The sequence below is a fragment of the Lynx rufus genome, unplaced genomic scaffold, assembly GCF_022079265.1.
Source record: "Lynx rufus isolate CCGP_SWC_20201006 ecotype Redwood Valley unplaced genomic scaffold, mLynRuf1.p SCAF_22, whole genome shotgun sequence".
Classification (NCBI taxonomy): Eukaryota; Metazoa; Chordata; class Mammalia; order Carnivora; family Felidae; genus Lynx; species Lynx rufus.
In genome coordinates, this window is record NW_025814837.1 from 17,763,115 (window position 1) to 17,902,114 (window position 139,000).

The following is a 139,000-nucleotide window of genomic DNA, read 5'->3' on the forward strand; positions in this document are numbered from 1 at the left end:
CCCCGGCCCGGCGATCTTTCTCCCCCTACCTCCCTAGACAGCAGAGAGCGACCTCGCCCACAGGGCAGCTGCCGGGCCCGCGGCGGCCGGGTCCCTTTAAGAGGCAGGCGCCAGGGGCGGTCCCCGCGCGGATTGGCCGAGCTTGGAGCCACGTGGCTGTCCTGGCAGCTGTGGCTGTGGCCTTGCTCCGGGGGCTGCCGTGGAGCTGCCGCGGGGTTCCTGGATAGGGGCGCGGGTTGCCCGATGTGCGTGAGGAGGTGCCTGGTGGGCCTTACCTTTTGTACCTGCTACCTGGCGTCTTACCTCACGAACAAGGTGAGGGGGGCGGGCAGGGGGTGGCGATGATTGCACGTGGGAGATTGGAGCCCCCATATCGTACGTGGAACAGATGCAGCCTCCAGCTTTTTACCTGATTTTTCCTGATGGTAGTGGAGAGGAAGCCGACTCTGTGTGGAATGCTCATTTAGAAATAGGATTTGCTGGACTGCACTGGCCCTGTTTCCGGTCCTGTAAAGCATCCTTTACATTTCCTGGGACAACGAATTTTTTAAAATTAAATTTACTTATTTATTTTAATGTTTATTTATTTTTGAGAAAGAAAGAGAGCGTAAGTAGGGGACACCAAATTTTTTGACTGGTGAATTCCCAGGAACTTAATTTTGGGTTGTGCATACTACTTTTCAGGGAAAAAAAGCAATTGGCTCTTGTTCTTTCGCGGCAGGAAGAGTAGAAGAAATCTGACATATCCTGCCTTTTTTTCTGAAGCACGCCCCTGCCCTAGAAACCCACATGGTTCCAGAAGCTTTTATTTTTATTTTTAATTTTTTTTTATTTTTAAAGTTTTATTTATTTAATAATCTCTACATCCAACATGGAACTCAACTCATTACCCTGAGCTCAAGTCAAAGTTTTTCCAACTGAGCCAGACAGCCACCCCCCTCCCCCCAACCAAGCTTTTAAACAGAAGAGATCAATCCATTTCCATATCCATCTTTCCCTCACACCACTGATAGCCAATCTTTTTTTTTTCTTTTTTTAATGTTTATTATTGAGAGAGAGAGAGAGACAGCAAGAACAGAGGAGGGGCAGAGAGAGAGGGAGACAGAATCTGAAGCAGGCTCTAGGCTCTGAGACAGACAGAGCCCAATGTGGAGCTGGAACTATGAACCCTGAGATCATGACCTGAGCCAAAGTCAGAGGTTTAACTGAGCCACCCAGGTGCCCTTGGCAGTCCTTTTTTTTTTTAACGTTTATTTTTGAGACAGAGAGAGACAGAGCATGAACAGGGGAGGAGCAGAGAGAGAGGGAGACACAGAATCTGAAACAGGCTCCAGGCTCTGAGCTGTCAGCACAGAGCCCGACGCGGGGCTCAAACACACGGACCGTGAGATCATGACCTGAGCCGAAGTCGGACGCTTAACCGACCAAGCCACCCAGGTGCCCTGGCAGTCCTTTTTAAAATATGTCTCCATCCCAGACGTTTCCACTATATTCAAGAGTTTTTTGTGAAATTATTTTTGAAAATAAAATATTTATAAATTTAATTTTCTTTAAAGTAATGTCATGAAACTCTTTTTTATGAAAATCCAGAAAAGCAGTGGTGCCATGTTTTTATTTTGTTAGGAGGGAGAAGCTGGCCTTGGATTAGGACCACACAGGGAAATGTTACACTTTTGAGGGCTAGGGTGGGGCATCCCCTCTTGTCATAGAGGTTGGCTGGACACCAAGACAAAGTGGGGGATACCAGGCCCAGGACCACCTTCCCCCATTGTAGGGTCTCCCTTGCCCATCCCCCTCAAAACCCAAACCCCTCTTGCTCTCTGGAAAAGGACTTTTAACCAATAGCATTTCCTTATACCTTCTCTCTTAACATGAGGACTGCCTTCAGAATACTCAGATGATGCACCAGAACCCTGTCAGAATCCTTCCTCCCGTCCAGTTGATTTTTAGTTTCGGTGATGGGCCTTTGAAGATCCATTAATACTGCCTTTCTGGGAGACAGTGATGGGTTTGTATCCTGGCTCCACTTAGCTTGGTCTTTGGGACTTAAATTTCTCTAAAGCTAATTTTTTTAACTTTAAGATAGTATTAACAAGTCCTTTTCAAAAAGTCGTTCTGAGGATTAATCAAAATGATGTTACTGAGTTGACTGGCCAAGTGCCCAATATCATGGTAAATAAGGTAAGTGGTAATTACTCTAGAAGGAAGGAAAGACAATCTTTTGCATATGGGGTGACCCAGTAATTAGCTTTTAACAGATTTGTTTCTTCCTCACAGGAAGCTAAACTAAAAGATTTATTTTAGCACCTTTTCTAGAATATGTGAATTTGTGAAATCCTGGCCTTTTCATTCAACTATTTTAATTTGTCTAGTTAACCTGATGAACATATTGATAATATTTCACTTAAAAACAAAATGACCTTTCTTTTATTTCTATATAATCATCAGACGGAGAAGAGTGACAAGTCTTTCATGAAAACCCATGAGCCAGGCGGGCATTGGTTAAAAAAGAGTATCTAAGCAAAACAATCCAGCAGGCAGATAACACTTAGTTCACAGAAATTTATACCCCCTCTGGATGCACATTGGCATCTGTGGCATTATTGTTATATTTATTGGGGTCCCTCACCATTTTATAGTCAATGTTATAAAGATGGATTACCTTCCATGTGCATCATGCTTCAAGGTGCTAGAGAAAAAGAAGCCAAACTGTCTTGTCTCTAGGAATATCTAATCCGAGTAATAAAAATTGTAGATTTCCAAGGACCCTCAGAACTTAAACAACAAATCCTTTTCCATTTTCCGTGATGGTTTGGAGTGCTTTGGTTTAGGGCTCTTGGGAGTGTTGGAGCAGATCAAAAGCAGAAGAGTAACAGCAGAAGGCAGAGGGAAGGGGAGGGGAGGAGACTGTACAAAGGGGAAAGAAATGGAGTCAAGAGTAGCAGCAGGCAGATGTGAGGCCCAGGTAGGGGTGGGAGAGGTAGTCGTTCATAATGGGACTATGGTAGGGACTTTGTAGCTCTTAGATGATGCCATTGTTTCAAATAGGACAGTTGTGCTTCTTTCTGGCAGCCATAACAGGTTGGCTTGGACCAAATAGGGGCCAAGTGAGAAGGGAACTGTGCAGTGAGCCCCCCAGCATATAATCTCTGCCAAATGATTTTTCTTTTGAATTAGTGAACATTATTTTGTGTTTAGAGATAGGATCCACTCTTCCAGTTTTTAGAAGACTCTATGCTATTTTTTTAATGTTTATTTATTTTTGAGAGAGAGAGAGGGGGGCGGAGAGAGGGAGAGAGAGAGGGAGAAAGCAACCAGGGGAGGGGCAGAGAGAGAGAGGGAGGCAGAAGATCCAAAGGAGGCTCTGCGCTGACAGCAGAGAGCCCGATGCGGGCTTGAACCCACGAACCATGAGATCATGACCTGAGACAAAGTCAGATGCTTAACCAACTGAGCCACCCAGGCGCCCCATGCTAGTTTTTTAATTTTCCTATTTCTCAGGGTAGTTTTCTCCTCTATTTCCCTCTGTATTTGCAAAAAAGAAAATTCATTGAAAAAACTCTTGTCTATTTTAGGCCCAGCCCTTCTAGTGTTAAAAGAACGGTTGATTTTCGTTTGAACAGCAAGTGTTTTGGCTCTCCTGACCTCGTGTCTGAGGTGTTCCTCCAGCCTGTGGGAGGTCCTGGCAGTAACCAGGCTTAGGGCCCAGGCAGCCACCAGCCCTTCTTCCCCTCACAGCTATTAAGCTTTCAGCCTGGGGACAATGTCCACATCTGTTTTCCTTTCAAAGACTCCCAAATTGCTCCTTCTTTCTCCATGAGAAGTGCTCACTGCTGTTTCACTGAATAGCCTTTTGCTCTGAGCAACACTTTTCAGTGACCTGAGGAACTGCTAAAGAATGAATATTAGGACTTAGATTGCATTTGTCAGAGATTTTGCTTTTCACTGTTCTCACTCTTCTTTAGCAAGGTCAGGTAAGAGCTTCAGCATTTTGTCTCCCCCCAGGATGTAGGACAAAGCCCAGCATACACTAAACTAAATAAATATTTGCTGTCTTCAAGAAGGTTGTTTAGGGTGATAGAGCACACGGCCCAGATGCTCACTTGTTCATCCTTTCTCTGTTTTAGAATGAAAATATCAGGGAAAAGTGGGAAGGAGACTGTTGACCTATAAACAGACTTCAGAGAAGAAGAAGGTCCATTTTTTTTTAAGTTTTTTTTTTTTAATGTCTTATTATTTATTTTTGAGAGAGAGAGAGAGAGAGAGAGAGAGAGAGACAGAGTGTGAGCGGGGGAGGGGCACAGAGAGAGGGAGACACAGAATCCAAAGCATCACCAGGCTCTGAACCATCAGCACAGAGCCTGACGCGGGGCACCCAACAAGGGGCTTGAACTCACAAGCTGTGAGATCGTGACTGGAGCCAAAGTCCCAGACACCCAACTGACTGACCCACCCAGGGGCCCTGAAGGTCCATTTCAAGTAAATACAGAGCACAGGCAGTTAGCTGTAATTGTGACATTTAGGAGCTCACACTAGGAGGCCTATGTATAGGTTAATCCATGGGAAAAAATAGGTATGTAAATTTGCCTAACACCAGTCCACTCTATTTTTACATCATGTGAAGAATCAGTAGAGTCCTTGCCTAAAGCCTTTAATGGTTTTTAAACTTTACAAAAAGTCTTAGTGCTCAATGGTAGGAAAAATAGGAAAAGATATCCAGAAAGACAAAACACAGTCCCGTTTCATAAAGTGTTATAAAAGACATAATAGAAAAACAAGTTGTTGACCTTAGCCAAGTTGGTTTAAAAAAAAAAAAAAATCCTTAAAATGCTAAAGCACAGGGAAAGGTATGATGCCTAAGCAGTATTAGTTTAAAAACAAAAAACAAAAAAAGTACCTGTAGAATGCAAAAGCCAAATGCCCCCAAATGGAAGGAAAACAAAGGAAATAAACACTAGGATGCAGTTCTTGCTTGAAGAGAATCAACGAAGGGGGTTGGATTTTGAGGTAAATTGGACAGTAGATAAAGCAGATACCCTGTGAAAAGAGAGTGCGTCCAGGGGTTTGTCCGGTTTTCTTGAATTACTGCAGTTCCAACATGACTTCCCCTGAAGCCTGGGAAGATACTGAGTTGTTGGACATCCACAGCACCAGACCCAGCTGCTGTGCGGCCCAATTTGCTGATGATACCAGTTCTATTTCCCCACCAAGAGGTGATTAGGCTTCTGGCGACCCTGGGGAAAAAAGACCCGCTCTTTTTAGTATGACTTGGAAGGTCTTTTTTTTTTTTCCCCATGTATGATTTTGGGGGGAAGGGTAAAAGCCTTTTTGAAACTTGAGTATACTTATATTTCTTCAATAGGGATTTCTTTGATTATACAGTCTAGCAATTCTCTATAATTTGAAAATGTCCATTAATCTGCTCTTTGTTTTTCAGTATGTCCTGTCTGTCTTGAAATTTACCTACCCTACATTATTCCAAGGGTGAGTATCTTTTATGCTCTTTGTACACATATGTGGGACATGTCCAACCAGCATCATTAAATGTTCCTTAAAATATTTTTAATGACTACATAGATTTTTTTTTTTTATCAAATAGACATACTGTAATTTATTTAGCCCTTCTATTAGTGGGTATTAAATTGTATTCCATTTTGGGGGTATAAAAATAGTGTTGTCAGACATATTTTTGTATCCAAGTTTGTCGAATTTCTAGCTATTTCTTTGGAATAGATTCCTATATAAGAAATTTGGGTTAAAGAATATGAACTTCTGGGTTTTTTTTTTAATGTTTGTTTATATTTGGGACAGAGACAGACCATGAACAGGGGAGGGTCAGAGAGAGAGAGAGAGACACAGAATCTGAAGCAGGCTCCAGGCTCTGAGCTGTCAGCACAGAGCCCGACACGGGGCTCGAACTCACGGACCGTGAGATCATGGGGCTCGAACTCACGGACCGTGAGATCATGACCTGAGCCAAAATTGGACGCTTAACTGACTGAGCCACTGTGGCGCCCTCCCCTGACCCTGCCCCGGGCCACTGTCTCTCAAATGACTATTGACATTTTGAGCTTGGTAATCCTTTGTTATGGGGGCTGGTCCAGCACACTGTAGGATGTTTGGCAGAGTCCCTGGCTACAACTCACCAGATGCCAGTTAGCAACCCTCCCCTCCCCCACCCCCTGTTGTGACAACCAAAAATGTCTCTAGATATTGCCAAATGTCCCCTAGGGGGAAGAATCATACGGGTTGAATGCCACTGCTCTAGGTCACACTGTTGGAGGGCATGACCCATATCTGTCTGTTCTGCTTGGCTGGGTTAGTGAAGGTTTCACAAAGGAGGCATAAAAACTGGATCTAATAGGACGAGCAGGTGTTCACCAACACACAAAGAGGTAGGAGAACATGATGTGTCAAGAGGGCAGCACGTGGAGACTCCTAGAAGTAGAAAGTGACCTGACACATTCCCGAGGCTGTCAGCTGTTCAGTATGGCTGGAATGTAGCTGCCCGTGGCAGATGCACCGGAGTTGAGCCTGGAGAGTGGTGGGTGCCTGTCCAGGAAGGCTTGTGTGTCACTCGCAAGTGACTTTATCCCCGTAGGCCAGCAGTTCTCAACTGTTGTGTAGCAACACATGGGTGTGTTGTAATCACTTCTGTGGTGAGGTGTCTCAAGTCATAACTAAAAATAAGGTTTTGAAATCTATGAATTATTCACCTAAAGTAAAGCAATTAGAGTGAAACAGGGTGAAGTTATTGCCTGTAGTACCCTCCCACTCATTTTGAAGTCTGCTGTGCTTTGTACAGTGGGAAGGGCAGGGGTGCTTAATTAATTAACCAATTAGTTAGCTAATTTAAAATTTTTTAAAAGTTTGTTTTCAGAGAGAGAGAGAGAGAGCAAAAGTTGGGGAGGGGCAGAGAGAGAGGGGAGGGAGAGAATCCCAAGCAGCCTCCACACAGTCAGCGCAGAGCCTGATGCAGGGCTTGAACCCACAAACTGTGAGAGTTGGATGTTTAACCAACTGAGCCACCCAGGTGCCCCAGGGGTGCTTATTTTATAACCTGTGCTCCCCTTGTACTTTGCATGCAGAGGAAGAATGTCTCACTTGATCCCAAGTGTCTTATGGCAGAAAAGAGACTGGGAACTGCATCTGGCCACCTGGGAAGAATCAATCAACTGGTTTTGTTTTGTTTTGTATTTTGTGTTTTGGGTTTTTTTGTGTGTTTTTTGAGAGAAAGGGGGGGCACAAGTGAGCGAGTAGCAGAGAGAATCCCAGAAGGGGCAGAGGGAGAGAGAGAGAGAGAGAGAGAGAGAGAGAGAGAGAGAGAAAGACGGTGCTCGTCCAAAGCGCGATTCGTGTTTTTACCCCAATGGGCTGGTGCCCCCAATGGGCAGGGCTTGTGTTCACCCAAAGCAGGGCTCCAGCTCACCTGACGTGGGACTCAAACTCGTGAACCATGAGATCGTGACCTGAGCTGAAGTCAGATGCTTAATGACTGAGCCACCCAGACACCCTTGTTTTGTTTTGTTTTTAAAGAAATGATGCCTTTTTATTTTAAATGTTTATTTATTTTTGAGAGAGAAAGTGGGGGAGGGGCAGAGAGAAGGGGACAGAGGATCTGAAGTGGGCTCTGCGCTGACAGCAGAGAGCCCCATGCAGGGATCGAACTCACAAACTGTGAGATCATGACCTGAGCCAAAGTCAGGCTCTTAAATGGCTGAGCCATCCAGGCACCCCAAATCAAACATTTTTAAAACAAGCAAGTGGCAAAATGAAGTTTGCCTTCTAGAACAAGCCCTTTGGCTGCAGGTAGAGAATGAAAGTTGTGAGGCCATCCTGGTGATAGGGACACCAGTTTGGGGACTGATACTGGAGTTGAGGAGTGCCACGATGGGAGCCTGCATTAGGCAGAGGCAGAAGAGGTGGGGAAGAGAAGACTTGGTACTCTAGAACTGTTATGGGGATGCGTTCAATAGGATTTTGCGAGCAGATGAGAGAGGTGACTGAAGAGAGAAGAGCTAGGATGACATCTAGGCTCTGGTTTGGCTGATTAGGGGCAGAGGACGAAAATCAGAATGAGGAAGGGAAATTCAAGGTAACGTTTTAGGCAAGTTATCATTGGGTGCTTGTGGGGTGTCAGGGTGGTGGTATCCGGGTGGGCGTAGGGATTTGGAAATCATCAGTTCAAGGATGATGGGAGAAGTGGGGACTGTGGGGGAGGTTGTTCAGGAAAAGTCTAGAATAAGAAGAGAAGAATATCAGTGTCAGCACTGAATGATACAGCTGGATTCGAGAATAATACAGGTTGAGCAGGAGGGGCCTGGGATGCTAGTTAGGAGAGAATGGGAGAAAAGAATTGTAGGAAGGCTTGGATGTGTATATTTGTGTCAGCCAGGAGCTCTGCCAGGTCTGGATGGCATATGAGACTATGGCACTCTCTTAAATTCACATTGGCCTTTGTCTTTTTCAGGTGGCAGACGTTAATTGGTGGACTTTTGCTTCATGTGTCATGGAAACTGGGCTGGGCTGAGATCAACAGCAGTTCAAGGTAGAACATCTTCTTGCTTGATTCATGATTCATACCCTGCATGCTCTTCACATTATTTAATCTTTTCTGGTGTTACACTGGGAAACACAGATGTTTATTTGAGTTGCTTGATCTCTTAGTTCCCTTTGAACCTTGGGATTTTAATGCTTTTATAATCACATAGAACTGAAGGAGTGTGTTTTCCTGCTTAGTGATGTTACTAATATAATATTAAAATTAATCAAGATACATAACTTATAATACTGTATTAATTGGGCTTTGTTTTAGATCATAGGAGCACAACGAATGAGTTTTTATTTATGTTTAATTAAAAAAATGTGTTTTTTTAACATTTATTCATTTTTGAAAGACAGAGATACAGAGCGTGAGTAGGAGAGGGGCAGAGAGAGAGGGAGACACAGAACCCGAAGCAGGCTCTAGGCTTTGAGCTGTCAGCACAGAGCCTGATGTGGGGCTTGAACTCACAAACCATGAGATCATGACCTGAGCCAAAGTCGGATGTTTAACCGACTAAGCCACCCAGGAGCTCAGATGAATGAGTTTTTTGTGTGTTTTTTTTTATAAGTTAAAACTTTTTATTATATTATATTAATTATAAATTAATATATTATATTATATTATATTAAATTATTTATTAAAAATAATCTTCAATTATTTTCATTATAATTTTTTATTATAAATTTTTAATTTATTTTTGGTAGACAGAATACTAGCAGGAGAGGAGAAGAGAGCCCCTATAATTTTTTTTTATGTTTTTTAAATTTATTTTTTTTTTTAAACTTTTTTTTTTCAACATTTATTTATTTTTGGGACAGAGAGAGACAGATCATGAGCGGGGGAGGGGCAGAGAGAGAGGGAGACACAGAATCGGAAACAGGCTCCAGGCTCCGAGCCATCAGCCCAGAGCCTGACGCGGGGCTCGAACTCACAGACCGTGAGATCGTGACCTGGCTGAAGTCGGATGCTTAACCGACTGCGCCACCCAGGCGCCCCTTAAATTTATTTTTAAGAGAGAGTGACAGAGTATGAGCAGGTAAGGGGCAGAGAGAGAGAGGGAGATGCAGAATCTAAAACAGACTCCAGGCTCTGAACTGTCAGTACTGAGCCCAACGTGGGGCTCGAACTCACAGACCATGAGATCATAACCTGAGCCAAAGTCAGATGCCCAACTGACTGAGCCACCCAGGCACTCCCTGGTGAATGAGTTTTTAAATGAACTTAAAATTTTTGGAAATTTTTAATTTTGAAATTACTTACTACTTTACAGAAGAGTTTGAAATAATGCAAATAATTTCCATACCCTTTACTCCTATTCCTCATTCTTTTATCTTGCTTCTCCTATAATTTTCTCTTGAGATTTATGTATATGTATACATATATATGTGTGTATATATATATATATATATATATATAATTTTTTCTGAACTATATGAGAGTAAGTTGCAGATTTGAGAGTAAAATGCCCCTTCTGAATTCATAACTGTGTATTTTCTAAGAGGAAGGACATTTTCTTACTTCACTATAGTATAGTAATCAAAATGAGGAAATTAATATTGATACAATACTATTATCTCATCTACAGACCAAACTCACATTTTTCTAATTTTCTCAATAATATCCTTATAATGTAACTCCCACCCTGTCCGCCCCCCCGCCCAGCCAAATTCTGATCCAGGGTTCAGTTCAGATCACACATTATATTATATATTAGTTGTTATGAATCTCTTAAGGCAACTTGTCAAATACATTTAAAAGAAATCTCAAAAACCATGACATTTTTCAGACAAAATTACAACCTGAATTGGCTAGCCACTCCTGCCTCACCTAGATAAATTCTTATGATTCTTCTAGAACATCATGCCTCATCTGAAATGATACACAAAATGAAGAGCAAATGAAGTCAAAGTTTATATGGACAAGGCAGACAGCTCTACTGAATGATCAGGCCAGGTCACTCACTTGTATAATATCCTTACCTTCACAAAATGAAGATACTTTTGGGGCGCCTGGGTGGCGCAGTGGGCTAAGCGTCCGACTTCAGGTCACGATCTCGCGGTCCGTGAGTTCGAGCCCCGCGTCAGGCTCTGGGCTGATGGCTCAGAGCCTGGAGCCTGTTTCCGATTCTGTGTCTCCCTCTCTCTCTGCCCCTCCCCCGTTCATGCTCTCTCTCTCTGTCCCAAAAATAAATAAACGTTGAAAAAAAAAATTAAAAAAAAAACAAAAACAAAAACAAAAAAAAACAAAATGAAGATACTTTTGAAGATACTTTTATATGTGATATTTAAGCAGAGGTCTTACTTTATTTATACTCCATTGTTATGGTGGATTGTTCAGTGAGAACTGGGTCTTCATTTAAACAAATAAGTGCCTTGCACCCCAATGTTTATAGCAGCACTATCAACAATGGCCAAAGTATGGAAAGAGCCCACATGTCCATTGACAGATGAATAAAGAAGATGTGCTTTATATATCCATATCCATACACACACACACACACACACACACACACACACATACACACAATGGAATATTAGCGGTCAAAAAGAATGAAATCTTGCCATTTACAACAATGTGGATGGAACAAGAGTGTATTATGCTAAGCGAAATAACTCAGAGAAAGACAAATACCATATGATTTCACTCATATGTGGAATTTAAGATACAAAACAGATGAACATAAGGGAAGGGAAGTGAAAATAAGATAAAAACAGAGAGGGAGACAAACCATAAGGGACTCTTAATTAAATACAGAGAACAAACTGAGGGTTGCTAGCAGGGTGTTGGATGGGGGGATGGGCTAAATGGGCAAGGGGCATTAAGGAGGGCACTTGTTGGGATGAGCACTGGGTGTTATATGTAAGTGATGAATCACTAAATTCTATTCCTGAAATCGTTATTACACTATATGTTAACTAACTTGGATTTAAATTAAAAAAATAAATTAATTTAAAAATAAAAATAAATATGTGCCCTGAATTCACAAGGCCTGTGATAGTTCTAATATTCAGTTAAATAATGAAGCATGTTGATTCCAAATGGTTTCATTTATTCCTCCACAGAGGCAAGAGATTGGTCTAGAATGCAGGTACTAACGGTCAGATTGTGGACTGGGGTCCACTGGTGCTCATCAACATGGGTCCTCTACTCTGTTTACAATGCCCCTGACTACAATTATCTTATAATTTCTGTTGTGAATTATTTACTTCATAATAGTCGTTTAAGTTTAATTTTTTTTTTTTCAACGTTTATTTATTTTTGGGACAGAGAGAGACAGAGCATGAACGGGGGAGGGGCCGAGAGAGAGGGAGACACAGAATCGGAAACAGGCTCCAGGCTCCGAGCCATCAGCCCAGAGCCCGACGCGGGGCTCGAACTCACGGACCGTGAGATCGTGACCTGGCTGAAGTCGGACGCTTAACCGACTGCGCCACCCAGGCGCCCCCATAATAGTCGTTTAAACATTACTTTGGCCCTGTTTCCTTAAGAGCTAAGCCATTGGTTCGCACTTAAAAACATTTTCCTGTGAGAAAATATACATAATATAAATTTTACCATTTTTAGACCATTTTTAAGTGTACAGTTCAGTGGCATTAAGTGCATTCACAATGTTGTGCAACCATTACCAGAACTTTTCTATCATCCCAAACAGAACAAACAGTAACTCCCCATTCTGCCTTCCCTCCATCCAGTCCCTGATAACCACTGTTCTATTTTCCATCTCTATGAATTTACCTATTCTGGATACCTCACTTCAGTGGAATCATACAATATTTGTCCTTTTGTGACTTAACATAATGTCCTCAGAATTGTTACATGTGTCAGAATCTTCTTCTTTGAGAAGCTGAATAATATTCCATTGTATGTATACCACAGTTTGTTTATCCATTCATCTCTTGATGGAATTCTTCATACTTCTGCCTTTTGGGGGAAGGGAAGGAGGAATGACTGGTAGAGCTGAGTAAAGTCAAAGACTCTCAAGGTTCATTCCCTGAAAGGAATGATCCTCCAACAGTAGAAATTTGAGACCCACTAGACACTGTTGTCCTTTGAGCTTGCGTGATGCTAGGTTCTACTCATTGCAGATCTGTGGGCATGTTCCCTTTCCGTCCCCCTGCTAAATTCTCAGGGACCTTTTCACTTCTATCGCCTGTACTTCTTCAGGTGGCTTCACATCCTCACACACGACGTTAGCTCGGTTAAGCGCCTTATCAAAGATCCTAGTGTCTTAGTGAATCTTATGATTAATAACTGCTGCAACAGCACAGCATTTCCACTTTCCACAGATCCTCAGCAAAGGGGAGTTACCAGATGTCTAGCAGCAAGGACCCAGCACCCATGTTCCTTCATGTATGCCTGGGCTGGGTGTGTGTTTGCCATGGTTGCTGTTTCCTACTAGGCTTGGCTTTCTGATTATGTTACTAGAGAACCAAAGCTTGGCTTTGCTGTGTGACTGTGCACTTGTGTGGAGGTGGCAGAGGTTGGACTCTACTAAAAATGGAAACAGCAGCAGGTGGACAGGGTGGAGTCCTCTGAGTCATCGTAGAGTGGGGATTGTACCAGTGGGGCTGGAGGGTGGTTTCCAAATCGGTATTTAATAACATATACCATGAGAGCTCATTTAGACCCCTTATAGCCTGGGGTGCAGCAGAATCCAAGATTACCTCTTAAAACAAGTTCCAGAACCTGGCACCACATTTCCTACTTTGCAGAGAGGCCATTCTGCTGTGTTGGTTAGTCTCTGGCCATGTCATGACTCCACTAAGTGACCTGATAGAATCCATCTCCAAGATTTTTATTCAGCAACCAGCAATTACCAAGTGTTGGATGATGCTTTAGAGGCCTTCTGTCTTGGGAAAGATCACACTGGCTTTCAGTCGCAAGCTTGTCCTTATACCGGCAGCTCTACTGCCATTGCCAACCTGCCGCAGAATGTTCAAGTGATTTTTCTAGCAGATGTGGGAGCCCTGGCTGTAGGCTGTGTTTCCAGAACGTGATCTAGAACACCGTGACAAGACATTTGACAGTGAGACCATGGCACTCTTTACTGGATTCTCGAACCATTGCTTACGGAATCAGGTGTGATTTCATTGGAGACATTACATGCCATCCTCCGGTCCCTTTATGACCAGACTACATGTTTAAATAAAAACATTTCGAAAGTAAATTTTAATGTACTTACTACTTTTTGTTCACTCTACTTAAGACAGCAAATTTTTAACTCAAGTTTTCAAGGATGAGAAGTTCTAAGTTAATAACGCTATACCACAATGCCTTTGTGACCAGAGATTTCTAACAGATGAAGGAGAAAGCTCCACTCTTTAATTTTCCATTGGAGATCTTTGCTGGAGAACTATAAAACATTTCTTTGATAGGGGAGCCTGGGTGCATCAGTTGGTTGAGCATCTGACTCTTGATTTTGGCTCAGCTCATGATCCCAGTGTCATGGGATGGACCCCACGTCAGGCTCCACGCTGCCCCTCTCCCTCACTCTCACTCTCTTTTGCAAATGAAAAAAATTTTTTCTGGGGCATCTGGGTGGCTTAGTCGGTTAAGCATCCAACTCTTGGTTTCAGCTCAGCTCATGATCTCACAGTTTGTGGGTTTGAGCCCTGCATCTGGCTCTGCACTACTGATGTAGAACCTGCTTTGAATTCTCCCTCTCTCTCTCTCTTTCTCTGCCACTCCCCCACTCCCACACTCATTCTCTCTCATAATAAATAAAGAATACTTTCAAAAAATTTTCTTTGATAAAACCTCCAAGTTAACTCAGTCCTGTCCCTAAAGAAATGAACAGTGAGCCAATCAATTAGGATGCTTCTTTTTATGATTAATTATTTGTTTTTAAGCGAGATAGCTTGTCTTCATCAAAGCTACTGGTGGTTGGAATTTCTCAAATATGTTTTTTAACATATTGTATTTCATTTTGAGTGACCTGTAATTTTACGAACAGTTACCTTTGCTCACAGAGGAGAGTTAACATCAAATCCATGTGTTTTTGATCTTTTTTCCTATTGTGTTTTTTCGCCAGAGGAATGCTTTATGTATATTATGTAGAAATTACTTTGAGGGGAAGATAAAACCAGCTTTCAAAGCATTCTCAGGAAACACGGAGAACCACTGCAGGGACGTAATATGAATAAAATCTGATTGGTTTTGGTGTGGTGATTATGGTTATTCCCCAGAGAAGAGTCCATGAGGCCAGGAATGGTAGAGGACAGGAATTTTTTTTTCAGCTTTATTGAGGTCTAGTTGTCAACTAAAATTGTAAGATGTTTAAAGTATACATTGTGGTAATTTGATATATGTACACACTGTGAAAGATTCCCTCCATCCAATTAATGAACACACCCATCACGTCACTTTATTTATTTATTTATTTATTTATTTGGGTGAGAACATTTAAAAAAATTTTTTTTTCAACGTTTATTTATTTTTGGGACAGAGAGAGACAGAGCATGAACGGGGGAGGGGCAGAGAGAGAGGGAGACACAGAATTGGAAACAGGCTCCGAGCCATCAGCCCAGAGCCTGACGTGGGGCTCGAACTCACAGACCGCGAGATCGTGACCTGGCTGAAGTCGGACGCTTAACCGACTGCGCCACCCAGGCGCCCCTGGGTGAGAACATTTAAATTCTACTCTTCTAGGAAATGTCAATGATACAACAACACAGTGTTATCAACTGTAGTCACCATTTTATACATTAGATTCTAAGACTTTATTCATCTTATAACTGAAAGTTTGTACCCTTTTCCCAATCTCCTCTATTAACCTGCCCCCAGCCCCTGGCAACCACCTTTCTGTTCTGTTTCTGTGAGTTTGACTTTTTGTTTGTTTTCTTAGTTTTTCTTTTTTTTTTTTAAGACTCCACATGTAATTCCAAATACCATGCAGTATTTTTCTTTCTTAGGACAGGATTTTTGGAACTTTGAAGTTTATAGTGGCTGCTGGTCATGCCTATACCAACCTGCAGGGCATAGGAATCTGCTGAACTCACACTTCAGTGTAGACCGCACCTCATGTCACTGTTGCTTTGTATCCATACAGTGTCTTGCAACAACTCAGCTCTGCCTTTGTGGCATGAAAGCCACCATAGACTACATACACAGATGGGTGTGGCTGTGTGCCAATAAAATGGTATTTCAGCAATAGGCAACAGGTGGGATATGGCCCATGGGTCATCGTTTGCTGACTCTTGTTCTAAGTTATGCTCTGTGAGAAACAGTATAATCACAGGGTTTTTGGGTTCAAGTGATATTAGGGCTGAACTTTGTTAAGGGAGTTGACCCTCTGTGAGTCAGAGGAAGAGTAAAGAATGAAGGAGGAAAGGTCTAAGAATATTAGGAAAGAGGGACAGTAGTGAGTAGGATTCTTGAAGGACCATGTTCACCAGGATTGGACCCCTCAAAATGAAATCTAGGTATCTGCTCTAAGTAGGGAGTAGGGAGTTAATATATGTAAAAGTGCTTGTAAACTGTAAAGCAAATATTGACTTTATAATTGTAAGATATTACTGTTTTTGGCAATGCCAATAGGCAGTATGAATCCTAGTATCTTGGTGGCTTGGTACTGTTTTTTAAGTTTATTTATTTATTTTGAGAGAGAGAAAGAGCGCATGCAAGGGGCAGAGAGAGGGGGAGAAAGGGAATCTTAAACAGGGTCCGCATTGTCAGCGCAGAGCCTGACTCGGGCTCGAACCCACCAACTGTGGGATCATGACCTGAGTTGAAATCAAGATGCTCAACTGACTGAACCACCTAAACTTGGTATTTTTATGTTTGGAAACTATTTTTAGCTCCACTAGGTGTCAGCATAATGCAGAGAATTTTCAAGAACTCAGCTCAAAGGGCCCTCATGAACAGATAAACTTCTGAGTGTTTTGAGGGAGCAGATGTTCCTTCCATAATGCATGCTCTATTTGAAAAACAAGTGATTTAATTTAATTAGCCTTCATTTCGATAACAACAGTTTTATAATTCACGGCAACAGACTATTGTTAGCTTCTTGTAAAATGTTTTATCAGGATCCTTAGGGACAGGAGATGTACACAAACAAAAAAACAAACAAGCCCAAGACTCAAACAAGACACAATACTTGTGCTTATAAATCGTATAAGAAAAACTATGTATCACCACAATTTTCAAACCAGACCCATGGCAAATAGTACTTTCCCCCAGGAGTTGCTGTGAGATCCATCCCTGCACACATGCACACACACACACACACACACACACACACACACACTCACACACTCACTGGCTCAGCAGTTCCCCAGAGGGCCTTGTACCACAGAGACCCAGCATTCTGTGAGGACCACCTCAAGATTTAATTCCATCATGCCTCCTTTGTTGGCACATAGGACAATGGACAAATAAGCCAGCATGGGAGGTACCATCTTATAAATTATAGGTGGAGAAAAGGTGCATTAGTGGTATGTGCTTGGTTTGTCCCTAATGTATAGGTATTTGGCTGCCAGAGAATTATACAGTCTTAGAGCTGGCAGTAGAAGGTGTCTTAGCTTGGGCTGCTATAACAGAAATACCAGAGATTGGAAATGCCTGGGTGGCTCAGTCTGTTGGGCATCTGACTCTTGGTTTCAGCTCGGGTGATGATCTCATGGTTTGTGAGATCGAGCCCCATGTCAGGCTCTGCCCTGACAGTGTGGAGCCTGTTTCGGATTCTCTCTCTCCATCTCTCTCTGCCCCTCCCCTGTTCACATATGCTCTCTCTCTCTCAAATAAATGAATAAACTTAAAAAGAAAAATACCAGGGGTGCCTGGGTGGCTTAGTTGGTTAAGCCTTCACCTTTGGGTCAGGTCATGATCTCATGGTTTGTGAGTTTGAGCCCTGTGTCTGGCTCTGTGCTAACAGCTCAGAGCCTGGAGCCTGCTTTGGATTCGGTGTCCACCCCCCCCGCCTTCTGCCCCTCCCCTGCTTGCTCTCTCTCTCTCTCAAAAATAAATAAACATTAAAAAAATTAAAAAAAAAAAAAGAAAATACCAGGTGGCTTAACCAATAAACATTGATTTCTCACAGTTCTGGAGGCAAGTCCAAGATCAGGGTACCAGCATGGTAAGGTTCTGGTGAAGACCTCTTCTTGTCTATCTTTTCATCTCCTTCCATGGTGGAGGGGGAGGGAGAGAGGGAGAGAGAGAGAGCACGTGCGCTAATTCCATCATGAGGGCTACACCCTCCTGACCTCATTACCTCCCAAAGGCCCCACCTCCAAATTATCACGGGGGGGGGGGGGGGCGCAGGATTTCAACACAGGAGTTTGGGGGGAACACTAGCATGTAGCCCATCGCAGAGGACTGAGTTGGCATAACCCCTCTGGAAGGCAATTTTGTAACTAATGCCACACTTTGATGCATGTGTCTTTGAGCTTCTGTTCCACTTCAGGGAGTTTATCCTGATATTGCAAAAACATGAATATGAAAAGGGAATGTACTCAAAGATAACTATTACAGCATTAGGTTAGTAAAAAGAGGATTAACTTCAGTGTCCAGCAATAGCCTATTATTCACTTATTAATAAATTGGTGATGATTTTTTTGACGTGGAAAGATGTTAAGCAGATTATGAAACAATGTGTACAGTAGGATCCCATTTTTGCTGCAGTGTTCATATATGTGCATATAGGCCCTGTTTGGGAGGAGACCTAGCAAGGTATTAACAGTGGTTGTTTTTGGGTAGCAGGATTGCAATTGTAATGTTTTTCTTGATTATCTGTACTTTGAAAATTTTCTAGCATGGAAAAGTACTACTTTTTTTTTTAAGTTTATTTATTCATTTTGAGAGAGAGACGAAGAATACACTGGAAGGGCAGAGAGAGGAGAGAGAGAGAGAGAGAGAGAGAGAGGGAGAGAGAGAGAGAATCCCAAGCAGGCTCTACACTGCCGGCGTGGAGCCTGATGTGGGGCTTGATGTGGGTCTCAAACTCATGAACCCATGAGATCATGATCTGAGCCCAAACCAAGAGCGGGATGCTTAACTGACTGAGCCATCCAGGTGCCCCAAGTACTACTTTTTAATAAGAAAACAAGATAAATTATTATAGGAAACAAAATGACTGCCTCCATGCCAAGTTTCTGAGTTCATGTCTATTGAAGAAAGCATGTTTGTTAATGCAGTTAGTTTTCTGTTGTCACAGTTGTAGGTTACAACATGATTGTTAGAAATGTTTATTGAATTTGAAATTGTTAGAATTACCCATTAGGGCCATTTCAAAGAGGCAAATGGTGGGAAATGTTTTACTTTCATCCCTGTCCTTGAAAACCTAGTAGCTGTAAGCACCAGCAAATCTGTTCAGAGCAAATCCTCTGAAGGGCTTAAGAAAAGTATAGGAAAAAATGTGAATTAGGGTCATGCCTGGAGTTTTCTGGTGTATTTTGATGCTGTTGTTTTCCCCTTGTATCAATCCAGAAAAAGGAAAGGAATATATATATTTTTAAATGTTTATTTATTTCTGAGAGAGAGAGAAAGCGAGAAAGCGTGTGTGTACAGAGAGAGAGAGGGAGACACAGAATCGAAAGCAGGCTCCAGGTTCCAAGCTGTCAGCATAGAGCCCGACGCTGGGCTCGAACCCACAAACCATGAGATCATGACCTGAGCCAAAGTCGGATGCTCAACTGATTGGGCCACCCAGGTGCCCCAAGGGAAATATTTTTTTTAAGTTACCAAAGTAATACGTGATGACTCCTTCAGCAAATATTGGAGTGCCTAGCATATATACCAGACATTGTTTTCAGCACAGGGGGTGCATCGTGAACAAAACAGACAAAAATGCGTGCCCTCATAGAGCTTATATTCTAGTTGAGGTAGATGGACAAGAAACAAAGGCAAATGGAAGTACATGATGTGTCAGATGGCAGTAAATACAGAGAAAAATAAAGCCGGGTAGGGGAATAGGTGTGCACGTGTGTGTGCCCGAGTGTGTTCTAGTGGGCGGGAGGGGGGGTTTGTTATTTTATATACTCTAGGTAAGAAGGACTCAGGGATAAGCTGACTTTTGAGCAGAGATCTGAACCTGTGAGAGAGTAGACTCTTCAGGTGTCTGGAGGGGGAGGGTTCCTGGTGGAGGAAGCAAGAGCAGGCCCCAAGGTGCTTGGGATACTTGATGACTAACAAGGAGGCCAGAATGCAGTTTTATTTTCCTTGTAAATGAAAACATCATTGTGGATTACTTTAAATATCTTTAAATACTGTAAAGAGTATGCATGTATACAGTAATACTGTAAAGAGTAGTGTGTGTGTGTGTGTGTGTGTGTAACTTTTCATATGTTTATTGGCTATTTGTATTTCTTATGTGTGTGTGAAAGAGAAATATACGTACATACACTCACACACACATGCAAATACCTCTTTTTTGTCCACTGAGTATTTTTCTTTTGTGAAGTTGAGTTTTTTTCTTTAAAAAAAATTTTTTTAAATCCTTTTTTTAGTGTTTATTTTTGAGAGAGCAAGCATGAGCATGGCAGGGGCAGAGAGAGAGGGGACTGAGGATCCGAAGCAGGCTCTGTGCCGACAGGCTGACAGCAGCGAGCCCAATGCGATGCTCGAACTCGCAAGCTGTGAGATCATGACCTGAGCCCAAGTCAGACACTCAAGCTGACTGAGCCACCCAGGTGCCCCGATTTTTTTTTTTCTTATCGATTTGTTAACACTCATTATACATCAAGGATATTAAATTCCAGCCTGTTTTATATGTTGCCAGTATTTTTTCCTAAGTTGTTAATCATCTCTTGATTTTCTTTATGGTGTTTTTTGGCCAGTGCATTTTCTGTAGGTGTAGATCAATCTGCATGAAATCCCTTATGGCCTCTGTCTTTGGAGTTACGTGTAGAAAAACCGGGAGAACATTTATTGCATGGTGTTGTGCCATGCACTGCTCTGTAATTGTGCGTCTTTCCCGCCCCACCCCTAGTGACCTAGGTGACCCCTAGATACCCCCAGCCCTAGATGACCTGACCTAGAAGAAAGGACACAGTCCGGGAAGATGTGTGAACTTTGTCCATCCCTTGGAGCTATTGGCTAAAGTTAGCTAAGTTTAGTTAGCTGGAACATTCCTTGGGAGTGAAGAGAGCTACTTATAATTTCCAAAGATTTGTGTAACCATGTGCATGTTATAAGGTTATACTCTTCAGTGCCCAGAACCAGGTGTGATTTCCATCACTTATTGCTGTTATCTCCCTGGAAAATAATCCTCCATTTTAGCAGAGCTAATTAGGATTTTGAAATTACACTTTCATTTTGTCCTGAAGAAATATTAAAAAAAAAGAGATGGCAAAAGCCCCCCAAAGCACCACCTTTATAGTTCCCATCTTCGCCTTGTCTCCACATAACCTGGAAAAGTACGGAAAACTCAGTTGTCAGGCATTTTATTTGCCCCAGGTAACTGTTGAAAGGTCTGACCTGTCCACGTTAAGATAGCAGATTACCTAACAGTCGTGGAAAACCCCTCAAGCCAGAGATCCCAATTCTGATTCCCGAAGCAGCAAGTATAAACAATTCTTCAAATTATGTAAGTGCATCTGTCGGCGGACTGCACTCCCTGTAGCAGGCTTTCTCTGAGGGAGAGAGTGTGTGCTCTTGTGACTGCCACCGTCTGCCCATTTCTCCTGCTAGTGTGTCAATTTTTTTTTAATGTGTGTTTATTTATTTTGAGAGAGACGGAGATAGCACAAGTTGGAGGAGGGGCAGAGAAAGGGGGAGACAGAGAATCCTAAGCAGGCTCCATGCTGTCAGCACAGAGCCCCATGCAGGGCTTGAACTCACGAGTGAGACCACAATCTGAGCCAAAACCAGAAGTTGGACGCTTAACGGACTGCGCCACCCAGGCCCCCCTGCTAGTGTATAAATTAAATGAGATCAATGTTGCAAAAAATTTGGGAATAATAGGGGTACCTGGGTGGCTTAGTATGTTAAGCGTCTAACTTCAGCTCAGGTCATGATCTCACGGTTTGTGGGTTCAGGCCCTGTGTCGGGCTGTCTGCTGTCAGCACAGAACCTGCTTCAGATTCTGTGTCTCCCTCTCTCTCTACCCCTCCCCCACTCTCTCTCTTTCTCAAAAATAAATAAACATTTAAAAAATTAAAAAAAAAAGAATTTGGGAGTCATAGTTAGTGAAGAACCAACTTGTGACAAAGTCTTACTGAACCTTCAGAGACTTTTATTGCTGTGAGTAATGGACCAAGGGGGGAATGTGGTGTCCCTTCTACTTCTCTGCATCACCCTCTCACCCCCTGCACCCACTTGAACTTTGAGTTTTATCTCAAGTATCACTTATTGGAGGCAGGTTTCTCTATCCTCACTGACTAGATCAGATGCCCTTATGGTATGGCATAGTCCTTTAGTCTCTTTTATAACATTCATGCATGTGATATTTTACATTGATTTATATGAACAAAACATACATGGCTCCCACCTTTATGAAACTTACAGTTTATTTGACAGGTGGGAGACATGTTAGTAATATATGCAGAAGTTCCCTTATCTGACTCTGATAATTAATTGTCAGTGCTGAGCCTGATGCAGGGCTCGAACTCACTGACCATAAGATCATGACCTCAGCCGAAATCAAGAGTCGCGTGCATAACCGACCGAGCCACCCACGCGCCCCAAGATTTTTCTTTGTGTATGGATGGTCGACTGGTGTTCCCTTGAGTCTTTTCTTGCATCAACAACACTTAACGCGTACCCTAAGATTTTCAGTGGAGTGAGAACTTTGATACTTTGAAACAATATGAATGCAGAGTTCTTTGCAATTTTTAATTATTTTTCTTCCCACCACCCCCCATCCTTTCATACTTGTTTTGCTCATATCTGTTTTGGCAGCACTTTTCCTAGTGATTCGTATTTATCATTCTCGATAGCAGCTATAATTTTTTGTTGGTGTGTGGGGGGGAGGGAGGGAGGCAGCTGTCTCTGATGAGAGCTCATGAGGGCCAAGACAGGGTTAGGCAACCAGCTGCTTTTGCAGGTGTCTAAATTTCTGCCTTTGGTGCATGTTGCTCTGGCTCTGTCCACCTAGAAGGTGGGCCCTGGGTGCGATAATTGTGGATCATAGTTCCATGGTTGTATCCAAATGCTCCCACAGCTGCTCTGTAACATTTCCCAGAAGTCTCTGGTCCAACTGGATCTGTTTATTTTTCATAGTTAAAGTCATTTCTTTGTGTTTCGGGTACAGGGTTAAAATACAAGGTGTTCCCTAGCCATGTTTCCTTTCTTTCCTTCTTTCTTTCTTTCTTTCTTTCTTTCTTTCTTTCTTTCTTTCTTTTCCCCTAGCCATGTTTTTTTTTTTTTTTTTCCCCACATCCATGGCCACTGAGATGCCCTGAGGTCTCTTGGAGCATATGACTGGGCAGGAGTCTTCTTTGTTTAAGAGGGAACAAAGCACAAATGCCTAGGGCCTTACTGAGCTCACATCCTGAAGCACCGGGCCTGCTGCAGTGGGTGTGCTGCTGTTTCACGCAGGGCACTCCTTCCCTCTTCACTATGCTCCCTGCTGTGTATGCTCTTGGGCCTCCTTGTGGTGCTCAGCGGGCCATGGGCCTGGATCCTGTCTCCCTTGACCTTTGTGAGCTTAAGGTCTAATGGGGAAGTCGTTTCCTAGAGGAGTAGCAATTGGTTTGATGTCAAGCATGATGTTGTTATCCATCAAGATGGAGAATGGCATCTACCTTTCTCTATTCACCTATTGGCTGGAAGTGCAGACGTCTTTTATTGCAGTAAGACGAGTAAGAACAGAGAATATTCCTCAGGTCATTAGATGCTTAGTGTGTGACCAGAGCAGAATCATGCTGTGTTTGTTATATGTCAGTGTCTACCACTAGATTATGAGGTCCTTGAGGGCAAAGTGTGAAAGGGTGGCTTAAAGCTGGAGCTTTAGAGTCAGATGGCCTGAATTCAAATTTTGGCTTTGCCATAACCAGCTCTTCTGACCACAGGCAAATTAAACTCTTTATTGCCTCAGTTATTTCATGTGCACAATGGGGATAATAATAATAATAACAACAACAAAGACATTTTCTTCATAAGGTGGTTGTACACATTTTTAAAAGACACAGCATAGAAAACACTTGCAGACTGCCTCATTTGTAGCAAGTGCTCAGTAAATGTTAATTAGGATGCTGCTGTTAATAATAACTCTAGCACTGTCAGCACTTTGCAAATTGCTAGAAATATTTGCTGAATGAATATATTCAGGAAGTAGGGTTTGGAGGCCTAACTAGAGACTAGAGACATTTTAGCACCAGGTTCCCTGGGAAGGGTACAAAAGCAGGTCTGATCATAGATGTCTGCCCATGCTAATAAGATTCACAAAGAACATTTCTTGAGCAGGTATCATCCCAGGAGAGCAGTTCATTGAGTTAGCTGGGATTATTATGTTAAATTCTGCTGGAATGGTTTCATTTATTTATATTTATTATGAGAATAACTCCGGGAACTTGCGTAAGTGGACCAAATGTGTTTGTGACTGAGGGAACCTCAGTGATGGGTTCTCTATATAAAAACCGGGATTTTGCCTTCTTGAAGACAGCAAGATTCTAAACTGTATTGAACAAAGCAGTTTTGGGGGCACCTGCGTGGCTCAGTTGGTTAAGTGTCCGACTGTTAATTTTGGCTCAGGTCATGATCTCATGGTTTGTGAGTTCGAGCCTACATCAAGCTCTGCACTGGCAGTGGAGAGTCTGCTTGGGATTCTTTCTCTGTCCCTCTCTCCCTGCCTTTCTCCTGCTTACTCTCTCTCTCTCTCTCTCTCTCTCTCTCTCTCTCAAAATAAACAAAGTTAAAAAGAAAAAAGAAGAAAAAAGCAGTTTTTGGTGTGGCCACAATTGAATCAAGAAATGTGCCCTCCAGAAGTCCTTAGAGATTCCAGGTTAATGGTGGAAGATGTCAGCACATGGCCACCCAGCTTGAGTTCTAGTATTCTTTTTAAAATTCTGTCCTTTGGCACTTGCTTCCTTCTTTTGTGGTTCCATGGAGCCGTTTGATATATTACCTCGGTAAATAGCCTTTAAAAATTTGTAATAATTTGGCATGGGTTCAAAGCCTCTGACTATTTAAAATCCAAAGAATAATGTTCACTGTCCTTAAAAAAAAAAAAATCTTAAAAACCTTAAAAAAATCAGGGGTGCCTCAGTCAGTTGAGCATCCGACTCTTGATTTCAGCCCAGGTCATGATCTCATGGTTGGTGGGATCGAGCCTTGTGCTGCCAGTGCAGAATCCCTGCTTGGGATTCTCTGTCTCTATCTGCCTCTCTCCTGCTCAAACACACTCTCTCTCTCAAAATAAATAAATAAAGTAAAAAAAAATTTTTGAAAAAATTCGAATCTATTCTCTCTCCCCAACTTTAGGAAGCCTTTTTCCATCTCCAGATCATTTGTGTTCCATCGTGGGATCAGTAACACTAGGTAGTTGGCAGAGTGACGGGCTATAGCTGGATGACTTTGGCAGCCTCCCTCACTCTCAGTGGACACAGCCCATGTCACACACTTCACAGGTCACTCAGAGATGTTAAGACAATCGCCGTCGTATTTGGTGCATCTGAAAGGTCATGCCTTCCAGCTTGGTCTTTTGGACAGAAAGTGACAGAAATATTCTGGTCTCTTTCCCTTTTTTCAGATCTGATGTTTCGACGTGGCTTCCTGCTTCGGTGCTGTATGTGGGCATAATCTATGCCGGTTCCAGAGCATTATCCAAACTGGTAAGTTTTAGAGACTTTTTAGGGAGACAGTTCCTCTTTCCTCTACCCCTTTGCTTTTTAACTTATTGTGCCTTGGATCCATAGGGGACAGGACATCAGCTTTCGTGATGGTGCACATAGACTGGAGAACAACATGGGGCTTTTACCCCCTCTCCCTGAACTGAGGATAACCAGATGATAGGGTAGGGCTATCTTGTTTTATAAGATGAAGAGGCACCAATGGAGACGAGGAAGAGAAAGCTGTGATATTTATGGAGCCTGATACAAACAGGGCCAGCCTGCTCTACCTGAGCACAGGCCATCCTTGGGAGCAGGGAGAGTGGGCTCAGCCTGCCCCTTGCTTCTGAGGAACTGTAACCCTGCCCACTGGTGTCGTGGACTGGGCGGTGCTGGGCTTAGGAGTGATGTACGTGCCTGGCACAGTGTTGACACCCAGTATGTAGGGACACTTGTTTTACTAGTGTCACCCACCCCATCCAGATTTGAGCTTCTCAAAGGAGGGAGCTGTAAAGAACAAACTTCTTCCAGGCACACTAACTATATGAAAATATAAAAATGTTATTTTTCCATCAAAAGACAATCCACTGATACTTCCATTGACCAGAGACTCAGAACGAGGCTTAAAAATCAGTAATGTCTCTTCCTGTCTTGTACCCTGACTGCTCATACTGTTTCTATCTATCAGAAAATGATTGTACTCTGACTTTTGGAAAAAATGCAAAATTTACAGAACGATTTAATCTTTTTATGCAGTTTGTTGTTCTGTTGGTCCCTTAGATCTCAGATATGAAAACAGTAAAACAGACACAAAATCTGCCTACCTGCATGATAATATTATTGTTAGGATAACCCCAAAGTTGCAAAATAGTGGTTGAGAGTTACTAGCGGTTAAGTTCTAAATTAAACCATCATTTTTCTTGCATGATTCATAAGCTTGAGTCATTTAGATGCTGTGTTCAATGGGGGAGAAACGTCCTGGGTGGGCGCAAGAAATGACCAACAGCACACACATTGGTGCTCAGCCCAGAACCTGAGATCTGGACTGGCTTCCTGCTGCCCCTTCTCTATTCTGTCCGGCTTTTGAGTCTGCTGCCTTGCTTTACACCTTCTGGCCTGCAGAGGGCGCTCTCCCTCCTAGAGCACAATACAGGTATTGATAAAAACGATGTATTCTTTCTTTTTTAAGTTTTTATTTGAATTCCAGTTAGCATACAGTGTAATATTAGTTTCAGGTGAAGAATTTAGTCACTCAACACTTACATACAACACCTGGTGCTCATCACAATACCCTCCTTAATCCCCATCTCCTATTTAAACCCCTTCCCCCCACCTCCCCTCCTATAACCATCGGTGTGCTGTCTGTAATTAAGAGTCTGTTTCTTGGTTTGCCTCTCCTTACCCCCCACCATGTTTATTTTAAGAACAATGTATTTCTTGTAGGAACTGGATAGTGATGGATGCCAGAATTTTGAAGTTTGCGTAACTATCATTGGGCTAGCAATAACAATATTTTTTGTTTGTGCAGTGCCTTTTCATATGTTTCTAGAGTGATTTTCTCTCTTTTTATGTGATTCTCATATTCACCTGACAGGTGATGGATGGGGCAGATGTTAATCACCTGACAGAGGAAGGAACTCAGGTGTGGCAAGTCTTGGTAACTTGCCTCTAGTCCCAACTAGACAGCTCCTCTAACTCCAGACCTTTTGCCTTTTCAGCTTTGTCTTTTTGGGGCCAACATGTATGGATTTTAGAATAGCCCAGGGGAGAGTAGTCCAGGCCTAATTTAGACTCTTCTCATTGCAAACATTAGAAAGCTCATAAACTGTTCTAAGCAAAAGGGAAATTTACTGGATCATATATCTCATTGGAAAGTTGTAGATCACACAAGGCTTTATCCAGAGGTTCCAAATACAGTTTCTGTCTCCCTTTCAGTTCTGCTCTGTCTTTTCTCCATTTCACAGCCAGGCTTTCCCCTCATGGGTGTTGTTGACTCCAGGCCCACATCCTTACAACTTGAAGTCTAATGGAAAGAGACTCATCCTTATAGTTTCTGCATGAGTCCCGGTATTCACTCTGAATACAGCAGTAGGGCCACTGCCCTTCCCAGGTCTGAAAGCCAACTAGGAAGATGGAATTATGCCAATTGGTTGGCCCTGGATCATCGTCTCCATTTACTGTGGCTGGAGAGACTCAGAGCACCATTTGGCCGGCCCTGGTCTTACAGTATCCCCACCTGGATCTCATCGACTGAGACAGGGTGTGGCAGATCCTTGATATTGGGATGCTTCGCCAAAAGAAGGGATAAGGATACTAGGTGGCCTAAAATCCTTCAAAAGCCCATTGTAAAGGTCAGTCCAGTACATTCTCAGGCAGGTGAGGAGTTCCATAACCTAGTACAATGCTCCTCGAAGTGTGATCCACATGCGGTGCCAATCTGTGAGCTCTTTGTCACCTGTCCATAAGGAGATTGTGCTAGAATGTACATCAGCTTTGGCACTAAACACCTTGTTCAGTTGAGCTGACTTTTTTTTTTCATAGTGAGACTTCTTGAGAAAGGAAGCAGTGCACTGACTTACCCTCTGGCCTGAGCTTATTTTCGGGGTGACTGGCACTGTGAGTGGCATTGGGCTAGAGCACAGCCTTCTTTAACAGGCAAAAAGAAGCTGCTGCAAAATTCAAACTCTTCGAGCAAAGGAAAACAACCAAAACCCAAATATACCCAATTAGAGTGGGAGGAACACAGAAAAGAGACACTCATTATTGTTTTTCAGTGAAATAACAACCCGGCATCTTTTCTTTGTTTTCTGAGGTTTTTGTTTTTACATAGCTGCTTACAAATTTATAGAGTGGGTTAAACACAAGGCAGTCATACAGCTTGTGTTAGATAGAAAACAGGCATCAATATGCTGCTGTCAAGCTGTCAGTTTAATGAATCCACAAGGAATTGGGGTAAGTGCTCAGTTAAAATCCGTGGGTATATTGTTATGCAGAACACTTTCCAGGTAGTTCTTCTCCACAAAGATCTCCCTTATCTGACAAGATTTTGAAGCTCTGTTCTTCTGACGTGCAACTCCTAAGAGGAAGCTGATTTAACTCATTCTGGAAAGGCATAGCAGGGAAAATTCTTTACTGGTTTTTCCTCCTCACAACCGAATGATAATACAGAGTTAAGGGAAGGGGATTATTCTTGGGGTTTATCCATTCAGCACATACTCATGGGGGGTCTACTATGGGCTGGTCGCTTAAAAACAAAGAAGATATGGTTCCTGACCTTGAGAAACTTCAAGGGGAGTGGGAAAGACACACAGCTCACCATGGGAAGAGACACTATGAATATTCGGTGTTAGCGTGTGCCGGGCACTTTCCGTTGCCACTCTTCATCACATATGAGGTCAGACTTAATTATTCCCGCTTACAGATGAGGAAACTGAGATCTAAATTATTTGGCCAAGGTCAACAACTCGTAAATGTTAAAGCAGAGGTGTAAACCCAGGCGTGTCCAACCACAGCAGGTCATCTCCAAAGCTTACCATCTTTCCTCCCTAAATCACATCAGGGGAGACCCAGGGGAGATCAGCCCATCAGGGCTGAGCTGGGGTAAGTAGAGAGGAACCGGGTAGTTGCTGTCCTGTCTACTTGGGCTAATTGGGGCAGTTTCTCCAGCTGTCCTACACTGAATAAGGTCACAGTGATGACGATGATAATGGTTCTGATGGCAGGAGTGTTGGTCTTTGGAGTGTCAGTACAACCTTGACTGGTCATTATTACTCTCATTGTAATTTCCCAGCCGAAGCCTCATCAGCGTGACAGGGTTGCCTCAAAGCCTGTGCTGGTGAGTGTTTAGAACAGATGTGCAAAGTCATACATTAGTGAGCTTGCCAGTGAGAGGCCATCCTGGTGTTGGTGATTTGGCTGCTCAAACCATGTCGTTTTCTTGCCCCGGGGAAGCCAGGGTCAGTAGTTGAAGGACTCTGCAAATCTGAGCTAAGGCAGTTTGACAGGACCACTCTTGGTCTCTCACCCAGCTCTTTGATCTTGGCCCTTCCCCTAAATGCTTGTTGGGATGTGTCTTCCATGAGCACAAAATTCACTCCACACTTTGCGATGGAGCTTGGATGGGGTGTTGGTGAGGAAACGTACATGGATAACTAGACCCAGATGGAGCAAATTACTCAGTTAAGCAGACTGGAGCCCATGGGTCCCCTTCCCATTTGTTTGGCTCTTATATTACGTAAAGGAACTTGGATCCACAAAGGAAAAGAATGTAAATGTTGATATAAAATGGAGACTCTTCCCCTGATGTTCCCTGTTACTGCCGATTTGAGGCAGCTCTCCTCTTTCATGTTGTTTTCCTACCAGAGCTGATCAGAGTCCATTTGCAAGGATTACTTTTTAAGGCGTGGGCTTGGTGGCAAAATAGTAAACCCCTCCTCTGGATTTTACTTATCTTCTTGCTCCATCTGAAGATGATGTTCTCCATAACCCTTATAAAATGACTTATTAAAACAGGGCTGCAGGGGCGTCTGAGTGGCTCAGTCAGTTAAGCGTCTGACTCTTGATCTCAGCTCTGGTCTTGATCTCAGGGTTGTGAGTTCAAACCCTGTGTTGGGCATGGAACCCACTTAAAAAAATAAAAATAAAAAACAAACAAACAAAAAAACCCAGGGCTCCAGGGGAAAAAGTTTATGACACTGGATTTGGCAATGATTTCTTGGATATGACACCAACAACACAGGCAACAAAAAAATAGACAAATTGGACTTCATCAAAATGAAAAACTTTGGTATATCAAAGGCCACCATCAACAGAATAAAAAGGCAACCCATTGAATGGGAGAAAATACTTGCAAATCATTTATCTGATAAGAGATGTTGAACAGAGTTCAATTTCTAGGCCCAAGACGGAGCTCCTCCTTTTTGGGGTGCTACCAACTAAACCTTAGCATTCCTGTAAATGCTTTGCTTGACCAGAAACACAGTACATCCAGACAGCCAATCCCCAAACACCACGGGAACTCTGGGTTCTATACTTATTTCCTTGTTCCTTGATCTTCCTAAATAAGGTCAGATCTGCAACCCCAGCTAATCGTACCATTTCCCTATTGCCACTTTTTTTTTTTCAAAATTTTTAATGTTTATTTATTTTTCAGAGAGAGAGGGAGAGACAGAGCATGAGCAGGGAAGGGGCAGAGAGAGAGAGGGGGACACAGAATCCAAAGCAAACTCCAGGCTCTAGCTGTCAGCACAGAGCCAGACATGGGGCTGGAACTCACAAGCCCTGAAGTCAAGACCTGAGGCAAAATCAGAAGCTTAACTGACCTAGCCACCCAGGTGCCCCTCCCTGTTGCCACTTCTAATGCTTCATAAAACTCATTCTTCCCCAGAACCCCTTGGGAAGAGTGCCCCACTATTTCTGAGGCACCATACTTCCCCAATCCAAGGATTGTTTTCCCTTGAATAAAGGACATCAACCTCATTACCAAATTTAGTTTTGTCATTCAATAGGGATTAATATCCAGAATATAGAGAAAAATCCTCAACTCAACAACAGAAACCAAACAGCCCAATTCAAAAATGGCCAAAGGACTTGAAAGGATATTTCTGCAAAGAAGATGTACAGATGGCTAATAGGCCCTTGGAAAGATGCTCAGCATCATTAATCATTAGGGAAATGCAAATCAAAACCATAACAAGATACCACTTCACACCCCCGAGGATGGCTGTCATCAAAAACCCGGAAAACAGTAAGTGCTGGTGAGGATGTGGAGAAATTGGAGCTCTTGTGCAGTGCTGTTGAGAATGTGAGCGGGTGCAGCTGCTATGGAAAATAGTATGGAGGTCCCTCAAAAAATTAAAAATAGACTTACTGTATGATCCAGCAATTTCACTTCTGGGTTTACACCAAAAAAAAAAAAAAAAAAAAAAATTGAAAGCAGGGAGTTGAACAGATATTTGGACATCCAGGTTCATAGCAGCACTATTTAAAATAGCCAAAAGTTGGAAGCAACCCAAGTGTCCTTTGGTGGGTGAATGGATAAACAAAATGTCGAATATGCATGCAATGGAATACTATTTAGCCTTAAGAAGGAAAGAAATTGTGACATAGGCAGCACCTTGGATGAACTCTGAGGGCATCATGTTAAATGAAAGGCGCCAGTCAAGAAAGGACAAATACCGTGTAATTCCACTTCTATGACGTGCTTAGAGTGGTCAAGGGGCCAGGGGGAAGAGAGAGTGAGGAGTTAGTATTTAATGGATACAAAGTTTGAGTTTTGCAAGTTGAAAAAATTCTGGAGATGGATGGGGGTGATGGTTGCATAACAGTGTGAATATACTTAATGCCACTGAACCGTACCTTAAAAATGGTTAAAATGAGGGGCACCTGGGTGGCTCAGTTGGTTAAGTGTCTGACCCTTGATTTATGGCTGAGGTCATGATCTCAAGGTTCGTGAGATCGAGCCCCAGCGTGAGGCCTACTTGGGATTCTCTCTCTCCTTTTCTCTCCCCCCTCCCCTGCTCACATGCGCACGCACGTGGACACACACTCAAAATAAATAAATAAGCATTAAAAAGAATACATACATAAATAAAAATGGTTTAAAATGGTAAATGCTATGTGTACATTTTATCTCAATTTAAAAATATATTTAAAAAACCCTCGACTCTGTTAGAGGGTTTCTTGAGGATAATAAGAAGAGGAGGAGATGATAACGGGTTCTCACTTGACTAACGCAGAATTTCTTTGGCTGCTGTAGGACACGCATATTTGTTTTAACTCATTCATGTCTATGCATTTCAGTAAAAAGTGTGAGAAAAATAGCAATTCACTGAAAACAGGCCAGTCTGCCCTCTGTTCCGGCCTGTACATTTGTGTCCCCAAGTGAACGAGCTGGAACAAGCCGCTGTCCCTTGGGTCTTTTCTTATTCCCAGGCATCTTGCCAAGGTGGAGGAACCTTGGTGCTTTAAAATGTCCATTTTTCACACAACAAGGCCCCTAAAACACAGGCCAGCTACTTTACGTGATGCACAGAGGAAGGACAGAGATGGCCTCCAAGCTCGTACTGGAGATACACTGGCAAAAGGGGAGTCTGGTCCTCTGCCCTTAGGGGCTTTGCCATATAACGACAATAATAAGATTAATGGAAATAATAGTAACTCATGCAAATCAGCTTATGAATGTATTCATTTGCATGTACATCTTTAAATACCTCACCATCTTCCAGAAAGGATGTGTGGTGGCTTGAAAGAATAATTAAAATAACATAGACTTTTTTAATGAACGGAATTTTACAGGAAATCTAGGTGGAGAATAATAGAAGAACTAGATGAGGCTGCAGAGAGACTTAGTGCATAGACATTCATACTGTAATATCCTACAAAATAAATACAGTTGGGCCTTGAATTTAGTTTTCAGCATTCTGTGGCCAAATGAAAAAGTTACAAGACCCTCAGTGCTTGTAGGATAAGAGTGGGGTCATTGCTACACCTGTCGCAAGCATAGTATAATTTATAGAACTGTTGAATCACTACGTTGTATACCCGAAACTGTTGTACCATTGTGTGTCCATGATATTGAAATTAAAAGAAAAACAAGAGTGAGGTCATTGCTGAAGAAGAGCAACGCTTCCTTACTCTCAGGTCCTGTGTCCTCCAAAAAGGTAGACTGGGCCACTTAATGAGGCAGGGTCTTCAACAACATCCTTGTAACAAACACAGTGGTAGCCTAGTGTCTAGGATTCTTAGAGTATTTAGGATGCATGATGAAATAGAACAGTTCAGTAGGAGCAGTTCTCTGGGGCTAAAACTGCTACCCTGGTTATCTGGCTTCCTTTGCAGACTGCCCTTAGGCAACCATCCAGGAACATTGTTTCTGGCATGCATGATTTTGATAAAAATTGGGTAGTCAACAGTTCAAAATTACATTCTTTGGCAAAAGCCTGGGGTGCAATTATTTTATCTTGTAGATTAAATCCACACCCACATATTTAAAAATCGCCCAAAGAGAAGATGGGATTGACATTCTTTTACAAAAATTAACAAGCTGACCCCGAGCTCCTGCGTGAAAAAGGGAGTCTCATCCTTGTCTACAGAGTGACCCAAGGCCCTGCCTGTGGGTGGGGCCAACTTCTCCATAGAAAACTATTCTAACTCAGTCCCCACACCTGAACAAATAACAATCAAGCCTTCAAAATTCCACTCTGGACAGCATGGGAATAATGAGAAAATATATATTTTTTTTATTTTTAATTATTTTATTTTTATTTTAATATATTTTAAATATATTTTAAATATATTTTAATATATTTTAAATATATTTTAATATATTTAATATATTTTATTTTAATATATTAAAAAATATATTTTTTTAATGTTTATTTTTTATTTTTATTTTTTAACTTTTATTCAGTTCTGAGAGACAGAGCGCAAGCAGGGGAGGGGCAGAGAGAGAGAGAGAGAGACACAGAATCCGAAGCAGGCTCCAGGCTCCGAGCTATCATCACAGAGCCCAACACTGGGCTGGGAACTCACGAACAGTGAGATCCTGACCTGAGCTGAAGTCGGCGCTTAACCAACTAAGTCATCCAGGCACCCCTAATGTTTATTTATTTTTGAGAGAGAGAGAGACAGAGCCCAAGCAGGGAGGGGCAGGGAGAGAAGGGGAGACACAGAATCAGAAGCAGGCTCCAGACTCCCAGCTGTCAGCACAGAGCCTGACGTGGGGCTCAAACCCATGAACCATGAGATCACGATCTGAGCCGAAGTTGGACACTTAACTGACTCAGCCACCCAGCTGCCCTGGGAATAATGAAAAATTTTAAATAATAGATACCAACTTCTCTTCACAGCCAGAGAAAAATTTCCCATGGTACATGGATAAAATGTTGAATTTTAAGCTAATGGACTCTAAGAATAAATTAGTTGCAAACTGTACCCCTAGATAACTAACTAAATTGGCTTGCAGTGTAGTTGAATTTGGCTAATTACATTTTATGTCAAAAATGATGATTTGGGCTTTATAGTAGTTCATCTTGGCCATTTTTCCTGAATGAAAGATGGTAGGACCTTTTGTTGTTGAGGCCATTCCTAGACCCCTGACAATGTGGAAGAACTTACCTATTTTTCTGTTCTCTTTAGCAGCAAGCAAGTATATAGATTTGCTAAAAGTGGTTTTCAAACTATTAAGAGGAAGGTTAAAAAAGAGAACCAAAATATATTCCTCCATTTTCTTATCTGCATAATGGGGGTATTAATAACATCTAGCTGGTAGAGTTATAATGACAATTAAATATGCAAAAGCAGTTAGAATAGCAGCTAGCACATAATAAGCATTCAATATATCTTAGCTATTATTATTGCTAGTATCATTTCTCAGAACTTTTGTCTGATTTGACAAAAAGTAAGTCCTGCTGAACCTCACTTCATAAGATAATAAAGGGCAGGTTTTCTAAAAGAATCAGTCACTAGGGGCTCTCCTGAACTGATAGCATAGTTCAGACTGGGACTTGTACACAGAATTAGAGGCCAAGGAAAATCAGTAATAAAAGTTGCAAACTGCGTTAATAACTGCTTTTCATAGGCCTCTATGGAGGCTGAGATCGTCAATTGTACAATTACAGGTTTGGGTTTTTTTTAAGTTATTTATTTATTTTGAGAGAGGAGGATAGCGTGTGCATGGGAAAGGCAGAGAGGGAGAGAGGGAGAGAGAGAGAATCCCAAGTAGGCTCTGCACCGTTAGCACAGAGCCTGACGCAGGGCTCAAACTCATGAACTGTGAGATCATGACCTGAGCTGAAACCAAGAGTCAGATGCTCAACCGACTGAGCCACCCAGGCACCCCACAATTACTGTTCCTAAAGCCTGCTAGCTTCTCAGTAGAAAAATGGCTTGAGAAATCCAGAGTTAAATTTTTTAAAGTAGCAGTGGAAGCTATCCTTTAAAAAAGGGTAAGACGGACACCTGAGTGGCTCAGTCAGCTGTGTCCAACTCTTGGTTGTGGCTCAGGTCATGATCTCACAATTTATGGGATTGAGCCCCAAGTCGGGCTCTGTGTTGACATCGTGAAGCCTGTTTGGGATTCTCTCTCTCTCTCCCTCTCTCTCTGCCCTGCCCCCCCAGTCTCTCTCTCTTAGTAAGTAAATACATTAAAAAATAAAAGAAAATTAAAAAGGTCATAGAGCTTACCCTGAGTTCATGTATTTTATTTTTTATTTTATTATTTTTAAAATATTTTATTTTTAAATAATCGCTACACCTAACATGGGGTTTGAACTCACAACCCCCAACACCAAGAGTCACATGCTCTTCTGAATGAACCAGCTGGGTCCCCCTGAGTTCCTATATTTTAGATCATACCAGTTTTCTTACTGGAGGGAGCAGACTGGTGGGATTTGGAACACACCAGTCCTACTGGACTTTGGACAGTTGTAGGGCCAGGAAGGTTACACTGGGGGCTTGCTGTAATTTGGGTTTTGTAGCATCAAGGTTAGGAGCTTGGGCTTTGTAGAGAGCCTGGATTGGAGGCATGGCTTGGCCTCTGAACTCATTGTGAGCTCTCAGCAAGTTTCTTCATCTTCCGAGCATTCGTTTCCTTGTCTATAAATCAAGTGGTAGCACCCACTAATTGAGTTGTTGGAAGGAGTTTGTGTGTGTGTGTGTGTGTGTGTGTGTGTTTTAATTTGGAAACAAACATTCCAGATGTTTGATCTGGTATTCCAGATCTATGATCTAGTGTAATGAGTGTCTTTGATACCAAATTTTCCCAATGTTTTTTAACATGACGGAATAGAGGGCTTTAAAAAGAATATACCTTCTTTACATGAATTCAAAAGTCCCATGATTAAGACCCATCTCACTTTTAAAAAGTGGGGGGAGCGCCTGGGTAGCTCAGTCGGTTGAGTGTCTGCCTCTTGATCTCAGCAAAGCTCTTGATTTTAGGGTCATGAGTTCAAGCCCGTGTTGGGCTCCATGTTGGGCTCCATGCTGGGCATGGAGCAGTGGGGGTGTTTTCCTCACTTTATGCGGAAGATGCACCAAATAAGGTTGAAGGCGATTCCTGGTCACAGCCTGCCTAACCTCGCCCTCACTCTCATTCTCGCAGCCCTTTGGGCCAAATGCAAAGAGGCTGTGACATGAGCAGAGCCCAAAGCAGCCCCCAAGGCCCCAACATGGCAGCTGGGAAGGAGATTTAAATAAAAGAATGCAATTAAAATACTTAGCACTGTGCCCAACACATTGTTGGTAGCTGTCATTAGTGTACTTGAAAATCAATTCTGTGTGTATGATAGATCCTTTTCCAGAATGTGATCAGAGCAGAGTCTAGGGAGATCGAGAAACCTATCCATGGTTTATTAAATCAAGAAAATTAGCCTCCTTGAGGTCTAGAGTTCCTAAATCTGGTGTCCTTTAAAAAGGTCTTCATTTTGGGGGGCACCTGGGTGGCTCAGTCGGTTAAGCCTCCCACTTTGGTTCAGGTCATGATCTCATGGTTTGTGGGTTTGAGCCCTGCATCAGGCTCTGTGCTGACAGCTCAGAGCCTGGAGCCTGCTTCAGATTCTGTGTCTCCCTCTCTCTCTGCCTGTCCCCTGCTCGTGCTGCCTCTCAAAAATTAAAACAAAATTTTAAAAAAAGTCTTCATTTTTTATGGGTTTATTTATTTTTGAGAGAGAGAGAGAGAGAATGCGCACATGCAATAAGGGTAGGTAGGGGCAGAGAGGGAGGGGACAAAGGATCCAAGACAGGCTCTGCACGGACAGCAGAGAGCCCAATGCAGGGCTTGAACTCATGAACCATGAGATCATGACCTGAGCCGAAGTTGGATGCTTCATCAACTGAGTAACCCAGATGCCCCAAAAGGTCTTAATTTTAAATAAATAGTATCCAGGCTGCCCTTTCATATTTTCATGTAACCCACCCAAGATTTTCTTTGCTATCTTCTCAAGCTGAGAACTAGAAGGCCAGGCCCTAAGTTTGCCAAACATGGCCTAATAGATAAAGCCAGTTAAAAAAAAAATCTCTAATGATCTTAAAACAATAAATATTAATTCAAAATATAAAAATTTAAGAGGAGTAAAAAGAAGCACAAAAGATAAATGAAAAACTAGAAAATAGTAAATATCAAGTATTTTTTAAACCCTTTTTAAAAGTTTTAACTCCAGTGTGGTTAACATACAGTGTTGTATTAGTTTCAGATGTACAATATAGTGATTCAACACTTCCGTACATCACCTGGTGCTCATCATGACAAGTGCCCTCTTTAACCCCTGTCACCTATTTCATCCAACCCCCCACCCACTCCCTTGGTCACCATCAGTGTGTTCTCTGTAATTAAGAGGTTACTTTTTGGTTTATCTCTCTCTCTCTCTTTTTCCCCTTTTGTTTTGTTTCTGTTTTTTTCTTTTTTTGAAGATTTATTTATTTTGAATGAGAGAGAGTGAGTGAGCAGGGGAGGGGCAGAGAGAGAGAATCCCGAGCAGGCTCCTCCCTGATGTAGGGCTCTATTTCATTTACCGTGAAATCATGACCCTGAGCTGAAATCAAGAGTTGGACCCTTAACCAACTGTGCCACCCAGGTGCCCCCCTGTTTGTTTTGTTTCTTAAATTCCACATGTGAGTGAAATCATATGGAATTTGTCTTTCTGTGACTGACTTATTTCACTTAGCATAATAATCTCTAGGTCCATTCATGTCATTGCAAATGGGAAGATCTCATTCTTCTTTATGGCTGAGTAATGTTCCATCACTTATTATATATATGTATACATATATATGTATATATATACCACATCTTCTTTTTAAAATTAAAAATTTTTTAATGTTTATTTTTGAGACAGAGAGAGACAGAGCATGAGGCGGGGGGAGTCAGAGAGAGAGGGAGACACAGAATCCAAAGTAGGCCCCAGGCTCCAAGCTGTCAGCACAGAGCTTGATGCAAGGCTTGAACTCACGAACTATGAGATCATGACCTGAGCTGAAGTCAGATGCTTAACTGACTGAGCCACCCAGGCACCCCCACCACATCTTCTTTATCCGTTCATCTATCAGTGGATACTCGGGCTGCTTTCATAATTTGGCCATGGCAAATAATGCTACAATAATCATAGGGGTGCATATATTCTTTCAAATTAGTGTTTTAATGTTCTTTGGGTAAATAGCCAGTAGTGTGATTGCTGGATCATAGGTAGTGCTATTTTTAACTTTTTGAGGAACTTCTGTACTGTTTTCCATAGTGGCTGCACCAGTTTGCATTCCCACCAACAATGCACAAGGGTTCCTTTTTTTCCACATCCTCACCAACATTTGTTGTTTCTTGTGTTGTTGAGTTTAACCATTCTGACAGGTGTGAGATGATATTCCATTGTAGTTTTGGTTTGTATTTCCCTGATGATAAGTGATGTTGAGCATCTTGTCATGTGTCTGATGGCCATCTGGATGTATTCTTTGGAGAAATGCCTGTTCATGTCTCCTGCCCATTTTCTAATTGGATTATTTGTTAAAATAAAGTATGATATTTTATTATCCATTTATTTATTTTTATAAAGTATGATTTTAAAAGGAAAAAACAATTTGAGTTGCACTTTTAATGAAAGATAAATCAAGAGTAGAAAATGTTAAAAAGGCAGGAAAATGTAAGGCAAGAACTCCAAAAGAATAAAAAACAGTGCAAGTTAGAACAAAGTACTAAAATAGGGAAGAGCTACAAAGTTTTAAAAACAAGGTAAAAATATATCCTCCATAAAGATAAAGAACAGATCCATCTGGAAGTAGGCGAGTGACGTGATCTTAAGTGGGTCCTCTAAGCTGGAACAGTTTCCCAGCTCAGGGTCCTCTGTCTAGGCTGCTGAGAGTGGGCTGTCTGTTAATACTGACCACTTTTTGTGTAGTGCTCCCGAACCACTCCTCTATCCTTTACCTACTTGTTTCTGTCATTCCTCCCAAGTGCTCCAGGTCGTAGAAATTGCTATCCCCATACAGAGAAGCAAACTAAGGTTTGGATAAGTGCCTTGCTCCACTAGCCCCTTCTGATGCCAAAACCCATGTATATGCTTGATCTTTTTCACTTTTCAAGAAATATTGACATCAATACATCAACAATGTATTGTTGTCATCAACAACAGAGACAATAACAAAATCCCACACCCTTTAATCCTTCCCACTCACCATGTCAAGATTACCCATCAGATTCGGAGAGACTGACATTCTTAGCAAACAGCCCAGCAATAGTAAATGTGCAGTGGGTGCTCTGTTTACCTTAATAACCCTCTGGAGTGTTAAGGTTTTGTTTTTTTTTTTAAGTTTATTTATTTATTTTGAGAAGAGAAAGAGACTGAGTGCATGCGCGAGCAAGGGAGCGGGCAGAGACATAGAGGGAGAGAGAGAATCCTAAGCAGGCTCGGTGCTGTCAGCACCGAACCTGACACAGGCTCCATCTCACAAACCATGAGATCATGACCTGAGCTGAAAATCAAGAGTTGGGCACTCAACTGACTGAGCCACCCAGGCGCCCATGGAGTGTTAAGGTTTTTTTTGTTTTTTTGTTTTTTTTTAATCTCTTCTCCTTTCCCTCACTTTTTTTTGGGTGCAAATTTGATCCCAGTCATTCAAATATTTACCTCAGTTCAGTCTCCTAAATATCTCCTTAATGTGAACACTTTTCTCCTTTTTCACTGCCACTGCTAAGTTCAGGCCGCCATCTTGCCATTCTTTGTATTAATTTCCCATGACTCCTGTAACAAACTACCACATATCAGGTGGCTTAAAACAGCAGAAACTTGTTCTCTCCAGCTGTAGAGAATATCACCGTTATTGTGCCGAAATCCTGGTGTGTCAGCAGGGCCCCACTGCCCTCCAGAGGCTCTACGGGATGATCCACTTCTCGCCTCCTCCAGCTTCTGTTGGCTGCTGGCATTTCTTAGCTTGTGTCCCATCACTCCAGTCTCTGCCTCTGTGGTCACATGGCCTCCTCCTCCGTGTGTGTCAAATCTCTTTCTCTTACAAATATATGTGTTTGCATTTGGGGCCTACCCAGATAATTTGGGGCAAACTCCCCATCTCAAGATTCTTAATTTTTTTTTTTCAACGTTTATTTATTTTTGGGACAGAGAGAGACAGAGCATGAATGGGGGAGGGGCAGAGAGAGAGGGAGACACAGAATCGGAAACAGGCTCCAGGCTCTGAGCCATCAGCCCAGAGCCTGACGCGGGGCTCGAACTCACGGACCGCGAGATCGTGACCTGGCTGAAGTCGGACGCTTAACCGACTGCGCCACCCAGGCGCCCCTCAAGATTCTTAATTTAATCACAATTGCAAAGACCCCTTTTTGCCATGTTAGGTGACATTCACAGGTCCCAGGGATTAGGGTGTGACTGTCTTTTGGGGGGCCATTTTTCAGTCTGCCACACCCCAAGATTTTTGCAACCATCTCTGCCTTCTGTCCTCTACTGGGACCCCAAGTTCCTTTAAACACACAGATCAAATCATGTCATTCCCTTGAAACTCTTCAGCGGCCACTTGGCTCTTGGCAGGGTTCTGACACTCTGCTGAGTAAGTGCGCCTTTTTGTGTATTCCATCAGAGCTCTTACCTCGATAGGGACAGTCTCCCTATCACGTATCCACCTTGTACGTGGGATGTTTTTCCTGTGGCACACAGTAGGTGCTTAATAAATATGTGTTGAGCCTCTACATCCACCTCGCCAAGAATAATACTCTAACAGAGAGCACTAATCCACGCAGAAGAGTTTTTGCTGGAGAGGATCATATATGTGAATGCCAAAAGTTCCCACGGATCTTTATTTTTAAGCAGAAACCAAGTATTATGTAATTAAGGGATCAAAGAAAACATTTTCATGCTTATTACATTATTCTGTTTTCTTTCAGGCCATTCCTGTGTTTCTTACTTTGCATAATGTAGCTGAAGTTATCATCTGTGGGCACCAGAAGTGTTTTCGGAAAGAGGTAAATGATAATGCAAAATGCTAGTCTCGCTTCCCTTGCTTTAAATTTCAGAGATGAACTTTTTTTTTTTTTTAATGGCCCAAATTATGTCTTACCTTTTCCTGCCATCTGTTTCCTGTCAGTGGTCAAGACTGCCTGGCAGTCATCACTAATTTCAAGCATCGTGTATTTGACATCTCTTCAGTTCACTGTGCATGTGTGGGAATGCTTGATCTGAATGGCACTCAGCTGCAGGTCTGGGCAGAGCAAGCACCTTGGGATATGAGGAGGAATTTACTGTGGGCCGAGGAATGGGGGTGGGGGTCCTTATTCCCACCCACAATGAACCCCAGGGGCCATAGGGAAACATATCGCAGAGATTCACATAGGGTGTTGGGAGCATTACCCGCCCCCCCCCCCCGGGGGAAATCCCCATTCTTCCCAAGCCCAGCTCTGCCTCACACCAGCTCGAGCAAGTGTCTTTGCTTTCTGTGCCTCCACTGGGGAAAAGGGGACACTAACGACACCTGACTCATACAGTTGTTGGGAGGACGCAGCGAGGCACATGTGTTAAGTACTTCTGAAAGTTTCTGGCGCCTAGTAGGTATTTATTAACGTTATTAGTGGCGGTTTTAATTTGGTCCTCTTTTGGGAGCTCTTTTTTCTAACATCTGCCCATTTGAGATGGTTTCATATAAAAATGTGGAACTTTCCAACCAGAGAGGCTAGTTGGCCATTCAGGCAGCTCACTTCTTACAGGTGTGTGGGAGAGAGAGGCATCCTTCCCGTGGCCAAAGCCATTCCATACACCTGTGCACCCTGTCATTCCCATCTGCTGCTTGCGGGCAGCTCCATGGACTACCTCCTTATCTTGGATAGCTGACCTCTCTCTGTCTCTGCTGGCTGACTTTCCTCAGCCAGTGGACACACTCAGTGCTCTCAGTCCACCAAGGATGGAGTGGGCCCTGGGAGAACCACCAACACTAACCCAGCTCTGAAAGGCCGTGTTTCTAAAACCAACACTGGATGCCAACGCCGGTGCGCTCTCTTGCCTGTGCACCCCTCTGCCTCCGCCCCACCACGTCCTTGCCCTCCCCCAGCACAGTGTGTGAGGGAGGGAGGGTCAGGTTCAGAGCTGTTCACGGCCTCGTGCCCCTCTCACCCCCAACCTGCTCCTGCTTCTGCCCCCACCATTCCCCTGGAGTTGCTCAGGCTGAAGTCACCGATGGCTGCGTTTATGCGACTTACGTTGGCCTTGTACACCATTCATCAGGTTCACTGCTGCCTTTCCTTGAGTCTCTTGGCCCCCTTGACCTGCTGGTTCTCTTCCCCGGTCTCTGGCTCTTCCTTCTCCCTTTCTTTCGTCTGCCCTTCAGGGTCTCCCAGGGCTCTGTGTCAGGAGCCCTTTGTTCCCATGCACACTCTTTCTGGATAGTCTCACCCACACCCATGGCAGCGCCCCCGCTCCGTTCACTGTGACTCCTGTGTCCCATCTCCAGCCCAGGCCTCTCTCTTGAGCTCAGATCCCCACGGCCTGCTGCCTCTAGCTGTCTGCCCAGCTGTTTCCCGGGCATCTGAAATGCAAAGGGACCAAACCGGAACTGCTGTTTTCCTAACCTGCTTCCTACTTGGCGATCCCATGATCCTGATCATCACCACCCAAGTCAGAAATATAGGGGTTCTTAGAGTCCTGGTTTGGTCGTCTTCCCCCCACCCCTCCACCACACTCTGTTTCTGAATCTGTCCCCTCCTCTCCATTCCCACTGCTGCTGTCACCTTGGTCAGATGCTCATCTGTTTTTCAGGGCTATCTGGCTAGGGGCCAAATGACATCTTGCTCCCCCAAGCCCTTGGGCAGCCAAGTAGGGCCTGGGGTGAGCAGACCTGGCTTGGACCGTCTTTGCATTGTGTGTGTGCCGTCGCCTGCCATCACCTGCCATCGCCTGCCAGGTGTGCAGTAGTGCCTGGCTGCCTTCCCTGCCTCTGCCTCTGCCTCTCCCCCTGCCGCTCCCCCTCACCTTCCTCCACACTGCACGCAAGTGACCTTCTGATACAGATCCGATCACACCCCCATGTACTTGGGGACTACGCATGACCTACACAGAGGCATGTAAAGCTTGTCACCACCAGGATACCATCTACATCTAGGGTTTTAGAAAATCTAGCCACAACCAAACTTCTCATGTTTCCTAGACCATGTCGTGATGTTTTCTTTCTTGTGATCTGTCAGAGAACCTCTTCAATACCATCTCATTTATTCTAAATACGTGCCCACTGTGCCAGGCTCTGAGTCTATAGTAGTGAGGAAGAGGCATGGCCCTACCATTCTGGGCTCCTCGTACGGAGCATCAACCGAGAAGGGAAGACACTAGACAAATCATTACACCCACCTGCTGGATTGTACGGCCCGAGAGGCCACTCTAGGGAAGTGACATTTAAACACAGACAAAGGCTGAACAGGAGTTCAACAGGTGGGGCAAGGGGAGGGCTCCCAGGAAGAGGAGCCATCTGATGCAAAAGGCCAGATGTAGGAAGGGATTTGGCCAGTGAGGCTGGAGCTTGACAAGAAAGAGAGGGTGGCTTAGGATGAGACTGGACACAGGACAAGACTTTGAGGCTGGGCTAGGAATGTGGGGTTTATGCTGAGCTCAGTGAACGGCCAGGGTTGGGTGTGAAAGGCCCGAGGGACCGATCAGATTTACAGCGTTGAAAGCTCATCCAGCTGTCTATGGAGGAGAAAGGACTGCAGGAGGTGAGAGGGGACCCTGTGGTGACTCTCGAGGTCTCACGAGGGAGGCTCTCGGTATTTTAGGCTGGTCTGCATGCAGTTGGAGCCTTCCCTGACACCTCAAGGAGCGTGAGCACCTCTCTCTGACTTTATACCTCTCACACCATCTGGCAATTTCCATATTTCATCGATTACATGCTGCTTTTTTTTTCACGTTAAAAAAATACTACTGGAGCACCTGGGTGGCTCAGTCAGTTAAGTGTCCGACTCTTGATGTCAGCTCAGGTCATGATCTCACGGTTCATGAGTTTGAGCCTGGCATCGGGTTCTGTGCTGACATTGTGGAGCCTGCTTGGGATTCTCTCTCTCTCTCTCTCTCTCTCTCTCTCTCTCTCTCTCTCTCTCTCCCCTCTCTCTGCCCCATCCCTTGCTTGCACCTTCTCTCTCAAAATAAATAAACTTTTAAAAAAGTATTCACTACCTATAGTTGGGACGCTTTTACTATCAATGGCCTGCCATGGTCAAATGCTTTCTTTCTTGATAGTATATAAAAGAATGGGGAATTTTACAATGAGTGGCATCTGAGGTTCAATGAAACGCAGTAGGAGTTTCCCTGGGTCTCTGCCTGCTTTCTCAGAGCCCCCCTTGGCAGGGACCACGTGTTCTCTGCAAAGCGCCGAAGTCCAGCCCCAGAATTGCCAAGCTGAATATTCACTAGCCAGTCACTGAGGTCGAGAAACTCACCAAGAGTTGCTCAGGTTCTGGGAGACTGACTCATGCTTCTTATCTTCAAAGTGGACACCTTTGTTGTGAATTGAAAATGAAGATTCATCTGGTCTAGGGAAGAGATCCAGGCATTTCTACAAGGTATTTCTTCCTGGTGGACAAGTCTGATCACATAGTCAAGGCTGCGCGTAAGAAACAGGGTTAGAGAGTCCTCAGGGGTATCTCCATCAGGCAAAAACCAGGGGCCAGACTTCCAGGCTGAGAGGAAGAAACTGGATAAACGCCAAAATATTTTGAATCTTCATCTCCATTTCATCACTAACACTAAACAGCATTCTTTCTTTTTTAAAAAATTTTAATTCCAGTATAGTTAACATACAGTGTTACATTAGTTTCAGGTGTACAATACAGTGATTCAACAATTCCATACATACATCACCCGATGCTCATCACAAGTGTACTCTTAATCCCCCTCATCCATTTCACCCATTCCTCTACCCACATCCCCTCTGGTAACCATCTGTTTGTTCTCTATAGTTAAGAGTCTGTTTTTTGCTTTACCTCTTTTTTTTTTTAAATGTTTGTTTGTTTTATTTCTTAACTTCCACATATGAGTGAAATCATATGGTGTTTGTCTTTCTCTGACTGACTGACTGCACTTAGATTATACCCTCTAGGTCCATCCATGTTGTTGCAAATGGACAGATTGCATTCTTTTTTATGGCTGAATAATATTTCATTGTATATGTATATGCCACATCTTCTTTAATTCTTTTTTAAAGTTTATTTATTTTCAGGGGCACCTGGGTGGCTTAGTCGGTTGAGAATCCGACTTTGGCTCAGGTCATGGTCTCATGGCTTGTGAGTTCAAGCCCTGCATCGGGCTCTGTGCTGACAGCCCAGAGCCTGGAGCCTGCTTTGGATTCTGTGTCTCCCTGGCTTTCTGCCCTTACCCTGCTCATTCTCTCTCTCTCTCTCTCAAAATAAATAAACATTAATAAATTTTTTTAAGTTTATTTATTTTGAGACAGAGAGAGAACATGAATTGGGTAGGAGTAGAGAGAGAGGGAGAGAGAGAATCCCAAATAGGCTCTGCACTGTCAGCGCAGAGCCCAACTCGGGGTTTGAACCCACAAACTGTGAGATCATGACCTGAGCCGAAACCAAGAGTTGGATGTTTAACCAACTGAGCCACCCAGGTGCCTCAATATGCCACATCTTCTTTATACATTCATCTGTTGGGACACTTAGTTTGCTTCTATAATTTGGCTATTGTAAATAGTGCTGCAATAAACATAGGGGTGCATATATCTTTTCAAGTTAGTGTTTTTGTATTCTTTGGGTAAATACCCACTGGTCAAATTACTGGATCATAGAATAATTCTATCTTTAACTTTTTGAGGAACCTCCGTATTGTTTTCCACAGTGGCTGCACCAGTTTGCATTCCCACCGGCAGTGCATGAGGGCTTCTTTTTCTCCACATCCTCGTCAACACTTGTTGTTTCTTGTGTTGTTGATTTTAGCCATTCTGACTAGTGTGAGCTGATATCTCATTGTAGTTTTGATTTGCATTTCCCTGATGATGAGCAATGTTGAGCATCTTTTCATGTGTCTGTTGGCCATCTGGATGTCTTCTTTGGAGAAATGTCTGTTCATGTCTTCTGCCCATTTTTAATTGGATTATTTGTTTCTTAGGTGTTGAGTTATATAAGTTCTTTATATATTTTAGATACTACTCCTGTATCACATATGTCATTTGCAAATATCTTCCTCCATTCAGTAGCTTGTCTTTTAGGTTTATTGATTGTTTTCTTTTTTTTTAATTTTTTTTTAATGTTTATTTATTTTTGAGACAGAGAGAGACAGAGCATGAATGGGGGAGGGGCAGAGAGAGAGGGAGACACAGAATCCAAAGCAGGCTCCAGGCTCTGAGCCATCAGCCCAGAGCCTGATGCGGGGCTCGAACTCACGAACTGTGAGATCGTGACCTGAGCTGAAGTCGGACGCTCAACCGACTGAGCCACCCAGGCGCCCCTTGATTGTTTTCTTTACAAACAACATCATTTCTTGTCAGGGCAAATTAGGAAACAATTGCATGCATTACATACATATTTAGTTATTTTTTAAAAAAAAAAACCTTTATTTTGGGGCTCCTGGGTGGCTCATTTGGTTAAGTGTACAACTCTTGATTTTGGCTCAGGTCATGATCTCGTGGTTTGTGAGATTGAGCCCCATGTCGAGCTCTGTGCTGACAGCACATAGCCTACTTGGGATTCTCTCTCTTCCTCTCTCTCTGCCCCTTCTCTGCTTGCACACACACATTCTCTCTCTCAAAATAAATAAACATTAAAAAATATTTTTAAAACCTTTATTTCCTTTATCAACGGAATAAACTATAATGAATTGTAGAACATGCAGAGGAAAAATGTCCCAGAAATCAACTGTGATCCTACCTCACAGAGGATACTACTCTATTCTTTCAGACTTTTTTTCTAGGCACATATATAGACATACTTACATAAATGATATACTATCCTATTTTCCTGATCAATTGTCGGGAATCTCTGTTTGTGTCCTCATTCTACTTACATGGAACATGATGTGTTGGCAAGTATCTGTGTGTAAACTTGTAGGTGATTTCTAGTAGGTTGGCATTAAAAGCTGCTCTGTGGTGAGTATTGCTGTGATATTTTCTCAATATGATTCACTTTCCTGATCATTTAGCCTGGAGCCTCAACAAAGTGACCAGATATTACCAGGAACACAGCTGTATATGACACCTCTTAGACTTAACCTATGACTCACATTGAGGCCTCTTTTGTCCATTCTGTGTCAGGTTTCACCAGACTCAACTCCAGAAAGGAAGGTTGACCTCCTCATGACCTTGTTCCCAGGTTATGAGAATATACTCCATCTGGAGCTGTGGTTCATTGTCACCATCCCTGTTTTTTTGTGCATGCATGCGCAAACACACACACACAGCTTGACTTTTATAAGGTAACGTGTGGTTTGTGGAAATAGTCTTGCTACCTTGCAGATATAGTTGTCACAGTTGAATATTACAATATTGCTACTCATTCTTTTGGTTGTTCAACACTTATTAAGTATATACTCTATATCAGACATTTGGCTGTGGAGGTATAGAGGACACATTGGTCACCCTCACAGAACTCAGCTAAATGGAAGAACCAACATGTAAACACACTCTGTGATGCCCATGGAATGTCATATGGGCTGAAACGGGTGTGGAGGGACCAGAGGTGACCACTGGTAAGTCTGTTTGGAAGGGTCAGAGGCGAGATTTGAACCCAGTCACACAGATGGTAGGAATTTTCAAAGTGCAGGGAGAAAGGGCACTCCAGTCAGGCAGAGGGAGCAGCAAATGAAGGTAGTGGTTTGAAAGGGCCGGTGAGGTGCCACCACAGGACTGGTGGGCTGGCTGTGGCAGAATAGCATCATAAAAGGTCAGCCTCTGGAGCTAGATCACCCAAACCCAAACCCTGTGACCTTGGACAAGTTAGCTAATTTCTCAGTGCCTTGGTGTCTGCATCTGTAACATATAACCTGAGACTTAATTAACCCAAAATGAAATAAGTCAATAGCTGTAGAGGGCTTAGAACAACACCGGCCCAAAGTAGGTAGCCCTCATGGTAATTTAGCTGACCCTCGGTTATGTTAGCTATTTATTGTTATTTTTGGTGGTATGCCTTTTGAGAAGTTATACTGACCCATTCAGAACACTGAGGTATCACGAGGACTTATCACCGGGTGACTTTGGGACTGAGGAGCCTCAGAAGATGAACACCCTGACATCAACTCCTCAGTTGTTTTCGGAGCCCTAGGAGACGGGGCTCAATAATGCATTTATTGCTTATTTTAATATCCATATCTCAGGTTCTGGCTCCTCTGGCCAGAGGTATTTATTTATTAAAAAAAATTTTTAATGTTTATTTTTGAGAGACAGAGCACACATGAGTGGAGAAGGGGTAGAGACAGAGGGAGACAGGAGATCTGAGGCAGGCCCCACATTGTCAGCGCAGAGCCTGATGTGGGGCTCTAATTCACAGAACCGCGAGATCATGACCTGAGCCAAAGTCAGACATTTAACTGCCTGAGCCACCCAGGTGCCCCAAGACATGTTTAAAATAAAATAAAACAAGCAGTCTCTCTTCTGAGAAATGGGTGAACTGTTTCAAGCACTGTATTGATTTGCTGCCCTGTGTCGGAAGCCCCTAGACAGACACTTGCTGGGTGAACGTGTTTACTATTCATGGAAGAGCTGGGACGTGCTTTTTGTCCCTGTCTTATTGCTACTTTCCTGCCAAACTGTTGAGATGTTGATTACATTTGGTTCTTTTAATGACACATTTCCCTACTGAAGGGATAAGTGTCCCCACCAGGTGGCAGTAGAGTCAAGGTTGGCGTGGCCAGCTGAGGCAGGTTCGGCACACAGATGCAAGCCACTCCTTTGCATACAAACAAGATCTATTTATTAAAACAGTACAAACTGGATTATTTAGTAATGCATGAAAACTGAAGATAGCCTTCATAGCAAAACATGTTTCCTTGTCAGTGGTTCACGTTAAAAAAAAATTGAGATATAATTGACATAATAACATTATATTAGTTTCAGGTGTACAATATACCGGCTGGATATTTGTATGTATTGCAAAATGATCACAATAAGTCTAGTTAACATGCATCACCATAGGTAGTTATAAAATTTTTTTTCTTGTGATGAGTGCTTTCAGGATCTACTCTCTTAGCAACTTTCAGATCTGTGATACGGTATTAGTAACTATGGTCACCATGTTGTACGTTACATCCCCAAGACTTATTTCTTTCATAACTGGAAGTTTGTACCTTTTGAGTGCTTTATTTTTAACAGACTTAAAAAAGTGTTTAGTTATTCTTGAGAGAGAGGGAGAGAGAAACACAGAGAGAAAAAAAACGCAAGTGGGTGAGGGGCAGAGGGGAAGGGGTCAGAGAATCTGAAGCTGGCTCTGTGCTGACAGCGGAGAGCCCGATGTGGGGCTCAAACTCATGAATTGTGAGATCATGCCCTGAGCCGAAGTTGGATGCTTAACTGACTGAGCCACCCAGGCACCCCGAGTGCTTCATTTTTAAACAATATGTTCATACTTCACTTTCCCTGAACTAGAATAATAAAAACTACAGTTTGTCCTCAACTAGCAAAGTAATCCTTTTGAAATGACCAGAATTAATCTGTCATTTCCTCTATCAAATGTAGAAAAATCTATGCTTTTCCTTGCTAGAACTTTTTTCCTGAGTGCAAAGGACTAATTCCCTTTAGATGACTAATAAAAAGGAGAGGCTAAAGGTAGAGTCTGCATTAGAATTTCCTCATTTCAGAGAGCTTTAAATGCCAATTTCCCCAGTCTGCCCTTTCTCTCTTTTTGGGGGCGGTGGGGGAAGTTAACTGTTCTTTCTCCATTTTCATGTTTCTTCACTTATACATCATCCCCGAGGATTTATAACACTGCCCAGAGTCAGAGCCGGATTAATGAAAGGAAAATATAAGGAGATAGATTGGAACAGAAGTTGAACAAGAGCTTAATTTCTCTTCTTACACAGGTCACATCAATTTCTCTCTTTTTTCTTGGTGTGTAAGATATTTGAAGGCTTAGCCCTGGCATCATTTTGGGGTTTTGTGAGTAAACATAATTCCAGTGGTGAGGGTAGTAAAACTGCACACCCAGAGTGCTTTGCCCAGATGATTCAACTCCGGACCTCTGAGTCATTCTTCATGTGGTCCAAGCAGAAAAAGCCCCAAGAAATACTGAGGTGCAGCAAATGCTTAAGGCCTGATAAGCTTACTCAAAACTTATTTGCCTCTGGATCTAAATATTTCCTTTTAGGGGCGCCTGGGTGGCTTAGTCGGTTAAGCGTCCAACTTTGGCTCAGGTCATAATCTCGTGGTTCATGGGTTTGAGCCCCATGTCGGGCTCTATGCTGACAGCTCAGGGCCTGGAGCCCGCTTCGGATTCTGTGTCTCCTTGCTCTCTGCCCCTCCCGCACTCATGCTCAATCTCTCTCTGTCTTCAATAATGAATAAACCTTAAAAACAATTAAAAATAAAATATTTTCTTTTAAGGGGAAAAAGAATTTTTAAATAGTAACTATAAGTCTCTTTATTTTCATACAGAAAACTTCTCCTGCAAAGATCTGTAGGTAAGTTTAAAAAACCCCAAAAACCCACAGCCCTCTAAAATAGAAGATTTAACCTAATTTTAACTGTTGATGATAAACTGTTGCAGATTCCTATTTGAGAGTGGACAGAATTTATTATGTACGCTTATATACCCCTATTTTGTGTCTTATTCTAAATTTTACTCTTTCTCTCTTTGTGTATTTTTTCCCTGAAATATTCTGTTCCTAAGGGGAAAATAACGTGTGCTAGATTTCAGCTGCTGGCGCCCAAACCTTCACTAAGAGTTGTGCGCTGCTGATGGGAGAAGTAAAATGGAAAACATGGGAATGACTTAAAATTTGAAAAGTATTTGTTTGCAACTTAATGGGTTTTTATAATTCCCGTGGTGGAAAAGTGCTGGCTGCAAGGTCAGGGATCTGAGTCGTCGTCTTGGGCCATGGCAAAGTGACTCAGGGCAGACTTCACAGCCCTCTGTGTCTCATCTCCTCGGCTGGAACACGAACCAGGCTGGACCCTCAGGCGGTCCCTGTGCCTCCAGTGTGCTAACTGCCTTGTTCTCTAGCTGCTTCCGGCTTCCTCTACAATAGCCACGAAGCTCATTCCTGAAGATAGGAAACTAACAGACACACGGATTTAGGACTTTTTGTTTTGCTTTTATTACAGGCTGCTACTTGGAAAAAAAATAACAACAACACTGTCAGGACTCATTCTCTTGTTTAAAAGATTAGCAGGTGTTAAAGAGAGGCATTAAAACCCACTAATACCTGATATATTAAGGTATTGCTCAAGGCCCGGTTTGGTGGGAAAACCAGGCGCTGTCTCACACCTGGCTGGCCCCCATCTTCTCTCAGCCCCAAGGGCTGTCTAACACTCACTGCCTGTGGATGGGGAAGGATCCTATATTCTATAAAGTCTTCTACTATAGGTAGACACCCAGTCCATTAGAGTTCTCTTCTCCTTCCACCTGCCTCATCCTATGTGGTCCCAGAAACCCTTCTGACAGCCTCCCTCCACTCACCACACCCTTTGCCTCTGAGTGCCTCAGTAATCTGGTGCCTTGGAGTCTTCTTGAAGCCATTTGTGTGCCTTTTTAAGAGTTGGCAAGGCTTTAGGATGGGGATGGGCTGGAGTAGAGGACCTTCCTGTGACTCAGGATGTTCCCTGTCATCCTGACCTTCCCAGGGTTGTGAGGTCCCAGCTCTGAGGAGTCCTCTGTACCGGTTCCCCTGCCTCGGTCCAGCCGGCCATGCGGGGTGGGTTATGCATATTTGGCAGGAATGCCGTCTGAGTGACGTTGGGTCCTTTCAGGATTTCATATCAGGAGGCACATGATGTACATCTGCCCTCTCATTGGACATGTTAAGTTTGATCACTTGGCGAAGGTGCTGCACCCAAGGTTTTAATGTGCTTTCTTTTGCCCAAGTGCTATAACTATAGCCTGATTGCCCAGTTTTCCACTAGTGTATTTTTGGGCATCTGCAGTTTGAAAAAAATCTCCTTTTATTATCTGTTTCACCGGCATCCTGTTTTTCTCCAGTGAGCCAGCTGTGGTTTTACAAATGCCTGTGTCTGGGGAAAGGCCAGCTGAGCACCGGGGAAGAAACTGTCTGGTCACCAGTGGAGCACATGGTTGACAACTACCTACTGGGGTTCTCAGAGGAGGGACGGGGGAACGGGGCTTGGTCTCGTAGGGTCTTGGCCTCATCCGTGCTCCACTCGATGTGTTTCAATCTCCACGGTCTCTGGGAAACACTTTGATGTTGAAAAGTGAAGCTGCCTGTTTTATCTCCCTTTGCACAGTGCCCTCTTCCTCCTGGCTGCTGCAGGATGCCTCCCCTTCAATGACTCCCAGGTCAGTTCAAGTGCATTCATTTTGCCTTCCAAGTGTTTTTTACTCTCTGAAGCTTGCATGTATGAGCAGAACTTTCTAGTCCTTCCTCCTAGAATCAGAAGAACCCTAGTCTGTACAAATGCATTTCAAAGCTTCCGGGCCGGTACCTCTTGGCCAGGTTAACATCTTTTCCTCAGGCTATTGCCTTCTCCCCAAGGCTGTGGCAATGCAGCAGAGCTCTGGCCTGTGGGTGCTGTGGTGGGTGCAGTCTGCCCTCTGTAGGTGCTTGGAGGACCCACAAGCCAGTGCCCAAGTTGCCGTAGCCTCATGCATTGAGGCAAAGTTGATTTTCCCCCTCAGCCAAGGGCCTCATCTGTAGAGTGATTTTCACTTTGTTATCCTGAGTTTTTCTTTATTAGGCACTGAGGACCCACCCCTACCCCTCAGTACTGTCATCTCATTAGTGGGTCTCTTTTCTTTCTTTTCTCCCCCAGCAATTATTAAGTCCCCATCAAGTGTCAGGCATTGAGCCAGGCTCTGGGGACACAAAGAAGAATTGTCTTCATCCAGGCAGAGTCTAGACAGAGCGAAGGGGAGGGGGACAGATAATAAACAGATAATTACAACACAGGGAGGCCAGAGCTCTGTCCTGGAGAGATACGGGATGTTGTGAGGCACCTAAGAAGACTCAGGGACCCAGAAAGGAGGAATAGCTAACAATTATAGGGAGCTATCTATGTGCCAGGCTCTGTGCCAATGTTTTACAAGTCTTATTTTATTTAAAATCTCACAGTGTTATGAGGAAAGGGACTATTATTATCTCCGCTACAGAGCTAAAGAATAATGAGGCCCCAGGGCACCTGGGTGGCTCAGTCAGTTGAGCGTTCAGCTCTTGATTTTGACTTGGGTCATGATCTCACAGTTTGTGAGTTCACACCCCGCATTGGGCTCTGTGCTGACAGTGAGGAGCCTGCTTGGGATTCTCTGTCTTCCTCTCTCTCTTCCCCTCCCCACTTATGCTCTCTTTTTCTCAAAAATAAATAAATATTTTAAAAAGAAAAGAATAAGGAGGCCCCAAAGGTCCCCAGCTAATGAATAAGTGGGGATTTTAGAACTGATACCAGATGTATCTGGTATGATAGCCCTGCTCTGCTATCGGACCGAAATCTTGAAGGGTGAGGAGGAGTTGGGTGGGAGAACAAAGCAGGTGTGGGCACAGTCCTGGAGCTGTCCTGAGTATTCTGTGATTCAAATTTAGTGAGCACATCTTATGTGCATGCCCCTGTGCCAATTCCTGCCCTGTGGGAATTTACAGTCTAGTGGATGGTAGAGAAAGAGACAGGTGACAAGTGAAATAGAGCATGTCAGATGAGATAAGCTTCTGTGGAGAAAAATAAGGAAGGGAAGAAGAGAGGGAGTGCCCCCCCAAGTTGGTGGAGGGGGAGCATTCATGCTTGGGGAAGTGCAAATTCTTTCCCTGGAGGGGGTACAGTAGATAGGACTGGGCTTGTCAGAGAGATCCTTGGGTGTCATGAGTTTGAAGTTAATCCTAAAGTCCCTGGGGGACTGGTGAATGATTTTAAGCCATAGGCAACACCATTGGATTAGCCTTTTAGAGACAGTGTGAGGACAGTGTGGAGAATGGGGCAAGGGGTGCTGGAGACAAAGAGCCCTGTTAGAAAGATTTTGTAAGCAACCAGCTGAGAAATGAGGACGGACTGGCCTAACACCCCGAGAGTCCTGTTGTGGAACCCTTGCTTGGCACTGTGCATCCGTTATTTAGGGTTTCCAAGTGCTATGCTGGATCCTGTTTGTCTATACTTACAGCCGCTTTTTTTTTTTTTAATCCTGTGTTGCAGTTTGATCCAGATGGATATTTCTGGGCTGTAATTCACTTATTCTGTGTAGGTAAGTTTTAAAAGAATGCTTACTTAAATAATTGAGGCTTATTATTTAGACCTTATCATATATGTCCACTTTTCAGTGACTCTGAGCAATAGGAAGATTAAAGACCAGGTGTCCATGGGAATCTACCCCCAAAACCACGAGCACACTTTACACACTGTATGTATGTTCACCAATTTGACAATAAATTATATTAAAAATAAAAATAAAAAAAAAGACCAGGTGTCAGGATTAAAATTACATGGGCATTTTCTGATCTGATTTTCCTGTTTTGGAGTTTTCTTCAAATATTTTCATTTCTGATATAATCTCCTCTTTTTCTCGACAAACATTAATTAACTCACCATGGCTCGGGCCCCACTTGCTCAAGTCTACTTGCGACATGCCGGTTGGTGTTCTCAAAAAGTGGTGAGGGAGATCCAGAAGTTTGGGTCAGAAACACCCTCTTTCAGCAGTATACCCGAAGAAAAGCAAGGGAGGGAAATAAAAAGCCTGTCTGACTTTATTTCAAATCATACGCTCAGTGTTTCCTGTCTGCTGTCGTGGAGGGAAAGCAGTGCCCTGACTTTGTTACACACAGTTCAGAGATCCAGTGTTTCTTTCTCCTGGGCACCCTGCAAAGGAAGCCGAAAGCTTCCTGTTAATTGTCTCCTTCTGCTGATCACGAGCCTTCCTGGCCCAGCACTCTTCTGTACTGAACTTTTATCACAGGGATTGTGGCTTTCACATCCTGGAGCCCTCCAGTGTTGTTGTCGCCCCCTGTCGGCTGTGGATGTCCCTCGTGGGAAGGGCGGCCCTTGTCCATGTGGGTTTCATGCTTCCCTGGAATTGCCTGCAGCCCTTTATGCAGAATGCCCTGTGCCAGTAACACCCATTGCTTCGTTTTCAGGGGCTTATAAGATATTGCAGAAGTCCTGGAAACCCAATGCGTTAAGGTAAACTTTAAAATTTTTTTAAAGTTTATTTTATTTTTTTGAGAGAGAGATAGAGAGCAAGCAGGGGAGGGGCAGAGAGAGAGGGAGGCAGAATCCCAAGCAGGCTCCACACTGTCAGCACAGAGCCCCAAAGGGGTCGGAACCCACAAACCGTGAGATCATGACCTGAGCTGAAATCAAGAATCGGACACTCAACTGATTGCACCACCCAGGCAACGCTAAAGTAAAATTTAATTAATTCATTTATTTTTTTTAATGCTTATTTATTTTTGAGAGAGATAGAGACAGAGTGTGAGCTGCGGAAGGCCAGAGAGAGGGAGAGACATAGATTCTGAAGCAGGCTCTACAGAGCTCGATGTGGGGCTCAAACTCATGAACCATGAGATCATGACCTGAGCCAAAATCAGATGCTTAACCAACTGAGCCACCCAGGTGCCCTAAGGTAAACTTTTAAAGTGTGGTGAGTTCTTGTTTGGTTAAAGCAAAGAGGTGAGGCCCATAGTGTCGTGAGCTTGTTCTGTTCAGCCAGAAACTCTGCAAGTCTGGGTTGTGGTCAGGGCACAGCAGCCTGGGGCCCCCAAAGCCATTTGTCCTGCTGTTGGGCTGTTCCAGGCGGGGTCCACCAGCACCTGATCGTATCAATGATGTTTGAAGAGCAGGGGGGTCCTCTACCCTCTCCCTTCAGAGGCAGCGTTCAGATGACATTTTTATAAAAATTGTGTGACTCGCTGCTTTGGGCCCTAGTTAACTTCTTCCAACTCAGAGACCAACTCTTTTTTCTGGTTTCCTCAGCCCCTTCCTAACTTGACTTTGTTTAGACCCAGAAATTCCCCAGTCTGTTCTGGGGTAAAATGAAGCCTCTATTGTGGGCAGTCAACATACCAGCCTTGGCAAATGTAAATGGAAGAGACCGGAGTCCCGGTGTGAGTTGGGCTGCAGCTGGGAGGTCAGAGGCCCTAGACTGGCCTCACTGGCCTCTCGGTTTCAGGGCCCGCTGGTGGGCCTGAAGGCAAGGACCCCTGGGAGAGGGTTATACTCGGAGGCTGTGACTTGGGTCCCTAGAGCACCTTTCCTTCTTTTAATGAAGTGTTTCTGCAGCAAGAAGCCAGTGGAGTTGCCAGATAAAATACAGAATGCCCAGTTAAATTTGAATTTCAGATAAGTAGTGATCCTTTTTTTAGTGTAGCTATGTCCCAGGCAATATTTGGAGCATACTTAAACATGATTCTTTATCTGAGATTCAGATTTATTTGGGTGTCCTATATTTTTACTGGTCAAATATGGCAGCCCCAGGAGCCAGTCCAGTGGCCTGAGAGTTGACATTCCTTTTTAAGGAGGCAAAATACATGTAGAAGATAATCTGCCACAGGTGAACATGTGTGTGATAGCACCAAACTAGGAAACGTGTTTTAAAAATGAGCCAGGGGCGCCTGGGTGGCTCAGTCGGTTAAGTGTACGACTTCTGTTCAGATCATGATCTCGAGGTCCTTGAATTTGAGCCCCGCATTGGGCTCTGTGCTGACTGCTCAGAGCCTGGAGCCTACTTCTGATTCTGTGTGTGTGTGTGTCTCTCTCTGCCCCTCCCCCACTCACACTCTGTCTCTCTCAAAAATAAATAAACATTAAAAAATTTTTTTTAAATGAGCCAGGAACTAATTTTGAATATACTCGTTTGGTGTACTCGTTATACCATTTATTGACAGTTTTTAAATGTAGAAACTTAACCATAGATATAATTTATTAGTAGAAGGTGACTATTTTGTGTATGTAAAACACTTCTACTATTTCACATGTTTTATCTTTTTTTTTCTTTTTTCTCATTCCTTAGTGACATTGACCAGCAGTACTTAAACTACATGTTCAGGTAAAATATAATTTACATTTTCAAAGAACAACTCACGTCTTTCTGGCGCTAATGGATTTTTATTTTCCAATATTTTGATTCTGAGCCGATGTGCCTACCAGAAAGGCAAGCTAAATAATTTGTGAGATGACTTAAAGTCGAGGAAACCAAATCGTAGTTCTGTCTGTAGACTAGGCAAGAGGGACCTCTGTCTGGCTCCATACTTCAGAAGGCCATGCTTCTCCCCATGGCTTATGGAGTCTGTAAGGCTAAGGGGACATTTCTTCCCAGGGCCCATACCCTCCTTTCTAGCCTGGGATCTAGAATTCCCTGCTCAATTGGTCCCGAGCTTGATTCCAAGGCCTCCTTGGGTCTGTCTTCCCAACTCTTTCCTAGACCCAAGAAGTGTCCAAAACCAGGCTGTTAGTGGGGGAGGAGGGTGTGCATGGAGGGTGGATTTGCAGGCTGATGTGTCCACACACAAGCGTGTGAAGCCTCGGTGTGCAGGAAGGAGCCTGGGGTGGAAAGAGAAGGGGGCTCACTGGGAGCCAGGAGCCAGAGGCTGGATCTGTCCATGCGACCACATTCTGATATGAAGCTCTAAGGACTCCAAGAATTCTGAGTTCTAATCCAGGCTTCCAGGTTGTTTTGAAGGTATATTTATTTATTAAGATAGAATGAAGTTTGAAGCTTGATTTATAATATTTAAATACGTTTTATGGACTGTTGTTCATATACCATTGGCTAAAGCCAAGCAAAGAATAGGGCTCTGTCAGCTAAATAGAACAGCTGCCTAGTGTTTTTGGAGGTTAGTGGTTGCTGACTGGGACCTAACTGAGAAGGAGCATGAGCTCTGCCATGGAGAGCCCAAGTTTGCACGAATGCAATCATGCTTGGGAAGATGACCTGGGCCGGGGATGTGCCTCTCAGCATTTGGTCATGCTGATTTCTGCAGGAAGTTCATCTTAAAACGTTCAACATGAGCTGTACTCTCCATCTGCAGATAAAGCTCATAAATATCAGTTTATTAAAATGCCTTTTTTGAAAGGATCCACTCCAAGCATGGCTATAGGCCTCTTTTGTACTCTGCTGAAAACAATCATTAGTTCCACTCTGCCCAGACATACCAGCAGCCTTTTCAAGAGATTCTTCTGAAAATGCAGAAGGCTCTTGATGTTTAAAATGTTTCCGTGACATCAGAACACGCTGGCAGTTCTTTTTCTCCCCAGAACTTATTATAGTCTGCTCGAGTGGCAAAGGAATAAGGGGATGGAAAAGTGAGCCTCTGTGACCCCTGACTCATTCTTCTGTCAGCCCATCTCCTTCTCCTCCAGTAAGGACACTCATTGCCTGTGAGCCTGGTGCCAAAGGCTTCCTGGCTGGGCCTGCCCCGCACCCCACTGAAGAAGCCACGATTCTGTTTCCAAGGATTTCAGTACAAGTGATGAAGATATGTGAATCAGAACGAGGGCTGCCGTTCAGTTTCCTGTGGGCACTGGCCACTGAGGCCATCAGCACCCAGAGAACTGGGATCCTTCAGATCCCTAAGGCAGCTGTGCTGGTCTGCCAGCCAGAAGCTCTGCCTGACAGAGCCAACAACTGGTTTGATCTCCCTTTAAAAAAAAAAAAAAATGTAAGCTTATTTATTTTGAGAGAGAAAGAGAGAGAGAGCACAAGCAGGGGAGAGGCGGAGACAGAGAGAATCCCAAGGAGGGTCCATACCGTCAGTGTAGAGCCCAACGCAGGGCTTGAACTCATGAACCACGAGATCATGACCTGAGCTGAAGTTGGACGCTTAACCGACTGAACCACCCAGGCGCTCTCCTGGAAAGTCTTTTTAAGTAGACTCCATGTCCAACGTGAAACTTGAACTCATGACCCCGAGATTAAGAGTCACGTGCTCTACCGACTGAGCCAGCTAGGTGCCCCCTGGGAATTTAACTTACCCTCTACAAATTTAATTTTGTGGCAAAAGTAGATTCAGCTCACACCCAACAGCTATTTTTTTAGATTGCAGCCTATTTGTAATTCACAGTTTGCTTTGTTTAGCTTACAAATATTCTTGGAAGATTAGGTGAGTGTGACAGTTCTTGGTGGCATAGATGACCTCAGAGTGGGGCATAGATCCTCCGTCCGTCACGGGGTACGTTCAACCCTCTTGTCAAAATCTGAGGCATCTTGGGAGATTCTCACCCTCTCACTGACAAGTTGGATTTAGGTAGAATGAGACCATTCAGTGCAGATAATTTGCATTTAGGCTAATTTCACTCTTTCCAAGTGGAATGGGTGGAAATGTACGTTGTGATTTTTCAGTGCTGGGAAAGACTTCTTCACTGCTCTGCTGTTTCTTTTTCAGTGTGGTGCTCCTGGCAGTTGCATCTCATCCGACAGGTAAGTCGGACTGTTTTATGTGGCCCATTCAACCCAGTGCTCTGACACCGCACCCTCCCTGCCCCCTTATTATCCCTAAGGGACGTTTTGTAAGAGAATGTGGTTTGCCTTCAGGATGGAAGCTCAGGGGTTAGGCACGGCCCACATACTTGAACCTGGTCTCGAGGACCCGTTGTGGATTTATCGCCCATGAATTTATTCTTACCCTTTCTTCAATTTTGTTGTCTGTGTTTTCATCTGGTGTGGTCTCAGATGTACAGACAGGCTTATTATCTGCCGGATAAACTAGTGCTCACCTTCTCCACTTCTAAAGTTCCTTCTTCAAACATCCAGAATCGCTCTTCAATCCTAGTGCTAAAGGATTTGGTCAGAAAGTTTAAATTCACCCTGCTTCTAATTGACCTCCTTTCATACCTTTTTATCGTATATTAGCCTGCAATACCCAAGATTCCTGATTAAGGAAGTCAAGTTTTAAAGCTTACCTTTACCTTGTTGCTGCCTTGGTTACTCTATAGTGGTTTTTCAGATTCAGGAATTGCCCACAATACTCTATTCCATTGTGGTTTTTTACCGTTTTGAAGTTGGTGCCAAAGATAACGAAATAGTATCTGTGTGCAGTATGGCTGGAAATACATGTTTTCTTGGCCATGCTCCTTAAACTAATGTTTGTTGGCCATTTGCTGTGCATGAGACATTTCCCGAGCTCTCAGAGTCTCAGTTAAAATGAGAAAGGTAAACCGGGTTGTTTCTAAGGCCCTTTCTAGCTCCTGTGGTGCCCAAAACAATGAAAGGTTTCTGTTGGTGCTTTTAGCTGCTTCAGACTCTGAATTAGTATCTTGAGGGAACTGTCGAGAGTGACTCAGTGTTTCTAGATTGTATGTGACCCATCCAAACCGTGCCTCATGAGGATAATTTGAATTACCTTTTTCTCAATGCATTAGTCTACACTTGCCCACACTGATGCGCATCTATTTTCTGCCCGTTCCCACAGTCTGGTGTTATCTCCAGACTCTGATGTTTGCTGTGGAGTGCTCTCTGCACTCTCATGTGTTGAAAGCCTATCCTTTGTAAAATAAAAATCATATGGACCCCATGGTGTTGACCCTGAACAATCTGCTCACCCATACTGCTGGTTGTCTGCCTTTACATGCGCTCTTGTCATTCTTTTGCACGGCCAGGAGGTTGCCACCCACCAGACATTGCAGAGCCCCCTAAGGAACCTCCCCTTTGAGATGTGTTTCCGTCAAAGCCTTTGGAAAGTTCGCTGGTTCTGCTTGGTTTGCATGCTTATTGCTCCCTGAGTGATTACTGATGGATTTGGGCGAATGGTTCTCACCTCAAGAAATCCCTCAGCCTTTCAACCAAGAGGTGATGCTTGTTCGTTGTTACTCATGATTCTCAGAGCTGGAAGGAATCTTAGTGATTATCCTTGGTGCCATCATATTTTACAAATGAGGAAATTGAAGCCCAGAGCAGTTAAGGGATATGGCCGAGATGGTGCAGGGGAGGTGAATAGCAGAGAGAGACTGGAGTTTAGGTCTCCTGACCCTTCTCTCAGGTTTTTCTTTTTAAATGCTTCTTTTTCAGTGATTCTACAGTTTATTATAAAGTCTCTGGAGTGAGTGAATACCTTCAGTGTTACTAAACTTCCTTGTGGAGCTTCTCTTGGTTTTGAGAGTTTTTGGGGTGATAGTGGGGTTCATGGGGGTCTGGAGCCCATGACCAAGAAAGAATTCTTGAAGACATCTTTGGTGCAAAAAGGTGATTTTACTCAAGCATGGAGACAGGACCCGTGGGCAGAAAGAGCTGCCCAGGGACCATGAAGAGAGACTGGTTATATACTATGGAGTTGGGGAGGTAAAGTCCATGGGAAGTTTCTAGTGAGCTTTTCGTATGCTAAAGAAGACTCCCAGAATAGTGGAGGCCTAGCTATTGTCAAGCTAAGGTTGTTTTTCCCTCTAGCAAAGCATTAGCATTAAAACAGTAGGAAGTTCCTGGAAAAACGTTTTACTCTGCCAGCCTCAAGTGTTTGTCAAGGGGCTGCAGGTTATAAGGAAATTTAGTTCTATCTGCCATTTCCTTCTGCCTTTGATTCCCACATCACTATGGAGGGGTAATGGAGACTTAGGTCCTGCAGGACTATGATCTCTATCAGTTAACCATTTGTTTTTTCCCTTTCCTTCATTCTTGGGCAGCCAAGGAGTGGGAGGAATATCACACATATCCCACCTGGGGGTTGGGGGGTGGGCAGGGCTGCGGCCTGTCAGCTTGCCTTATGCTCCCTCATCAGTTTGAGGGCCATTTTGTCTACCAGTTTCTGAGCACAGTGATGCTGGTAATAGTTTATACGGTTTGGCCAGCAATCCCACATTTCATCTTGAGTTATTGCTAAACTTTTTAGGTCAATGCAAGAATATCTTGGGCAGTTACTCTCTGGGAACACAAAGTGGTCAGTAGCCTATGGTTGCAGAATGGCCTAGGCAGAAGAGTAATTTAAAATAGGCCCCTCGGGGCACCTGGGTGGCTCAGTCTGGATAAGCATCAGACTTTGGCTCAGGTCACGATCTCATGGTTTGTGAGTTCAAGCCCATGTCAGGCTCTGTGCTGACAGCTCAGAGCCTGGAGTGTGCTTTGGATTCTGTGTCTCCCTCTCTCTCTGCTCCTCCTCTGTTCATGCTCTCTTTCTCTCTGTCTCACACACAAAAAAATTAAACATTCAAAAAAAAAATTTTTTTAAATAGGCCCCAGATTTTTTTTTTCCGAGGTGATGAAAATGTTCTGGAATTTGCTGGTGGTGATGGTGTACAACTCTGTTAATATGCTAAAAACCAGTGGATTGTACACTTTATTTTTTAAAATGTTTATTTATTTTTGAGAGAGAGAGAGACAGAGAGAGAGACAGAGAGAGACAGCATGAGCAGGGGAGGAACAGAGAGAGAGGGAGACACACAATCCGAAGCAGGCTCCAGGCTCTGTGCTGTCAGCACAGAGCCCAACGTGGGGCTCGAACTCATGAACCATGAGATCGTGACCTGAGCTGAAGTCAGACGCTCAACCAACTGACCCACCCAGGAGCCCCTTTAGAAGGGTGAATTATATCTCAATTAAAAAAAAAAAATGTAGGGGCGCCTGGGTGGCGCAGTCGGTTAGGCGTCCGACTTCAGCCAGGTCACGATCTCGCGGTCCGTGAGTTCAAGCCCCGTGTCGGGCTCTGGGCTGATGGCTCAGAGCCTGGAGCCTGTTTCCGATTCTGTGTCTCCCTCTCTCTCTGCTCCTCCCCCGTTCATGCTCTGTCTCTCTCTGTCCCAAAAATAAATAAATGTTGGAAAAAAAAAATTAAAAAAAAAAATAAAATAAAATAAAAAAATAAAAAAAATGTATAGGGCATCAAAAACAAAAACAAATCACTCTTATTTGAGAACCTGTTTAGAACTCAGTTATACCAGAAAAAGATATTTACAACAATGAATTTTCCTTCAGATTATATTCAAAAACAACAACAACAACTGAATGGACGTCAGATACTCACCCCCATTCCTTCTGCAGGTTTTGACTGCACGGTATGGTGAATGGCTGAGGATGAGTCTGTGGTGGGCAGCTCAAGGAGTTGTAACTCCCATGGGGTTCATCAGAGAGAGGCTCCGTACGCTTCCCTGGAAGGACTCCTGCATGCAAGTTTGTGCATTGTGGTTTTCAGGTAGTGGAGGTGATTATCTTTGCAGGGGCCAGGTAAAGAAAGTTGGGCTCCTGAGAAGGATTTTGCTGGCCTGTGAGACTGGCTGTGACCCTGGTGTCAACAGCTGAGGTGGCCTTGGCCTCCCTTGCTGCAGGTGGCTGAGGCTCCCAGTGAAGGGATGCCCCAGAGCTGTAGGGTTCAGGAATCCTTCTGGCCTCAGTAGCCATCATAGCAGGGCTCTGGCAAAGGCCCCAGTGAAGGTGTGTGTGTGGGGTTATATACAAACTGGTGGCAGCCGTCTGGAAGAAGCCCAAGATTTCCATCTGTACCAGCACCAAGTTCAGCTTTTAATACATGAGTGGCCCAGGGAAACACTGTAAAACCACACCTACTTCTGTGTTGTGACGGTACTCTGCGTGTGGTCACCACGATCCCATTTGCTCCTTTCTTAGAACTTCTACAAATTGTGTGCCAAGGGGCCTTAAAGATGTGTGTGGCCGTTTCTCTTTTCACCTCTGGTCAGTGGAGTGCCATTGACTTTGAAACCTTAGTATCAAGGGGCTGGCCCTTAAGTGCCTGCTTGACTCGGGGCTGTTGAGTAAGCAAAACAATCCTGACTAGAGTAGGGAGGCTGCTTGTGAAAACCACATGAAAGTCACTGTCTAGGTTTTGATTCGCTTTAACTTTTCGAAACTCTCAGGGTTGCCACACACTGTTGTGGTCTAGCCGAACAGTGCCCTGCCCTTTGAAGTTGGGCAGTGCACAACATGAGCAGCTGTAAGCAGCGACTTGTTGCTTCGAAAAGCACTCAGGCACAGTACAATGGTTATATTTGTTTGGTAGAGTGGATAACTCAAGCAGATAGGTATATTAAGGTAGAAATCTGGTGTGAGAGATGATGGAAGCTCAGAATCTAGAAGAGAACCAGTGGATCAGTTTTTCTCAGCTTTATAAACCCAAGTCATTTACCCTAAACTCTTTGATGGGTCCTGGTGATGTTTTCTCATAGCAGTCTACAATTATTACAGAGTTTAAGCAAATAAAACACCTGAGGAAAATACCTCTCCTCCAGAGGTATTCGAGGACTGCTGTGATGGGGGAGCTCCAATTCCTTCCAATTCGTTAGCTTTCTCATTGTACCCATGAGTAGTCTAGCCCATTTTTAAATGAGAACAACCCTTTATTCCATCTAGAATGTCCACTGCAGGGCCGGAGTGTCAGGAAGGGCATGTTCCTGATTCCCTGCACCTGCACCAGTTGAGACCCAGTTAAGTCTCAGGGCCCATGGGTACAGTGTTTTTATGAAGAATCTGTTAACAATTGCTGACATTTCTATTTTTATTTACTTTTTTAAAGTTTATTTATTTTTGAGAGAGGGGAGGGAAGGAGAAAGGAAAAGAGAGGATCCCAAGGAGGTTGTGCACTGTCATCGCAGAGTCTGATGGCGGGGCTTGAACTCACAAACCGTGAGATTACGACCTGAGCCAAAATCAAGAGTTGGATGTTTAATCGACTGAGCCACCCAGGAGCCCCAACAATTGCTGATATTTTTAAAGCATGGCTTTCTTCCCTTTGGTTTCCTTTCACCTCTTCTTTTTTTTAACTTGTATCTTAATTATTTAGTAGTGCTTTTAAAACATTAAAAAATTGAGGTATAATTTACGTGTATGAAATGCACGTATCTTGTGTATGGCTTGGTCAATTTTGACGAATGTATACACCCGTGTAGCTTACTCCCATCAAGATATCGACCATTTCTGTCACTGTAGGAAGTTTCCTCTTGCCCCTTCTTCATTACTCCCTTCTCACCTAGCACCAAAGCCACCATGATCTGATTTCTGTGTCCATAGATAAATTCTATTTATTCTAGAGCCTCATATAAATGGAAGCACCCCGAAAGTATTCCTTTGTGTCTGGCCCTTTCATTCAATGCAGTGTTCAGAGATTCATCTAGGTTCTTGTATGTATCACCAGTTTATTCCCTTTTATTGCTGAGTAGGGTGCTAGCGTATGAACATACCTAGCAAATAAACATACCTCCTTTTGTTTATCCATTCACCTGCTGATGCTTACCTAGGCTGTTTCCAGTTTTTGGCTGTTGTAAATAAAGCTTTCATGAACATCCTTTTTTTTAATATAATTTATTTTTTAATTTACATTCAAGTTAGTTAGCATATAGTGCAACAATGATTTCAGAAGTAGATTCCTTTATGCCCCTAACCCATTGAGCCCATCCCCCTCCCACAACCTCTCCAGTAACCCTCTGTTTGTTCTCTATATTTAAGAGCCTCTTGGGGCACCTGGTGGCTCAGTCAGTAAGTGTCTGTCTTCGGCTCAGGTCATTATCTCGTGGTTCATGAGTTCGAGCCCCTTGTTGGGCTCTGTGATGACAGCTCAGAGCCCGGAGCCTGCTTTGGATTCTGTGTCTCCCTCTGTCTCTGCTCCTCCCCAACTCACACTCTGTCTCTCTCTCAAAAATAAATAAACATTACAAAAAAAGATTAAAAAAAAAAGAGTCTCTTATGTTTTGTCCCCCTCCTTGTTTTTATATTCTTTTTGCTTCCCTTCCCTTATGTTCATCTGTTTTGTGTCTTAAAGTCCTCATATGAGTGAAGTCATATGATATTTGTCTTTCTCTGACTGACTAATTTTGCTTAGCATAATACCCTTTAGTTCCATCCACGTAGTTGCAAATGGCAAGATTTCATTCTTTTTGATTGCCAAGTAATACTCCAGTGTGTGTGTGTGTGTGTGTGTGTGTGTGTGTGTGTGTGTGTACCACATCTTCTTTATCCATTCATCCATCGATGGACATTTGGGCTCTTTCCATACTTTGGCTATTGTTGATAGTGCTGCTATAAACATCGAGGTGCATGTGCCCCTTCGAAACAGCATACCTGTATCCCTTGGATAAATACCTAGTAGTGCAGTTGCTGGATTATAGGGTAGTTCTATTTTTAATTTTTTGAGGAACTCCATACAGTTTTCCAGAGTGGCTGCACCAGCTTGCATTCCCACCAGCAGTGCAAAAGAGATCCTCTTTCTCCACATCCTCGCCAACATCTGTTGTTGCCTGAGTTGTTAATGTCAGCCATTTTGGCAGGTGTGAGGTGGTATCTCATTGTGGTTTTGGTTTGTATTTCCCTGATGATGGGTGATGTTGAACATTTTTTTCATGTGTCGGTTGGCCATCTGGATGTCTTCTTTGGAGAAGTGTCTATTCATGTCTTTTGCCCATTTCTTCACTGGATTATTTGTTTCTTGGGTGTTGAATTTGATAAGTTCTTTATAGATTTTGGATACTAACCCTTTATCTGATATGTCATTTGCTAATATCTTCTCCAATTCTGTCAGTTGCCTTTTAGTTTTGTTGATTGTTTCCTTTGCTGTGCAGAAGCTTTTTATTTTGATGAGGTTCCAATAGTTCATTTTTGCTTTTGTTTCCCTTGCCTCTGGAGACAAGTTGAGTAAGAAGTTGCTGTGGCCAAGGTCAAAGAGGTTTTTGCCTGCTTTCTCCTTGAGGATTTTGATGGCTTCCTGTCTTACATTTAGGTCTTTCACCCATTTTGAGCTTATTTTTGTGTATGGTGTAAGAAAGTGGTCCAGGTTCATTTTTCTGCATGTCACTGTCCAGTTTTCCCAGCACCACTTTCTGAGGAGACTGTCTTGATTCCATTGGATATTCTTCCCTGCTTTGTCAAAGATTAGTTGGCCATACGTTTGTGCGTCCATTTCTGGGTTCTCTATTCTGTTCCATTGATCTGAGTGTTTTTGTGCCAGTACCATACTGTCTTGATGATTTCAGCTTTGTAATACAGCTTTGACGTCCAGGATTGTGATGCCTCCAGCTTTGGTTTTCTTTTTCAAGATTGCTTTGGCTACTTGGGGTCTTTTCTGGTTCCATACAAATTTTAGTATTGTTTGTTCTAGCTCTGTGAAGAATACTGGTGCTCTTTTGATAGGGATTGCATTGAATATGTAGGTCGCTTTGGGTAGTATTGACATTTTAACAATATTTATTCTTCCTATCCAAGAGCATGGAATATTTTTCCAGTTTTTTGTGTCTTCTTCAATTTCTTTCATAAGCTTTCTGTAGTTTTCAGTGTATAGATTTTTCACCTCCTTGGTTATGTTTATTCCTAGGTATTTTCTGGTTTTTGGTGCTCATGAACATTCTTATACAGGACTTTTTGTCTCTTCTTGTCTTTTGGACAAATACTTAGAATTCTGTGTCTTAGAGTTGATGTAATTTTAACTTTTTAAGAAAGTGCCAGTTTTCTAAAGTGTTTATACCATTTTACACCCCTACTCAGCAATGTCTGAGAGTTCCAGCTGCTCCACATCTTCACTAACATTTGGTGTTGTCAGCCTTATTTTAGCTAGTCTTTGTGGTCTCTTGCTAGTGCTTTTGTATGAGCTACCCTTCTCACTCATTCCCGAGTGACTAGAAAGATAAGCGGTTTTTTAGATGCATAGGATGGGGCTTTGGGACACACTTTTGGAGTACTCGGGACATGGTGGTAGGGATTGGGTAGGTCTCTTTAGTTCTGGCCCTGCCACCTTTCCCCCTTTGGGCACTGGGTTTGCTTCTTGGTGAATGAAATCCACCTCCCCCTCTAATCTTTCAACCTCATGATTCATGCAGAGGCTTCAAGAATCTTGGAACCTTGCTTCCCCTTGGACCATTTTAAGCACTAGTAGAGAAGAGAAGTTCTTCCTTTGCTTGAAAGTGTGCATTTCGTATTTGTACTGAGCCCCTCTGTTGTGTGTTCAAAGGGAGAGAATTTCAAGGACCCAAAACAGAGAGAGAACCACAGGAATCTGACCCAGAAATGACCTTGTTACCTGGTGTGCCTCTTGCTCACGTGTGAGATGAGAGCAAGTAGCACTAATTACTTCTTGGAGCTGACCTTCCATTTTCCTGCCAGTTCCGAGAGCTACAATGTGGGGAGAGGAAGTTGTCTTGATGTTCAAATATCAGTAAGTCTTGAGTGTGGTAAGATTGGGCCACACTTTTCACCATGGCAGTTTCATGTTCTGCAGTCTTCAGAGAATTCGGATTCATTCCCTCACTCAGAAAGTCAGCAGATTTTAACTGGAGCATAAAAATGAAGGTTCATGTTGTGATGAGCCCCAGGCATTGTACGGAAGTGTTGAATCACTATATTGTACACCTGAAACTAGTATTACATTGTATGTTAGCTGGAATTTAAATAAAAACTTAAAAGTGAGGGCTCAGTTAGAACTTTATTGCCTAAGCTGCATATTGTTGCCACAAACTATGTTTACGACTGTTGAACTACTTAATCTGTGCTTAAATTGTGCAGTTCACAATCGCTGGTGCAGGAGTGGTCTTTTGAGCATCTTTACCAATTTTTTAGGTCCCTGAATTTCATTCTACTGAGGTTGGGCCAGCCAGCCACACACTGCCTCATTTTCAGGGCCATTTGTCATGTGGTCATTAACCTTTGCTCTTTAGAGGTTGGCATGCACCCTCTTTGTTCAAGAACTCTAGTAAAAGACAAGGCAGGCTGAAGGCATCAGAGGGGAAGCATGTGGGGCAAATTTGAAATTAAAGACCAGCATAGCCAACTGGAAAGTGGAACATTCTCTGCAGGGGAAGCAAGAGGAGTTTAGGTGTTTTGGATACTTTTGGTTCAGTAGTGCTTATTATGGGTTGATCCTAACACAGTGGATTTGGGTAAGGTACGGTCCCACCTCGCAAGGACTTGATGGTTACAAAAGGAGAGACAGGCGTGGTCAACTAGTACTGTGTGAGAAACATATGGAGGTCATAGAAATGGCTCAAAAATAAGCTGTTCTCTCTCTCAATAATTTATCGAATCAGTTTTTAGGATTTGGGTGAAGCTTATCATGTGACTGGTAAATTTCCTAGGACTGTGATTTTTCCTTTGCCTTCCTCCTTTCCAGTCCACCTCTCAGCACTCCACTGCTCATTAGAGCCCCTCGGCAGCCTGTGCTGGGCCGGAAAGGCTGCCAGTGCTCCGTGAATCTCATTCATGTCCCTGGAGCATTTCTGAGGACAGCCTGGGTGCAGAGAGGAGGCGGCGCCAGAAGAATATTGAGGTCCTGCACTTAGTTGATCTCCTCTCTGCCCCTCCTCATCATCATGCTGACTGCACTGCAGTTTCTCTGAAACCGGAAGGGAAGTGGGAACAGGGCCAAGAACCACAGCTGCCAGAGAGACAGCGCAAAGCCTGCATGGACTGTCGCCTCACCCGACCGAACAGGGGGCTCTGGGGCTGGGGTGCCTAGGTTACCTCGCTGTCGCCTCTGTGTGGAAAGGCACTTCCACAGATACCGTGTATTTCATGCACTAGATGTCTGAGCCCGATGGTGTTGTGTGCAAAGCCCCTCCACCCGTGCAGGTCCACATAGACGAGAGAAGCGCTCAGGGGAGTCGTGGCAGCAAGAAAGCCAGAGCTTTGAACCTATGGTCGGGCTGCACAAAAACCAGGTCCCAAGAGACCCACCCTGTCGCGGCTAAGAACTCACCCATACGCACAAACGAAACAAAAGAATCGTCGTGCTAAAAGCCCTCTAGGGCACTGGAATTCAGCATTTTCCTTGCCAAAAGGTGGTTGAATTATTTGAAATCAGTTAGGTCTCTGAGGAAGTATAGCAGCCCAGTGTGTCTTGTTCTGAAACTCTTGATTAGTAAGTTCAGAGACGAAGGCATTCCTGCTCGTATGTTGTACTGCACACCTAACATACAGTGAATCCTGAGGAAGACCAGCCTTTCTTGCTCCAGTCCATCCAGATCCAGAGAGACAGACCGAAGCCCGGGGGTCTGGAAGGTCTGGCTCCTGCAGAGTCTCAGAAATTCCAGATTTGGAAGGATTAAGCTATCTGCTGTGAAAATGCTTAATTCCTTTCCTCTGGACATTTTTGGAAGGCTTTTTGCTTTTTCAATCTCCTGACTTCTTGTTTGTGACCAAGTTCAAATTCCAGAGAGGGAAGCAGCCAATATGTGTGATTATTTCCTCTTGCACCAAATGGAACTAGAAGAATGGACTTACTTCATTAGAAATAAATGTACCCTTTGGACCTTACACCCAAATGAGTAAGCATGGTCGGTCTGGCCCCTGTGCCGTTTGTGCGGTAATTAAACACAAAATGAGAAAAAGATGTCAGAGGCATGCATTCAGTCTTTTTTTAGACATAAAGCAGGAAAGAATAGAACAATCTTTAAGGAAAAAAAAAGTTTCTTTTTGTCCTATACTCTGTCTTGGGCCAGGATGGCCGCCTGGTGACAAGGAAAGATTGTAGGGTTTGGAGTGACTGGGGTGTACATTCTGGCTTCACAGTTCAAGAGTTGTGTAATCCTAGACAAATCCCTTAACTTCTCTGAGCACCAGTTAAATGGGGGTGATAAAACACCGCGCAGTAGTTACAAGGACTGAAAGAGGTGTCGTACATAGAGCTTTTAGCATAGTGCCCTGCACAGGATGGACTCTTGCTAAATAGGCATTATGGGCATCCTACTATTATTTTTTTTTAAACATTTTTTTTAATGTTTATTTATTTTTGGGAGACAGAGAGAGACAGAGCATGAGCCGGGGAGAGGTAGAGAGAGAGAGGGAGACACAGAATCGGAAAGGCTCCAGGCTTCTGAGCTGTCAGCACAGAGCCCAATGTGGGGCTCAAATCGATGAGCTGTGAGATCATGACCTGACCCGAAGTCGGACGCTCAACCAACTGAGCCACCCAGGCGCCCCAGCATCACACTATTATTTTAAGACAATGCCACTAACCTAGAAACCCTGGGAATGCCAGAGTGAATTCAGTGCCATGCAGCTCAGTGCTCAGATGGCTGCTGTGCTAAAGACCCTTGCCTTGCGTTTTCCAGGACAGCTGGGGGCAGGGGGGCATATGCGTCATTGTCTTACCCTTGCTCTGCTCCTCAGGTGATCTCTTCAGTGTCCCGGACTTTCCGTTCCTGTATTTCTACAGGTTCCATGGAAGCTGCTGTGCCAGGTAAGCTTAACTCAGAAAGCCCCTAGCACTATTAATTTGTCTGTGTGTGTACTGCTTGCTGTCTTTGTCAAGTCCAGGGTCACTGCCAGTTACCCAAATGAGGGGCAGAAGAAAGTGGTGGCTGTGCAGGTCTGGAATCAGCTCCCTCGGCCATCATGACATCCTCGGTCATGAGCATCGGACATCCTCGGGTTGTCATGAGCATCACCAGGTGCTCAGGGCCAGCGTGGGTCTGGGGGTACCATGTCCTGCAGAAGTTCCTTGGCCAGGACAGTGGTTTTCAAGCTTGCAGAAGAGCCAAGCTTCCCCCAGTGTTTTTCCCTCCACAAGCAATTTTTTTTAATGTTTATTTATTTATTTTGAGAGAGAGAGAGAGAGCAAGCACGGGAGAGGGGGGGCAGAGATAGAGGGAGACAGAGAATCCCAAGACATGGGGCTTGAGCCCCACGAATTGAGATCATGACCCGAGCCAAAACCAAGAGTCAGATGTTTAACCGACTGAGCCCCTTCCACTAGCAATTCTTAAACAGAACTTGAGTGTATAAAATGATGAATCAGATTCCATTCAAGGGAAGACTTGGGTCCAGAATTGCACCCATTCAGCTACCTCCTTGGTCCCTGCCTTTTCCCTAGAGGACAATCTCTAAAAAGCCTTGACTGAATCCTAAGACCCTGAGAAACAGGTTATGGAAACCAGGGACTAGGAGACGTCTAGACAGCAAAGTGACCCTTAATACTTGGCTGTGGGAGCTCCTCAGACCAATAGGGGTGGATACATATAGTTGGAGTTCATACTCACCCTGTCCCCTCTTTCCTGCCATGATCCCCACTTCGCTTGACTTTATTGTGCTGAGAAATGGACAGTCTCATGGCGTGTGTTCTGATATGGTGGGAAGTCCAGTGTTGGGCTGAATTCCAGCCTTGCTGCTTGCTGATTGGTTTGCTCTTTGAGCAAGCCGCCCTAGTTCCCCCAAGCATCAGTTTAGTTTCCTCATCTGTAAAATGGAAAGATAATACCACCAATGGGTGCTTGTGTATATTAAATAAGATGCGTAAACCCTAAGCATCGTGCCTGGCCCAGGAAATGATGGCCATTATTATTATCTGCTCAGCTTGACTATAAATAAAATGTCAACAGACCATGAGCAGTTGCCAAGCCAGACCACTCATTCCCACGCATAAAAGAGTGTGCTTTGTGAGGCAGTGATTCTTCAGAGTCAAAAAGCTGGTTGTGTGGCTCACTACTATTTCTGACTTCGGGGTGTGTTAGGACAAAACGTACCAATGTTGTACAGTTTGGTTTTGCATTTGAGCCTCAGAATGATTCATTTATCATCTGCAGCTAAGTTTCAGGAAAACACTGACAGGAGTCATCTTCTCCATCCCTATTGATGTGGTCGGGACTTGTCGGCTGCCTGTTAGCTAGGACTGGGTGACATGAGTGTTAGTGCTGCTTTGAGGTCTGTGCACTTGTTCCCTTTGGGTCTGGTTATTTGGCAGGACCGGCAAACACAGTGCAGAGGGAAGGGCATCCGTTGTTTGGTTATTTGGAACAGAGCAGCACAGTTCGCAGCCCATTGATGCTGGCCTTGTAGGGTGATGTTCTAGCTCCATTTCTGCCCCTTTTAATCTGCAACTTCCTTGTAACCAGCATGAAAAATCAGGGTTTTATACTTAAAAGATTTGGAAGTCTTTGTGTGAATTGATGTAACTCTATTACATTCTATCCCCCTGGCTTCAGGACAAAGCTTGACCTCTTTTAAAAATGTGTCAGTTTCCTCCATGTCATCACATGATTCCTCCATGACCGTATCTCAGACTAAGAGTTGTCACCTTCAGAGGCCCTGTGGGAGCCCAGAAGGAGTCACGGAGGCCCGAGGGGACAGTGGTAGCCATGACCCAGAGACACATGGACGGGGAGCCCGAGCTCTTTTACTTCTAGGATCCTCCTGTTGCTTTTCAGATCTGCCTCCACAGGGAGGGGTAGAGAGCTGAGTGTGGAAGGAGAAAGAGAGGGACCCATGAGTAATTTAGAAATGATGCACAGGCATACCAGGCAAGGGATGGGAAGGAATCATGGATGCTTTCCCACGTGTGTCGGGCACAGACCCGAGTGGCTCTGCTCTAGCAGAGTGTGTGCTGAGGGGCAAGGGGATGTGGCATCATGCCCTTCCTCTGGCTGGAGGTGGAGAGAAGGGAGCGTCAGAGGGGAGGGCGTGTGGGAGACAGCACAGGCACGTGCGAAGTTGTTACATCCCTGGAGGCGGGGGTGGATGCCACCAGGAGGAGCCCTGGAGCGTTAGCCGCCCCACTTTCCACTCCCAACCTCGCGGTGGCCGTGGGCACCTGCAGCATCTCTTCTGTCTCTTGAGTCAAGAACGTATCTTCATGGCGAACTTTGAAGAACTGTGGAGGACCCTTATTAATTTTTTTTCATATTTTAGAGAGAGAGAGCACATGTGCAAGTGGGGGAGAAGGGGAGAGGAACAGAGGGAAAGAGGGAGAGAGAGAGAAAGTGAAAGCGAGAATCTTAAGCAGGCTCTATGCTCGGTGTGGAACCCAATACTGGGGCTTGATACCATGACCCTGGGATCGTGACCTGAACCAAAATCAAGACTCGGTCCCTCAACTGACAGAACCACCCAGGCACTCCATACTGTGGTGAACACAGAATAGGCTTCCTATTCTGAAAGTCTCTGATTTCCATAAGGTAGGATAAGGGCCACTATGCTTATTCCTGCTTTAACAACACAGAACCTGAGGCAAGAAAAAAAGGAGGAACAGGGGGATTTGGTTAAGGTTATGAGGGTCAGTGGGCACAGCCCAGGTCACTCAATTTCCAGCCGGCTGCTTACCCACCTTGCCTTTCGGGTATGAATGACTGCCTGTCTTCATCCATAGCTGCCCAGCCTCTCGCGACTGCAGATTCAAATCTGAACAAACTTTGCAGGTTATCAGCGGCCAACAGGCTGAAATATACACAAGGGAACCTTCATCCCTGTCCTTGGTCCTGCCCCAGGGATGCGGCTGTAAACTAATCTAATCTAATGAAGCAAAGGCACATGTTTCTGTGAAATTTGGCCTTATCGGTGTTTAATTCAATCCAGCCTGATTCTAAGTAAACCCATCAAATATTTTTGGAATACCTACAATGACCAAGGCACCATGTTTGGCTCTGTTGGGGAAATCAGAGTAGCCCAAGGTTGGTCCCTGCCCTCTCAGAGCCCCTGGTCTATGTTGGAGCCACACACCAGTGCCTATAATAAAGGTGAGATGGCAGGGTGTCACCTGAGGGCCTAGAGCTACAGTTCATATGACCTGCCTCTCTGGTTTAGGGTACCACTGCGGTCCTAGCTCTTGCTTTTCCTTTTCCAATAAAAGTCACACTCAAGCGCCCACTTGATACAGTTACAGGAAGTCAGCCTTGATCGTGGAGTCTCTCATCTCCGATTGCCCTGCCTCTGAATGCAAGGAAGAGTGACCATTCTGTTTTGGAGTGCCCTTTGCTTTGTCCTTGGCCACACAGTGATGTTTTCAAAAGTGGATTCCAGTGCGGGTGCCTGGGTGGCTCAGTTGGTTAAGCTTCCAACTTCAGCTGAGGTCATGATCTCACAGTTCATGGGATCGAGCCCTGCGTCGAGCTCTGTACTGACAGCTCAGAGCCTGGAGCCTACTTTGGATTCTGTGTCTCCCTCTCTCTCTCTGCCCCTCCCGCGCTCATGCTCTGTCTCTGTCTCTGTCTCTCTCTCTTTCTCAAAAATAAAACATTTTTAAAAAAATTTTTAAAAATGGATTCCAGCGTAGGCCACTAATTACGTGTCCACTGCTAGGCCAAGGTCTGGATGCTCTAGACCTCTAGGGCTCCCATGGGGTGTGGTCTTTCAGGTCACACAGATGGGCTTAGGCATCATTCCCAAAGCATAGCTTCTGTGTAGCTCAGCCTGGGTTGGGGGGGGGGGGCTTCTGCTACTGGAGCCAGTCTTCCCCTTTAGATTCTTACCTTGAACCCAGAAGCTGGTCCAGACCCTCTGTCCCCATATGGTGAGTTTCACTTTGGAAGTCTTTTTCTGGCAGTTTGTTCTGCTTGAAAAAAAAAATTGAAGCTCTACCTTGGCAAGCACCAAGCTCTAGAAATAGTATGGGAGGGAGCAGGAGGTATTGTCCTCCACATTTTTTTTTTCTTTCATGATTTAGCCAGAGATTTCCCAAGTTTCTATACTCCTTCCCTTCCTGCCCCCCACCCAGTGAAACACTTTTATCATAGCTCCTCATAAAATTAGAGCTTCGTGGGTTTTTAAATATTTGATATTTTTATCCAGAGATCACTAGAAAGCACAGATGAGATAGAGGTTGTGTAATAATTAGAAACTAGCTGGTAAAATGTAACAGAAAATAGCTATTGGCTCAAGGAAGACAAGCCTCACTAACAAGAGAATATTTTCTCCTTCCAGTGGAATTTTAGGATTCCTTCTCATGCTCAGCACAGTGAAGCTAAAAAGCCTTATGGCCCCAGGGCAGTGTGCAGCCTGGATTTTCTTTGCTAAGGTAAGAAAGAGGGAAGGAGTGGGAAAAATCAACCTCAGGAGCCTTCATGTCCAGTGTTCTTGGAGCATGTGTTTGATCTTCCTGAAACCATTCCCAGTCATTGGCCCTGAACTTGATAACTCACTCATTCCAGTAACGGTTTCTGAGGTCCTCTGACTATTTTTATCAGCATGACATAATCTTTATCACACTCCTGGAAAGGATAATCCCCTTACCTCCCCTAAGCCTTAATTTCCCCATCTCAGCGTGAAAGGTTTTGCCCCCCAAAATCTCTAAGTCTTCTCCAGTTCTACGAGACTGGATTCCTGGATGCACAGGGCAGGAATGGGGCTGTGACGGTATCCAGACTGCAAACAACAGACTATTCTAGGAATGTCCGTTGCATATCTGATGACCATGGTTGAGGCCTATGATAGAGAAGTGGGAAAATAAGAAACAGGAAAAGCAGCTGGGGGATGCTCAGTCGTGACTGAGATGCTTTGGGACTAACTTTTTCCTGTGGAGTATGTCATTCATTTCTCTCATGTCTGTGAAGGAGTCAAGTCGTAGGGCCCTAGGTGTTGCTTCTAAGAAATGAGATCTCTCTTTTTTTTAATTTTTAAATGTTTATTTATATTTGAGAGAGAGAGAGAAAGGGAGGGAGGGAGGGAGGGAGGGGCAGAGAGCTGGAAACAGAATCTGAAGCAGGCTCCAGGCTCTGAGTTGTGAGCACAGAGCCCAACTCGGGGCTCGAACTCATGAGCCTTGAGATCATGACCTGAGCCAAAGTCAGACACTTAACCAACTGAGCCACCCAGGTGCCCCTGAGAAATGAGGTTTTTTAACTTAATCTCATGAAATCATCATTTAAGCTTAGATCTTCACTCGTCTTTATGTTTGTTGATTTTTTCTGCCAGAAAACAAAAAGAAACACTTTCTTTGAAAACAACATTTCATGGTAATATTTTCACCTGTATAGTTCTTCCTTTTAACAGCATTAATAATTCTAATGATAGCAAAATGTGAAGAGTGACTGAGATACTGACTTCTTGCATGACAGAATGAAGAGGTTGACAAATCCTCCTCACAAAAAGTAACTGGAAAGCTGGGAAAAGATTGTCAAAAATATCCATTTCAGCTCTCTAAAAATTGACCAAAGGCATGCAACAAACTGGGAAGCAAGCATTTGTTCACAAAAACTGCTAAACTTTGGGTAGGAATAGCGTGAGCCTGTGGCGTTCTTACCTCAGGTTGCTCCCATTCCCTCCTCCCCAGCTCTGTCAGTGTGTTATTTCAACCAGAGCAGGGTAGGCTGTGAAAACCAGCAGCCTTGCTGCCACTTCCAGAATATTCTATTTGGAGTATTTTTAGCTAAAGTGGCCATGTCAGTGGTAAATCAGTAAGAAGAGCTAGTATCTCCACTATCTTGAGTTTACAGTCCTCTTTGGGGCAAGCAATGGACCAGTGGTCTAGCTAGGGACTAGTAGGTAGTTCAGGGAGGTGAGACAGCCATCAGGGGCTTGATAGCTCTTCATGTGTCCCAGGTTGACCGGAGTCTGTGTGCACGAGTAGCAGAGATGGAGTGTGCCCAAAACACCCACATGTCCCTGGCCAGCAGAGCCTGCGTGCACGCACAGAGGAGATGGGAGAGAGCCAGTAGAAAGTAAAAGCTGGGGCAGACATGAAAAACTTCAGCCTGAAGTTTGAATGTACTCCCCAGCCCACACACAGTCAGAAGCAGAGAGAAGCCTTTCTGGCTGAAGGTGTTTGAGCAAAACCTCTGACTAGTCTTTGCTAGAACACTATGCTATGCAGACATGTGGATGGCTTCTAGAAAGCCAGAAAAAGCTTAAAAATAAAAACAAGAAAAAAAATTAAGGACATCAGCAGCTGTACTGTATATGGGAGACTGATTTTATTGACTTAGTCCAGACAAATTACTATACAAGCAAAACAACAATGCTCTGGGGAAAAGTCAGAATCCAAAGTTGCTACCATATGTTATCTGAAATGTCCAATATTTAACAAAAAATTTAGGGGCATTCAAAGAAACAAGAAAGCATGATCCATACACAGGAAAAAAGCAGTTAATGGGAACTGTGTCTGAGTGTCTGTCCTCAGATATAGGACTTAGCAGAAAAAGACTGCAAAGCAGCTATTTAAATATGCTTAGAGATCTAAAGGAAACCATATTTAAAGAATTGAAAGAGTCAGTGAATACAGAATCTCAATAAAGAGAGATGATTTAAAAAAAAGAGAACCAGGTGGAAATTCTGGAGTTGAGAAGTATAATAAATGAAATGAACAATCCTCTAGAGGTACTCAATAACAGACTTGAACGGCAGAAGGAAAACTAAGTGAACTGAAAGGTGGAGCAAAAGAAATTGTTCAATCTAAAGAACAAAGATTGTTTAATAATTGAAGAAATATGGACAGAGGCTCAGAAACCTGTGGGACATCAAGCATATTAACATATATAAGAGTTCCAGAAGAAAAGTAAGAGTATAGAAGGTACAGATGACTTGAACAATACTGTCAACCAACTTGTCATAACTGACATGTGACACTCTATCCATTGACTGCAGAAAACACATTCTTTTCAAACATACATGGAACATTCTTCAGGATAAGTGTTATGCTGTGTCACAAAACAAGTCTTAGTAAATTTGAAAAGATCAAAATCACTTAACATATGTTCTCTGGCCACAGCAGAGCTAAATTAGAAATTTACAACAGGGCACCTGGGTGGCTCAGTTTGTTGAGCATCCGACTCTTGATTTTGGCTCCGGTCATGAACCTGGTGTTGTGGGATCCAGCCCTGCTTCAGGCTCTGTGCTGAGCATGAAGCTTGCTTAAGATTCTCTCTCTCTCTCTGTCTCTCTTTCTCCCTTTCTGCCCCTCTCCCCAACTCACACTTTCTCTTTCTCTCTCAAATTAAAAAAAAAAAGAAAAAAGAAAATAAATTTACAACAGAAAAAAAAATCTAGAAAAAAACATTTATTTGGAAATTAAATAACATACTTCTAAATAGCCCATGAGGCAAAGAATCACACGGGAGAATTATTTATTTTCTAGCTAGACTAACTAAGAAAATAAGAAAGAAGATACAACTTATCAAAATTAGAAATGAAATCAGGGACATTACCACTGATGCTATATAAACTAAAAGGATTATATATTATGAATAACTTTATTCATATTATACCAGCAAAGTAGACAATTTAGAGGAAATGGACAAATTCCCAGAAACGTACAAACCAGGAAAATTGACTCAAGAATAAATAGAAAATCTGAATAAACTCATAACAAGTAAATTATGTAAGTAGTGATTAAACATCTTTACCCAAAGAAAAGCTAAGGTCCAATGGGCTTTACTGATGAATTCTATCAAATATTTTTAAATGAAATATTTTTTCTTTACAAGTTCTCTTAGAGAGCAGAGGAAAGAGAATAACTCCCAATTTATTCTATGAGTTGCTCTGATACTAAAGCCAGACTAAATAAAATCATAAGAAAATTATAGACCAATATTCTCCATGAATACAGATGTTTAACACAACAGTAGCAAACCGAATCTGGCAACATAGAAAAAGAATTTTATACCATAATCAAGTGAGATTTATCAGCAATGCAAAGTTGTTTTAACAAATGGAAAGTACTATAATACATTATATCTACAGAATAAAGAATAAAAAAGGAGCCATGTCAGTAGGTGCAGAAAAATGATTTGACAAAAACCCAACATCCATTCATGATTAAAAAAGACTCTCGGGGCACCTGGGTGGCTCAGTCGGTTGAGCTCTGACTTCAACTCAGGTCAGGATCTTGCAGTCCATGAGTTCGAGCCCCGCATCAGGGTCTGTGCTGACAGCTCAGAGCCCAGAGCCTGTTTCAGATTCTGTGTCTCCCTCTCTCTGCCCCTTCCCCACTCATGCTGTGTCTCTCTCTGTCTTTTAAAATGAATAAACGTTAAAAAAAAATTTTTTTTAAAAAGACTCTCAACAAACTAGTAATAGAAGGGAATCTTCTCAACCTGATAAAAAGCACATGTGAAAAACCTATAGTTAACATTATGCTTAATGGTGAAAGACTGAATACTTTCTCCCTAAGATTGGGAACAGTACAAGAATGTTTGTGCCTCACCACTTCTATCAGGCAGTGCAATAAGACCAAAAAAAAAAAAAAAAAAAAGCATCCAAATTAGAAAGGAAAACATTAAATAGTCTATATTCACAGATGACATTTATCCTACATGTAGAAAATCCTAAGAAATCTATAAAAACATTAATTGAACTAATAAACGATTTATCAAGGTCTCAGATACAAGATCAATGTACAAAAATCATTCATAGTTTTATGTATGAATAATGAACAGTCATGTTCATAAAAATGAAATTAAGAAAATAATTTCATTCATAACAGCATTAAAAATACACTTAGGAACTTAAAGCAGTTCAAGACTGAAAACTGTAAAGTCTCAGAGAAATCTAAGATCTCAATAAATGGAAAGACTCAATGTTAAGATTGAAATTCTTCCTAAGTTGATCAATAGATTTAATGTAATCCCTGTCAAAATCCCAGCAAATGCTTTGTACAAATCCACAGACCGATCCTGAAGTTTATTTGGAAATTCAATAGCCAAAACAATTTAGAAAAAGAAAAACAGGGGCACCTGGGTGGCTCAGTCAGTTGGGCATTCAACTCTTGATTTCAGCTCTGATCATGATCTCACGGTTTGGTTCGTGAGTTCAAGCCCTAGGTGGGTCTCTGTGCTGACAGTGCAGAGCCTACTTGGGATTCTCGCTCCCCTCCTCTCTCTCTGCCCCTCTCCCACACATGCTCTCTCTCTCAGAATAAATAAATAAACTTTAAAAAGAAGAAGAAAGTTGGGGGATTTAAACTACATGATTTTAGAATTTTATAAAGCTAGAATAATCAAGACGTTATGGTATTGGCATTGGATAGGCATTTATGGTCTATGGACTTTCAATAAAAGTGCCAAGGCAATTGAACAGGGAAAGGATTTTCTTTTCAACAAATGGTGCTGGAACAACCAGGTATGCAAAAAAAAAAAAAAAAAAAAAAAGGTGCTTAAACCCTCTCTCTTATCATCAACTCAACCGTGGATTGTACACCTAAATATAGGAGCTAAAACTGGAAAACTCTTAGAATAAACTGCGGGAAGAAATCTTACCAACCTTGGTTTAAGCAAAGAGTTCTCAGATATGACACCAAAAGCATAAGCCATAAAGTAATTGATAAATTAGACTTCATTTTGTTAAAAAATAGGCTTCACACCCAGTGTGCGGCCCAACGCAGGGCTTGAATCCATGACCCTGACTGAGATCAATACCTGAGCTGAGATCAAGAGTTGGACACTTAACTGACTGAGCCACACAGGTGCCCCAGGCTTAGACTTCATTTAAATTAAAATAGTATGCAATTCAAATTAATGGTCAAAAGACACTGTTAAGAAAATGAAAAGCCACAGCCTAGGAGAAAATATTTGCAAATTATGTATCTGATTAAGGACTTGTTTCTAGAATATATAAAGAATTCTTTGTACTCTCTTCAGTGAGACTACATACAACCCAACCAAAAAATGGTTGAAAGATGTGAATAGATAAATATCTGTATAATGGAATGTTAGTCATAAAAAGAATGGTATCTTGCCACTTGGCAATGACGTGGGTGGACCTAGAGAGTGTAATGCTAATAAGAGAAATAAATCAGTCAGGGAAAGGCAGATAACATGGTTTCACTCATATGTGAAATTTAAGAAACAAAACCAACAAGAAAAAGGAAAAAATAGAGAGAGGCAAACCAAGAAACAGACTCTTAACTATGACCAGGGCGAAGGTGGGGGCGGTGGGTGAAACAGGTGATGGGGATTAAGAAGGGCACTTGTGATAAGTACCAGGTGATATGGAAGTATTGATTCACTATGTTGTACTCCTAAAACCAATATTACACTGTATGTTAACTAACTGGAATTTAAATAAAAACTTTTAAAAAAAAGATATGAATAGGCATACATTTCACCAAAGAAGATACATAAATGGTTCGTGAAGTCCATAAAAAGCAACTCAATGTCATTAGCCATTAGGGAAGTGCAAATTAAATCATGATGAGATATCGCTACCCACTCACTAAGATGGCTGTAATAAAAAAAATATAGACAATATCAAGAGTTGACGAGGATGTGGATAAACTGGGACCCTCATAAATTACTGGTAGGAATGTAAAATGGTATAGCCACTTTGGAAAACTGTTTTGCCAGTTTCTTAAAATGCTAAGCATAAACTGACTAAATAGCTCAGCAATTCTGTTCCTAGAACTCTACCCAAGAGAAATGAAAACAAAAAGACTTTAACATGAACGCTCAGAGTAGCATTATTCATAATAGCCCCAAACTGGACAATATCTAAATGGCCATCAGTTGGTGAATGTATAAAAGAGATGTACTGTTCACATACAATGGAATACTATTTGGCAATAAACAGGAATGGACTATTACCTCATTGCTGCAACATGGATGAATCTCAAAAACGTTATGCTAAGTGAAAGAAGCCAGTGCAAAAAAATACATAGAGTATGATTCCATTTATTGAAATTTCCAAAAAAGGCAAATTTATGGAGACAGAAAGCATAGTGATGGTTTCTTGGAGCAGAAATTGACTACAAATAGGCCCAAGGAAGTTATTTTAGTTCATAGAAATGTTCTAAAACTGGGTTGTGGTAATGGTTGCACCATCATTTAAATTAATTTATTAAATGTGTTCATTAAAAATCATTGAATTTGGGGGGTGCCTGGATGGCTCAGTCGGTTAAGCATCTGACTCTTTATTTTGGTGGAGGTCGTGATCTCACATGGTTGTGAGATCGAGCCCCATTTTGGGCTCAGCGCTGAGTGTGAAGCCTGCTTGGGATTCTCTCTCTCTCCCTCTGTCTCTGTCCCTCCCCTGCTCGTGTGTACACTCACTCTCTCAAAAAATAAATAAAAATAAACAGTTAAAAAAAATCATTGAATTTTTGGGGCGTCTGGGCAGCTCAGTCAGATAAGCCTCCCACTCTTGATATCAGTTCAGGTCTTGATCTCAGAGTCATGAGTTTAAGCACCATATTGGGCTCTGTGCTAGGCATGGAGCCCACTTTAAAAAAATCGTTGAACTTTACATTTATAGTGGGTGGATTTTATGGCATTAAACCATCCCTGAAAGCTGCAAAGTGCTCAAAGAATAGTGCTTAAATATTGTCTGTTGGTATTAGGAAGGATATTTTTCTTGTGTATGGCTTTGCCTGTTTGGCCACTACTTTCATGAGCCTCCTTTTTACCTATTTAAATTTTTCATTTTCTTTTAAACTTGGGGGGAGGTGAGGTTCATCATTTCCTTCTCTGTAGCTGATTCAAAAGTATAAGGGTTTTTAATTGGCTGCTAAGGTTTAATGCTAATCCTCCTTAAATGTTGAAGATTGGATTAGATGAGCCACTAAGGTCTCTTCTAGCTTCAGTAGTCTCTCTTTTTCTCCCTCCCCTCCTCCTCCTTTTTCTTTTCTGTTTGAAAATAAGCTCTGTTATCCTCAGTGGCATAATACTTTCCCATTCTTTGGACCACCTACACATCAGAATGTGCTGACATTTGAAATACAACATAATTGTACTTAGCAATACAACATTTCCCCATGACGTCATTGTGACTCTAGTGAGTGCCAGCATGTTCGGAAAATGACTCAGAAGGATGTTCCGTTGGCCCCAGAGGAGAATTTGGATTCTGTGGAAAAACTCAAAGACACTCAGAAAGGAAGGTCATTCAGAAGAGGCTGAGGGCACCTTCTTCCTTGCTCCAGAAGGATCCATTCTCTGCTATTTTCCAAGGAATTGTCACATGAACTTCATCACTTCTAAGGTATCCATGCTTCTCTCTGGTCCTTATCTTAGTATCTTCTTTAGGTCTGAGAATGCTCAGCATGGGAAAAAAAAGGGCCTTTGAAGTCACTTTATATTGTTACCATTGTTATTCTTGTTTTTCTATTTGTGAATTTAAGAAACATTCTCAGGGTACCTGGGTGGCTCAGTCAATTAAATGTCCAACTCTTGATTTTGGCTCGGGTCATGAGCTCATCATTTGTGAGATCAATTCCCTTGTCAGCGTCTGTGCTGACAGCACAGAGCCTGCTTGGGATTCTCTTTCTCTTCTCTCTGCCCCTCCCCTGCTCTCTCTCTGTCTCAAAACAAACAAACAAACAAACAAACAAACAAACAAACATTTTTTAAGGAAGAAACCTTCTAAAAAGCAACCTTTTTAGCAACTTTTTTTATTTCTCCCTTCAGTTTGATAAATTTGGGCATGTGAAATCTAACTTCATCTTCATAAAATCTTGGAATCTCTTCCCACTTGTAAAGCACTGATGCAGGAAAAAGTGAATGAATTTAAGACGAAAGCAATGAAATGTGTAGACATATAAGGAAGATGTGGTATGCTAATGGGTTTCTCTAGTAGATTTAAGTTATCATGTGAGAATTTTTTCCGGATTGAATAGTGCCTTGTCTCATCCGGGTTAACTTCAAACTGACTGGTGTTCTAAGCATCCACTGGGAAGAAGCAACTGAGGCCAGAGTGAGTTTATGTTGAGGATGAGCCAGGAGAGAAGATTCATTCCCAGACAGCAGCTCTGGCTCTCTAGGGCCCTTAGAATCCAGGTTTTGCTCTCCATTTCAAAGCTGCTTCCATAAGAATGCTTTTTTCCTTTAAGTTAATGCCATAGTTGCTGCCGCCATTTTGTCCTGACTCAGTGGTAGACCAAGAAACCAAGTCTTAGTTTGTTCTCTATGGCCCTGGGAAAGATTTTTCTATAGCTTGCCTTGTATGTGTCTCTTGATTTGGGTTAGTTTGTATTTTTCACATGCACAGGGCTGGGATGAGGGCCATCATGCAGTGTGGGGTCGGCACCTGAGAACAACGAGTGCCCCCTTAAATGTTGCACGCTAGGTACCTTGGTTGCCTCCCCCAGTCCCTTCCCTGACAATGTGTCATAATTTACTGCCTACCAGAAACAACTGCTATTTCCATGGGACCTCATGGTATACTAGATTCTTTCAGTTTGGGTAGTATTAAAAGTGCCTGATATCAAGGTATGTGGTCTCTCTTTGAATGGCCTTCTTTTTGGACATGATTCTACCAGTCAGCCTTTATTGGGGAAACCTTTGGAGTCTGGGGTGGGGAAAATGGGTTAGTATATGTGTAGGGCCTGCCGAGTGCATCTTATAATCCAGAGGAGGAGATAAGAGTGACAGGGTGAGACTGTTACAGTACATTGCTAAGCGGGGTAGTACTGACTTCAGGAGTTGGGTAAAGGGAAGCTCCAAGTGGACTGAGGTGGTGGAGAGACCGAACTGGCCCCTGCAAGCCCAGGTTGCCTGGGAGAAGTGGAAATGGAAGCACAGCCTTCCAGGATGAATGGCAGGGGTCCCGAGGCAGGACGTGCACGTGGGGAACCATGAGGAAATAAATTTGACCAGAGGAGGAGGAGAGTGTGAGGGTGTGAGGGTGGAAATGGGCCTGGAAGAGACAGTTAGGAAGCCCTAAAAGCCATGCCCTGGAGATCACTGTGAACTTTTGAATGAGACCGACTAAAGGCAAGTCATGTTGGAAATGAGTTCCAAGCATTTAGAAGGGAGGTGAATCAAGGTAGTGAGTGATGGCAATAAAAGTGAAAGGTCATCTTGACTGACAGTCTGAAGAAAAAGAAATTGTGATTGTTTAATCTATCACATAAGTGTTATGTGATCAAAGAATTAGATAACAAAGACCCAGATCCTTTTAGAGCAGTAGGGAGTGTGTGATAGTCGTTTGGGTCCAGGGAGTGACCGATAGGGAGGTTCACAAATGACCCCAAGGTTTGTGGCTTGAGACATGAGACTTCCATGGCATCACAGAAACGGGTGGGGGGATTATGAAAGAACATCTTTGGGGAGGGAAGCTGGTGAAATCTATTTTAGACAGATGTGTATGGAGGGAGCATCTAAATGGAACTGCTTTGTGCTGGACACATGGGGTGAAAGGGAGGGCAGAGCTCAGGGCTTCATGTGTCCGTTTGGGCTCCGCCTAGAGCAGTGGAGTTGGAATCAAGAACGTCACGAGGGGCGCCTGGGTGGCCCAGTCGGTTAAGTGTCCGACTCTTGATTTCCACTCAGGTCATGATCTCAAGGTTCATGAGATTGACCCCCGCATTGGGCTCTGCTCTGACAGTGAAGCCTGCCTGGGATTCTCCCTCTTCCTCTCTTTCTCTGCCCCTCCCCTTCTCACACATATACGTGTGCACTCTCTCCCTCTCTCTCTCTCTAAATAAATAAATAAATAAACAAACATGTTTTTAAAAAAGGAACGTGAATGGGGCGCCTGGGTGGCTCAGGCGGTTGGGTGTCAGACTTCGGCTCAGGTTATGATCTTGCGGTACGTGGTTTCGAGCCCCGTGTCGGGCTCTGTGCTGACAGCTCAGAGCCTGGAGCCTGCTTCTGATTCTGTGTCTCCCTCTCTCTCTGCCCCTCCCCCGCTTGTGTGCTGTCTCTGTCTCTCAAAAATGAATAAGTGTAAAAAAAAAAACTAAAAAAAAAAAAAAAAGGAACGTGAAGAAATAGATGAGCTCACTGCAGGAGCAAGAGGATGTGGGTGGAGCAGAGCAGAGGGCTAAGCCTTTCTTGGGAGATACTTCAATACCAGAGATCAATAATGTGTGGGAGAGAGAAGTGATAGCCAAAGAAAGCTGGGAAAGTTCTCTGTGGGGAAGTCTAAGGAAGAGTTTAAAGGAGTAAAGCAAAATGCTGCCAAGAGGTCAGAGAGATTTGGATTGGGATAAGCCTAGACCAAGGACATTACTGGTCTTGCAGGAAAAAGTTTTATAAGGGCAGGGTGGGAGGGGGGCGGAAGATAGATCATAAATATCCAAGAATACACAGATGCGGGAAGGAGATTGTGACTGGTGGTGGGCAGGGGGATAGTCAGATCTAGCAAAGATAATTTCTTTTCTGAGGAAAGAAGGACTTGGGCATATTTGAAACTAGAAAAGAAGACGCTGTATACAGAGAGATTTGGAGATGCTGAAGAATGAGGCGAAATAGGGAGAATAATGAACTTCAGTGGGAGACAGAAGGAGAATGGGGGCTCGCTTTAGAGAAGACAGCCCTTTTTCTGAGCCTCAGTAGAAGGACAGTGAAAAATGGGAAGGAGGCTTTCCCAAGAGATGCATGGGACTGGGGTGTCAGGGGAACAAGGAAAGAGCCTCACTGTTTGGTTTTGATCAAGTAGCTCAGAAATGTTAGAAATGTTATGACTCGAGTGAGCTCTGACAGTGTTGATGAATCTAATATTTAAGGCTAAATGCTGATGATGTGTACATTCAATTGTAGGATTATATATAATGATGATTTGCCAGGAGCCTGATCATTGATTATCAGTACCTACTTAATAAAGCATTTACCAGATTTTAAAAGTCCTTAATAGGGGCACCTGGGTGGCCCGGTTGGTAACATCTGACTCTTGATTTTAGCTCGGGTCATGATCTCACAGTCTCAAGATCAAGCCCCGTGTGGGGCTGCAAGCTGAGTGTGGAGCCTGCCTGAGATTCTCTCCCTCTTTCTCCCTCTGCCCTTTCCCACCCCCGCTTGCACACATGTGTGCATGCACTTGTACTTTCTCTCTCTCTCTCAAAAAAAAGTCCTTAATAGAACCCATCAGAATAAAGTAGGAATCGGCAATCTCACCTTCCGTCCTTATCACCCAAGTCTGCCTTCTGTCATAGAAGATTATGTGTAAATGCTACAAGCAGTTAATTGGGATGTTTTCCGCTGTTATTAGAGTTTGGGCAGTCAGAATCTTATGTAATGGGCTTCCTTTCCCTTTGCTGCTTAGGAAAATGCTTCTCACACAGTCCAGGTAAACCTTCCTAGACATGGGGGAAACCTTCCTAGAAAGGGTCCCATGTAAATCTTCAAACCTGGAGTGCGTGGTGGGTGCAGAAGTAGAGCAGGCAGACAAAGAAAGATCAAGGAAGAAAATATTGCAAAATTAGAAAATTCTAGAACTGAACTCCCCAATGTTTCAAGATAAAAGCAGAATATATGAGATCATGTCTGTGAGGGTAGCTGGGGCATGATAATGTGGTACGAAAACAAAGAGCATTATTATATAGAGTTATATAAACCTGGACCGGGACTTCATTCTGACCTACCTTTGAGTCCCAGGTCTGCCACCTTCTAGATGTGTGCTCATCTGTAAACAAATATAATTATAATGTCTAGTGTACTGAGAGGATGGGATAATATTTAGACAGCCATAGAAGAGTGGGTGCCAGTCCTCCCTGGCACTGTCGACCACTGGTTTAATTCTTTCACCAAATTAACCAGTGACTTCCTGAGTCTGAATTTATCATTTGTATTTCCTAGTTCTAGGTAAGTGAATTTAGCTGTGGGCAGCCTACTCTAGACACTACTGGAAATTCAGCATGCATGAGAACGGGGTCTCTCACACATATTTAATCAGACATTGTCTAACAAAGGAAGCAATTGATGCCCCATTCACAATGTTTTTAAACCTATATAAAGAGTCATTGATTCAGAACAGTTGCCAGGCCCGTGACAATGTGTGTTTGTTGGTTCCCATGGAGACCACCCTGCTGGCTGTTCTGTGATGGAGCCTTAATTATACACTGGGATTGCCAGGGAGCCTTCAGAGCTGTCTCCATAACAACATCTCCCTGTGTAGTAACAGACCGCCATCCTGAACTGTGTTTCCTCTATAGGGGTTGCTCTTAAAAGGGGTGAGAAGATCTACTGGTAAGTTTCAGCCTCTGACGGATTTATCCTCATGAAGATCTCTTAAAAGGATAAGAATTTTTCTGAGTTTTGACTAGCTGTCTCTCTGGCTGTTTTGCCAGATCTTGGAAGCACAGACTAATGTCTTTCTTTTTTCAATGACATGTTGACATTTCTCTTGACCTATTGCCAAGATATTGAACCAAGAAGGAGTCTTGGCAATGTCAGTTTACCGGGTAAAATTAAGCCTGTTTTGTGTATAGGATGAACTTGTAAAAGCATTGTCAACAGATGCTGTGAGGGTTCGATGTTTGGAATTTTAAAATGTCTCCAAGACCATTGATAAAACTCTTGCCATTTCTGGTAGAAATTTTTTTTCTAAAGAAGAAGGAACAGCTTAGTGTCTTAATATGGGATCACACAAATTTCGTGTCTTCTAAATAACATAATTGTTTACTCTTTGCTTAAGTTTTTAGATGTATTTGTACAGAAGTTTCAAGGCTTGATTTTGAATCATAAATTGAACTTTTGAGGAGGTGACAAGTAAACACATCTTTCAGGTTCAGGAATGAGACTTCTTAGGTTCAGTATCCGGCATGCACGAGTATACACACACGTGCGGGTGTGCACACACACACAAAGAAGACACTATGGGAAATCCTGGGAGTAGAGTTATGATGCCCATCACATTTTGCTCTCACTAGGTCATCTATGCTGAACAGTGTTAGTTCTCTCCCTCTTCCTACTCTGTTGCTACTGTTACCCCTTCCCTGCCCCACCCAGTTTTATTGAGATATAATTGACATATAACTATTAGCTTAAGGTGCACAATATGATGATTTTGATTTTGTATATATTGTGAAACAATCACTGTAACAAGTTAACATCCATCACCTCACGTAGTTACAGAAAACTAGGGAACGCTTCATGAATTTGTGTGTCATCCTTGTGCAGGGGGCCATGCTAATCGTTTTTGGTAATGTTCCAAATTTAGTACATATGGTGCCAAAGTGGGCACAGTTACTTCCTTTCCTTTGTTTTCCTCATCATTCTTGTCATCGTCACTGCCTGTTGGGCGTGGAGAGCCTGTCACTGTCTTTCCACACTTACTGAATGGGGAAAGGGAATCAGGAAAGAGGAGCCTCCCCGACTCAGACTTCCCTCTAATCAGCCTAAGACTCCACCTCTGTTGCTGGGACAGTGAAAAGCTCATTTGAGGGGCACCTGGGTGGCTCAGTCCATCTTCAGCTCAGGTCATGATCTCACGATTCATGACTTCGAGCTCTGCATTGGGCTCACCGCTGTTAGCACAGAGCCTGCTTCAGATCCTCTGTCCCCCCTGTCTCTGGCCCTCCCCTGCTTGTGCACTCTCTCTCAAAAATAAATAAATGTTAGAAGAAAAAAGAAGAAAAGAAAAGAAAAGAAAAGAAAAGCTCACTTGAAGAGATAACTTCCCGCACAGCAGTTAGTGTTTCTCACGTCTTCCTCCCTCCGTTGTTATTCAGCACCATAACACGTCAGGAATGGTTTGATGAAAATAAATTATTAAACCCAACAAAGCTGTGAAATGTGACTTTTCTGTCAGAAGAGTGTGCTTAAAAATCTAACTATGGCTATGACCTAATTAAATCACTTTTCTTTCACAGTTTAGGCAGCTCTGGCAATGAGAATAACTTTTCATGGAAAATTAAAACCTAGAGGCAGAGCATAATTTCCTTTACAGTCTCTAGCTGGGCAACAAAAACAGCACGTGGGGATGTCTTTCCATGACATCACTGCTGAAGCGACAGGAACTTGAAGTGGCAAGTTCAGGAGCTGCCTTGTTGTTGTGGAGCTGTATGGAAACAGTCAGCAAAGAATTTAGTTATCTGGGAATTATCCGTTTATGAGTAAGGTTTTCCCAGAGGGCACAGGGGAGGAGACATACAGTTACGGATTAGAGAAAAAAAATTAAATTCCATTTCCTATTGTCAGAATAATTCATAGGGAGGGATGCTAACGGACATTTTGCTACTTTGGATAAGGTTGTTGTTTTCTTGTTTCCAGTTATGAACTCCTAATTCTTTCCTCAGCTATTTTTAGTGCCATTGACCATCACAGTGTTCTCTGCTGTAAAAATATGATAACAATGCTCGCTTTCACAACTTTTGACCTGAATGAATTTGTATCAGTTCATTTACTAAGGAAATACCCTGAATTTCTACAAATTTCCTGGCTCCACGGTTTATATATAAAATTTTTCAAGTCTATTTATTTATTTTGAGAGAGAGAGAGAGAGAGAGGAGAAAGAGCACAAGCAGGGGAGGGGCAGAGGGAGACAGAATCCCAAGCAGGCTCTGCACGGTCAGCGCAGAGCCTGACACAGGGCTCGAACTCACGAATGGTGAGATCATGAACTGAGCCAGAATCAAGAGTTGGAAGCTTAACCAACTGAGCCACCCAGGCATTCCTGTTTATAATTTAACGTAACTGAAATTAAAGTGATTTTTGCGACACAAAGTCCAGTTAATTAGGAATGTTCACAAGGCCTCTGCTGGAGGATACACTGGCGAGTACTCTGTTCACTGTAGGATAGGATTGCATACATGAGTGCTGAGTAAATGCCTGAATCTGCTGATGTTATTTTACACATCTTTGCAGGTTTGTGCCCTCGCGTCAGAGACAGGGAAAGGCGGAATTCTGCTCGTTACCTCATGCAGTACCTCCAGCTGCCCCCAGTAATGCTCTCCTTCTCCGTATGCACACATTCCTTCCTTTGTGCATTTATCATTTCCTTGTAAAGACCCTCACTCCGTATCCCTAAAATTAAGTTCTCCGAGGTGTGGCCCAACACAGGATGACCAGCAAAGAGCTCTCCTGTACGTGCCCAAACCAGAGGGTGGACTGTGTGGGCAGAAATGAGTTGCCTGGGTCACGAGAGAAGGAGCTGCCGTAGTCAAAGCTAATACAGTGAAACCTTCCTTGGGAAATTCAAAGGTGCAGACTCTTATGATGGGAAGGCAGAGTTTTGACACAAATAGAAAGGAGTAACATGTGGATTTGAAAGACCTGTGGTGATGTTTTTGTTTCTATGTAAGTAAACGTGTCTGTAAGGCCAGGCCAACAAGCAGGTTGTTCTTGTTTATATGGATCCCAAATAGCGAGTCAGTCAAATACCCAGCAAGAAAAGTTTTTTCAGTCAACAGTGAATTGCCTGGTACCATGTAAACACAGCTAGTGTTAGATTTGTCATTTAATTACGTTGTTTCTGTGCCCTTCTAGGGGGTCTTGAGGGGGTGGTGGTTGTAAGGGGAACAGGATCTCCCAGGCTACACCTCCACATCTGTCTTCTCCTCCTGGGACTTCCGGAGGCTGGGGGGTCTGCACAGGGAGCAGACCCCCCAGTCACATCTGTCTCCAAGGAAAATTCCACCTCGTTTCTTTCCTGCTTCGTCTCAGGCCATTATTCCCTATTTGGGGTTTGTGTGCTTTCTGTACAGTTTTCCAGATGCACGATGTTTGGCCCAGAATGTGGTAGGTGATTAGTCAAGAGTTGATAAAATACCCACCACTTTCCCTCACCTCCATGTCAGGAGAAGAAAAGGAAGGACAAGGATCAGGCAAATTAGAAAAATCACAATAATCAGATCACTCCTTCCCAGCCAGCCACCTGGGTGTGAGCCTGTGAGCCCAAGGAGGTCAGGGAATATCTTTTTTTCTTTTTTGAAGTTTATCTATTTTGAGAGGGCGGGGGGAAGAGGTGTGTGCACACAAGCGAGGGGGCACGCAGAGAGAGGGAGAGAAAGAATCCCAAGCAGGCTCTGTGCCATCAGCGTAAAACCCAACGTGGGGCTCAATCATATGACGGTGAGATCATGACCTGAGCCGAAATCAAGAGTCGGAGGCTTAACTCAAGGTTGTATTCCTAACACCTGGCAGAGTGTCCCCACTCGCCATTAACAAGCCCAAATAAGGTACAAAGTGTCGGGGGTTTTCCCAGGCGCAAAATTTGAACGTAAAGAATTTGGTGAGTATTAAAGTGCCTCTTCCATTTTCTTTTTTTTATTGAAACTGGAATTAGGAGTCATTGTTTTCAAGTCTCTGGGTAGTCTTTTGTACAATGACTACCCCTCCCCCTAAAAAAGAAACAAGATTGTCACACTGTGTTAGTTCTAATTCTAAGAAGGAATTCAAGGATCCAATCACCTGTTATTATCTCTGCACTGCCCTCTCTCCCCGAGAAAGGATTTTCACCTGTGAAAACAAATGTTTTTCTTTAGGTGAGAGTTAAGAGGTGTTCTCTTGACTTTGGTCCCTGTACTCTTGCAAATCGTTACCTTACGGATGCTGCAGTAAGCATGGTCGACACTACTATCCCAAATTGCCGAATGTTTGCACCGTTAGGCTTTGCTGTTCAGATCTCTTTACCGTCCTCTGTGCACCCTTAAAATATTAGGATTTCGAGTTCAGCACTTTCAGGGGGAGGTGTTTGGCGGTTATTCAGTGTCACCTTTCATTGGAGTATATAAGTTTTGCCTTTCAAGAATAGCTAGAACTCTTGAGAAATTAGAAAAAGAGTTAACTCCAGGGAACTGAGGGAGTAGGTGGGTGTCTTCTCGAATCCCCCACTGCAGCCAGCCCAGCTCCGAGCCCATTCTGTGTGATTAATAGATACTTCTTCACGGAAGTACTCCCTGGCCCAGCATCAGAGTTGAGCTACAGCTGCGTGAACCACTCAGACCTCACCAAGTTCTGATGCGTCTTCTGGGGAGTCAGTCATGGTTATTCACATTTTCCTCAATTTATACTCAGGCAGGCTGCTGACTGTTCACTCTGAGAATTATGTAATGCATAACTGGCTTTTGATACTCGTGCTTTATTTATTTGTTTGTTTATTTATGAGAGAGAGAGTATGTGCATGAGCAGGGGAGGGGCAAAGGGAGAGGAAGAGAGTCTTAAGCAGGCTCTTCACCCAGTGCAGAGCCCGACTCAGGGCCCAGCCTCACCACCATGAGATCATGACCTGAGCTGAAATCAAGAGTCTTGGATGCTTAACTGACTGAGCCACTCAGGTGCCCCTCAATACCCATGCTTAAGAGGTTTTTCTATTTCCTGAAAATTTTTTTTCACGTTGCTCGATTGGAACATGTAACATTCAGCAGATTTATTCAGCAGCAATTTATAGAGTGCTGAGACAGTAGAGAGTTGTGATAGATAGCCCAGCTCTCGGGAGACAGAAAGACCTGGATCAGAATTCCATTCTAGCAGTGTAACCTTGGAAAGATTACTTAGCCTTCGTATGGATCAGCTTTCTCATCTGTAAAATGGAAATCATTGTATGACTTCACAGAAATGTTGCAGGGATTGTAGGAAATAATGTGTGTTGCACATTTTATGTTCGCTAGGACAGCATTACTTGCAAACAATGAGCCTTTCCTTCGCCGATGGAGAAACATTTGACGTGTTGTTTGCATTTTGAATTCGGCTACAATTTGAGAGCTGCTGATTCGTGTTGATAGAGAGCCTTCATGTATGCTCTGTTCCATTTTCCCATTCTCGTGTCAAGAGAAATTCAAAATGACCAGATCCAAGTAACACCACAGGTTTCAAAGTGCTTTGTTCAATTTTTCAAATGACTCAGAGAATCTGTTTTTTCTAACATTTTGGAAGTTCTACCCAGGTGTTTATTTCAAAAAGAAGCAGCAAGAAAAAGAGGATCAGCCCTAAATATTGTTGGCCGGGTCTTCAGTAGGGAAATTGCAGCTGTCTGCCCTGTACTAGCTTGGTTGTAAGAGAATGGGGAAATGAGAGGCAAGTGGTGTCCAATCTGATGTGGAGCCACATACCCACCAGAATGGCTAAAATTCTAGACACTGACAATACCAAATGTTGGGGAGGATACACAGTAACATTTCTGGTTTAGAAAACACTAACGCTAAACTTTAGAAAAAGAGGTCTGTGTTACAACAGAGCAGTCCCACACCTGGCTTATGTCTGGGAGAGTACACTTTATCTCTCTCATCTACTTCTAATGGATGTATTTTGCCTGTAACCCCTGCTTCTTTAAGCTTCTTAAAAATTCTCACCAGAACAAGTCAGGGAATGAATAAAATCCCTAATCCCCTTTAAAAAAATTTTTAAGTGAAAGTCTAAGGGGCACCTGGGTGGCTCAGTCGGTTAAGCATCCGACTTCGTCTCAGGGCATGATCTCATGTCTTGTGAGTTCAAGCCCTGCATCGGGCTCTGTGCTGACAGCTCAGAGCCTGAAGTCTGCTTTGGATTCTGTGTCTCCCTTTCTGTCTGCTCCTTCCCTGTTCATGCTCTGTCTCTCCTTCAAAAATGAACATTCCAAAAAAAATTTTTTTTAATTCAAAAAAAGAAAGACTAAAATTTAATCCCTGAGAAACACTTTATAGAGGATTCCTTTCTTATAGAGGGGAAAACTGAAATCCAGAAAGGGCAGCTGGCCCATCTGAGGTCACTCAGGGAGTCTCTGACCCCCAGGACTCCCCCGCAGACATGGGCACAAAAACAGAGGCCCACGAGAGTGGCATGAGCTCTTTTGAAGTCCAGGATGACCTCTGGCATGCTGATCAAACCAGATACCCAGTCTTCCTGAAACCAGCTGCCTGCTTCCCTAAGTAAAAAAAATTCCATGGGGTTTTTTTATTTTTATTTTTTTTATTTTCATTTTTTTATTTTTATTATTATTTTTTTAATGTTTATTTATTTTTGAGACAGAGAGAGACAGAGCATGAATGGGGGAGGGTCAGAGAGAGAGGGAGACACAGAATCTGAAGCAGGCTGCAGGTTCTGAGCTGTCAGCACAGAGCCCGACGCGGGGCTCGAACTCATGGACCGTGAGATCATGACCTGAGCCGAAGTCGGATGCTTAACCGACTGAGCCACCCAGGCGCCCCAAGGCTTTTTTTTGAATACCTGCTAGGAGAAAAGGGGTTCCCAGCTATTGAGTTTTTTTTTTTTCTTTCCTCTCTCTGTTTCTTTCAGCTTTAACGGTGGCCACTACTCACCTCACTTGGTGCTCTAGTTGATACCCAGGGGCTTAGAGTTTGCTGACTTGTTTGTACTGTTCCTTCTATGTAGAACGCCCTTCCCAAACTTCCTCACCCAGTAATTCTTATCTGTCCCAGATTAATACGGGCATTGCCTCGGTGTGGGGCTTGTTCCGTGGTAACCAGAGTGTACTCGTAATCTCAGCACTTAGCGTGTTATATTGATACAATTTGCTTGGTCATCTTCTGGAGCAGCTGACCTGGAATAGGGTGCTGCGAGGGCAGGTTCTGGACTTCCATTTTCGCCTCTCTAGCGCCCAGGGAGGTGCTCGGTGTGCGTCATTTAGCCTTTGCTCCATTCCAGCAATAACTCAAAGCCTTTTTCCTTTTTCACTTCTAATTCGGTGACAGCTTCTTCTGAAACTGTTAGTCCTTGTTTTTTTAACTTTCATTTTTTTTTAACTCTCCAAAAGAGCAAGGAATAATGTCTTTCCTCAGGCTGCCATTACAAAATACCACAGACTGGGCGGCTTAAGCAACAGATATTTATTTCTCACAGTTCTGGAGGCCACCAGTACATGACCAAGGTTGGATTGGTGTCTGGAGGAAGCTCTCTCCTTGGGTTGCAGATGGCTGCCTTCTGGCTGTGTCTTCACATGGCAGAGAGAGAGAGAGAGAGAGCGAGCGAGCTCTCTGGTCTCTTCTTACAAGGTCACTAAGCCCATCATGAGGACGCCCTCACCCATGACCTCAACTAGCTCTGATTACCTTCCAAAGGCCCCATCTCCACACTGGAGGTTAGGGCTTAAACATATGAATGGGGGGAGGGGGAAGTCCATAGAGAGGAGGTTGCTGACATTTTGCAGTGGGTGCCAACTTGTCCAGCAATAGCTAAAAGCCTTTGCAGTTTGTGTGAATCCCTCTGGTGGAACTGAGCTGACATGGTGAGTCTTGCACAAACTTTGTACATTCCTCAGGAGTTGTCACTCTCAGATCGTGCAGAATCGAGTGTGACTGGACCTGGAGCCAGGGCACCACCCATGACCTCACAGCCTCACTTCTCCTGAGTGGTATTTCTTCAGGAATTACTGGGATTAAGGAAGGAGGCAGGTTGTAAGTAGCAAAAGGGTTTTTCCCAAATGGGCACCATGTTTCTTTAAACATGGCAAGGAGGTCCTGCTGTATGTATTTTGGCAAATCTGTTCTTCCACCTCTAGTATTACTAAGGGTAACAATGGCATGAATTGAACTTCTGTCAAAAGGAGATGAACAAAAGCCTCATGGTCTTGGAGTAAATATAATTATGGTGCTTTTATTTAAAGCTCCTTTGAGCTTAAATTTATTTCATTTCTAAAAATACACTTCAGAGATTAGATCTATCCTTTGAGTGAATCAAAACAACTTAGAAAATTAAACACCTTAGCCACATGCCCTTCCTTTCCAGAAGCACAGAGTACTGTTTAGCTTTGGGAGACTGATGGAACTTTTTAATCAGCAGGACAAAATCTAAAAAATAACTTTGTCAGAAACCCATCCTTCTAAAGGTAAGTCTGTGAGAAGATGGGTACATTTACTGAGTAAGATGAAACTGAGAAAGTTGAGGGAAAGTTCCAGAATGAAGAATCTACTAACTCTATGCCAGGCTGTCCCTGAAATGAGTTTGAGAGGAAATTGGGGCTATCTCAAATTCTCCATTTGTCTTCAACAATGGGATGTTCTAAGTACGTCAACATTATACTTGGCATATTTACAGCCCCTTTACTTGATAGAAAATCCAACAAATCAGGTATTTTAGAATGAGCTGAAGTGGAATGCCAACAGGGATAAAAAGAAGCCCTCCAAAGGTACCAGGAAACACCTCGTCAGTGTACATATTAATATGGGTGCTTGAGAAACATGAATACTGAAGAGAAAAGTCTGACACCTGGGGGAAGAGCTAACACCTTCTGCACAGCTGTGCCAGGAAATTACAAGTCCCAAGAGAAAACATGTCCAAAGGGCCACAGATTTTTGAAGTTACAACCAAAGGACTGGTGTCAGATGGTGTGACAAGACGCACAGGTCTTTTCAGTACATAGCATGTGTTGGACACTTCAAAGTCTGGGTACTTAAACTCTACTGCCCACGCCTCTTCCCTTCTGGGAATGTAGACTAAGAGAATTCATGCACAAGGACTAGTAGGCAAGTGGAAAACAAAGTTGAGTTGAAAATGTCAACCCTGGTTTAGGGACTTAAGGCTTTCTGCTCCTTATAGGGAGCATGGCTTCCTTCCCATCCCTCCAATCCCACCCCGAACAGGTGGAGACAGAAACTCCGGAGAATTTTATTGCTTGGATTCAAGAGAAGAGAGAAACCATATAGAGTCTGGGTTTTGTGCTTGGAAGCCCTGGAATCCCACCAACAAGTGTAACGAGCCTCAGTAAATGTATAGCAAGATAAGTAAATCTTCCCATCAGAATGAACTTGGATGAGAGTAAAAGGCCAGGAGGCCAAAGAGTTTCCTTCCCGATGGGCAGAGAGAATCATGAGGAAGAACTTGTTCCTCTCACCACCGGCTGCCTTATTAATCCTCATCAGTTGCATCATATCTGAAACTGTGTCTGAAGAGAAAGACACTGTGCCTTTGAGAAAGTCCTGTTGCCCCAGGTTGGTGTGTATATGTATGTACATATGTGTGTGTGTGTGTGTGTGTGTGTGTGTGTGTATATTTTAATATATCTTTTTAATATATATTTGATGTATATTATATATATTAATATATTTTTAATTATATATATATATATATATATAAAACCCTAGACTATGATAAAAGAACAAAGGTAATTAAAATTGTAATGATGGATTAATAAGATTGTTCTTCTGATACCTGGCAAAAGGAATAACTCATTGCGCACTTGAATGAGGCAATGCCGAAGATTATTAATAGCCAAGCCTAGAGTTTAGCTTGGGTTGTCTCCCATTAATAATTACACTGATTGGGGCACCTGGTGGCTCAGTTAGTTAAGTGTCTGACTTCGGCTCATGTCATGATCTTGCGGTTCATGAGTTTGAACCCCATATTGGGCATTGTGCTGACAGCTCAGAGCCTGGAGCCTGCTTTGGATTCTGTGTCTCCCTCTGTCTCCATCCCTCCCCCACTCATGCTTTCTATCTCTCTCTCTCTCAAAAATAATAATAATTACACTGATCATGGGGCTCCTGGGTGGCTCAGTTGGTTGAGCAACCGACTCTTGATTTTGGCTCAGGTCCTGATCCCAGGGACGTGGATCAAGTCTCATGATGGCTCTGTGCTGAGTGTGGAGCCTGCTTGAGATTCTCTGTCTCTGTCTCTCTTTCTCTCTCTCTCCCTCTGCCCCTCTTCCTCGCCTATGCTTGCTCTCTCTCTCTCTAAAATAAAAAGTAATAATAATAATTATTACACTGATCATTATAATAAATCATAGGATTGATAATAAGGGTTAATTGAACATTTTGAAATTGTCAAGTAGATTCTCAGCCTTAGCTGAGGTGTTTGTCTGGTGGACTTGGAATAGTTCCTTGGGTCCTAGGTGAAAAAAGAGATAATCTGCTCTCAGTTTATAAATTTTTATCGTCTTACTTTTACCCTAAAAGGAAGGTCTATTAGTAATATTCACAGGTGAGTCTTCGACACAGACAGACTCCAGGCCAGTCTGACATATGCCTTCCGCTCCGTGGTCTGTGAGGGAGTTACAGCCTGCCCTTCTTTAGAGATGTGGCTGTGCCAAGCTGTCCCACACCAGCTGGAGAGAGTAGTTCTTGAGACAGTGCTGGAGTTGGGGGGGGGGTTGTAGAGATCTCCTCACATTTTCATGGTCAAGCATATCACCTGGTGATCCGTTCACATGTAGATGTTGTTCAGTAGGTCTGGGGTGGGGCCTGGGATTCTGCATTTCCTACAGGCTCCCTGGTGTAGATGGCAAGGGCATGCAAGACATCTGGTGTTCAGTCTGCCCAGCACTTTCCCTCCCTCCCCCCAGGGAAATGTTCCTTCCTTGATTCTAACCATGAAGTTCAAGGATGAACTTCCACACTCTTACATTCCTCTGCCCCCCTAGCCATGGTCAGTTGGTCCAGGAGACAATCAGAATCTTTCCTGACATTTTTGGACTTGAAATCAGAGTGAACCAGCTGCAGATCCTCCCTGAGGAGCTCTTTCTAGCCTCCTGGAGGTAATTGGGCAAAGAAGCAGAGAAGAGGAGCAGAGAATGTCTCTGTGCTTCTCCCTTCCGGGGTCCAAGTGCCCTTAATATGTCAAAAGGGATTTAAAAATAAGATTTTAGGGCACTGGGTGGCTCAGTTGGTTGAGCGTCTGACTCATGGTTTTGGCTCAGGTTATGATAACAAGTCGAGCCCCATGTCAGGCTGTGTTCTGTGGCGTCTGCTTAAGATTATCTCTCTCTCTTCCTCTGACCCTCTGCCCTGCTTGTGCTTTCTCTGTCTCTCTCTAAAACAAATAACAAAAAAACAAGACTGTGACTTACCAGCTCTGATGACTAGTGCAGTTCTGGAAAGCATATTGGCCACTTACCTTACGTGAGTCTCTGTTGGTATGTCCTGAACATACAAAGATGGATAGTGCATGCCCCGGTTGGGGAGACCACACATTTCCATAGTTTAACATGTACAATGTCAAGGGGCATGGAAGTCACTGGAAGAAGTGCCTGATCCACTTAGATGTGTGGATGGGGCGAGGCAGGGGGGAAGGTCCAGAAAATGTTTTCTAGAAATGGATTTTCTTTTTTTTTTTAATGTTTATTTATTTTGAGAGAAAGAGAGAGAGAGCTCAGGGGAGGGGCAGAGAGAGAGAGGGAGAGAAAGAATCCCAAGCAGGCTCCACTCTGTCATTATGGAACCCAACATGGGGCTCAGTCGCACAAACCAACCATGAGATCATGACCTGAGCTGACATCAAGAGTGGGACACTTGGGGTGCCTCGTGGCTCAGTCGGTTAAGCATATGGCTTTGGTTCAGGTGGTGAGTTTGTGAGTTTGAGCCCTGTGTTGGGCTCTGCGCTGACAGCTCAGAGCCTGGAGCCTGCTTTGGATTCTTTGTCTCCTTTTCTCTCTGCCCCTCCCCTGCTTGTGCTCTCTCTCTCTCTCTCTCTCAAAAATAAACATTAAAAAAAAAAAAAAAAGAGTGGGACACTTAACCAACGATTCACCCAGGTGTCCCTAGAAATGGGTTTTCAAAAAGTGAGCAGGAATTGTGTGGGGAGGCCTTTGAAACTGTTCCAGGCAGAGAGACCTTGCAGCAAAGGCAGCGTGATGGTAGAACCCGTGTTTGAAAAACTACAGCTAGTTGAAGTAGGAGGTGCAGGCTGTAAGTGAGGCAGTCACCGTGAAGGGCTTTTATACGTGCTGCAGTCCCTTTTTTCTGAAGTCGTAGGTATTTAAACAACAAAATGCTAACAAGCAACAAGCCTGACTGATTCCTGCCCCCCAAATGCACGACTGTCTGGCAGGTTCCCACCAACAATATTCCCCTTTATTTTTCCCTTAGACGAACAGAAAATTTGTCTTAGGATCAAAATGAATGTTTAAAAAACAAGCCTGATCTGCTTTAAATACCAAAATCTGTTTCAATAACACAGAGGTTGTGACATCCGTTGACAAAGCCAGGAAGTTCAAAGCCCCTGCTGCCGCAGACACAATGTATTGAGTTCTGCTGTTGTTGGCGTCCCTCAGCTGTGGCGGGTCCTGGTGTTTGTTATTCAGATCTGTGTGTACAGGGGAGACATTCCTCAGACCACAGGACTCTTTCTTCTGTGGGGAAAAATTTGTATTTTTGAAAATGCTTTTTGAAAATAAGGACAAGTGCTCGTAATGGCTGCTACTTAAGTTTCTTGAATGGCAAGTTCCAAGTGTAACTTGAAGTCTATTTCTTGAGCAGATTTTAGCCATTTTTTTAAATGTTTATTTATTTTTGAGAGAGAGAAAGACAGAGACAGAGTGTGAGTGGGGGAGGGGCAGAGAGAGAGGGAAACAAAGAATCTGAAGCAGGCTCCAGGCTCCAAGCTGTCAGCACAGAGCCCGACATGGGGCTCGAACCCACGAACTGTGAGATCTCGACCTGAGCTGAAGTCGGATGCTCAACAGACTGAGCCACCCAGGAGTCCCAGATTTTAGCCATTTTTTTAAACAGTTAAAAAAAAAAAAAAGTTTACACATTTTCTGACATCCACTGCCAGAACCTTTTCATCATCCGAAGCTGAAACTCTGTACCCATTAACACTAACTCCCCACTCACAGTTACCCCCCAGGCCCTGGTAACTCCCATTCTACTTTGTGTCTCTGAATTTGACTCCTCAAAGCACCTAATGTAAGTGGAATCATACAATATTTGTCTTCTGTATCTGGCTTATTTCACTTAGCATGATGTCTTTAAGGTTCATCCATGTTGTCGCATGGGTCAGAATTGCCTTCCTTCGAAAGGCTGAATAACCATGTATACACCAGATTTTGGGTATCTGTTCATCCATTGATGGATACTTGGGTTCCTTCCAAATCTGAGCTATTGTGAATAATACTGCTATGAACATGGGTTTGCAAATATCTCTTTGAAGCCCTGTCTTCAGTGGATTCTTCTTTTTTTCTTCTTCTAAAACTGCGTGGAGGGGTGTGTGACAGGCTCAGTCAGTAGAGCATGTGACTCTTGATCTCAAGGTTGTAAGTTCAAGCCCCATGTTGGGTGTAGAGATTACTTAAAAAACAAAATCTTAAAAAAAAAAAAAAAACCATATGGAGCTCACGTGGGCCCTTTCTTGAGTTTCTGGCTGTGTGAGAAGGTTGACCTGGGAGTCGAGGTCTTTTCCATCCCTCACTGCTTGGGGTCCCAGGCCCCTGGAGCAAATCACTCACTGTCTCTCGGTCACAGTTCCCCCACCTGTGATCGCAGGGAGTCCCTTCCACCTCTCAGGTCCTGCACCTACGTGACCGTATGTAGGGCACTCTGTACCCGGACGTGTGCCTTCAGCTATTCCTGGCTTCTGTTTATTCCGCAGTAGAACCGGAAGCAGAGTGGGCCCTTGGCATGAACAGGTTTATCATTCACACTTTTGAGGGGTCTTGAGCAGTCCTGACTGCCCATGGCATGCAGAAATCTTCCACTTGGCTGAGGCATGAATTTGACGCTCACATCGCACGTTGAGGTTGATGTGTGGGTGCAAGTCACTTAGTGGGCAAGTCGGGCTGGCCGAGTGCCCATTGTCTGCCTCTCAGCGAGGCGCTGTCAGCTCCTACTCAACCCATCTTCAGCAGTGACTTTTGTGAACTGGTAGAACTTTGGTGACTGTGTGTATGTGTGTGTGAGAAAATGCCTCTGATGGGGCGCCTGGGTGGCGCAGTCGGTTAAGCGTCCGACTTCAGCCAGGTCACGATCTCGCGGTCCGTGAGTTCGAGCCCCGCGTCAGGCTCTGGGCTGATGGCTCAGAGCCTGGAGCCTGTTTCCAATTCTGTGTCTCCCTCTCTCTCTGCCCCTCCCCCGTTCATGCTCTGTCTCTCTCTGTCCCAAAAATAAATAAACGTTGAAAAAAAAAAAATTAAAAAAAAAAAAAAAGAAAAAAAGAAAATGCCTCTGATGCTGACTGCGAGGGCTGGCAATGGAAGCAAAAGGAAGCCCAAGAAACCAGTGTTTCTTACTGAATAGACTACAAAGTGGTCTGTTGAACTTCACAGTAGCTCCGTAGTGCAGACAGCTTCACCATACATTCACTACAGAAATAAGACACGTCTCTCTGTGAAATTTTAGTGAGTGTCTCAGCCAGCAGAAAATGTGCTCATCGAGAGATAAAACTTTAGAAAAGTTTGAAAAAGTGCCTCGGGAGAAAGGCAGGAGACTGTACAAACATCTCCAGGAAGCGGCACATGTCAAAGGCACCAGTGTGGCTACTAGACCAGTCTTATTTTCAAGTAAGGGCTGGTTTGGAAGTTTTAAGATGTGTTTTTCTTGGCAAAAGGTGCAGTTAAGAGGAATAAGCAGGCCCGTTGTCTATCTCATGGCAGACGGGATTCCTCCTGGGCTAAGAGGCATGTGGAGAAACAGAGGCCCAAGTCCCAGGCTGGGGTACTTCAGGGCAGGTGGGAGGTGGCAGCCTCACACGCTAGATGGAAAGCCACGTGAGAGATGCAACCAGAGATGAGGGCCGAAGCCCGTCAGAGAAGGCCGTAAAGAGGTGATAAGGGGTGAAGGGCATGAAGACATGGTGAAGAATTAGGAAAGGCTAGTTGGGCCCTTCATAAATTTTGTGAGGTGTTCCGTTACACCAAGCTGCCAACATCGTGGCCATCCGTCAGTAGAACGGGGCCTGTTTCATCAGTCCTAAGAAACGTATCACCATTGGCACCATGTCAGGACATCCCAAGAAGTTGCAAAAGTAAAGAGAAATGAACAAACTTAACTTTGATTAAGAAGAAGGAAGGAGGGACACTTGGGTGGCTCAGTCAGTTGAGCATCTGACTCTTGATTTCAACTCAGGTCATGATCCCAGGGTCGTGGGATTAAGCCCCATGTCAGGCTCTGCACTGACCGTGGAGCCTGCTTAAGAGTTTCTCTGTCTCTCTCTGTCTCTCTGTCTCTGTCTCTCTCTCCACCTCTGTCTGCCCCTCTCCCCCACTCACACTCTCTCTCTCTAAAATAAAAAATAATTGGGGGTGGGGCACCTGGGTGGCTCAGTCGGTTGAGCAGCCGGCTTTGGCTCAGGTCATGATCCTGTCATTTATGGGTTCCAGCCCCACGTCGGGCTCTGTGCTGACAGCTCAGAGCCTGGAGCCTGCTTCCATTCTGTGTCTCCCTCTCTCTCTGCCCCTCCCCTGCTCGCACTCTGTCTCTCTCTAAAATAAATAAACATTAGGGACCCCTGGGTGGCTCACTCGGTTGGGCGTCCAACTTCAGCTCAGGTCATGATCTTGCGGTTTGTGAGTTCAAGCCCCACATCGGGCTCTGTGCTGACAGTTCGGAGCCTGGAGCCTGCTTCGGATTCTGTGTCTCCTTCTCTCTCTGCCCCTCCCCAACTTGTGCTCTGTCTCTCTCTATCAAAAATAAATAAATGTAAAAAAAAAATAAACATTAAAAAATTAAAATAATTAAATTGAAAATTTAAATTTTAAAAAACTAAGGGAGGAAAAAAAGGAAGAGAAAATGACAATAAAATTAAGAACGAAAGGGAAGGTAATTAAAATGGGCACCAATGAGAAAAAATAATATTTTTTCCAAATAGCAAAATGCTAATGAGTTGGAAAACCTAGATGAAACACATTTTTGGAAAAAGTGAAAATGACAAACTTGAATCAAGGAGAAGGAGAAAATTTGATTAGGACGTTGGCCGTTAAAGACCACCCCAACTAGAAGGTGCAGGTCCAAAGGTGTTCAAGTCAGAGTTAACATCCACAGTAAAGATCATCTTTATTCTTTATAGGAAAATAAGCAGGGAGGTTGATGAACTAACTTATGTGGTTGGTATAACCTTGTTTCCAAAACCAGATGGCTACACTGTGAGCTAATAAAATATTAGGCCCACTTCAGGTATGACCATTGATGCAAAGGTCCTAAATATAATGTTAAATAAAATGAGAGGAGGGTAGGAGGAGAACAAGTGCCATTCATCATGCTCTGTGAGGTACCGGCCCCCCCCCCCCGCCCCGGGGCGCCTGGGTGGCTCAGTCGGTTAAGCATCTGACTTCAGCTCAGCTCATGATCTTGTGGTTCGTGGGATTGAGCCCCGTGTCAATCGCGAGTCGGGGAGAGGGGCAGAGGGAGGGAGAGAGAGAGAGAGAGAGAGAGAGAGAGAGAGAGAAAGAGAGAATCTCACTGTCATCTAGCCCTGCTGACGGCACAGCCTGCTTGGGATTCTCTCTCTCTGCCCCTCCTGTGCTCTCTGTCTCGCATTCTCTCTCTCTCTCTCTCTCAAAAATAAATAAACTTGTAAAAAATTTTTTAAAAAGAAAAGAAAGATACATGCTCCCACCGCCACCCCCAGCACTCTGACAATCCTCTTTCCTCTGTTCTTTGGGTTCAGCTTTGCAAACTGTCTGGCTGACCTGGTCGCCGCTTCATTTTTGTTCCCAAGACAACCCAGGTCTGTTTTGTTATCAGGGTTTTTGCTGCAAGTCAATAAAAGAAGCAAACAGAAAGGGACTCAAATGGGTAAATTACAAAGGTTCTGAAACTTCACAGAGTTTCTATACTGAAGGTCCCTGGTTTATGTTCCCAGACTTCTTTTTAAGATGGTAAATGAATGAGGATAAGGCTCCTTCAACATACTCCTCCTTCCTTCGAACCACCTGCTTGCTGCCTTGTTCCCAGCTTGGACACCCAAAGAGGGCTCCAGGACAGTGGATGGGTCCCCTTGAGTGAGATGGTATTGCCCATGTCCCAGGGTGTCCAGCCTGAGTGACCCATCCCACAATGACCTGCTCCTTACTTCTCATTGCAAGAAAGTAAGTCCTCAGGCTGACCTTCCTAACAGAAGCTGTCTTGCATCTGAGAATACGGAATTCTAGGAAAATAACCATCTTTTCCTGAGCAGGCATTCCAAATGGTGACGAACTTGGGTCTTTGGTTCACGTACACTCTGTGTGCTGTTTGGTGATACCGTGGGGGTGCAAGTTCTGTTACTGCCATTCCAAGACACTCTTCCATAATTTCTAGCTCTGAAAGATGTGGGGGTATCCTCTTCCCTCTCTTTTGGCTTCTAGACACTTGCAAATATTTGTTTTAAGTTTATTCATCTTTTTTTTAGAAATTTCTACAGCCTACGGGGGCTCGAACTCACGACCCTGAGATCAAGCATTGCATGGTCCTCTGACCGAGTCAGCCAGGTGCCCCTGCAAAGAGTTAGTTAATGATTTAATTGTTCCCTCCCCCAAGAAGTATCTGGTTTTGTAGAATGTGTATCACGGGCCAGCAAGACATAGCCATTAGGACAGGGGAGAGACGGTGCTGTGGGCAAAGGCAGGGTGACAGCCAAGTTTTTATCTGGAGGATCTGGGGACAGATGAATGAGCACAACTGGCTTTGGGGATTATTTCTTCACCTTGAGACAGGATGGAAATGAATATTCTCACCATGCCTCTGCCCTGGAGAGAGATGGGTGAGACGTTGGCTGCGTGCCTCCTCTTTTGAAGAGTTCGGAAGTTAAATGTCTCTTTGAAGATTCTTACCTCCCGAATAGACTAGGACTTGGCATTTTCCATACCAAATGCTTAGCTCAGAGGGAGCACTAAATACAGGGGCCTCACAAGTCATTGTGAACGATGACTTTGGAGAAGGTTACCGAAGTCCTGCTGCTCTGATGGCCTTTTGTTGAAATTATTTCCGCAGGTCCTCACAGCTGGCTTGTCCATATTGCTGTTTGATATGATCCTGACGAGTGCAACAGTGGGATGGTAAGTCTTTTGCCTGGAGAGAGGAAGAGCAAATTTATTGTTTGGGTTTCACCAGGATACTAATTTTTTTTCTCAAATGTTGGCAAAAGGGTGTTTGGAGTGTGTGTGTGTGTATTTTTTAAGTTTGTATTTATTTATTTTGAGAGATAGAGCAGGGGAGGGACAGAGAGAGAGAGAGAGAGAGAGAGAGAGAGAATCCCAAGCAGGCTCCGCACTGTCAGCACAGACCCCGACATGGGGCTAGAACCCACGAACCACGAGATCGTGACCCGAGCTGAAATCAAGAGTCAGATGCTCAAACTGACTGAGCCACCCCGACCAGGCCGCCCTGGGGTATGTATTTTATTGACACACAAATATACATCCAGAGGAGTACATATATCATGAATGTGCAACGTGATGAATTTTCACAACTGAATATACCAAACCCGTTGCAGTCAGCATCCAGATCAAGAAACAGAACACCACTGTGCATCTTTCAGCCACTCATCCACACCAGCGTAAGCACCAGCGGTGAACTACTAGTTTTGTATGTATTATGTGATTTTACCAAGATTTTATAACTACTATGATTGGGCGAGGATTCAAAACCAGATCTGTGTGTATCCAAGGCCCTGTAGCCTTCATGTACTTCTGCACGACTGATTTGGCAAACACCAGGGATTTACCAGCAGTGTAGACAGTGTCTAGGTAACAGTGGGCCGTAAGGGAGGTATAAGAGAAATTGGCCTGTACGTTCCTCTTCCCACCAATATGATCATCCATAAAGAGCTTCTAGATAATTCGACAGCAATACGAAAGGAGTGTTATCCAGGATAAGACAGCTCTATTTCTTGTTCAAGGGCTGACATGATGAACTAAGATTGTCCAGTGGAATGATCATAGGAAAAAGATCTCATTGTCTTGGGTTTTTTAATGCTATTAGCAATAATTCTATCAATTAGCTAAAAATATCTTTTGAGTGACTGCCACATGTGAAGTAAGACATCCTTCAGCCTTCAAGGAGCACGGGGGAATGGAAATCATGAAGATAGTTTGTGGGATAAGATAGTCATAGTCTGAATGCACGGTGAATGTGAGGGCCGAAGGAAGGAGAGAGGACGGGCCAGCAGGCAGGCTATGCAACTGGTTTGAACTTAGGCAGAACACAGAGGCCGAGCAAGGCGGTGGGTAGAAGAGGATTTGGGCCCTCTAGCCCCAGGAAAGACAAGGAAGGGTGGAGAGGCAGGCAGGGAGTGCCAACGGTGAGAGTTAGTGATTTGGAACCAGAGCTGGGGCTGTGGGGCACAGAGCTAATCCTTCGTGCCTTCCTCCTTCCTCTGCACCTGTCCTTCCAGGGAGGCATGACGCCCACAGTGGGCCGGTGACATCCAAAAACCCAACTGCCAAGATCTCCTGGTACATTCCCAGTGTCTCCTGACACTCTTCCCCCAATGTCTGTATCTTAACCTTCGTAGTGATAGTCTAAATTCTTGGCGTATTTTTCTTTCTCACGAATAAGCCTTGGACAACCATAATCTGTACAGAATTTCAGAACGGATTTAAAAAACCCAGGCATTGACCGGAGTGTGAGAAATAGGAGAGAGGTGGCTCTCCAGTGGGGAGGAAAGGCCGAGCCTAGATATTACAGCAGCAGTCTGGAAGAGGCCAGGTCTGCAGGCTGTTTCACATCCTGTGAACTTTATGGTATGCCCTGAGCAAAATGGAAAGAAAGGCTGCGTGTTCCCAAATCAAGGAAACAGCGTGTGTGATTATTGCAAAAGGAACCTTGACTTTGGAATTTCCTGATTTTTCAGAACTTGAGTTTAAGGATGGTGTGTTTTCAGCCTCAAAGAATTTTCCAACCACAAAGTGAACCACCAGAAGAGGAGTGTCAGACTCTAGTTCAGATTTCCTGTCTTTTGCACAGAGCCGGCCTGCGCTGTCCCCAGCGGAGCCTGGGTGACCAGCTCTCAGACCCTGGGCACGGGCAGGCCTGCTCTCTGATGTGTGGGAGCTTAGACTGATCAGAAGTCACAGAGGGCAGGGACTGCAGAACTGTTTTGTTTAGACCTCCCATGTTTGCCTGTAGGGTCACTATTGCTTGTTTTTTGGCTTTCGGAGTTTAAATTCGATCACGTTTAGAAATCAGGTGATTTCCCCATAAAAGTCCAAATTTCCTGATTCTTTTGCAAATGTGGAACAAGTGCTACCTTGAGCCTGTACGTCCCCACGGCGGCGGTTGCCAGACCAGGTAGAGGCTGCCTGTCACGTGGACGTGGGCTAAGTCAGCACGGCCTCCACGGCTCCAGGCTGGCTGAGGCCGGGGGGGTTCTGTCTCAGCTACATCCGAACACCCATTTGCTTTATACTCATTCATGTCACAAAAAGCGTGTGGTGGGCTCCGAGGCTAAAGACAGTGCGTGACCCCAGCAAGGTCACCGTCCGGGAAATGAGTTCAGATGTCATTAGCCGCCTTCTTGGATGGGGAGCAGCTTAGCTGTACAAAACAGGTCATCATCTAAAGTAGGGTTTTCCTTCACCTCAGCACTGTTGACGTTTTGGGCTACAGTGAATAATTCTTTGCTGTAGGGAGCTGTGCTGTGCTTTGGAGGGTTTTTAGCTACAAACTGAGCCCCACCCCACCGGATGCCAACGGCACCTCCTCAGATGTCTCCAGATACTGCCACATGTCCCTTTGGCAGCAAAATGACCCCAGTTGGGAATCACAGATCTAAATGTTTGTGGTGGTTAGTGGAGAAAATGCCATTCCAAATTTCAGCAAGATCTTAAGAACCTTGCTTACCCTCTAATTAGAGATTTGGTCAGCTCGTGTGTCAAGGCCTGGGCAGCCTCTCCCACCCTCTCAGTGCACAGCCCCGTCAGCACGTACCACACTAAGTGCCGGGTGAGGGTTCACACCCCATCTACCTGCAATCGTGAGCTCCTGCGGAAGGGAAACCACATTTCACGCACCTTTGTGTCTCCCTGCCTAGCCCTAAGGGCTTGCCGAATAAACGAGTGGCCAGCTTTCTAAATACTGTACCCCCAAAATTATAACCCTTGGGGCACCTGAGTGCCTCAGTTGGTTAAGTGTCTGACTCCTGATTTCGGCTCAGGTCATAATCTCATGGTTTGTGAGTTCCAGCCCTGCACTGGGCTTCATGCTTCATGCAGTGCAGAGAATGCTTGGGATTCTCTCTCTCTCCCCCTGGCCCTCTCTGTCTTCCCCTGCTTGCTCTCTCTCTCTCTCAAAATAAATAAATAAACTTAAAAAATGTGTGTGGGGGCGCCTGGGTGGCGCAGTCGGTTAAGCGTCCGACTTCAGCCAGGTCACGATCTCGCGGTCTGTGAGTTCGAGCCCCGCGTCAGGCTCTGGGCTGATGGCTCAGAGCCTGGAGCCTGTTTCCGATTCTGTGTCTCCTTCTCTCTCTGCCCCTCCCCCGTTCATGCTCTGTCTCTCTCTGTCCCAAAAATAAATAAACGTTAAAAAAAAAAAAAAATTTAAAAAAATGTGTGTGTATATATATATATATATATATATATATATATGTATGTATATATATATGGAGGAAAATTATAAACCTAAGTACCAATGTTGGTCAAATTTTAAAGTCTTTAACTATTTTTTTAATGTTTATTTTTGAGAGAGAGAGAGACAGAGCATGAGTGGGGGAGGGGCAGAGAGAGAGAGAGAGAGAGGGAGACACAGAATCAAAAGCAGGCTCCAGACTCTGAGCTGTCAGCACAGAGCCCGACACAGGGCTCGAACTCATGGACTGTGAGATCCTGAACTAAGCTGAAGTCAGATGAGCCACTGAGCCACTCAGGAGCCCCCTAAAGTCTTTTCTTAAAAGCAACTGATCTTGTCCAGCAAATTATCTTGTTTTTTATTATAAAAACAATCTATTGCAAACCCAGAATTTAAATGTCCAGATTAATATTTAATTATTCACCTTCAGTTAACAAAGTTTTATTGTATATATTGATATGAATTCCCTTTATTCCAAAATTTCAGCAAAGAGGATTCAACACACACAAAAGAAAAAATGCTGAACTGTGAGCAGTGTCTCTGCTGAGTAGAATTAGTTGTGGGTGCCCTCTCTTTGCATCCTTTTTAAACACTCTTCTCTTTGCAATAGTTTCTCTTTGCAAAAGTACAAGGAGAGAAAATGACCAAAACACAACCTCTTTGTTTTGAGGATTCCGTGACCACTTCTCTCCTTAGGCAGTCATTCATGGGGCCCACCAGTGATCATGGCTTACCAACATGCTTGATCTCAGCACAAGCCTCACTAATACCAACAGTCTTTAGAAAATGGTCTTATATCATCTTTGAGTAACAATGTCTTACGCCTTTAATTTTAGGACACTGCACGGAGACTGCCCAAGCCTCTTTGTAGGAAGAGTGAATTTAGGGGGTGACGAAAGTACTCCCCCCAACACACCCCATAGTATAGCTAGGATCACAGTGACTGAAATTTACCAGTTTTCCATTTGAGTTAAAAAGGGTGCCTGGGTGGCTCAGTCGGTTAAGTGTCCCACTCTTGATCTCAGCTCAGGTGTTGAACTTAGGGTCGTGAGTTCAAGCCCCACATTGGACTCTGTGCTGGGGATAAAACCTAGTTAAAAAAATTTTAAAGGGGAGCCTGGGAGGCTCAGTCGGTTGAGCATCCAACTCTTGATCTCGGCTCAGGTCATGATCTCACAGTTCAAGCCCCACATTGGGCTCTGCACTGACTGTGTGGAGCCTGCTTGGGATTCTCTCTCTCCCTTTCTGTCTGCCCCTCCCCTGTTCATGCTCTGTCTCTGTCTCTCAAACTAAATAAACATGAAAAAAATCTTAAAACAAAAAAACCTTTTAAAAAATGTGAAAACTCTCTAAAATGCTAAGAAGGGACTTTTAAATTACTATCACTCATTACTTCTCAACAGAGAGTAAGTTATCAGATTGTGAACTGTCACTCAGCAAGTCCCCAAGGGAATGGTACATTAGGCAGATCTCTAGGCACATTAGGAAAAGAGAAAAAACAAAAATAGTTTGGACTATAAGTGGGAGAAAGGGGAGGAAGGGTAAGAAATTCATCGTCATTCATTGAGAAAATATTTATTATGTGCTGCATGAAGGGCTAGGCCTACAGATGGAAAAGGGTACAGTCCCTGCCCCCTACAAGTGCAATCAGGAGGTGCTTGAATAAGCACAATAATGAATGTAAAATTGAGATAGGGAAAGACTGGAGGGCCGCTGAAAATAAAGCCCTGAGAGAGGACCTAGTGATGAGTATTTCTGGCCGGGTATGCTCTGCCATCTGGCATGGCAGAGCCTTCATTGCATGAAGTGTGTTCACTTCAGGAATGATGGGAATCACAAGATTTGCAAACAGTTTGGTCAAGCTCTGACTTAAATGGTTGTAATGCTATTAAGATTCCTGCACCCCGTGTCAGCTTCTCCTGCTGTTTAGAAGACAACGTCAAAGCTCACCTCCCTGGCTCTCTTTTTTTTTTTTTTTTAATTTTTTTTTTTCAACGTTTATTTATTTTTGGGACAGAGAGAGACAGAGCATGAACGGGGGAGGGTCAGAGAGAGAGGGAGACACAGAATCGGAAACAGGCTCCAGGCTCTGAGCCATCAGCCCAGAGCCTGACGCGGGGCTGGAACTCACGGACCGCGAGATCGTGACCTGGCTGAAGTCGGACGCTTAACCGACTGTGCCACCCAGGCGCCCCCCTGGCTCTCTTAACAGTAAACTGAACCAAGGTTTGTTTCCTTCTGAGCATTCACTAAGCTGCTTTGGTGTTTCATGAAATAGCTAAACTGAACGGATGAAATGCAAGGTTATTACATTTCAGCATGGTTCTAAGGCCATGGGGGGAGGAGGCAACGAGCCAGCCCATACCCTGTTCTTCTCCCTGGTGACAAAGCAGGGTTCCTGGAAACCCATAGAAATGGCTGAGCCCCTAGTTACCTTTGCAGAAATAAGCCCCACCCAAGCCCAAAGGCCCGTGCAGCCTTTGTGTCAGGTCATGGTGACTCTGCACTTGCCCCAGTGTTTCAGAAGATGACGTGTGCATTCTTTAAGGGTCAGTCTGAGGAAGGGCTTCCCTCAGGAGGGAGGAACCATGTGCTCAGGGTCTTTGATAAGTAAGATCCCCATCGACGCTTGCGTGGACCCCATGGCCAGAGTTGCTCAACAGGGAAACAGGCTTGCTTTGTGCAGCAGGACGTGCCTGCCCCTCAGGAGAAGTCTTCAAGCAGAGTCGGGACACCAGCTCTGAGGGCCAGTGAGGAAGGCATTGCTGCTCTGGGAGGACAGTCAGCTAGTCAGTATATTTTATCGCTTGTGCATTATAGGCCAATTGTGGGGGTTGATGGCTTCCAGTATATCCTTTTCAGCCTCACGGACACTGCTGGATGTGACCGTCTCCTGGGGCACAGACAAGACCGAGCTGAATAGCACGCACAGGGTCACATGGCTAATAAATGCCTGAGCCACAATCGGAACTCAGTTTATTGTTTTAATAGTCTCACGCTTGCTCAGCTCATTCCTGTGCTAAATGGGGCAAATGGTACATTTACCATTATCTTTATGTCAGAGTCCCTCACATGGGTGACATTTCTCACTGGGAATGTGATGTGCACAGCCTACCTGTGTTTCGTATGTTTGGTGCCCCGGGCGAATGTTAGAAACATAAAGATGCCGGGGTGCCTGGATGGCTCAGTTGCTTAAGCTCTGACTTTGGCTTAGGTCATGATCTCACGGTTCATGGGTTCAAGCGCCGCGTCAGGCTCTGTGCTGACATCTCAGAACCTGGAGCCTGCTTTGGATTCTGTGTCTCCCTCGCTCTCTTCCCCTCCCCTGCTCACACTTTCTGTCTCTCAAAGATAAATAAAAATGTTTAAAAAAAAAAAAAAAGAAAGAAACATAAAGATGCCATAGGGTAAATGTGTGTGTGTCGTGGGTGGTGGCCTTGTGGGGGATGTGGGAGAAGACTGGAAGGGCAGGTAGAACCGAAGGGCTGTTCGCCCCTCTGACCAAGAGCATTTCATCACCAGGGACCTCCTGTCATAATCTTTTGTGATGGCCCAGTCCAGTCCTCAGAAGTGCTTTTTGGGAAGAATTTTGGGATTCAGACCAGATGTCGATTGTCTACCAAGAAGTTTAAAATAGAAAATGTACAGAGACCTTTGGATGTATTCAGTTTTAGGCATGTTAAAATAGTCAACTCCTCCTTCTCAGGGTCTGCAGTTTTCTCACCACCTTTTCATTTTCAAATCACTGACCACATTTCTTTCTGCTCTGGTGGGAGATTCATGATTCGCCTTTAGTATTTTCATCTCTGAGTGTTCTGTTAGTCTCAGTGAAATAACAGGCTTCAGAGACCGTCACCCCCGTGATGATCAGACTGGATACCTGCATGGGTTCATGTCATCAACCCTCTGTGTCCACTGCGGAGTGGAGCATGTCACTTCACCGGGTCAGGATGAACAGGACACACAGCCTTCTTCCTGGGGACAGGAGGCAGGGGAAGATCAAACCCCACTTTGCAGCCCACTCCCCTCCTGCCACACAGCTGAGGTTTACTTGGGACGACCAGGCAGTTCCTGGGCCTGACCTGGCAGCAGGGCAGGCCTGGTGGGGGTTAGGGAATGAGGGATCCCTCGCCCCAATGCAGGTGAGCACCGGGCAGTCTGTGGGTCTACAGCCTCCAGACTCGAGGGACTAGAAAGCTGACCTCTTGCTGTTTTGTTTTGTTTTGTTTTGTTTTGTTTTTGCAGCCTCCTGCTTGGCGGACTCGGAGAGGCCTTGCTGGTTTTCTCAGAGCAGAAGGGCTCGTAAGGACAGGAAAAATAGACTCACAGTCTGCTGGCTGGAATGCACGGCCCCTGGGCCTCAGAGGTCCCGCTCAAATGTGTTAGAAGGAAGAAAACAGGGACAACAAGGCCACCACTTCTCACTGCATCAAGGAGAAGTCTCTGGGCTGTTGGGGAGAATTGACTGTGTTGCATCTTCCTGCTCTGAGAGGCTCACTCAAGCCTTGCTGACCGTGCTGGGCCCAGTGGGGCAGACCCAGACCCGGAACCCCCCATGTGGGGATGGGTCTGCTCACCTTGACTGATGTGCAGGCCTCCTTATTAAACACCCTTCACCAAACACGACTATACGGAGGCGGGCTCAAGGAATTTCGTTGCACTTTGTTTTATGTGTTTACATCTTTGGAGACTTTTCTGGGGACACCTTTCCATTGCTGTCATGGGCTTGCCTGGAGCCCCCACTCACCCACTTAGGAGCACAGACAGAATTCCTCATGGAGGGCTTTCACGGGGGGCAGGGGCAGAGATGAGGGTCAAATGGGAGTTCTGAGTCAAGTAAGACATCAGCAAGGACGCTGTTACTCCAGAGAGAGTGCTAAAGCCTTTTTGGGGTTGTGTGTTGTGTTGAATTCTATACACTCTTGGTGTCCACTGTGAGGCTAACTTGCTCCTAAATGATCACCAGAGGGAATAGGGTTTATAACTGTTGATGGATGTGCTCCCTGGCCAGTGACACAAACATAGAACATACGTATACACAAAAGCACACGCATTTATATTCACATCCCTTAAAGCTTTTAATCCATTGAATTCCCTGATGGCTCAGAGGAGATTTCATTCATATCATTGAACACTGAAGTATATTTTTCGGGCCAGATTAAAAATTTGATTAAGACTCTAAATCTTCCTGTGTGGGAGTCCAAAGAAATGAACATGCATGAAATGGTAACTTGCTTCTGAACTCACAGTGAAGGTTTAAGAAAATAATGTCTGACTTCAAATATTTCTGCTCATGACAGGTTTTGAATGCCTGACTGCTCTGCCAGGTGTCGGGTCTGGTCATGTTGAGATGTAGAAGGTAGTGAAGTCCCAGTGAGCCCTCCCCGGGCAGGAAGCCAGGCTGGCACTGGTGGTCATGCACGCCATTCATGGAGAACCATCTTCGTCGTCTGGGAAATAAGCCTGTCCATGGAGAATAAGGTCAGCTTAGTCAGGGGCCATTCTTCCAACTTGTTGAAAAAATACACAGAAGATGAAACAAATAGGAATGGATTCGTATATTTGGAACTTGAGTACCTTAAATTCATTCCCTTGTCTTTTCCTGGTCTCTGTGTGTCATTTAAGGTAAAGATGTTCAGAGTGATGTTTACACAGATACAGTTTTTTTTTTTTTAATGTTTATTTATTGTGAGAGTGAGAGAGAGCATGCACAGCTGGGGACAGACAGAGAGAGAGCGAGACAGAGAATCCCAAGCAGACTCTGCACTGCCAGCCCAAAGCCTGACTCGGGGCTCAGTCCCACAACCATGAGATCATGATATGAGCGGAAATCAAAGAGTTGGAAGCTTAACCAACTGGGCCACCCAGGTGCCCCTACACACATATAGTTTCAGTTTGCTGTATGTCCTTCATCTATCTAAATTTTACAGAGGCTGAGGATCAAATAGAAAACCAGGTTTAGAATTGCCCTTGTTCTTTTGCTCCCACAAAACTCTTTCTGTACAACTGAGAGAGTTCTCCTTTTGTGGAAAGTGGCATCTGTCCAAATGTCATCTGAAGCCTGTCTTTCCAAGTGCCATTCAAGCACATGGAGGTTCCTAAGTCAGGAAAGAACCATGCACAGGTAATGGGCCCATCTCCTGTTTCTAGAAGACCTGTTCTTAAAAGAATCTCTACTAAGGACTTTTTTATTTTTGTTTGTTTGAATTTTTTTAATGGCATTCCAGAGTCCCATTGTTTTTATTTTTTAATTTCTTAATTTGAGTAGAGTTGATACACATGTTAATTAGTTTTAGGTGTACAACTTAGTGGTTTGACAAGTTTACACATTATGCTATGCTCACCACGAGTGGACCATCTGTCCTATTACATCGCTATTAGGATATTATTGACTATGTTCCTTATTCTGTGCTTTTTATTCCCATGCCTTACTCATTCCATAATCCAAAGCCTGTACCTCCCTCTCCCCTTCAACTGTTATGCTCCCCCTGACCCCCCAATCCCTTTGGCAACTCATCTGTTTCTTCTCTGTTTTTATAGTTCTGATTCTTTTTGTTTTTTTATTCATTTTTTAAAATTCTAAGTGAAGTCATATGGTATTTGTCTTTCTCAGTCTGATTTATGCCACTTAGCACAATACCTTCTAGGTCCATCCATGTTGTTTCATGTGGCTTGATCTCGTCCTTTTTTATGGCTGTGTAATACTCCACTGTGTGTATATATACCACATAATATGCCACATAAGTCTTATCAGTGGACATTGAGGTTGCTTCCATATCTCGGCTATTGTAAATAATGCTGCAATAAACATAGGGTACATAGATCTTTTCAAGTTAGTGTTTTCATTTTCCCTGGGTAAATACCCGATAGTGAAATTACTGGATCATATGGTATTTCTATCTTTAATTTTTTGAGGCACCTCCATACTGTTTTCCACAGAGGCTGCACCAGTTTGCTTCTACCAACAGTGCACAAGGGTTCCTTTTTCTCCACGTCTTCACCCACACTTGTTGTTTCTTCTTGATTTTAGCCATTCTGACAGGTGTGAGGTGGTATCTCATTGTGGTTTTGATTTGCATTTCCCTGATGACGAGTGATGTTGAGCATCTTTTCATGTGTCTGTTGGCCATCTTTAGATCTTCTCTGGAGAAATGACTGTTCAGGTCCCCTGCCCATTTTTAAAACAGGTTGTTTGTTTTTTTTGGTGTTGAGTTGTGTAAGCTCTTTACATATTTTGGATAGTAACTCCTTTTTGGATGTATCATTTGCAAATATCTTCTCCCATTCGGTAGGTTGTCTTTTTGTTTGGTTGATTGTTTCCTTTGTTGTGCAAAAGCTTCTTATTTTGATGTGATCCCCATAGTTTGTTTTTGTTTTTGATTCCCTTGCCTCAGGAGACATCTAGAAAAATGTTCCTACCACTGATGTCAGAATGATTACTGCCTATGCTCTCTCCTAGGACGTTTATGGTTTCAGGTCTCACATTGAGGTCTTTAATCTATTTTGAGTTTATTTTTATGTACAATGTAAGAAAGTGGTCCAGTTTCATTGTTTTTAAAACCTCAGGTATTATCTTACTTTGACACCAGCAGGAGGCAGAGGATGAGGTGTTTCTTCAATATACCATCCTGTTTCCTTTAGCTTCCATCTCTCCTAGGGCTTTCCCTCCGCCCCCCAAGCCTTAATTTCTACATTTTATGCCAAGTTCACATGCTCAGCTCTAAATGCAGGGTGAGCGAGAGGTCTATAGACCCAGGGGCTGGCCCAGATTACTGCAGTCCCCTTAGCTCTCATTGTCTGTGGCTCTCTGCTTCCCTCACCCAGCACTCCCTTTTTTCAAAAATGATCCATTTGGCCATGTCTTGTCTGGGTCTGATGATCCCGACCTTGCTGGCCCCAAGTCAAAGCCAAAGTGCTTGGTTTTTTCATTTGTACAAATAAAGTATGCTTTCCGCCAAAGGAGGCCAGATTCTGTATGATTGTATATTGTTACGAATCTCCTGTGGATATAAAGAAAAATAAACCGTTTGTTTTCATGATAATTTGCCGTTCTCTTCTCTTCAAACTCAGCTGGAGAGGATTGCAAAAACAGTTGTTATCCCTGGGGGAAGGGAGCAGGGGGAGGGTTCTTGCATCTTAAATACAGACTCTGACTTCTTCCAACATCCAGGCCACTTAGCTCCGAACAGGGAGGATGACCCAGCTCCTTCTGCTGGACCCTCGCTGTCCAAGAGGGTGAGCATAGCCATGTGTGGCCGTCACTGAAATGACGTGTGTCCAGATTCACATGTGCTGTACATAAGGGTAAGTACACAGTGATTTCAAAGATTTAGTACAAGACACAGGATGTAAAATATTTTGTAATCATTTTTATACTGATTACAGGTTGAAATAATATTTTGATAGATTAAATAAAACATCAAAATGAATCTCCCATTTCTTTTTACCTTTTTTTTAATGTTTGTTTATTTTTGAGAAAGAAAGTGAATGGAGGAGGGGCAGAGAGAGAGGGAGACACAGAATCTGAAACAGGCTCCAGGCTCCCGGCTGTCAGCACAGAGCCCGACGCGAGACTCGAACCCACGACCCATGAGATCACGACCTGAGCCAAAATCTGACGCCCAACCAAATGAGCCACCCAGGTGCCCCTCTTTTTACCTTTTTTAACGGGACTACTAGAAAATTGCAATGTGTATATTTGGCTCACATGATGTTTCTGTTGGTCAGTGCTGATCTGGAGTGGTTCTTCGACACTGGGCCCGGGAAGCGGCAGAGGAGACAGGTGTTGGCAGCAGCTGCTGGGGTTACCAACCCAGTAACAATATCTAAGACACTAAGTTATTGAATGTTCATTAAATGCCGCACACTGTGCTAGGTATTTTCTAGGTGTTGTGTCATTTCATTTTACCAAGGGTGGGTGGGCAACATTCTCCCCCAGTTTATCAAGGAGACTCAGAGAGATTCAGTAACCCAGGGTCACCCAGCAAGGGTTCGAACCCAGGTCTTTCTGATTAAGCCTGTTCTTCTCATCTGTACCTGAGAGAGTTCTGTTGTGAAGGAGAAATGAAACCCCTTACATTTTACAGGGAGTTGTTGGTTCTGCTCTTAAGTGTTTCCATGTGGATTCCTGACATCGGTGAGGTCACTTGTGGCTTTCTCCCTGGAGGCCACGTCTTTGCCAAAAGGTGGGGTCCGTGGCCTGCGTTCCAGCTGCCTTCCCAGTGTTTCAGTCCGTGCCACCAGCCTCCTCCCTCGGCTTGTGTCTGGGATCCGCCCTGCACGGGTTGGAGCAACCAGGAGCACTTTGGGAACGGCACTGCCCCCACCTGGACTATAGCTCTTAACGTCTCCAGAACAACCAGCCACTGTTGGATTCACAGGCTCCGTTCCTTGGGGACTGGCAGGTTTTGGTAGCTGAGAGGTTTGAAGGTTGAAGGATCCTGGGTGACTGTGTCAGAAGAAGATATCCTTCTCTGCACCAGGTCTGCAGGCCCACCAGAGGGGGGGACAGTTACAGATCTGGCTGAAAACATAAACGTGCAAGAATGCAACAGGTGGGGCATCCGGGTAGCTCAGTTGCTTGAGTGTCTGACTTTGGCTCCGGTCATGATCTCACGGTTTGTGAGTTTGAGCCCCACGTCGAGCTTTGCACTGACAGTGCTGAGCCTGCTTCAGGTTTTGTGTCTCCTTCTCTCTCTGCCCCTCCCCTGCTCCTGTGTGTGCTCTCTCTCTAAAATAAATAAACATTAAAAAAAATACAGTAGGTGATTAGTAATGCTTAGAACGTGATAATCTTTCTTGAGCAGTTGGTTTGGGCAAAGTACTGAAATAGAATATGGAATCATCTGGAAGTTCAAGTGCTTGGGACTCTTTGGGAGTCAGTGGTCCTTTGATTCTTGTTCCTGGGAAAGCCAGTGAAACGAGTGAGGCCACTGAGCTTCTCCTGGCCCTCCCCCAGCTTCAGGCTCTGTCCCTCTACCCTGTCTGGAAGGAGGCTGTGCTGGCTTGTTCGCAAGATGCCCGCACCCCCACCCCAAGGGTATTCACTACCCTGTGTAGTTTCTGGCCCTTTCTCTTGAAGCTGGGCTAGCTCTGTGACTTGCTTGCTGCCGGTAGGACATGGTGGAAGTGATGCTACGTGACTTCCAAGGCCAGATTGAAAGCAGCCTTGCAGCCTTAGTCTTCTAGAATAGCCTCTGGGAGCCCCGAGCTGACATGCGGAAGTCTGAGCACCCTGAGGCTTCTGTGCTGCAGACACCAGGTGCAGGCGCTCCAATAGACAGTCCCTGCTGAGCATGTCCTTCTAGACCTCCCACTAGGCCACCAGACTGTGAGGGAAGCTGTCTTGGACCCTCTGGACCAGCCCATCTGCCAGCTGACTGCCATCAAGTCACCTTAGTTGATGCCACGTGGGGCAGAAGAATCACCCAGCCCAGCCACACCTGCATGAATTCCTGAACACAAAATTATGAGATACGGTAAAATTGTTTTAAGCCACCGAGTTTTAGGGAAATCTGTCCCACAGCAATAGATGCCAGAGCAGAGGTCCTGGGATTCTGGGCCTCTTAGGTGGATCCACTCTGAGCTCCCTGAGCCCCTCCCCGGAACAGAGTCTTGCTCCAGAAGTCGTCCCTGCTTCTGCTGACCTCTAGCCCCAGAGCTGCCCTGGGGAGCGGAGCGGGGGGTCCCCAGCTGACTGCCCCGGGCAGCCTAGAGCCCCATTACAGAGCAGATCTGTACTTTGCGGTAAGTACCTCCTTTACTCATTCGTTCATTCAAAACACATCGAGAGTCTGCTACATGTCAGGCTCTGTTTGGGCTCTGTGGATATAACCATGAACAAGACAAGCCCTCCTGAAGCTTGCTTGCCGTGAGCAGTGAGCACTCCCTGTGTGAGGGGACAGGGGACCTAAGTGAGCAGAGGCGTGGAAGTGGCAGCTGAGCGGAGAGGCAGAAGCCTGTGAGAGGCGGGGAGGCCCGGAGGGAGGTCAGGTCGCCCCCGGGTGGGATTTGAATGCTGGGACGAGAAAGCCTACGTTTAGGAGTGCCCATGATGTTCCATACGGGGTGCAGGGGCTCCCAAGGTGTGAGGTCATGGACTGTTTACAACCCTGAAGGTCCAACTTCGAGATGAGGCCTTGGAGACCCTGACAGGGCAGGAAACCTCCCCAGTCTCCCCGCTCCTCAGCCAAGACTCCAGACTTGTTTTCACTACCTGTCTCCCCGGCCCCTCCCCATGGTATGGGCTGTCCAGGGCATTGCCCACCCACCTCACCCCCCCTCCCCAGATCACCACGTTCTGAGCCACCCAGAGGAGCCAAGCCCCCCAGTGGTGGCCCTCCCGCAGGGCCCAGGGCAGTGCTGCTCACCACCAGGCCAGGCCCTAGGCAAGTCACCTGCAGGGCAGCTCCTGGGTCCTCTGAACCAGGCAGCAAACCACCAAGGAAGGCCGAGCCCATTCTGGAGTCTGCACAAGGCTCCCTCTGTCCTGGAACCTTTCTGAGGCAGCAGACACCCTGAGCTCCCGGTGAAATGAGGGATTCTTTGCTCCTGCTGTGAGCTGATTTTCGGGGGCGTGACAAGCAGCTGCACAGCCTTAGTAAAACGAACAGTGGCGTATAAAGCTTTGTGTGGTTCCATCCAGGATTCACTGGGGAGGGGTCTGAATGAACCAAGCCCCCTCACCCCCTCAGCTCCCCTCCTTTGGCAGCTGAGAGTGGAATCCCATTTCGACAACTGCCTGAGCCAACAGGAACTTTTGAGTCATTTACTTCCTGCCTGCGGTGTGAAAAGGCCCACGGGGCTGGCAAGGCAAGGCCTTTGTGCCCATTTGTCTTCACAGTGTCCCTCTGAGGGAGCCTCAGCGAGAGCAGTGGAGCTTTGGGAATGTGGAGACTTAATCCAGGCACCATTCCCAGGCCTGGTGGATCTGCGTGCTTGGTGAAAAGGGCAGTAGGGCAGAGGTGGAATCTTAGGGTCTGTCCAGGCTCTCTCTGTGCCCTGGCAGGTGATGTCAGTCATTCCTTCATTATCTCCTCACTCCCTCATTCATCACACTCATATCACGTGCCCGTGGGGTGCTAGTCTTGGTTACCGGTGCTTCCGTTTTCCCCAGGAGAGCTAACCTGCCTTCCTGAAGAAGTCAGCCTCTCCACTGCTGCAAGTGAGGCCTGGCTAATCTTACCAGTGAGGCCATGGGCCCATTCCGCGCCCCCACCCCCCCCCCCCCGCCCCCGAGGGAAGCTTGTGGTCATCCCCGAGGCAGAATCTCCTGTGTTCTGGCGGGAACAGCTCTGGGCGACTTTCTGTGTGCTTCTAGACGTAAAGCAAATACAGTTGACCCTTGAGCAATGTGGGGGATAGGGGTGTTGACCTCCTGCAGAGTCAAAAATCCACATATAACTTTTGACTCCCCAGAAACTTAATAGTCGGCCTACTGTTGACCTGAAGCCTTACCAATAACATAAACAGTTGATTATGCATATTTTGCATGTCATCTGTATTATATACTGTATTCTTACAAGAGTGGAAATGAGAGAAAAGAAAATGCTATTAAGATCATAAGGAAGAGAAAATGCATTTGTAGTACTTTAGGTATATTTTTTGAAAAAAAAAAAATCCATGTATACGTGAACCTGATGCGTTCAAACCCATGTTGTTCAAGGATCGCTATGCACATTCCCTGTTCTCACAGATGTCCTGGGCCTACAAGAAGGCCTGCAGACAGAGGTTTGTTTAAAAAACAAAACAAAACAAAACCACTCACAACAGCTTTGGGGCACTTGGGGGGCCCAGTTGGTTGAGCTTCTGACTTTGGCTCAGGTCATGATCTCATGGTTCATGGGTTCGAGCCCCATGTCCGGCTCTGCACTGACAGTGTGGAACCTGCTTGGGACTCCTTCCCTCTCTCTCTGCCCCTGTCCCTGCCTCCCTCTCTCCCTCTCTCCCTCTCTCCTTCTCTCTCTTTCTCTCTCTCTCTCAAAATAAATAAAATAAACTTTAAAAATATATATATATAAATAAATAAAGCACCTTGGGGGTGCCTGGTTGGCTTAGCTGGTAGAACACATGAATGACTCTTGATCTCGGGGTCGTGAGCTTGAGCCCCATGTTGAGCGTAAGAGATTACTTAAAAAATAAAATCTTTAAAAAAAAACAGCTTTACTGAGATATAATTCATATGCCCTAAAATTCACCCAAAGTATACAATTCAGCGGGTTTTAGTACGTTTGCAGAAGTCTGCAACCATCATCACTCATTTTAGAATATTTTCATCATCCCAAGAAGAAACCCCACAATCATTGTCTTTCCTCCCTCCCCTGCTCCTGCTGACACAGGCAATTCACCTTCTACGTCTACAGGTTTGTCTGTTCTGGAGATTTCATGTGAACGGGGATCATGCAGTACCTGGGCTTTTGTGTTAGACTCTGGTTTTTAAGTAGTTCATATACTTCCACCAAAGTCTGCTTCCTGTAGGAGCCACATCTCTGCCTGGGGTGGGAGTCCTGAACGTGGGGCATGGAAAAACGGAGGGGGTGGGTAGGAACAAGGGGACCCAGGCACCTTGAGGGAGGTAGTGGGAGGGAGTGTGGTCAACGCTCTTCCAGAACCCTGGGGGGAATCTGGTCTCAGTTTATCTTTCAGGGATGCCCCATTTGATCCTCAGGCCTTCAGCCAAGTCTGTTATTGCAGGACATCCTGGTGTTGGCCGTGCCTTGGGGAATAAAGGGTGTGGGCCTCCTGTGTGTGGTGAAGTTGGACAGGGGAGAGGAGGAATGGGCACCACTATCGGGTCAGGCAGTACTTCTGAGGTCCTGGGGGTGAGGACTCCAACATACCTTTATGTGGGGGACACGATTCAACCCAATTCATTACTAATGAATGGCCATCAGTTTTACTTGAGAGGCTGTGTATACAGCTAACAGATGCAGCTCCCACCTCCTGTGTGGCCCGTGAAGCTTATCTGACTGGGTTCAGGCCAAGGAGATGTAAGCAGAACTTGGTGGGTGAGACTTGGGGACAGCTCCTTCAGAGACTCAGATAGGTAGATCTCCTGCCTTCTTCCTGCTTCTTTTCTAGATCGAGGGCATGATAGCTGGAGTTCTAGCATCTGTCTTGGGCCCTGAGATGACCTTCAAGTTGGAAGCTGTGTTCTAAGAACAGTGGGGCAGAAGCTAGAAGGAGCCTGGGTTTCTGATGAGATGGTGGATTCACCACGCCAGCCGTGGGCTGCCCACCTCCAACCATTTTAAGTGGGAGAGAATAATTAAATTCTCCTTTGTTATTTCGCATCTCTGTTACTAACAGCCAAAGGCGACCCTAATGGAGACGGCCTCCAAGGAGCCCGTATGGCACACTGGGAAAAGTGTGTAGTAATACTTGGGCATAAGACATTCCTGAGTGAATACTTCTCCTGGGATCTGTTTATACACACAGTTGCCTCACAGCATAAAAATGACCTCTCTACTTGTCCCTACCCCCTTCATTGTAAGCTCCTCGAAGACAGGGTCTATGTCTATCACTGTTTCCTCAGTGCCTCACACAGAGCCGGCCCACAGAAGGTGCTCAGAACGTGTTGACCTGAATGGATCCTAACTCCTCTACATTTACCAACTCTGTGGTCTTGGATTCTGAGTCTTAATTTGCTTACCAATAAAAATGGAGGCTATCATACCAGGGCTGTTTTAAAAACGAAGCACAATTGGGGTGCCTGGATGACTCAGTTGATTGGGCATCCGACTTCCCCTCAGGTCACGATCTCAGGGTTCGTGGATTTGAGCCCTGCGTCGGGCGCTGTGCTGACACCTCAGAGCCTAGAGCCTGCTTCAGATTCTATGTCTCCTTCTCTCTCTCTGTCCCTCCGCCTCTCACTCTCTGCCTCTCTCAAAAATAAACATTTAGAAAGGTTTTTAAAAAGTGAGGCACAATTAAATGTAGAGCATTTATCAAAACACCTAACGGGGTTGGATACCCGAGGAATGGTGGCCAGCATTGCATTATGATTTTCTATAAGAAATCTTGTTCTAGTCCCCATGTGAGGCTCCACTGATTTCTGACAACCAGAGTTTACTTTTTCCTAAGACCAAGTCTCTGACTTACGTTGTGTTCATTAGGGTCCCATCTTACTCTCTTTGCCTTCTTTTGGTCTTGAGAACCTCATTAGCACATGAGTCCCTACATTCCAATTTTGGCACCTTCCAGTCTGTGCCTTCTGGTGCAAATAAGCCTTCCATGCTGAGCCAGGTTATTAGCTAAGTCAGGATATGGGAAGCACTGGGGGCTGTACATTCTGCCCAAGGGTCTTGGTGAGTAAAGATGGTCTTCCCATGAAGTTGCAAAGATGTCCCTATTGTCCCACTGTTCCTGGTACCCCAGCCACTTGTCACGTGATGGAGCCATTTCCCCTCTGCTTGGATATGGGCCACCCTTGTGACTGGTTTTGGCTACAAAGGCAGTGAAAGTTGTAGAGGCCTCTTTTAGGCAAACAGACTTGAATGATGGAAGGTAGAAAGGGTCCACGGCGACCACCTGGCTAAATAGACAGGCCCATCAGGAGACCCATCTCAGAATCTCCATAGGCCCTAACTAACCAATGGGCTACTTACAACTCGGCACAGTTACCAAAAAAGGGAACATTCCATATGTCTCCCATATCTCCTCATCTTCCCCCTTTAAAAACAGCCCCAGCCACTGCCACTGCCTTGGTGCAAAGGTACAGACAGCCTCTCTGTGCTGTCCAGCCCACCGCTCCTTGTGGTATATGCATTAAACTTTGATCGCCTTTGTTCTGCCCCAGGGGAATTCTTTGCTTCCTGTTCCACCAGCTTCTACCCTATCCTCGCTCCACATTTGGGGGCCCTCCATCCAACCAGACAGATGCCCCACTTAGACACCATGGAAGTGACATTACCAATTTTGAGCTAAGGCCTTAGGAAGCCTTATATTCTACCGACTCCCTTGGCTTCTTCTCTGAGCCCTGTCTACTAGGCCTTTTCCTTGGCCTGCTGACTTCAGTGCAGCCAGATTCCTGCCAAGCCAGTTTAGCAAGCATCCCTCCCTACCCTCCATACCTAACCAAGTTCCTCTTGGTATTTTTCCATCCACTGACTCCCTCACCCTGCCCATTGGCTGTAAGTCCCCAGCTCTCTGTCATATTCAGAGTTGAGTTCAATCTCGGTCCCCTATTACAGTAGTCTTGATCTCTATTTCAATAATCTTGAGTAGTTTTCCTCACTTGTTTAACTCTGTCCAGTGTTCCATGTTCTCTTTGACAGCTTCCACCATGGGAACAAGCCCAGACGTGGCTGCCAGAAGATAAGAGACCATGTGGAACAAGGCTAAGTCCTTCCTGCCAAGGCCACCCTAGACCAGCCTGCCCGTAGTGACTGCATAAATGAGCCTGGATGAGATCAGCTGAGCTCCGCTTAGGTAAGCAGAACTGTCCAACCGCCCCCGAGGTGCCTGAGAAATAATCAATGTCTGTTGGTTGATACCACCACAATCAGGGGTGGTTCGATCTGCAGCAACATTGTGGTCAACATAGGTGATGACAGGTACAGCAGAGAAGGAAAAGCTGAGAGAAGTAGAGCAGAAGTTCTTTGGGAAAAAGGCCCTGCCCTGAGCTCCTTGGGTCCTGCAGAGTTCATCCTCTGGTTCCCACAGCATTAGGAGGGGCAGCCCTATCTATCTCTTTGGCTACCACAGCCAGAAGGAGGAGGCATGGGGGAATGGGGTGGGAGCTGACCGTGTGAGTCCTGCAGTCGCCAGGCAACACCAAAGAGGCCAGGGAGGACGGAGCCTCGGGGCAGGAAGGGACTGGCTGGAGCTGGGGTCACCTTAGCGGTCTGCGCCCGCTGGGGAACAACTAAGTCCTACACTGCCCATCACTTGAAGTGAACACATTGGGACCAAGCTGTTAATAGCAGGCCGAAGAACTCTGAAAGACCAGCAGCCAGAACATACTGCACTCTGGGTCCCCTTCTTGAATATTCTCTTCCGCAGTCTGCGCCCCACCCAACCCTGGGCCTGTTGTTCTCTCACGCAGCTTCTCTTGTCTCCTCGGCCATATTTTTATTCTTGTGTTTTTTAAACATTTTCTTTTAGGTTTACTTATTTATTTTGAGAGAGAGAGAGCAGGGGAGGGGTATAGAGAGAAGAGGAGAGAGAGAATCCCAAGCGGGCTCTGCGCTGGCAGCAGAGAGCCTGACGTGGGGCTTAAACCCACAAACAGTGAGATCATGGCCTGAGCCAAAAACTGAGAGTTGGACATTCAACCATTTGGGCCACCCAGGCACCCCTGTTTTCGTATTTTTAAAAATTGTGGTAAAGTAGGGGTGCCCGGGTGGCTCAGTCAGTTAGGTGTGCAACTTCGGCTCAGGTCATGGTCTCATGGTTTATGAGTTCAAGCCTTGCTTGGGCTCTGTGCTGACAGCCCGGAGCCTGCTTCATATTCTGTGTCTCCCTCTCTCTCTCTCAAAATAATAATAATAATAATAATAATAATAATTAACAAATTAATTAAATTAATTAAAACTGTGGTAAAATACATCTAACTTAAAATTTACAATTTTAACCATTTTCAGTGTATATTTCAGTGGCATTAAATATGTTCACAATGTTGTACAACCATCACCACTATTTCTGGAACTTTTTCATCACCCCAGATGGAAATTCAGTACCCGTTAAACAGTAACTCCCTATTCCTCTGTCATCCAGCCACTGCTAACCTCTATTCTACTTTCTGTGTCTATGAATTTGCCCATGCTAGGTACCTCATATAAATAGAATCATATATTGGTTCTTTTGTCCTCTCAGCCCTTTATTCTCAAAACCAAAAGTTTTGTGTTTAGATATCTGAAAAGCAGCCCACTAGGGATAAGGACTTTCTTTCTTTTTTTTTAAGTTTTAATTTATGTATTCATTTAAGTAATCTCTACACCCAACGTGGGGCTCGAACTCAGCCCCAAGATCAAGAGTTGCACACTCTTCCAACTGAGCCAGCCAGGCACCCCATCCAAACCAAAAGTTTTGTTTTTAGACATCTGAAAAGCAGCTCACCAGGGATATGCACTTTCTTCAATACCCATCCCCCCTCTTTTGACCCCCTGCAAGAGTTGGGCTGCATGACCGTGACCTTGGGGTATAAGGTGTATGGGGTATGGGTGTCCCTGTCCTCATCAAATCTCCTCAAAAAACAAATCTCTCCTCCTGACCAAGCTCCTGAGGAGGGGCCATGAGGACACCCCAGCCTGCATTTTACTTTCTGCTTTGTGAGTCCAGCCCTTCATTCTCCCTGCACACTCTGAGCTAACAGTTTGCTCTCCTTCCAGTCAGATGGGGAAGCCATGGTATGCTGAGGGAGCTGTGGGCCTCAGGTTTGTCTCACCAACCCCCAGAGGACAAGGTCCACGCTCCTGGAGTGGCCCTAAGGTGCCCCACAAAATTTTAGGTCAAAAGCTTAACAAATAAGTACTGCTTTAATAGCAGAGGCCCTGGCTTGAGGTAAGTTGGAAGCAGACCGGTCCTATGGGGCCAGAGCAATCTGGGGGGGCCTCAAGTCTGCAGGCTGCCTGTTTGCACAAGTTGATGAGGTAAAGTAAGTAGATGAGGAAAGAAATGCAGAATACTGCTAAGTTTCCACCCACTGCTGCCCCTTCCCCCACCGTACACATGCTCACTCACGTACACACACGTGCGCTTGTTCACACGCACTCTTTCACACGCTGACATACTCTTTCCCCGCCCCCACCTCACACACACCTGCCTCAGGGACTCATGTTTTCCAAGGCTGAGATGAGAAGGCTGGACAGAAGTCAAAGGAGCTATTTTCCAGAAGACCCCGGGGCCCATGAGCAGTGGGATCAAAGGTGAAACTGAGAGGGAGAGCAGGGTCTTTTTCTCTCCCTTATCTTTGAGAATTTAGCACTGCTCTGGCCCTTTGGCAAGCTGGGGACAGCACCTGGGGGCCAGTGGGCTGGCAGTGGTGGCGCCCGAGGTGGGGAAGCTGCCTTGAGAGACTGTGGGTACCCAGGGGGGGCAGGGGAAGTGGGTAAGGAGAAGGGGAAGTGGCAGGGAAGCAGAAGGACTGTCAGCTTGTTATCATGTGTATGATCGCCCCCCCAGGAGCTCTCAGGGGGTCTTTGATCAACTTTGCCCACAGTAGGGGCGCCAAACAGAAAATTCTACCTCGTCCTAAGTGTAGAATTTATTTTTATTTCACAGGATAAAAACCAGCAAAGCTGATTCTTCATTGTCAAGAATCCCCTACCTCCCTTTCCTCCGTGGTCTTTCCCAGTTCCCTTGGTCAGGCAAGTCCACTGCCGCCGGTGTTGAGATCTGTGGAGTCTGGGCAGGAAGTAAGGAACCCTGCCGGACCCCCATCCTCCTGTCTTTATTATTTATTTATTTATTTATTTATTTATTTATTTATTAAAAAAAAAATTTATTTTTTAACGTTTATTTATTTTTGAGACAGAGAGAGACAGAGCATGAATGGGGGAAGGACAGAGAGAGAGGGAGACACAGAATCAGAAGCAGGATCCAGGCTCTGAGCCATCAGCCCAGAGCCCGACACAGGGCTCGAACTCACGGACCGCGAGATCGTGACCTGAGCTGAAGTCGGACGCTTAACCGACTGAGCCACCCAGGTTAAGCCACCCAGCCACCTCCTGTCTTTAAAATGGACAATCATCCCTTCATAGGTTTGTTGAAATAATTAGATAGGAAAAAGCCATATATATATGAATATACATATGATATGTATGTGTATATATGTATATATTCACCATGTCTATGTACATAGGTCTGTGTATGCATACCATATATATGTACTATGCATAGTCCCCAGCACATGGTAAGCAGTAAATATCACTATTGCTATCTTTATCCTCATCTATGATGGCTTTCCACAGCAGTTGGCTTTAGGTGGCAGGAGATTTGGAATAAATGGAATGTGACCAGGAAATAAAGTGACATTTAAGTCTATTAGCACTTACATCATCCAAGTGAACATGGAGTAACCCCGGAAGTCCTCATTCCTTCATTCAGGATGTCACAGAACAGGATGCATTACATTCTCTAGACGTCCGTGACATCTGTACTTAAGAGAACGGTAGTTTCTCAGGCTGGTTCACTTTCCTGATCTCCACGGCTGTTACAAATACTTTCGTTCTCTTCAAACCCCTTTCCCCTTACTTGCCCTTCTGTCTCCCATTTAGGTGGGCCTTGCCTCTCACCGAAAGGGAAAATAGAAGCTGTCAGATGGGAACTTCACCGTCCCATGTCATCCATGCAAACCTGCTCGCCTGGGCACTTCACTTCCCTTCTCTTTACCTCCCCTCCCACTTAGGGTTAATCCCTCTTCTCTGCTCCTTCTGATTCTAGCTCCTCCTGCCATCTCAGGAACCTGACCACATCTTTCTTTTGGTAATTTGACCCCTGTCTCTCACCTGGCTGTAGACACCCTCAAGTCTTTTTTTAGCAACAAGAAAACAGAAATAAAAAACAACGAACTTGACCTCTTTCTTCATCCCCATTGTCAGGAGCTGGCTCCCCCAGTACTGCCAACACCCCCACTGAGGAGAAAAAGCGACCGCTGCTTGGTGTGGTGGGCAGGAGGGAAGTGCAGTGAAGCTTGGTTTTCAGAGGAGGGAAGACAAGCCCAGAATGCATCAGGACTCGGAAGCTGGGTTTGAGGTTAGTCTTTCAAGGTGGGGGATCTAGGACTTGGGTAACGAGCTTGATACCACAGCCCAGGATTGGTGGAGGCGGCAACGGGAGGGATTCAAAGCATCTCCAGGCACAGACTGTATGTGCTTCTCATTGAAGAGTTGATGGGTATCTGGGGGAAGTTACTGTAGTGAGCAATCACCATGTTTGCTTGGGAGGACGGTCGCAAAGAGTGGAGGAATGCCAGCGAAGACGGGACTAGCGACCTCACGCCAACTGGGCAGTTAGGCGTGGTTCCGCTTCCCTGCGTCCAGGCTGAGTGTGGGGTGGAAGGTTTTGGTTCAGCTTTGAGCTTCAGCCCTAGCTCCTTCCTCACATTCACAACTAAACTCGTCAAAACAATTTCTCTGCTTGCTGACGCCAATTTCTCGCCTCCTCCTCACTCGGAGCCTGATGTGGGGCTCGAACTCACGGACCACGAGATCATGACCTGAGCTGAAGTCGGAGGCTCAGTCGACTGAGCCACCCAGGTGCCCCCCCTCAGGTACCTTCTAAAACAGCACTGGTCCTCAGCCACGATCCTGTCTTTCAATCTGGTTGATACTTTGCAGGCCTCATCACACAGGGCCTCTAGGGCCTGGGTCTCCTGCTCCTCGGTGCCCTACGACCCAACATGTCCCAGGGGTCCTGCTATCTCTCTCACACCACTCTTTCTCTGCTTTGTAGACACATCCCCGTCTGTCCAGGTGTTAAACATTATCGTGCCACCAGGCCTGGTCCTGGGGCTGCCCTCCTCCCTCTATGCTTGCCCCCCTGGCAAAGCCATGTGTTCACGCACTCCAGGCACATTTGTAAACGTATGTCTCCAGCTTGACCTGTCTTTGGAGCTCTGGACCCACATACACAACAGTCTACATGACATCTCCTCTGAATGTCGCCAAGCCTTTACACTCCAAGATCTCTGTGGAAGCTAACACTGTGACAAAACAAACAAAACAAAACAAAACAAAACAAAAACAAATTTCAGGCATTTGACATAGTAAAAGCTTACTCCTCTCTGATATGCCGGTCCAGAGCAGGAGTTTCTGGTCTGCTGGTCATCTCTCCCACATGGTGACTCAAAGGTCCAGGTTCTGTGCCACCTGCTGTATCTTCAGAGTCCTCTGCATTTATCCAGTGGGCAGTACAGGAGAGGAACGAAGTACATTCCCTCTACCCTCCTAGATTTAATAGCCAGGTCTATGAAATAAACTGACGACAGGCAGATTAATAGGAGAAAAGTATACAAATGCATTCATTTTTACTATTACACTACTGGGGATATCACAGGATAAAACTAAGTGAATACCCCCAAAATGGTGAGAATTGAAAGCTTAAATACTGTCTTATAGGGGAAGGGGAGGGGAGATAAAGACAACGCAGGAAAGAGGAAATTATTTTTAGGAAGGATGAGAGACCAGATGGGAGGTATGACAGGGTACGAGAAAGTTTGTCTGGCTGTGGTGCTGGCTTCCAGTCCTCTCCTGTGAGAAGAGTCAATCTTCTTGGGTTGATGAAACTCCCCAGGCGGGGAATCTATGACAATGGAGTTTGTTTTGGAGGATCTGACTTTAGGCAGGTAAGGGGACTGCAGAGAAAGCAAACTGCATTTGCTGGTTTTCAAGTGCCTTCAGTTCAAAATAACTAATTTGCCAAAGTGGCACATTTTGGGTTGGCACGTCCTGAACTCCTTCAACAGGGAAAAAGGGAGTGTCAAAGCCACATCTGAGTTTTAAAAGCTTTGGCCTGGGAAATGGTATCACTTCTACTCATGTTCTGTTGACCAAAAGAACCCCCCCAAAACAAAAAACAAAAAACAAAACCAATCAAACAAAAAGTCACGTGGTATTATGGGTTAGATTGTTGCCTACCATCACCCCAAAAAAGATATGTTCAAGTCCTAACCACAGGTACCTGTGGATGTGACCTTATTTGGAAATAGAATCCTTTGCAGATGTAATCAGGTTAAGATGAGGTCATATTGGCCAATCACATGACGGGTGTCCTTACAAGATGTTAGAAAGTTGAGCATGCAGATATACCCAGAGGGAAGGTGACCAGGCGAAGACGCTGAGACACAGGGGAGAATGCTATGTGAAGACAGAGGCAGGGATTGAAGTGATCCGTTTATAACCTAAGGGACACCAGGAATTGCCAGCAACCATCAGAAGCTATGGAACAGATAGATTCTCTTTCAGAGCCTCTGGAAAGAACTGACCCAGCCGCCACCTCCATTTTAGACTTCCAGCCTCCAGAACTATGAGAGAATAAGGGTATATTAAGTCACTCGGTTTGTGGCACTTTGTTACTGCAACCACAGAAAACCAGTACACCTGGCCACACCCGGATACAAGAGGAAACATAGTCCCACATTTTGGTGAGAACTCCATCCTACTGAAGGGCTTCTGTCACAATATGGAAGCCTGAACTCACCCTCTTCCCTCCCAATCCTTTATACCCTAGTATGGGCACTGCCCTCGTTGTAGTTGTCAAGGCTAGAAACTTGGAATCAGCTGTGACCTCTCCTTCTTCCTCCCCTCCCATATCCAATACTAAGTCCTAAATATCTCTAGAGTGTATCATTTCTCTCAGTCTCCATCACAACCCACTCCCCACACTGACACCCCATGTCCTGATCACTGCAGAAGTCTCCTGACTGGTCTGCCTTTGCCCGTGCTAGTTCCTCGTTGAGCTTCCAGACTCCTGCCACAATTCAGTTTCTAAATCTCAAATCTGCTCATGTTATCATCCTATTTAAATATGTTAAAGATGTTCCATTGTCTAGAGGATAAAGGTAAATTCCTTGTGGTCAACAGGGGCCTTCATAGTCTGACTGATGGTTCATTTGATGTGTCAACTTGACAGAGCCATAGGTGCCCAGACATTTGGCCAGACATTATTCTAGGTGTGTCTGTGAGGGTGTTTCTGGATGAGATCAACATTTGAATGGGTAACTAAGGCTAGTTGCCCTTTCTGATGTTGCTGGGTCTCATCCAATCAACCTGAAGACCTGAATAGAACAAAAAGACTAAGAGGGAAATCCTCCTGCCTAATTGTCTGAGCTGGGACCCTGGTCTTTTCTGCCTTCAGACTCAAATGGAAAAACCCACTCTTCTTGGGTCTTGAGACTGTTGGCTTTTAGATTAGAGTTTATACCTTTGGTTCTCCTGGCTTTCAGTTTTTTGGGCTTAGGCTGGAAATACACCATCGCTGTCTTGGGTCTCCAGCTTGCTGACTACAGATCTGAGGACTTTTCAGCCTCCAGTCATGTAAGTCTATCTATCTATCTATCTATCTATCTATCTATCATCTATTATCTACTCTCTCTCTCTCCATCCATCCATCCTTCCATCCTTCCATCCTTCCATCCTTTCTTCCTTCCATCCTTCTTCTTGGTTCTTGGTTCTGCTACTCTGGAGAACCCTGACTAATATATTGACTCTATCTATCTCTCTACACACCACACTCCTACCTGATGTTAGGGCTTTGCATATGCTCTCCCCCTAGAAAATCTGTTCCTTCTCATCTTGCCCAATTTACTGCTACTCATTTTTCCTATCTCAGGTCAAGCATCACTTCTTCCCTAATTTCCTTGACCAGGTCCACTCTCTAAACTAGATATTCATTAACACACCATGAATGCCTCCACTGTAGGACTTGTCAAAGTTATGTGGCCATTTCACTATGTGTCTTCCCTATAGCCTGTGAGCCTCAGGAAGATAGTTACCATGTTGGTAGTAACTACTACTCACTACCATGCCCCAGCACCTAGCTCAGTGCCCAGCCAAAAGAATGTGTGGATTGAGTTTTGCCGCCATTTGCAGGGGATATCTACTTGGAATACACGCCAGGAATGATCAGGGCTGTGATAGACAGTTATCCTTGTCCTAGGTTGGGGAAGAGGGAAGAGACAAAGAATAGGTGGCTTACATCCAGGGGTTGTTCTATGGGGACCTGTCATCACCACAGCAAGGGCACCAGTCAGAATGGAGGCAGAAGGGTGGCTGGAGGCAAGTCAGGACAGATGCCACTCAGTTGCTCCAAGGACACTGACATCACTCAAAGCATCACTGGAACAGGCCATCTGAAATTACCTATTTTCTCTCTTTTAAAAAAAAAATTTTTTTTAACGTTTATTTATTTTTGAGACAGAGACAGAGCATGAACGGGGGAGGGATAGAGAGAGGGAGACACAGAATCTGAAACAGGCTCCAGGCTCTGAGCTATCAGCCCAGAGCCCGATGCGGGGCTCGAACTCATAGACCACAAGATCATGACCTGAGCCTAAGTCGGACGCCTGAGTCACCCAGGCACGCCCCCCCCCCCATTTTCTCTCTTTAAGGCTTGCTATGGACTGGATTGTTGTGTCCCCTCAAAATTCATATATTGAAACCCTAATCCCTAATGCAATGGTATTTGAAGATGGATCCTTTGAGGGTAATTTTGTCATGAGGGTGGAGCCCCCATGAGGGGATTAATGCCCTTATAAGAAGAAACACAAGGAGCACCTGGGTGACTCAGTAGGCTAAGCATCCAACTCTTGATTTCGGCTCAGATCGTGATCTCATGGTTTTGAGATCAAGCCCTGTGTCGGGCTCTGTGCTGGGCATGGAGCCTACTTATGATTCTCTCTTCTGATCCCACCTCTTTCTCTCTCTCTCTCTCTCAAAAATAATGAGAAGAAGAAGAAAAAGAAATACAAGAGAGTTTGCCCTTCTCTTTGCTCTCTGCCACACGAGAATACAGTGAGAAGATGGCTTTCTGCAAACCAGAAAAGATTGCCCTCACCAGTCACCAGATATGCCGGTGCCTTGCTCTTGGACTTCCCAGCCTCCAGAACTGAGAAATAAATGTTTGTTGTTTAAACTACCCCAGTCTATGGTATTTTTGTTATAGGAGCTCAAGCTAAGACAAAGCTGGATTTTATTTTTTGAAAACACCGGATGCCATTTGGTGCGAAAAGTCACTGGAGTAGGTGATGGCTTAGAATGACAGTGTTTCAGGTCAAAACGGGAGGTGAAGATATGTCTTAACGAGACTGATCTCTTATCCCACTGATCCTCTTCTTGTGCCAGACCCAGAAGGGGAATCCCCCGCATGCTTTATACCACAGACTAATACTAATAGCTGATGTGTAAGTGCATGCTGTGTGTCAGGGGCTACCTGCATACTTCATGTTCATTATCTTGTGGGCCCCTCACCACCTCCTGAGAGAAAAAACCAGAGTCAATCCCATTTTAGAGCTAAGGTCTGAAGCTTGGGAAGGTTTCATAACTGCCCCCAGCTGCGTCGGCTCATGAGGGGCAGAATGCACCTGCTACGAGAACGTGCATCTCGGACGTCAGAGCCATTCTTTGAACACTCTTGTGTGCTGCCTCCCGAGTGACTGCCTGAGAGAGCAGTGATTGTTTAAATAAGGTTTAGAATCATTATTACAGCAATAGCCTCATTATATTTCACTAGGGGAGATAAAGCACGTGAAAGTGCTATGCTATTAATTACTACTGTAATACGTACATGTGCCCCCCCCACACACACACACATGCATGGAGATAATGGAAGGGAGACATGCTTTCCAGATCCTTGCTACTAAAAGTACTAAAAATGTGGCTTGTGCCCGGAAACATTGGTTCCCCAGAATCTCGAGTGCCCTCCTAGATGCGCCGACTCCATATCTGCTCTTCAACAAACCCACATGCTTGGTAAAGTTTGAGAAGCCCTTTCAGGATCAGAATCTTTGCCTTCCACCTATGACCCCACACTAACAGCTATGACCTGCAAACTTCTGGAGGTAGAAAAATCACTGGGGAACTTGTTGCAAATATGGATTCCTGGGTCTTACTCTCGGAGATTCTAGAATTCCCAGGCCTTTTCATTTCTAAAAGACATGCCAGGTGATTCTGATGCATCTGATCCTACTAGGACTCCGTACTTTGACAAGCGCTCATCAAATATTTCTTTAGTTTTCCAGCAGAAAATACGTCCTTAATAGTAACTTAATAGTAAAAGCTCTGGAAACTGCTTTTGGCAACAACAAAAGTCCAGATCTTGTCTTCATTGGAATCAAGAGAACTGTTTTAGTTTGGGAAAGTCTATATAATAAACCTCTAATTCTCCTCCTTCTCTGCCTCTCCCTTCGCATCTGATTTCTATTCACTTCTCAGCAGCTGGGACTCATGCTTTGATTTAGAACGGTGGTAGAGACTTTCTGAGAATCATTTTAATCATTCTGAAAAAAATGAAAAGCTTGCACTGTCTTTTTTGAGATAGTTGAGTTAGCACACCTTTTTGGACCACTTGGGGCATGTGAGCTCTGCGAATCCCACAGAGCAAACTAAGGTCTCTCAAAAGTGAGAACTCGGGGGTTTCAATGACCAGACAGCTACGGAAAATACCCATCCCCAAAAGGTGATTGGGAATTAAAGGGACTTCCCAAACTTAGAATGGCCCAAGAGCTTTCAGCGAAATTGACACTGTGGGCTGTTCTGTGTGCTTAGAGAGGCCATCCACGTTCAGTGACTGTGTGGTGGAAATGTGTGCTGAGATGTGGGGAAGCCTGGAAAGGACAAGGGGACTGTGTGACAAGTTGAGAAGCAGGAGGCCCTTTGCTGGGCCCGGAGGACAGGTGGCGGCCAAGGACCAGAGGGAGCTTTGAGGTTTGGATGGGGCAGGAGACCCCAGACGTGAAGCAGAGGTGCAGAGAGAGGGATTTCAGATGGACAGGAAGGAGGAAATGCAGGCTATGGGTTGACTGCAGGGGGTGGGACTGCCTGGAAAGCTTGTGACAAAGGCAGTTGGGAGATGAGCCAGTGAGGAAAGTGATTGCATTGCACAGATGGAGAAGCAAAGGAGTGTCCTGGTAGAGAAGAGGAAAGCAACTTCCATCCTTCTTCCCTTCCTTCCCCTCCTGTCCCGTCCCCTCCCCTCCTGTTAGTATATGTGCTGCCCAGAGAGCAACGCTTTCTCTTTTTTTTTAATGTTTATTTATTTTTGAACGAGAGAGAGAGGGGGAGTGGGGAAGGGCAGAGAGAGAGAGGGAGACACAGTATCTGAAGTAGGCTCCAGGCCCTGAGCTGTCAGCGCAGGGCCTGATGTGGGGCTCGAACTCACGAATGGTGAGATTATGACCTGAGCCGAAGTCAGAAGCTTAACCGACTGAGCCACCAAGGCACCCCACAACCCTTTTTCTGAGAGCAGAAGATTGGGGGCTGGAGGTGGGGGCGGGGGTGGAAAGAACACAACCATCTAGGTCCTCAGGGCTGGGTAGAGGACAGGAAGCATCCCATCCAGAGCAGCCTGTTTGGATTCTGATCTGACACGTCTGTAGAGCCTGAGTGGACACGTGAATGGCCTTGACTTGGTGGGTAATGGACACTCTGAGTATTATGGGCTGAACTGTGTGCCCCCTAAAGTCATGTGTTGAAGCCCTAACCCCCAGAGCTCAGAACGTGACCCTGTCTGGAGACTGGGCCTTTAAGAGGTAGTTAAGGTTAAATGAGGCCGGCATGGGTGAGATCTCATCCAGTCTGACTGTTGTCTTTAGAAGAAAAGGAAAAGCTGGGCCCCCGAAGAGACACCAGGGATGTGCAGTCACAGAGAAAAGGAAGAAGAGGTCGCAGGAGAGACCCCAGAGGAAGCCAACCAACCCTGCTAGCACCTCCGTCTCA

At 44.5% G+C, this 139,000-nt stretch overlaps 1 protein-coding gene, 1 long non-coding RNA gene and 1 other non-coding gene across 4 annotated transcripts; 2 read left to right on the top strand and 1 right to left on the bottom strand.

The window, feature by feature from the left end:
• Positions 1-222: 222 nt before the first annotated feature.
• On the top strand, positions 223-116,343 carry TMEM241 (transmembrane protein 241). Its single transcript, XM_047087041.1, has 15 exons — positions 223-315; positions 5,438-5,484; positions 8,471-8,548; positions 25,170-25,251; positions 41,126-41,203; positions 50,803-50,828; positions 52,609-52,660; positions 54,499-54,547; positions 55,434-55,479; positions 57,308-57,343; positions 59,679-59,713; positions 71,318-71,387; positions 75,839-75,932; positions 107,052-107,116; positions 114,873-116,343. The coding sequence occupies exons 1-15, from the start codon at positions 244-246 to the stop codon at positions 114,931-114,933; spliced, it is 891 nt and encodes a 296-aa protein (XP_046942997.1). The 5' UTR covers positions 223-243; the 3' UTR covers positions 114,934-116,343.
• LOC124517663 (U6 spliceosomal RNA) lies at positions 89,632-89,740 on the bottom strand. The gene has a single exon (XR_006963527.1). It is a non-coding gene; the product is annotated as a U6 spliceosomal RNA (small nuclear RNA).
• Positions 116,344-126,590: 10,247 nt separating the features above from the next.
• Positions 126,591-136,171, top strand: LOC124517616 (uncharacterized). 2 transcript variants are annotated; one of them, XR_006963512.1, is made up of 3 exons: positions 126,591-127,055; positions 131,168-131,321; positions 136,016-136,171. It is a non-coding gene; the product is annotated as an uncharacterized LOC124517616 (long non-coding RNA). The 2 variants fall into 2 exon arrangements; XR_006963513.1 differs by lacking the exon at positions 126,591-127,055 and adding an exon at positions 130,225-130,327.
• The last annotated feature ends 2,829 nt before the right edge of the window (positions 136,172-139,000 follow it).

Coding starts and splice junctions, on each gene's coding strand:
- TMEM241 (XM_047087041.1), top strand. CDS start 244: ATGTGCGTGAGGAGGTGCCTGGTGGGCCTTACCTTTTGTACCTGCTAC. Junction 52,661..54,498: donor TCCCCTTCAATGACTCCCAG/GTCAGTTCAAGT, acceptor CCTGTGTTGCAG/TTTGATCCAGATGGATATTT. Junction 107,117..114,872: donor ACGAGTGCAACAGTGGGATG/GTAAGTCTTTTG, acceptor TTGTTTTTGCAG/CCTCCTGCTTGGCGGACTCG.